Source organism: Scyliorhinus torazame, chromosome 7 (genome assembly GCF_047496885.1).
Source record: "Scyliorhinus torazame isolate Kashiwa2021f chromosome 7, sScyTor2.1, whole genome shotgun sequence".
NCBI lineage: Eukaryota > Metazoa > Chordata > Chondrichthyes > Carcharhiniformes > Scyliorhinidae > Scyliorhinus > Scyliorhinus torazame.
In genome coordinates, this window is record NC_092713.1 from 23,061,694 (window position 1) to 23,205,872 (window position 144,179).

A 144,179-nucleotide genomic window follows, 5' to 3' on the forward strand; every position below is an offset into this window, starting at 1 on the left:
TCCCCGGGTGGGGGTGGCTCTTTGTCACAACAATTTTGCATGCAGGGCCCGCACCCAATTATTCCCTTCCTGCAATATAGCTTTGCCTAGGCTGTTTCTTAAGGTTTGGTTCTTCCGCTCTACCATTCCCGAGGTCTGAGGATGGTATGGGACATGGAATCTTTGCCGGATTCCCAAAACCTTACAAGCCTCCTTCACGGCTTTTCCTGTGAAATGGGCCCCTGGGTCAGAATCCGGTTGGAGAGGCACCCTCCCCCCACCGTGGTATTATTGCATTAGCCAATACCAAAGCCACGGTACTAGCGGTGGAATGCTTCCACCTACCGGGTGAATTGATCTACAATCACCAAACAGTATGTTCTACCCTCCACCCGAGGCAAAGGCCCAGTAAAATCTAATTGCAAATTTTCCCATGATTCCTTGGGCCAGGGCTGACTTCCCATTATTATCTTGCAGGGACGGCCTGGTTCCACCAGGGTGCACTGTATGCATCGCTGGCTGAATTTGACCAGATCCCTGCCCATTCCCTTCCACCACCAACATTCCTTTAATCGTTTGATCATACTGTCTCTCCGTGTGTGCGCTTGTCCATGGTGTATGTCTAACAGGGATTGTTGCAAGGCCTCGGGGGCTATTATCGTTCCCTCTCTCCTCCATATTCCATCATGGGCTGTTTAGCACAGGGCTAAATCGCTGGCTTTGAAAGCAGACCAAGGCAGGCCAGCAGCACCGTTCGATTCCTGTGACAGCCTCCCCGAACAGGCGCTGGAATGTGGCGACTAGGGGCTTTTCACAGTAACTTCATTTGATAATAAGCGATTTTCATTTCATGACCTATCCGTCCCCCGTTATTTCTCCACTCCTCCTTTTCCTCCACTAGCGCTTGTTCTTGCACCTGCATTACTTCAATATCAGCATTGCCTGCAGCCTCCACGGCTGCTATTCCTGGAGTCTGCATTTCCACCCGTTCCTGCTCTAATAGGTCTTTCGCTGTTTGGGCGGCCCAACTATTACCTTGCTGTGCATAATTCTCAATTTTCCGATGGGCTTGGACCTTAATCCTCCTCACTCCACTCTATTTTGTCTTTGCTCGCCCTTCCCCCCCTTTGCTAAATCGTGTTGGGGTTTCGCAAGGGTTGCTGACTCTTCCACTAGATTTTAAATCATCCCGCCTATTGCTGCACTATTAAAAGTCACTTATAAATTCTCAAATTCTCGAAGCTACTCTACTGCAAATCTCGTTCCACTTACAGTCACCTAGACAGTAAAACACAAAAGATCCATTCTGCTTGGGGCAAACTGGATTAATTAGTCTGGACATATCTGACAATTCAAAGTTAAAATTCTCAATTCCTGTAAAAAAAAAAGCATCTTCAGCTGTTAACAGGCAAGGGTTCACTCTCCGATGCGGGGTAAAAGTTTTCAACTGGACGTCATTACGTCATCGCCCTCCTTTGTTTGACTTAACCAGAAACACGATGAGGGACCTTCATTATTCTCAACTTTGTTTCCTTTCTTCCCAGTTGTATCAGTTGTGTCAGGAATAATTATTTTTAAACGTGACCCAAAGTTTTAACCCAAAATCAATCCAATACAGGATCAGCCATAATCATTTCAGATATCCCACAACTCCAATCAATCCTATTGAATTAAAATGGTCTCCTTCTTACATGTGTGAATTTGTATCCGGATTAAAATTCCCACATATTGTTCAACAATATCCTGGAATCATGCCTCTGGCCAGAAAACATGACTGCAGGTTTTTTGTCAACTGTTTGGACTGAAATCACTTAAATGATTAAACTTCAAAAATCACAACTTCAGACAGCAAGTGTTTTGAAACAAAAATAACCAACATGAATTACATAAATATCCTGCATTTTCTTCTCTACACTTCCGGCATCTGTAATTTAAAAAAACTCAAGGTTAATTCCCCAGGAAGATAAACTCTTTTGGCTAAAATAATAAACACTCTTTTGGCTAAAATAATAAACAAGGTTCACTGTTCTTTCTATTATAAGACTTAAATTATTTATTTGATTCATTTATCATTTTCTTTTCATTTAAACCAATCCTCAACACCTGATTTCATAGGCATCACCTATCCTTTAGTAAATTCACATCTCAAAGGCATTATGCTCAAACACATTATGAGCTACAAAATCTTTGTTCCCTAACGGGGGTTATGTGATAGCACAATAGAATTCTCACGTGTGTTCCAAATTCATATAGACCATGCTTAAAATTTTTACTTTTAACTGGTGTTATTGAATTTCCATGAATCCACAATTTAATCTTGTATCAAGTAATTTACACACATGTGTCGTGCCAATTTAAAAACCAATAATTAGCATGCTGAATAGTTAACTTTTCTTCAAACCAATTCAAGTTCTGTTACTTCACCAATTTTGAAATAAATTAGCACGTTCTCAATGTTGCGTGCGTCTGCCGCTACCTACTCACAACTTTCACACCTTGGGCGGGATTCTTTGACCCCCCGCCGGGTCGGAGAATCGCAGGGCGCTGGCGTGAATCCCGCCCCCGCCGGTTGCCGGATTCTCCGGCACCGGAGATTTGGCGGGGGCGGGAATCGCGGCGCGCCAGTTGGCGGGCACCCCCCCACCCCCCCGCCGATTCTCCGGCCCGGAAGGGCTGAAGTCCCGCTGCTGGAATGCCTGTCCCGCCTACGTGGATTAAACCACCTCTCTTACCAGCGGGACAAGGCGGCGCGGACATGCTCCGTGGTCCTGGGGAGGGCGCGGGGGCATCTGGCCCCGGGGGGTGCCCCCACGGTGGCCTGGCCCGCGATCGGGGCCCACCAATCCGCGGGCGGGCCTGTGCCGTGGGGGCACTCTTTTCCTTCCGACCTCGCCATGGTCTCCACCATGGCAGAGGTGGAAGAGACCCCCTCCACTGCGCATGCGCGGGGATGCCGTGAGCGGCCGCTGACGCTCCCGCGCATGCGCCATCTGGCAATGTCATTTCCGCGCCAGCTGGCAGGGCACCAAAGGCCTTTCCTGCCAGCTGGCGGGGCGGAAATCAGTCCGGTGCGGGCCTAGCCCCTCAAGGTTAGGGCTCGGCCGCTTAAGATGCGGAGGGTTCCGCACCTTTGGGGCGACGCGATGCCAGACTGATTTGCGCCGTTTTTGGCGCCGGTCGGCGGACATCGCGCCGATTACGGAGAATTTTGCCCCTTGTTCGGGTCGCACAACCTATCGATCCGGCCTGGTTAAGACGGCTTTATTATTCCAAGCTTGGTTTAATGTACATGAGAGAGAGAGATCTGGATAAATGCCAAGATCAATCTGGCTAACACTGATAAAAACACACCAATTATAGGATTTTCCAAAGTTCAATAGCTCACCCTAGTTGGACTTGATCCAATCCTTGGAGCTGTCACTTCTATATTATCCAGAAAAATTTGCTTTAAGAAAAATGATGATCAGCTCATGATCTAACCCCATCCTGTCACCTGTTGTTTACCAGGATCTTGTGTCCATTCTAAAGTTTTTTTCCGGACATTCCCATCTGACGTATCACAGTCAGTTCCTGTCCACCTGTTTGTTCAGGATGCCAAAGCTGGTTTCCTCTTTACTCCGTGGATTGACTGAGATAGGATATTGGGGCACCGGTAAGAAATGTTATCAAAGAGAAAATGCGGGAAAATCTCAGCAGGTCTGGCAGCATCTGTAGGGAGCGAAAAGAGCTAACGTTTCGAGTCCAGATGACCCATTATCAAAGTGGGAAATATTTACACTGTGGCGGGAGAGAATGATAGATGAGTCATCGCCGCCGAAACCAAGGGAACAGACTGCTAATAGCCACAGAAACCAAGGTCAAAGAGTGCTAATGGCCGTCCCCAGACAGAACAAAAGGTGTGAAAGACCAAACAGCAGAGACACTAACATCAGAGGGTAAACTGTGACAGATGTAGATGTGGGGGGTTGGAGAAGGAGAAGCAAAGGGGAGTAAAGGTAAGGAAAGGGGATTAAAATAGTGGTGAGGGGAGACATATATATAAAGTAAGACAAGAAATAAATAAATGGTAAAAGGCAGTTAAAATGAAATGGGATGGAGACAAAGGGGTGGAGGTGGGTTATAGGCAATCACCTGAAGTTGTTGAATTCGATGTTGAGACCAGAAGGCTGTAGCGTGCCTAACCGGAAGATGAGATGTTGTTCCTCCCGTTTGCGTGAGCTTCACTGGAACATTGCAGCAGGCCAAGGACAGACATGTGGGCATGGGAGCAAGGTCTTGTGTTAAAATGGCAAGCAATGGGAAGGTCAGGGTCCTGAATGCGCACAGACCGAAGGTGCTCAGCAAAGCGATCACCCAGTCTGCGTTTGGTCTCTCCGATATAGAGGACACCCTTGTTGCTCCAAATGTGGTCTCCTCCACATCGGATTAACCTCAATCCTTAATAAACTAAGGGGTGGCCAGGGGGTGGCCAGGGGGCAGGATTTGGCAGGTTGGGTACGCGCACAGCCGGCGCAATGTTTTACGGCGCATCCGCTGCAGGTCATCACCGTGCGCATGCGCGGCCGAGGACCCGACCATTCTCCAACCATTTTTGTCATGGGGGCTGGAAGCTTTACCCGGCGCGGCTACTAGCCCCGCACCAGTCCCAGGATCGGTGAGGGTTCGGGGCCGACTTTAACGTCGTAAAATTCCACAATTCCCACGCCACCATTGGCACTTAGCCTCCAAATCGGTGAATCCAGCCCTGTATTTTTAGCCACTTTGAAGACCAACTTTTCTTGGACGGGTTTCACACTGCTTCATGAGGGGTGGCCTCTTATACACGTGTCCGTCCATCAATTGAGCACTTCATTAAGTGAGGCTCTCTCTATTTGAAGGCCACCCCAGTGCTCCTTCATTGTCCAAAGATGAGAATGGCGGCTGAGAAGACAGCCCTTAGGTTGATGGAAACATTCCTTGGCAGACTGCTGGATGGAGTGGAGGAGTATCAGCACATCCTGTACACAAGCACAGGGAGGAGACCCTCAAGCAAGGACACCCACCCACATGGGAGGCTGTGGGGCCGCATTGGTAAGTGCCAGCTCCCTGCAGAGGAGGCTGGTCATCCAGTGTCGAAAGAGCATGAATTATCTCGTCTGTCACTCTTCTCATCACTCTTGACTCACACACACTCACACACCCATCACACATCCACATGGAGCTCACTGCTAGCTAAGGGAAACCACCACTCGCTCTCTCATCTTCCCTGTGGATTGTCGCCTCATCAGCTCCCTGGTCCCACTCACTAACCACACATGGCAGGCATCCTTACCCTCTGCCCTGCCACACGGCCTACTTAGACTCTCTCCATCTGTTTTCATGCAGGGTAAGCTGGCACATAATAAAAGGGAAAGCTCTCGTACAGGTGGAGGAATGCCCGAGTTAAAAGTCCTCTCTCAGTTCAAGGACGGAGCCCTCCAGCTGTTCGGGGAGGAAGACGACCGACCACTCCGGCCCCGAGGGCGATGTGTGCGACACAAAACCAAGTGAGGACCCAGGGCACCATCATCCTTCACACCGTAGAATCATAGAATTTACAGTGCAGAAGGAGGCCATTCAGCCCATCGAGTCTGCACTGGCCCTTGGAAAGAGCACCCTACCTTAAGCCCCGTGCCTCCACCCTATCCTCCTTTATTGCCGTAACCCAGTAACCCCACCTAACCTTTTTGGACACTAAGGGAAATTTAACATGGCCTATCCACCTAACCTGCACATCTTTGGACTGTGGGAGGAAACCGGAGGACCCGGAGGAAACCCACGCAGACACGGGGGGAATGTGCAGACTCCGCACAGACAGTGATCCAAGCCTGGAATCGAACCTGGGACCTTGGAGCTGTGGAGCAACTGTGCTAACCACGGTGCTATCGTGCTGCCCAAACCAATGTGAGTCCTGTCTCTTCTATTGTTATGCTCCTACTGTGCGCTAATGACATCTTTCTTCCCTTGCAAGCACGTCAGTGCCAGGCACAGGAGTCCTCCCCCGTGACACCAGCTTGGGTGAATTCCTGGGCGTTAAGATCGAAGAGACGGCACAGCTTTCACCCACACACTCTGCCAGTGCAGAAAGGTCCAGGAGTCACAGGTTGGTGAGCACCTCACTCTCTCTGATCTACAGCAGGGAGAGGCAGAGACTCCCCTAGAATTTCACATTAAAGTTCACATTCTCAGTCAATAGCTCACAGCCCCCCACCGTACCCCCTCTTCCTAACTGCACCGCCCACCCCTCCCCCTGCCCACATCTTAATGGATCTTTCAGACCATGTCTACTGGACACTCGCCCATCTCATTAGCCCAAGCTTCCCTTCCCAGTGGCAGGGCCTTCCAAAAAGCTGAAGACTGCATCCTCAGGATGTTAAACGTATCTTTCTTTTATCTGCTGGCGATGAATCCTTGCCCCCTTCAGCGGCCGGCACTTCGCCCCTGCTGTCAATGAGGACACTGGCCCTCTGCACCCACCGCGCCTATTGCGCCCCCCACTGCAGGTTCACACCTTCTGCATGAGCAGCCTTGCCAGCTCAATGCCCCCTCTTTAACTGCAGCATCCCCCTCACCCTTGCACACAGAGCACCGCCCCCGGCCAGTTAACCCCCTCCTCTTTGCACACCTGACTATTTATTCCCCTTCCCTCTTGCACACACAGCTGGTTACCCCAATGAACCCTTGCAGACATAGCCAGTTACCCCCTTGCACGTGTAGCCACTTACCCCCCAAACCCTTGCACATGTAGCTCACACCCCCCTCGCCGCCCCCACCCACCTCAGACATGTGCTCACTAGTGTCACATTTTTAAAAAGGAGTCATGAATGATGCTAACATGACATCACATGGCTGTGGGCAGACTATCCGACGGCGAGTAACTCACCTCCTGACCCCCCAAAACCTGCCCACCATCTACAAGGCACAAGTCAGGAGTGCAATGGAATACTCTCTACTTGCCTGGATTAGTGCAGCTCCACCAATACTCAAGAAGCTCAACACCATCCAGGACAAAGCAGCCGCTTGATTGCTCCCTCTTCCACAAACATTGAAACCGTCCACCACCGACGAACAGTGGCAGCCATGTGCACCATCTACAAGATGCACTGCAGGAACTAGCCAAGGCTCCTCCAGCAGCTTCCAAACCCACGTCCACTACCATCGAGAAGGACAAGAGCAACAGATGCCTGGGAACCCCACCACCTGGAGGTTCCCCTTCAAGTCAGTCACTACGCTTACTTGGAAATATATCGCCGTTCCTTGCTGGGTCAAAATCCTGGAACTCTCTCTCTAACAGCATAGTGGTTGTACCTACACCTCAAGGACTGCAGCGGTTCAAGAAGGCAACTCACCACCACCGTCTGAAGGGCAACTAGGGACAGGTAATAACTGCTGGCCTAACCAGCGACGCCCTGTAAGTGATGGGTTAATTCTGTCAACTGTGAGGATACTTGGCAGCTCTCCAGAGCCAGGATGTTGACTGGGACATAAAGCGCCATGTGTTCAGACTCCGGTGTTAGAACATAGAACATTACAGCGCAGTACAGGCCCTTCGGCCCTCGATGTTGCGCCAACCTGAGAAACCACTCAAGGGCTGGATTAGCACAGGGCTAAATCGCTGGCTTTTAAAGCAGACCAAGGCAAGCCAGCAGCACGGTTCAATTCCCGCACCAGCCTCCCCAAGCAGGCGCCGGAATGTGGCGACTAGGGGCTTTTCACAGTAACTTCATTTGAAGCCTACTTGTGACAATAAGCGATTTTCATTTTTCATTTCACTCTAAAGCCCATCTACACTATTCCCTTATCGTCCATATGTCTATCCAATGACCATTTGAATGCACTTAGTGTTGGCGAGACCACTACTGTTGCAGGCAGGGCATTCCGCGCCCTTACTACTCTCTGAGTAAAGAACCTACCTCTGACATCTGTCCTATATCTATCTCCCCTCAATTATCCAATCCTCTGATCATCTTGTATGCCTCAATTAAGTCACCTCTTAACCTTCTTCTCTCTAATGAAAACAGCCTCAAGACCCTCAGCCTTCCCTCATAAGATCTTCCCTCCACACCAGGCAACATTCTGGCGTTCGCATACATCTTGCTGACTTTCCCAGCCGCTTATCTCTCCGCGACCTATTAACTACACTGTATAAGTATGAGGCCTTTTTGCTCACTCATTGGGCTTCACCTCGGACCTGAGTCGCAACAAGTGTCAGGAGCCGGATCTCGAAGCCACCGCCGACACCGGGGTCCCCGATGCGCAGATGGGCGAGAGATTCTTGTGTTGTATTCATATCTTATATTATTCATATATTATATTCTTCTATCATATTATTCTTATCAATAAAGTAGAGTAGACAAACTTCTGTGGTTGTTCTCTTAATTACATTGTATCGGAATCACAAAGAACACTTGGAGTAATCCAAGACATATTTGGTGTAGTCAGTAGGATTCGGTAGCAATGTTTTTTAAGTAAAAATCTTTTAATAATTCATCATTAGCAGAAATGTCTAAAAGAAAATCACAATGATAAAAAATGCATCAAAACCAATTTTGTCCATCCATTCTTTCACTTCAGATCAAGAGAAATATTTTCCTATTGCAACAATCCCCAATTGTTGGCCAACAGAGTGTCAACAAGTAAAATTCACTGATTAAAATGACCAAAGATTAAATTGTAATTGTTGTAGATTTAGTGACCATTTTTAATCAAGTTATTCTCTGATGTGATCTCCTATATACCATCCAATGGTTCATTACATTACTTCATACTGCATAAAGGGTCAACTGCGAAAGAGTCTTTTATAATTTACTGCAAACACCAGCAGGCCAGAAACCCAAAGTCAAATGCAGTTATAGGTGAATGCAGGTATTTCTGTTTCTAACCGTGTGAGAGTCACTTGAATCCTCAATATTGCCAATTTATGGACCATTTGTGAAAGGAAGCCTGCTTATTCCAAATAACAATCATGAGCAATTAGTCACACAAGGATTATACAATTAACTGAGGTATCTCTCAATATTCTGTATTTTGATGCGTCAGAACTATTAAAAAATAGATACAACATTGCACAACGCCTCAACAACATTCTCAAAACAACTCTCCACAAGCAAATCAATTCACAGCATCGGTCACATGTTGCTGCTCAGAATATGAAAGTTGGCAATATTCCATTTTCAAATTGCAAACTTGCAACCCTGGAAAGCTTATTCAGCAAGAGCTCATCAATCCGAAGCAATGACAGCCAGAAACATGAAAAGCAAATCACATCCACCATCCTTTTCGATTTTTTTATGGAGAATCCCAATCTAATATTTGTCTCGTCCTTTACCCAGCACAACATGGGTGCTGGATGAAAGCTGAGAGCAAATTCTAGGAATCATAAATGAAATGATGGTCAATACAAACACAATGGCTGGAAATACTCAGCAGGTCAGGCAGCATCTATGGAAACAGTTAACATTTCAGATCAGGGCAGCACGGTGGCGCAGTGGTTAGCACTGCTGCCTCATGACGCCGAGGTCCCAGGTCCGATCCCGGCCCGGGGTCACTGTCCGTGTGGAGCTTGTACACTCTCCCAGTGTTTGTGTGGGTTTCGCTCCCGCAACCCAAAGATGTGCAGGGTAGATGGATTCTACACGCTAATTGCCCCTTAATTGGAAAAAAATAATTGGGTACTCTAAATTTAAAAAAAGCATTTCAGATCAAGAGGACCTTTCATCAGAACTGAAACAGTAACTGCTGTGTAATACTTCCAGTGATTCTATTTCAGGTTTCCAGCATTCGCGGTGTTTAGCTTTTCAACAAATTATGGTTTGTTGATTTATTCGGCCTCAGGTTTTGGTCCTTAATTTGCATATTTAACTGAATAAATCAGTAGTCAGTGACACTAGTTCAAATATTGTGCAAACTAAAACTCCAAACTCAGTTGTAGTAACTGGATTTCATCTCCACGTACATCTTGAGTCATGATCTACTCATCACTCCTTCGTAGAGCACGTCTCATGTATTCGTCAGATCTGCGCAGTCTTTGCAATTAGCATTTCATTTTTTTCCAGTTTATCTGTAGTCACTGATGCGACCATCAATTCACTCGAAGACAAGTGGAGAAGTAAACTGTGGTTTTAATCAGCTTAGAACTGTGCCTGCCTGCGACTGGGACAATACTGAAGGTGGCCCCAAAGGTCAGCTGCTCTTATACTTCCTCTCAAGGGGTGGAGCCATGGGCGGAGCCTGTACATGCCCCAACATATCCCCCTGTGGATGAAGCCACACAATGGCCCATAGGTGGAGCCCACAGGGTTAATAACATAACATAACATAATACAGTGCACTGGTGAATTATCCGTAAGTATACATTCACCACATTCACCCCCTGTTTAAAAAAATGAAGTCCGGCGGGGGTGACGGGCTCATAGATTCAGTCAGTCCGGTGCCCGGATCGTACGTTGCGACCGCCGAAGCACTAGTGTTGCAGCCGCTTCGGGTGGCTGTGGAAGTGGGTCTGGAGCAGGCACAGGCGTGGACTCCGGGAGCGGCTCTTCCGGAGCTTCATTCCTGTGGACCGGTGCGGCGGGTGGGAGGGAGCGCGGGAACAATATAGGGGTGGAGGCGCTGAACATGGGAGGTTGGACAGGACATAGTGTGGTGGATGCAGTAGTGATAGTGGTGGTGGAGCCTGCGGGCGCCAGGTCCCGGAGTTAGACGGTATCTTGCCGGCCATCGGGGTGTTTGACGTACGCATAGTGTGGGTTGGGGTGCAGGAGCTGGACCCTCTGTACCAGGGGGTTGGTCTTCTGGCTCCAAACGTGTTTTTGGAGGAGGACTGGACCCAGTGTCATCAGCCAGGGCGGAAGCGAGGCCCCTGAGGTAGCTCCCCTTGGAAAAACAAACAAGCGGTCATGAGGAGTCTGGTTTGTGGCCGTGCAAAGGAGGAACCTAATAGTGTGGAGCGCATCGGGGAGGACCTCCTGCCAGTGAGAAACTGGGAGATTCCTGGACCGTAGGGTCAGTAGGACGGTCTTCCAGACCGTCGCTTTCTCCCTCTCCACCTGCCCGTTTTCCCTGGGTTATAACTGGTAGTCCTGCTCGAGGCGATGCCCTTACTGAGCAGGTACTGACGCAGTTCATTGCTCATGACCTGTCGCTGTGGACATAACTGGGGAAACCAAACAGGGTGAAGACACTATGCAGGGCTTTAATGACAGTGGGGGTGGTCATATCGGGGCAGGGGATGGCAAACGGGATGTGGGAGAACCCGTCTATGATGTTAAGGAAGTACGTGTTGCGGTTATTGGAGGCATTCAAAGGACCGGGATGCCTTCACCAGGTGGGCCTTATCCGGTTTACACTCCGCACAGATTTGGCAGTCTCTGATTATAGCTCTGACCTCCTCGGTGGAGTAGGACAGGTTGCGGGCCTTGATGTAATGGGCGAGCCGGGTGACCCCCAGGTGGCAGAGGTCATCGTGGCTAGCCCGTAGTCTGTCATCTTGAGTGCTAGTGACGAATGTGATATAAAATAGTTACTTTAGAGATATTAGTTACTGTAATGTAGAGATAGGCCAGTCTCATCCTGGTGAGTTCACAGACAAAGGATTTCAGACCGCATGGCAAAGCAAGGAGGAGATGTGTCCAGCAAAGGAGGAGAAAAGGATGCTGGGTAATAGGGGGCCAGAGGAAGGGTTTGGAAGTGAGCCAATTAGGATGTATGGCCAAGTCAGGAGGGGTATAGGATGACCTATGGGAATCGTGTATGTGAAACTTGATGCCATTTGTGTTATTAGTAGAGATCCCTTTGTCCTACAGACTCACTTGATTCCAGAGGTGTACAAAGCAAGATGTGCTTTGTACCGCTGTGAATTGAGAAAGACTTGCAAGTCAAATAAAATAACTAATGCTGTACCTGCAAATCCATCTCGACTTTTATTGAGGCCAGACTGACGGGTAAAGAAATTTGTGATTTGTCATTTGGTGCCGGAAACCCGGGATTTCTCAAGACGGTTCTGACCAACTGCGAAATCAGAATTAGACTGATTATGAACAGGAGGATGGGAAAAAAGGGCCCACAATGTACAGCTGGAAAATGACCGCACATTGATTTTTCCCCTCTTCTTATCGTCTGATTAGTCTGGTCACTCGCGGTTGGTACGGAAAGATCGTCTCGATGAAATCAAAGGTCAGTCTGGGGATTAGAACTTTAATTGTTGGGATTTCATATTGTTGATTCGGCTTGGGTTGGTTTTGGGTTGATGTAACATCTGAAGATGATTCAATTCCATGTGTGAGTGTTTTAAACTGATGGGACTTCAGCAGATGAAGGTTCAGTTAAATGAGTGTTTTTAAATCTGAAGATGATTCAATTCCATGTGTGAGTGTTTTAAACTGATGGGACTTCAGCAGATGAAGGTTCAGTTAAATTAAGTGTTTTTAAATCTGAAGAGGATTCAATTCCATGTGTGAGTGTTTTAAACTGATGGGACTTCAGCAGATGAAGGTTCAGGAAAATGAGTGTTTTTAAATCTGAAGAGGATTCAATTCCATGTGTGAGTGTTTTAAATCTATAGTTGATTAAGCTAAAATTGTGCCCTTGGACTGTAGTGGCGAAAAACGCAGTTCTGAGGACTAGTTGAGGTTATGGGGAATTTCTTGGATAGCACAAATGATCCAGGCATGCCACTGCAAATATTATGCGATATGTATCCGGATAAAGCAAAAGATTTCAGGAAAATGTCAGCAACGTTAAGGAGCAAAATGGGTGATGAATGGCCACTAGGGGGCACCAAAGAACTAGAAATCATTAAGAAAATTCAGGGACACATCTGGAAAAAGAGTCAAAGTATGAAAGCAAAAGAATTAATTGGATTATGGAGACAATATTGTCAAGAGGAAAGAGATAAGATCATGTTATCAAGTTGGCAGAACAATGCCCTTAAAATGGGAATTCCAATTAGTGAACAGGGTAACCAAAAAACATTACAGGTCTTGAAAAAGGAATGTGCATTCAAAAAACGCGCAAGTAAAGACAGGAAAGGCTTGGGTCAAACAAAAGATGGGCTACGTAGTTCAATGGCTGGCCTTGAATTGACAGAAAATGACGAATTCGATGATTTGAAAATGTCAGCAAAGGTTCCGACTGTAGCGTTGTCTGCACTAATTCCAGAACCACCAGAGTATAATAATTTATATCCAGTCACTGCTCCCCAGATTCCAATCATGCCAGTCACTCCAGCCCTTTTGGTTGATAGCGTGGGTCCCGATTTACCATCTTCACGATCAGTAGGGGAAGAGGAGCTCTGTTCCACAAGCCCAGTTAGCTCTAGGACCCGATCTCGGACAGCGAGAGAAGGGCTTGATCCTAACCAGAAACAATTAAGCATACCACCTAAATCCTTCAGACCAAGGGGAAACCGCAAATTTTGAGAACAAAGGGAGATGCCAGGGATGATTCTAAAGAGAAAGAACTCCCTCTAGTGACAGGGAGGGACGTCAAAGCCTTGTAAGAACCAGAGGAAATAGCTAGAGTGCCCCCTGGTGAGACTCGGAGACAGTTGCCGATTAGGAAGATACCAAACCCTGACACGGTGACCGCCGGGGCCCAGCCCACGATAGACGTTTATTTCCCATGGACATCCAGTGAGATGATGGCTATTATGGCTACAATCACAGATAGAAAAAAATCTCCTGCTGCTTTTGTGGATGCCCTGAGAACTACCATCTCAATTTATCAAGCTGATTCTAGGGACCTCTGGGCCCTAGTCCAGCAGGTTTTAACCCCAGCAGAGTACCGCAATTATCTTAATCACTTGAATTATGCTAGCCACGCCGCACTTCAGCAAGCCCATGCGTTAGACGACGATAGACGGACACAAATCCTAAATGCGTTGAATAGCACATTTCAAAAGCCCATAAATATTTCTGCTATCTTAGACCTAAAACCTAAGAAGATTGAAGAGCCAGAGGAATTTATGGAACGTTTTACTGAAATCTACCGTGGGCAGTCAGGCGACTTGCCATATCAAAATGGTCAGAATTCCCCTCAATATTGTGCTATGTTAATGCATTGCCTACCACCTTCCGTGGCTACTGCTGTGAAATGTAATAACATGAATTGGACAGAGAACGACCTTTCCCAGATGGCAAGGGCAGTCAGATTTTATTGGAAGGAGGGTGTAGGCCAGGAAGGATGCTCAGTTACAAAGGTTAAGACTGAGTGTGTAATGAAAAAGGATGATCTGAGACCCCAACAAGCGGCAGAAATGGTAGCTTACCAACTGGAGCCCCCATATTGTGACTTTCGGTGGGTAGATCAGCGAGGGGGAGGATATCAAACCCACCCAAAGGGACCCTCAGCTCCTTTCTATGGCCCACCGTATGCACCAACAGCTTTACAACCGCCGCCCCCTCTGAGGGGCCATTGGTCTACTGGGTGAAGAGGACGGGGCAGATATAGAGGGAGCAATGCATGTTTTAATTGTGGCCGTGCAGAACACCGGCAACAGGAATGCCCCTTTAAAAGACAGGCAGCAGAAGGAGACTACCCGACCCAAAGGAGGGGGCACCCACCAAGGGGAGGACAGACGAGATACACTGACTTCTCCCAGGCAAACCCTTTCCCAACACAGGATTGACTAGCTAATTTAGTCATAAGGACTCTCCAATCGGACAGGGAACCTATTATCTCTCTGCAGATAGGAGATCAACATCACTCATTTGTAATCGACACTGGAGCAGCCATGTCTTCTGTGCAATCAGAACTTCGACTACCACTATCCGACCACACGCAGCAATTGTCGGGGTTCCAAGGACAGGTGTGTGAGTATCCTATTTCTGAACCTGTGACAGTCACTTACGAGAATAAGTCTGCAGGTCATCAGTTTGTAGTGATTCTGACTCGTCATTGTGCTGCATGAGCTGTCCATCACGCACGTCTGCGCCCGATACCCGGGCAGTGTGGGTGACACTTCATCCTGGCACACTTGATGGTTCTCGACACCTTTAAGCCACACCCCTGGGTAAGGGATTGGTTCCTTGGCGGCAAGGGTTATCCGCTGTGGTCTTCGCTGATGACGCTGACCTGGAGGCCACAGACCGACGTGAAGACCTGCTACAACAATGCCCATACAGTGACCAGGGGTATAATCGACCAGTGCATCTGCATCCTGAAGATGTGGTTCAGGTACCTGGACTGCTCTGGAAGGTCCCTCCAGTATAGCGCGAGGAGAGTCTCCCACATCGTGGCGGCCTGCTGCTTCCTCCACAACATCGCAGAGGGGCGGCGTGCTGGAGGAGGAGGATGAACACCGGGCCTCATCCAACGAGGAAGATTGCGGGGGGTGGGGGGGGGGGGGGAGGAGGATGGGCAGAACATGGGGCCCGGGCAGGCAAGCGAGGCCGCACAACGTGTGCGTATGGGCCGGGGTGCACGGGGCGCTCGAATCACCTTCAAGTTTATTGGCTCTGGGGACTGGCCAGTGGAACGGACATCCCATCCCGCCCCACACGCATACGGCCGATCACCCTCTCTCGTGACCACCCTCCCTACCCTCTCCCATTCCCACCCCTTGCAACCCACTCCTGATTTCTCCTACCTCCACCATGATCTTCCACAATGCTTTTCCCCATCACCTCTAAAGATTCAGCGAGATACTCATGGAATACTCAGTACATCAGATTTACGCCAGGGTTTAAGGAGAATTGACCTCCTAAATATTTGGTTATTTGATTCACGCGAAAGCGGCACAGTGGTTAGCACTGCTGCCTCACAGCACTAGGGAGCCGAGTTCAATTCTGGCCTTGGTTGACTTTGTGGAGTTTGTACATTCTCCCCGTGTATGAGTGGGTTTCCTCCGGGTGCTCCAGTTTCCTCCCACAGTCCTAAGATGTGCAGATGAGGCAGATTGGCCATGATCAATGCATGGGGGGCACGGGCTAGGAAGGGACAGTGGACCTATATAGAGTGCTCTCTTGGAAGGTCTTGCAGATTCAATAGACAGAATGGACTCCTTCTGTAACCATTTCCCCATCACTTCAGTTAATGGTTGCTGGCAGAAGAATATTGAGTGGCGTTGGCCCCATTCTCTGGATCTCCCCCACCTTAACCCATTCACTGATCCATGTCTCAGCTTCCCCTTTAGAAACATAGGTACATATAGATACATAGAAGATAGGAGCAGGAGGAGGCCTTTTGGCCCTTCGAGCCTGCTCCGCCATTTATCACGATCATGGCTGATCATAGAAACATAGAAACATAGAACATTACAGCGCAGTACAGGCCCTTCGGCCCTCGATGTTGCGCCGACCTGTGAAACCACTCTAAAGCCCATCTACACTATTCCCTTATCGTCCATAAGTCTATCCAATGACCATTTGAATGCCCTTAGTGTTGGCGAGTCCACTACTGTTGCAGGCAGGGCATTCCACGCCCTTACTACTCTCTGAGTAAAGAACCTACCTCTGACATCTGTCTTATATCTATTTCCCTTCAATTTAAAGCTATGTCCCCTCGTGCTAGACATCACCATCCGAGGAAAACGGCTGTCACTGTCCACCCTATCCAATCCTCTGATCATCTTGTATGCCTCAATTAAGTCACCTCTTAACCTTCTTCTCTCTAACGAAAACAGCCTCAAGTCCCTCAGCCTTTCCTCATAAGATCTTCCCTCCATACCAGGCAACATTCTGGTTAATCTCCTCTGCACCCTTTCCAATGCTTCCACATCCTTCCTATAATGCGGCGACCAGAATTGCACGCAATACTCCAAATGCGGCCGCACCAGAGTTTTGTACAGCTGCAACATGACCTCATGGCTCCGAAACTCAATCATTCTACCAATAAAAGCTAACACACCGTACGTCTTCTTAACAACCCTCTCAACTGGGTGGCAACTTTCAGGGATCTATGTACATGGACACCGAGATCTCTCTGCTCATCCACACTGCCAAGAATCTTACCATTAGCCCAGTACTCTGTCTTCCTGTTATTCCTTCCAAATGAATCACCTCACACTTTTCTGCATTAAACTCCATTTGCCCCCTCTCAGCCCAGCGCTGCAGCTTATCTATGTCCCTCTGTAACTTGTAACATCCGTCTGTACTGTCCACAACTCCACCGACTTTAGTGTCATCTGCAAATTTACTCACCCATCCTTCTACGCCCTCCTCCAGGTCATTTATAAAAATGACAAACAGCAGTGGCCCCAAAACAGATCCTTGTGGTACACCACTAGGAACTGGACTCCAGTCTGAACATTTCCCATCAACCACCACCCTTTGTCTTCTTCCAGCTAGCCAATTTCTGATCCAAACTGCTAAATCACCCTGAATCCCATGCCTCCATATTTTCTGCAGTAGCCTACCGTGGGGAACCTTATCAAACGCTTTACTGAAATCCATATACACCATATCAACTGCTTTACCTTCATCCGCCTGTTTGGTCACCTTCTCAAAGAACTCAATAAGGTTTGTGAGGCATGACCTACCCTTCACAAAACCGTGTTGACTATCTCTAATCAAATTATTCCTTTCCAGATGATTATACATCCTATCTCTTATGAAATGAAATGAAAATGAAATGAAAATCGCTTATTGTCACAAGGAGGCTACAAATGAAGTTACTGTGAAAAGCCCTTAGTTGCCACATTCCAGCGCCTGTTCGGGGAGGCTGTTACGGGAATTGAACCGTGCTGCTGGCCTGGTCTGCTTTCAAAGCCAGCGATTTAGCCCTGTGCTAAACAGCCCCTTATAAACCTTTCCAAGATTTTGCCCACAACAGAAGAAAGGCTCACTGGTCTATAGTTATCGGGGTTGTCTTTACTCCCCTTCTTGAACAAGGGGACAACATTTGCTATCCTCCAGTCTTCTGGCACTATTCCTGTAGACAAGGATGACTTAAAGATCAAAGCCAAAGGCTCAACAATCTCCTCCCTAGCTTCCCAGAGAATCCTAGGATAAATCCCATCCGGACCAGGGGACTTATCTATTTTCACACTTTCCAGAATTGCTAACACCTCCTCCTTATGAACTTCAAACCCTTCTAGTCTAGTAGCCTGAATCTCAGTATTCTCCTCAACAACATTGTCTTTTTCCTGTGTGAATACTGACGAAAAATATTCATTTAGCACCTCTCCTATCTCCTCGGACTCCAAGCACAACTTCCCACTACTGTCCTTGACTGGCCCTACTCTTACCCTAGTCGTTTGTTTATTCCTGACATATCTATAGAAAGCTTTAGGGTTATCCTTGATCCTACCTGCCAAAGACGTCTCATGTCCCCTCCTGGCTCTTCTTAGCTCTCTGTTTAGGTCCTTCCTAGCTAACTTGTAACTCTCGAGCGCCCTAACTGAACCTTCATGTCTCATCTTTACATAAGTCTCCTTCTTCCTCTTGACAAGTGTTTTGACTGCTTTAGTAAACCACGGTTCCCTTGCTCGACCACTTCCTCCCTGCCTGACAGGTACATACTTATCTAGGACATGCAGTAGCTGTTCCTTGAACAAGCTCCACATTTCCATTGTGCCCATCCCCTGCAGTTTTCCTCTCCGTCCGATGCATCCTAGGTCTTGCCTCATCGCATCATAATTGCCTTTCCCCCAGATATAACTCTTGCCCTGCGGTATATACCTATCCCTTTCCATCACTAAAGTAAACGTAATCAAATTGTGGTCACTATCACCAAAGTGCTCACCTACCTCCAAATCTAACAGCTGTCCTGGTTCATTACCCAGTACCAAATCCAATATGGCCTCGCCTCTCGTTGGCCTATCTATATACTGTGTCAGGAAACCCTCCTGCACACATTGGACAAAAACGGACCCATCTAAAGTACTCGAACTATAGCGTTTCCAGTCAATATTTGGAAAGTCAAAGTCCCCCATAACAACTACCCTGTTGCTTTCGCTCCTATCCAGAATCATCTTTGCAATCCTTTCCTCTACATCGCTGGAACTTTTCGGAGGCCTATAGAAAACCCCTAACAGGGTGACCTCTCCTTTCCTGTTTCTCACCTCAGCCAATACTACCTCAGTAGACGAGTCCTCATCAAACTTCCTTTCTGCCACCGTAATACTGTCCTTGACTAACAATGCCACCCCTCCCCCTCTTTTACCACCTTCCCTGAGTTTACTGAAATATCTAAACCCCAGCACCTCGGATCATCCAACTCAATAGCTTAATCCTGCTTTCTCGTCATAATCTTTGATCCCATTCTCCCCAAGTGCTTTATCTGGCCATCTCTTGAATATATTCAATGTTTTAGCATCAACTACTTCCTGTGGTAATGAATTCCACAGGCTCACCACTCTTTGGGTGAAGAAATGTCTCCTCCTCTGTCCAAATGGTTTACCCTGAATCCTCAGACTGTGACTCCTGCTTCTGGACACACCCATCATTGGGAACGTCTTCCCTGCATCTACCCTGTCTAGTCCTGTTAGAATTTTATAAGTTTCCATGAGATCCCCCCTCATTCTTCTGAACTCCAGCGAGAACAATCCTAACCTAGTTAATCTCTCCTCATATGACAGTCCCGCCATCCCTGGAATCTGTCTGGTAAACCTTCGCTGCACTCCCTCGCGAGCAAGAACATCCTTCCTCAGAAAAGGGAACAAAAATGCACACAATATTCTAGGTGTGACCTCACCAAGGCCCTGTATAATTGCAGCAACACATCCCTGCTTCTATTCTCGATATCATTAGGCTGCTTTGCCGCCTGCTGCACCTGCATGCTTACCTTCAGCGAAAGGTGCACAAGGACACCTTGGCCCCGCTCTCCCAATTTACAACCATTCAGGGAGTAATCTGCCTTCCTGTTTTCGCTTCTAAAGTGAATAACCTCACACTTATCCAAATTATACTACATCTGCCATTGATTTGCCCACCCGCCCAACCTGTCCAGGGTATGCTGGGCAGCACGGTAGCATTGTGGGTAGCACAATTGCTTCGCAGCTCCAGGGTCCCAGGTTCGATTCCAGCTTGGGCCACTGTCTGTGCGGAGTCTGCACATCCTCCCCGTGTGCCCGTGGGTTTCCTCCCGGTGCTCCGGTTTCCTCCCACAGTCCAAAGATGTGCAGGTTAGGTGGATTGGCCATGATAAATTGCCCCTAGTGTGCAAAATTGCCCTTAGTGTTGGGTGGGGTTACTGAGTTATGGGGATAGGGTGGAGGTATTGACCTTGGATAGGGTGCTCTTTCCAAGAGCCGGTGCAGACTCAATGGGCCGAATGGCCTCCTTCTGAACTTTAAATTCTATGATAATTCTATGATAATTCTATCTTGTTGTAGGATCTCTGCATCCTCATCACAGTTTAGCCTCCCACCCAACTTAGTATCATCTGCAAACTTTGAGATGTTACATTTTTTTCCCTTATTCAAATCATTAATATATATTGTGAATAGCTGGGGTCCCAGCACCGATCCCTGTGGCAAGCCGCTAGATACTGCCTGCCAATTTGAAAAGGGCCCATTAATTGCTACTCTTTGTTTCCTCTCTGCCAACCAGTTTTCTATCCACCTCAATAGACTTGCCCCAAACCCATGCGTTTTAATTTTGCATAAGAATATCTTTTGCGGGACTTTGTCAAACGCCTTCTGAAAGTATAAATATACCACATTGACTTGCTCCCCCTTGTCAACTGTACTGGTTACATCTTCAATCATGATTTGTCAAGCATGATTTCCCCTTCACAAATCCATGCTGACTCTGGCTGATCCTGCCACTGCTTTCTAAATGTTCCGCTATAAAATCCTTGATAATGGATTCAAGAATTTCCCCTACCGATGTTAGGCTTACAGGTCTGTAATTCCCTGCTTTCTCTCTACTTCCCTTTTTGAATATTGGAGTGACATGAGCTAGCCTCCAATCTGAAGGGACTGTTCCAGAGTCTATAGAATCCCGGAAGATGACCACCAATCCATCCACTATTTCCAGAGCCACCTCCTTAAGCACTCTGGGATGCAGCTTCTCAGGCTCTGGGATTTATCTGCCTTCAATCTCATCCATTTTCCCAGTACCATTTCTCTACTAATGTTGATCTCCCTCAGTTCGTCCCTCTCACTGAACCTTTCATTCTCCAACATTTCTGGGATCTGATTTGTGTCCTCTTTTGTGAAGACAGAACCAAAGTATGTATTCAATTGCTCAGCCAATCACTTTGTCCCTTATTATGTATTCCCCTGTTACTGTCAGTAGAGGGCCTACATTTGTCTTTACCGATCTCTTTCGCTTCACATATCCATAGAAACTCTTCGTGTCAGTCTTTATGTTCCCTGCAAGCTTCCTTTCGTACTGTACTTTCCCCTTTTTAATCAACCCCTTCGTCCTTCTTTGCTGATTTCTAAACTGCTCCCAATCATCAGACCTATTATTTTTCTTGGCCAATCTGTATGCTTCTTCCTTGGATCGGATACTATTTCTAATTTCCTTTGTAAGCCATGGTTTGGCCCTGTTACCCATTTTGCTTTTGTGCCATACAGGAATGAACAGTTGCTGTAGTCCTCCATGCGTTCCTTGAATGTTTGCCATTGCCTATCCACTGTCATCCCTTAAAGTAACTCTCCCTTCTGAAAAACCTTCTCAAAAATGTGCTACTTTGTTCAGGCTTTTGGTCACCTTATCCCTCCATCCATGGTTCATCCTCCCTCTCCTTGATTATTTCCATTTCTTTTTATAATTTTTATCAGTGTCACAAGTAGGCTTACATTAACACTGCAATGACGTTCATGTGAAATTCCCAAGTCGCCACCCTCCGGCGCCTGTTCAGGTTCACAGAGGGAGAATTCAGAATGTCCAATTCACCTAACAGCACGTCTTTCGGGACTTGTGGGAGGAAACCGGAGCACCCGGAGTAAACCCACGTAGACACAGGGAGAACATGCAGACTCTGCACAGACAGTGACCCGAGTCGGAATCGAACCTGGGACCCTGGTGCTGTGAAGCAACAGTGCTAACCATTGTGCTACCGTGCCGCCCTTTGTGAACCTTGTTGATATATTTTGTTACTTGGTGATGGTGGGTTATAGTTCTCTCAGGGAGTCCGAGTTACTGTGGCAACGTGCACTTTTATGTGCATGTTGTAAACTGGAGTTATGGACCTTGATGGTAGAGTTTCCAACATTCTTGCCATTAGATGGGTTGACCAGGAATGCCTCCCGCTCTTATCCCCTGAAATTGCATTTGTTGGAAGGATTCATGGGTTCATACTCAACCTGCGGAACAGTGACACAGTGGTTAGCACTGCTGCCTCACAGCGCCAGGGATCCGGGTTCAATTCCGACCTTGGCTGACCACCTGTGTGGAGTTTGCACATTCTCCCCGTGTCTGCGTGGGTTTCCTCCGGGTGCCTAGTTTCCCCCCACAGTCCAAAGATGTACATGTTAGGTAGATTGGCCATGCTAAACTTGTCCCTTAGTGTCCAAAAGGTTGTGGGGGTTGTGTGGGGCAGTGGGCCTAGGTGGAGTGCTGTTTCAGAGGGTAGGTGCAGACTAGATGGAGCGAATGGTCTCCTCCTACACTGTAGTGATTCTATGACTATCTCTGTCTATGACTGCTTGGCTGCATAATGAACGCGCCCTCCTTGACCATCAAGTCCTGGACTGTACTCGAAAAAGATGCCACCTACACGATAGGTTTTTATTGATGATAGCAAGTTTGAAACTTTAATTGTTTACAATATTGTTTTTTCAACTTTCCCTGTGAGGAATCTACTCCAAATGATGTCTGAGAAAACCTCCTGGGTGACAGTATCAGCCACTCTCACTACATTTTTTATTAATGCAGACAACAGAAATAGTATCAGAAATAGCCAGTTGTACAGATTATTTTGCTGACGCATAAACATTTTTAAATCAAGAGAAATCATGCATTTGTGCCGATAGCCAAAGTTTACACATTTTGGAGAATGTCTGGGATACTATTGGAATATAACCAACAAAAGCTGTGCAGCCTTTCGACCTTCCCCCTTCCCCCAGGAGCAAGTAGTTTACCGGCGAGTTTCCACAGTGGTGGTGGGGGAGGGGGGGGGGGGGGGTGGGGGAGGGGGGTGGGGGGTGGGGGGGGGGGGGCTTGTCTTGTAATTGTCAACCGTAACTCTGGTAGAAGAGCCACAGAAAACACGAAAATGGGGTAAATGCTGGACAATCCTGGTGGATCCTCACCCTGAGTGCCTCCTCCCCACTCCGCTCAACCCAGATCGAGTTAATACATGTACAAAGCGAAAGCAGATTAAAGGTTGGAATTATTGGCCTGATTAAGTGTGTGCTGTTCATTCCAGCTGCAAACACATTATGCATCCACGGATATTCGCTTTCGCCTTCTTTTGCACAGTGTGAAAAACATGATTCCAGCGGTTAAACACATAACAGTTGGGACAACGATCATGATCCAAGTTTTCTTTGCTATACGGTAGCCTCCGGGATTCACAATCAATTTCACATTGATGGAGACCTTGGCTATATTAGATATCTTTGAGGACTGATTGATTTTGTCGTATGCACGGACAGCAAAGTAGATGTTTGTCCTATTTTGCAGCCCAGTATCCTGAAGGATAATTGAGACTGCTTCCCTCGAGCCAAATGGTTGTGGCCTCATGTTGGTCAAGTTAACCAGCGCGGCGTTTGAGAAACTGTCCCGTAGCTGTCGGAGGCTGGCACTCATTCTCATCTCATAGCGAGAAGCTGAGAAAAGAGGAAATGGAAAAGGATTGGAAATAAACGAATGCATTCATGCACAATTAATAAGGAATTGGATTTCCATTACTTAAATAAACACAGCACGAAAGCAAGGAATTTATGCTAAATTGACCAGAGTTGGCCAGCTTTGCACCGAGTTCAGGGTCCTGAATTTGAGGAAGAGTGTCACGATTTTGGAATCAGTGTGCGTACGGGGCCGCTATTGCGACACTTCAAATCAAAACAGGAAATTCTGAAAATGCTAAGAAGGGCAGTCAGCGGGAAGATTTCAGGCCCGTGACCTTTCTTCAGAACCAAGAAACTGAGTTATGCGGAGAAACTGGAGTAGCGGTGACTGTTCTCAGAGCAGATTGAGGGAAGATTTAACTGAAGGAGCTTTTGCGGTGATTGAAGGGTTTGAAGAAGATGGGCGCGATCAAACAGCCATGCGTGCTGTGGCACAACGTGGCCAATGGAAGCCAGGAGATCCCGCTCCCGGGACCTACCCGGCTCACAAAGCCTCATGAGATCTAATGCGAATTGTGGGTGGAATCACTTTTTGGCGAATCTGCGCCCAAGGCTTTGGGATCAATCGCCTTCACCTCGGAGTAGTCGGGTCAGCACCTTTCAGTGCTGGTGTTCGCAAACAGAGACCATATGGAATGGTACTCCTGGGAGTCTCCCAGGGGATTAGAGGCTAACACAGGTGCATGCACGTTTGGCAGGGTGGTACCCTGGCACTTCCTGTTGCCTCCCAGGCACAGCCAACCTGGGTGCCAACCTGGCACTGCCAAGGTGCCTAGGTGGCATTTCCAGCTGGCAGGGGCACTGCCAAGGTGCCAAGCTGGTATTTTCCGTGCGGTGGTGATCGGGCCGGGGTGCCCTGTGTGGGTGTTTGGAGGAGGTGCGGGGAGGACCCAGGGACCCCCTCATAGTGAGTTGGGGCTTATGGAGGGTGCACTGACGTACTCACTTACCTACCCACAATCACTATCAATCCCACTACACTGAGGAGTTCCAGCGATTTACAAGTTAACCAAATTGTTGTGGATCTGGAGTCAAAAGTCCCACTAAGGCCAACTAGCACGAAGCGGGCTGTTGCAGAGCTGCATGTTGGAGACCCAGCTAGCCTGTGCTACTAAAAGAAAGTCTGTGTCTTCTAATAGGGAGGTCTATTTTGGCTGAAGTAGATGCTGAAATTCTTTGCAGCAGTCTCCATGGTTCTAGAATACAGAACTGCAGACCTTGATGCAGGAAGAGAACAGGAGGAGAGAGAGTTAGGTCCTCTCTGTGGTGATATCATGGTTGTGTTGTAATTCACTGTCTGACCAGTTGGAGTCTCATAAGTATATAAGTGAATGTTAGAGTCAGTTGACCTCAGACTGACTGGAGACTGGAAGAGAGAAGTTCATACTGTTATTCATCTGTTGTTTTGTGTATAGTTGACCCACAGTTAATGTTAATAAATTGTTTATAGCTTTAGCTACAAGTGTTCTTGTAATACAAATCAGGCCATCCGACAAGAACATTACACTCTCTATCAACAGGATGCCCTCCAGACAACTGGAGAGGAAATGGGAGCAGAGGGCCATCACAGTCCATGTTAATAATGTTGTCCTGAGGAACTGGATGCAGAGCCACCAGAAGTTCAATCACCTCACACGTATAGTCAAGGTCAACGAATGCATCTTCAAATGTCACATTCCACCATTCTTTCCACTAGCCTCAGACACTAGCTCAATGCACCGCATCCCCCTCACTTTCCTACCCATCATTTATCAATCAGGACTCATACCTGCCATCACAAAATACTTCAGATGCTGGAAATCTAAACTAAATCACAAAATGCCAAAAACACACACTAGATCCTCCAACATCTTTGGAAAGAGCAAGAGTGTTAACATTTCAGAGAGCCAACACACCACCCCCTTTCCACCCACTAACCCTTTCCTGCCATGACTCATCTGTGCCTGGGTCCATGGCGATTCAAGATCACTAACCTGAAATGTTAACTCTGTCTATCTCTCCACAGACACTGCCAGACTTGCATTTTTTGTTCATATTCCAGAGTTCCAACATCTGCATTACTTAATCTGATTTTCGGTGTCAGAGATCCTGAGGAGACTTTGTTTAAATTCATTTACGGGATGTGGGCGTCGCTGCTTGTTCCTTCTCTGCTTCTCTCTCTCTCCCTCTGAGTTCTGGTTCTGGTTCTGCCTGCTGTTCCCTTTCTTCGGGTTTATATATTTTTCTAACAGTTATTAAGTTTTTATGACTTTAGGGGACAGTGAAAACAGCGCGAGAGGTGAGTGAGCCGGGAGTCTGAAAACAGCGCGGGAGCTGAGTGAGCCGGGACAGTGAAAACAGCGCGAGAGGTGAGTGAGCCGGACAGTGAAAACAGCGCGAGAGGTGAGTGAGCCTGGACAGTGAAAACAGCGCGAGAGGTGAGTGAGCCGGGACTCTGAAAACAGCGCGGGAGATTTAAAAAGCGCGGGAGCTGCGAGTCGGAGCGGAGATTTTAAAAGATCGCGGCCTAGTTTCGGGAGCCGTTCGGAGGAGGAGGAGCAGTCTCTGTCAGGGAGAGAACCTGAGAACATCTAAGACACTCAGAGGGTAAGAAGAGTAAGTGATTTTTACTCATTTTTACTTTTATACCTTTTTTCAAATTGTGTGTGTCGGGGGGAAACTGAAGTGACATCACAGAAAAGCTGTGGCCTGAGTGGCTGGTTGGGAATCTACACTAAATTAAAAAAATTAAGCATTGGTAACTAATTAAACATAATTACTTAATTATAATTTAGAGGGATATCTAAGACAGAGATCGGAGAGTACTAGATTTAGCTTTCGCATTTCTATTAGAAATCTAGTGCTAGGAAACAGATAGTTAACAGTAACTTTGAAAAAAAATGTTTAATATATTTTTTTTAAAAAAATTTTTGAATTTTAATTTTAATTAATTGACGCAATGTCAGTTAGAGGGGTGCAGTGCTCTGACTGTGAGATGTGGCAGGTCCGGGAGGCTTCCAGCGTCCCGGATTGCTTCATCTGCAGAAAGTGCACCCAACTGGAGCTCCTCACAGACCGCATGGTTCGGTTGGAGCAGCAATTGGATGCACTTAGGAGCATGCAGGTGGCGGAAAGCATCATAGATCGCAGTTATGTAAATGTCGTCACACCCAAGGTGCAGACAGAGAAATGGGTGACCACCTGAAAGGGCAGGCAGTCAGTGCAGGAATCCCCTGTGGTTGTCCCCCTCTCGAACAGGTATACCCCTTTGGATACTGTCGGGGGGGATAGCCTATCAGGGGAAAACAGCAGCAGCCAGAGCAGTGGCACCACGGCTGGCTCTGATGTTCAGAAGGGAGGTTCAAAGCGCAGAAGAGTAATAGTAATAGGGGACTCTATAGTCAGGGGCACAGATAGGCGCTTCTGTAGATGTAAAAGAGACTCCAGGATGGTATGTTGCCTCCCTGGTGCCAGGGTCCAGGATGTCTCCGAACGGGTAGAGGGCATCCTGAAGGGGGAGGGCAAACAGGCAGAGGTCGTTGTACATATTGGTACTAACGACATAGGCAGGAAGGGGCATGAGGTCCTGCAGCAGGAGTTCAGCGAGCTAGGCAGAAATTTAAAAGACAGGACCTCGAGGGTTGTAATCTTGGGATTACTCCCTGTGCCACGTGCCAGTGAGGCTAGAAATAGGAAGATAGAGCAGCTAAACACGTGGCTAAACAGCTGGTGTAGGAGGGAGGGTTTCCGTTATCTGGACCACTGGGAGCTCTTCCGGGGCAGGTGTGACCTATATAAGAAGGACGGGTTGCATCTAAACCGGAGAGGCATAAATATCCTGGCCGCGAGGTTTGCTAGTGTCACATGGGAGGGTTTAAACTAGTATGGCAGGGGGGTGGGCACGGGAGCAATAGGTCAGAAGGTGAGAGCATTGAGGGAGAACTAGGGAATAGGGACAGTGGGGCTCTGAGGCAGAGCAGAAAGGGAGAAGTTGCTGAACACAGCGGGTCTGGTGGCGTGAAGTGCATATGTTTTAATGCAAGAAGTATTACGGGTAAGGCAGATGAACTTAGAGCTTGGATTAGTACTTGGAACTATGATGTTGTTGCCATTACAGAGACCTGGTTGAGGGAAGGGCAGGATTGGCAGCAAAACGTTCCAGGATTTAGATGTTTCAGGCGGGATAGAGGGGGATGTAAAAGGGGAGGCGGAGTTGCGCTACTGGTTCGGGAGAATATCACAGCTGTACTGCGGGAGGACACCTCAGAGGGCAGTGAGGCTATATGGGGAGAGATCAGGAATAAGAAGGGTGCAGTCACAATGTTGGGGGTTTACTACAGGCCTCCCAACAGCCAGCGGGAGATAGAGGAGCAGATAGGTAGACAGATTTTGGAAAAGAGTAAAAACAACAGGGTTGTGGTGATGGGAGACTTCAACTTCCCCAATATTGACTGAGACTCACTTAGTGCCAGGGGCTTAGACGGGGCAGAGTTTGTAAGGAGCATCCAGGAGGGCTTCTTAAAACAATATGTAGACAGTCCAACTAGGGAAGGGGCGGTACTGGACCTGGTATTGGGGAATGAGCCCGGCCAGGTGGTAGATGTTTCAGTAGGGGAGCATTTCGGTAACAGTGACCACAATTTAGTAAGTTTTAAAGTACTGGTGGACAAGGATAAGAGTGGTCCTAGGATGAATGTGCTAAATTGGGGGAAGGCTAATTATAACAATATTAGGCGGGAACTGAAGAACATAGATTGGGGGCGGATGTTTGAGGGCAAATCAACATCTGACATGTGGGAGGCTTTCAAGTGGCAGTTGAAAGGAATTCAGGACCGGCATGTTCCTGTGAGGAAGAAGGATAAATACGGCAATTTTCGGGAACCTTGGATAACGAGAGATATTGTAGGCCTCGTCAAAAAGAAAAAGGTGGCATTTGTCAGGGCTAAAAGGCTGGGAACAGACGAAGCCTGCGTGGAATATAAGGAAAGTAGGAAGGAACTTAAGCAAGGAGTCAGGAGGGCTAGAAGGGGTCACGAAAAGTCATTGGAAAATAGGGTTAAGGAATATCCCAAGGCTTTTTACACGTACATAAAAAGCAAGAGGGTAGCCAGGGAAAGGGTTGGCCCACTGAAGGATAGGCAAGGGAATCTATGTGTGGAGCCAGAGGAAATGGGCGAGGTACTAAATGAATACTTTGCATCAGTATTCACCAAAGAGAAGAAATTGGTAGATGTTGAGTCTGGAGAAGGGTGTGTAGATAGCCTGGGTCACATTGAGATCCAAAAAGATGAGGTGTTGGGTGTCTTAAAAAATATTAAGGTAGATAAGTCCCCAGGGCCTGATGGGATCTACCCCAGAATACTGAAGGAGGCTGGAGAGGAAATTGCTGAGGCCTTGACAGAAATCTTTGGATCCTCACTGTCTTCAGGGGATGTCCCGGAGGACTGGAGAATAGCCAATGTTGTTCCTCTGTTTAAGAAGGGTAGCAAGGATAATCCAGGGAACTACAGGCCGGTGAGCCTTACTTCAGTGGTAGGGAAATTACTGGAGAGAATTCTTCGAGACAGGATCTACTCCCATTTGGAAGCAAATGGACGTATTAGTGAGAGGCAGCATGGTTTTGTGAAGGGGAGGTCGTGTCTCACTAACTTGATAGAGTTTTTCGAGGAGGTCACTAAGATGGTTGATGCAGGTAGGGCAGTAGATGTTGTCTATATGGACTTCAGTAAGGCCTTTGACAAGGTCCCTCATGGTAGACTAGTACAAAAGGTGAAGTCACACGGGATCAGGGGTGAGCTGGCAAGGTGGATACAGAACTGGCTAGGCCATAGAAGGCAGAGAGTAGCAATAGAAGGATGCTTTTCTAATTGGAGGGCTGTGACCAGTGGTGTTCCACAGGGATCAGTGCTGGGACCGTTGCTCTTTGTAGTATATATAAATGATTTGGAGGAAAATGTAACTGGTCTGATTAATAAGTTTGCAGACGACACAAAGGTTGGTGGAATTGCGGATAGCGATGAGGACTGTCAGAGGATACAGCAGGATTTAGATTGTTTGGAGACTTGGGCGGAGAGATGGCAGATGGAGTTTAATCCGGACAAATGTGAGGTAATGCATTTTGGAAGGTCTAATGCAGGTAGGGAATATACAGTGAATGGTAGAACCCTCAAGAGTATTGAAAGTCAAAGAGATCTAGGAGTACAGGTCCACAGGTCATTGAAAGGGGCAACACAGGTGGAGAAGGTAGTCAAGAAGGCATACGGCATGCTTGCCTTCATTGGCCGGGGCATTGAGTATATGAATTGGCAAGTCATGTTGCAGCTGTATAGAATCTTAGTTAGGCCACACTTGGAGTATAGTGTTCAATTCTGGTCGCCACACTACCAGAAGGATGTGGACGCTTTAGAGAGGGTGCAGAAGAGATTTACCAGAATGTTGCCTGGTATGGAGGGCATAAGCTATGAGGAGCGGTTGAATAAACTCGGTTTGTTCTCACTGGAACGAAGGAGGTTGAGGGGAGACCTGATAGAGGTCTACCAAATTATGAGGGGCATAGACAGAGTGGATAGTCAGAGGCTTTTCCCCAGGGTAGAGGGGTCAATTACTAGGGGGCATAGGTTTAAGGTGACAGGGGCAAGGTTTAGAGTAGATGTACGAGGCAAGTTTTTTACGCAGAGGGTAGTGGGTGCCTGGAACTCGCTACCGGAGGAGGTGGTGGAAGCAGGGACGATAGTGACATTTAAGGGGCATCTTGACAAATACATGAATAGGATGGGAATAGAGGGATACGGACCCAGGAAGTGTAGAAGATTGTAGTTTAGTCGGGCAGCATGGTCGGCACGGGCTTGGAGGGCCGAAGGGCCTGTTCCTGTGCTGTACATTTCTTTGTTCTTTATTCTTTATTGTAAAGTAACATTTTTCACTTTGATTGTAAAAAGTATCTTTGATCTAAACATTCTCATCCAACTAAGTATTCATTTTGACATGACCTCAGCTCTCAGATCTCTGATTACATTGTTTCCTTTGTGATGCTCAAAATGCTTTGGTTTTAATAGAGGTGTGAATTTTAATTCCTGTCATTTCTATAGTTTTATTTTCCAATTGTGTCCTCAGCTCATAATTTTGACTTTGATTTTGGTTTTGAATTATGTTTTGTGTAGACTGATAAGTTTTCTTTAATTTACCTGGTAATAGCAAATGTTCACAACTAGAATTCTCACCAAATTCAACTGAACCTCACCCTTCCCTTTCCCAGCTGCTCACGAAGATAGTTACTTTCAATGAAGGTGTGAGCCATTGTTTTTGGCTTCATTCAAAAACCTGTTTGTCTTGTTTGCTAAGCCTGCTTGACCAAGGCTATCTGCATTTTACAATCCTCTCCTGGCAGCTGCTGTTAACCCTTTGTGGGATCTTTCCCTGTATCCTCTCGTGTTTCTCTCAGACCAGATATTGCCAGACTTCCATGTTTCAAATGACACATCTTTCCATATTTTCAGTAACAAATGGCAGAGCAGATTCAAAGGGTCAGGTGACCTATTCCTGCTTCCAGGTCCTAGCCCCAAATTCCTACATTAAATATTAATTTGCCTCATAAGATGGACAATATGCATTGATACTACTGATGAAGAGCAATCGTGTTCCGTTAATGTACTGAGCAACATTTATACCTCAACGCTCCAGTCATTTATTTCATTAATTTGTTTGTCAGACTAGCTCAGCCCACAGGTCACACCACACACCGTGACTAGCCAATGGCACAGCTTTGTCTGCCTAATCCGCCATATCACCGAGGCTTGACTCAGTCCTCCGTATCCCTTGGTCCCTCTCTTCCTGCGACTGGGCAATTTTCTTTCATGTGTGAAATCACCACTGATCAGCCAACGTCATCAATCATCTGTTCAAACCAGTCCGAGAAAGAAAACCTCCTTTTCAGTGACATGAATTTAATAGCAATTACCTGCTCCCTCATCGCAATCTTCTCCTGGCGCTGTCCATTCCAGCTCAACTTTATCTTGAACTATTATTGCTTGAAGGTCTGTGATCTTACACGGTGGAAAGTCAACAGCGGGTGTTTCCGGGGAAACTAAAGCTCCTCCTGGTTGGACCCGGCTGAAGTTTAATTTATCCGGATTGTCCGTGTCGACTGGAGGTGTTGGGTGATTCGGATAAATATTGCCTGCATGAAAAGAAAGACACCCATACCTTGGATCCAGATTACTTAGACTTAACATTTAACAAAAAGCTGCATAAAATCATGGAATCATTACAGCAGAGATGGAGGCCATTTGGCCCATTGACATGATGCCATGACAGGTCTTCGTACAAAGGCCTTTCCTACAATTTCCCACAAGATATATTGCTGATCTGGGCTAAGCAGTGTGGCAAGTTGGGAAATTTTTGAAGGGAAGTTCCAGCATTCCCTCATTGTAATCCCAATTTAATTTACCAGGCATCGTTAGGGAATAACGAGTAGATCTACACACCCAAAGAACTATTTTATTCTGAATTTTTCTCCATATTGTTTTATTCTGATTTTCTTCTTTCTCTAAACCAAAAAGTTACAGATGCCGGGAACTGGTACAAAAGTAGAAAGAGGTTCTGATGAAAGATCATCAATTCTTTCTTTCTCTTTCCTCAGCGGCTACCCGACCTGCCGAATATTTCCTGCTTCTTTCATTCCAAATGTCACCTTGTTGTTTTCTTTTCTTTTTATGCTGAATCTTCTTTCTCTCTGCTGGGCTTATTTTGCTCTTTCTTTTGTCTTGTTCTGAAATGTAATAACTGCTCACACTTTGCTTCTTGGTTTGGCTCACTTTTGGGTCGAATTCCAGTGCGAAAGGGACAAAACACATGAACCCCCCGATAGCTCCATGTAGCAACGGTAGGCCACAATTTCACAATGATGACCCTGTGTATCGATTGTTAAATAGAGCAAGCTAGTTGCCATTGTATAGAATTTTATGATGTTGAATTTGAGTCGCCAGGTTAAAATGCACTTCAAATGTGACAGAGTTGTGGCTGAAAATCCTTTTCGACAGAAAGGGGTAATATCAAGAAGGAACTTAATGTAGTGTACATAAGGAAATATGCTGCTTTAAAAAAAATTCATTTACGGGATATTGGCGTCGCTGGTTAGGCCAGCATTAGTGGCCCATCCCTTGTTGTCCTTCAGAAGGTGGTGGTGAGTTGCCTACTTGAACCGCTGCACTCCTTGGGGTGTAGGTGCACCCACTATGCTGTTAGGGAGGGAGTTCCAGGATGTTGCCTCAGCGACAGCGAAGGAACGGCGATATATTTCAAGTCAGGGTGGTGAGTCTCTTGGATGGGAACATCCAGGTGGTGGTGTTCCCAGGTATCTGCTGCTCTTGTCCTTCTAGATGGTAGTGGTCGTGGGTTTGGAAGGTGCTGTCTAAGGAACCTTGGTGAGTTACTGCAGTGCATCTTGTAACTGGTACACACGGCTGCCACTGTTCGTCAGTGATGGACGGTTTGAATGTTTGTAGAAGGGGTGCCAATGAAGCGGGCTGCTTTGTCCTGGATGGTGTCGAGCTTCTTGAGTGTTGTTGGAGCTGCACTCATCCAGGTAAGTGGAGGGCATTCCATAACACTCCTGGCTGTGCCTTGTAGATGGTGGACAGGCTTTGGGGGGGTCAGGAGGTGAGTTACTCGCCGTAGTTGCCACAGTATTAATATGGTGAGTCCAGTTCAGTTTCTGCTCAATGGTAAACCCAGGATGTTGATAGTGGGGGATTCACGATTGGATTGGCACCCTTTCCACAAACATTTACTCACTCCACGACCGACAACGGTAGCAGCACTGTGTACCACCTCCAAGGTGCACTGCAGAACCTCAGAAGTGGGCGTGACTTGGCTTCCCCTGACGATCCTACACTTCAAATGAGGACTCTGGGAACATGTACGCTCCACATTTCTGAAGAGACCCGAGGGGAGATTCTACGACCCCCCCGCCGGGGCGGAGAATCGCCGAGGGGCGGCGTGAATCCTGCCCTGCCGCCCCGACGCCGGCTGCTGGATTCTCCGGAGCTGGTTTTTCGGCATGGGTGGGAATTGGGTCGCGCCGGTCGGGGGCCGTTGGCAGCGGCCCCCTCGGCGATTCCCCGCCCCGCGATGGGCCGAGTGGGCCCCCGTTTTCAGCCAGTCCTGCCGGCATAAATTACACCAGGTCCTTACCAGCGGGACCTGGCTCTGCGGGCGACCTGCGGAGTCCTCGGAGGGGCGCGGGGGGATCTGGCCCGGGGGGGGGGGGGGGGGGGGGTTGCCCCCACGGTGGCCTGGCCCGCAATCAGAGCCCACCAATCCGTGGGTGGGCCTGTGCCGTGGGGGCACTCTTTCCATCCGCGCCGGCCGCTGTAACGGTCCGCCATGGCCGGTGATGGCGCCAGTACACGCTGGCGCTCCCGCGCATGTGCCAACCCCGCCGGCGCCGGCCTAGCCCCTGAAGGTACGGAGTCCACACCTTCCGGGCGGCCCGACGACGGAGTGGTTCACGCCACTCCTCGGCGCCGGTACGGCCCACCCCACCGGATAGCGGAGAATCCCGGCCCTGGTTTGGGAGTCCAGGTGAGAAATACAGAGCTCTGGTGCAAGGTCAGGAAATAGGAGTGGGTGGAAATCTAAGTTTTGGTCCAATGTCATATCTAATAACCCAACACTTATTACATTGGCGGCACGGTATACAGTGATTAGCACCGTGACCTCACAGCAGCAGGGACCCGGGTTCGATTCTGACCTTGGGTAACTATCTGTATGGAGTTTGCACTTTCTCCGCGTACCTTTGTGGATTTCCTCCGGGTGCTCCGGTTTCCTCCCACAGTCCAAAGATGTGCAGGGTAGGTAGATTGGCCATGCTAAATTGTCCCTTAGTGTCTGATGATGTGCACGTTAACTGGGGTCACAGGGATAGAGCGGGGAATGGGCATAGGTTGGGTGCTCTTTCGGAGGGTTGGTGCAGACTCGATGGGCCAAATGGCCTCCTTCTGCACTGTAGGGATGCTATGGATTTTAGGATAGTGTTCTATCAATAAGAGAAGTAACAGACATCAGAACAACCCTCCACCCTACCCCATCACTATCCTTCCACTTTAGGACCTGATAAGAGCTGTAAGGACTGACATGAATTCTTGCACTTTATTGTGAGAAAATGTGAGCATTGTGCAAGTTATCTGGGCATCACAGATAGGAATTCAGACAAATAGCACTTAGTTCATACAGTGAACATATAACTCATACATCATCCTGGTATAAAATTGCATGCCACAGTGCGGGATCTCTACACACGCTACCATCTCATTGTCAAATGTGTATTACCGTTTTCCAAGAATCCTGGTATATACAGGGAAGGTCTCCCTGTCATCTTTACAGTCGCATCCTTTCCCTGCACGCGCACTTTAAGGGTGTACCTTCCTATTCCATTAAACTTGTGGAAATACTTGGTGTAGATGCCATCGTTTTTGACAATATCGGCACCTAAAGACATGAAACGGTAAACAGATGTACACTGAGATGAATAATAATACTGGACAGAAGTCTTGTTAAAATGGGACCGTAGTCAGCTCACAGAGTCAGATTGTACCATCTAAACTCAATTGTGCTAGTGAGAGTGATGTGCATCTGGACGATGTAATTTCAGGTGTGTCTAAAGAGGCAATGTGTAGGTGGAAATTTGAGATGTTCAGCATGGATGAGACACATTGGAGGAAGGGCAACACCCAGATTCGATGCTGTATCACTGTTGGGTGTGGCCAAGAGCATGATGGGAATACTTTTCCCCAGTAACCGGAGGGAGAAATCTACTTCTCTCACCAAGCAGACAGGGCTGGGATGATGAACAGCAGCAGCTTTGTGCCCAGGCCCTGGATTCAATGTAGGAAGTGGTTTAAAACAGTTCCTGTTGTTCAAGCCCTTCCCCTGCTTGCTTTCACTGTGTCTAATGTAGCATTCTCCACCACTCACTCCTCCCATTCAACTTTCAGCAGCATCCAATGTTTATCACTTCCCCAGTTATCTATCCACCATTATAACACACTCCCATCCTTGCTCGACATAATACATGTGTGTCATTGTCACCCTTTCCAAACAGGCTGTATACATCAGGAAGGGGTCAGTTAGCTGGATTAGCTCACTTAGTTAGACAGCTGGTTCATAGAACATAGAACATACAATGCAGAAGGAGACCATTCGGCTCATCGAGTCTGCACCGACCCACTCAAGCCCTCACTTCCACCCGATCCCCCGTAACCCAATAACCCCATCTAACTGTTTTTGGACACTAAGGACAATTTAGCATGGCCAATCCACCTACCCTTCACGTCTTTGGACTGTGGGAGGAAACCGGAGCACCCGGAGGAAACCCACGCAGACACGGGGAGAACGTGCAGACTCCGCACAGCCAGTGACCCAGCGGGGAATCGAACCTGGGATCCTGGCACTATGAAGCCACAGTGCTATCCGCTTGTGCTACCGTGCTGCCCACGTGTTGCAGAGCAAGGCCAGCAGCGCGGGTTCAATTCCCGTACCACCTTCTGAACCTTCGCCTGAGGTGTGGTGACCCTCAGGTTAAATCACCACTAGTCAGCTCTCAAAGGGGAGAGCAGCCTATGGTCCTCTGGGACTGTGGCAACTTTCATACATCAGGTGAATCTCTGACATGTTCCTTCTTGGCTCTTTGCCTGAAGAGAAAGCACAAAACCCAAGGAAACAGCTCAGTACTGGAGATGGCCTCCACAAGAAAAGGCTCAGCACTGGAGATGGCCTCCACAAGTAGTGCAGTTCACTGATACAGAACGGGATGGATGCCCATCAGTGAATATCCCTCCCAATTGGAGATGGAAGTCAGGAACCTCATCATAGATTATCATAGAATTTACAGTGCCGAAGGAGGCCATTCGGCCCATCGAGTCTGCACCAGCTCTTGGAAAGAGCACCCTACCCAAGGTCAACACCTCCACCCTATTCCCATAACCCAGTAACCCCACCCAACACTATGGGCAATTTTGGACACTAAGGGCAATTTATCATGGCCAATCCACCTAACCCGCACATCTTTGGACTGTGGGAGGAAACCGGAGCACCCGGAGGAAACCCAAGCACACACGGGGAGGATGTGCAGACTCCGCACAGACAGTGACCCAAGCCGGAATCGAACCTGGGACCCTGGAGCTGTGAAGCAATTGTGCTATCCACAATGCTACCGTGCTGCCCCATCTCCTCATCGGTAGCTGGTGACAGAATTACAAGTCTCTCTGTCACACATATGCTGAATGTATATCATCAATGACTTGAACAATGAGAGGACAGATTATGGTGAGAGCCAAGATAGTGACTCACTTTCGGTAAGCACAGCCCAAGCTCCATCAGCGGTTGTTACCTGGCCAGATGTGGAATGTTGAGCCCACAAACTCACCTGAAAGGATCATTTATTCTTTTCATGGTGTGTGGGTGTCACTGGCAAAGCCAACACATGTTGCCCGTCCCTTTCAGCCCTTGTTGGACCATTTCAGGGGGCAGTTAAAAAGCCAACCACCTTGCTGTGCGTCTGGGGCCAGACCGGTTAAGGATGGCAGATTTCCTTCCCTAACCAGGTGGTTATTATGACAGTGGTTTGATAATCGCCGCTACTGAGGTTGGCTTTAGAACTCCAAATTCCCCCAGCTGCCAGGGCGGGATTTGAACCCGTGTCCCCAGAGCACTGGAATGGGCCTCTGGATTGCCAGTCCAGTGACGTTACCACCAAGCCACCTTCTCTGTGCCCCCAGTTGCTGCACCCCCATAAAAAAGAAATTGGAGACTATCTGTACCCACCCTGAAGCGGGGAGCTTGCTGCCACATTGCGATATTTTCTCCCCTCAGCGTCAGTTCTAACCACGTCCACCACTTATTCAGGAGATATACCTGGTCAGAGTAAACAGACCTCTTCCGATGCTCCACCTGAGAGAGCTAAGGCACAGTATACAGGGAGTCACCAGCCCTTAAATCCTGCCTCGCTCCCTGTGTCGATGCTTTGGCGGAGTGAGAGGAATGCTCCACCCTCACAAGGCCTGCTTATGAGGTTGGCAGTGAAAAATGCAGAGCTGTCACAGCTAAGCCATGTCAACAAGCCTTTCTGTACTTCCTTTTGAATACTTCTTATGCAAAAAAAGCTATGTGGTCATATCCACATTTCAGATACGGACAACATTGTGGTGTTCTTTGTGTTGCTTATTTAGGATGTTTGGCGTAGTGTTCAACAAAGACCGCAGTATAGCTTTAACTTAAACAAAGCTATGATTTTATTTACACTACTAAACTGGAATTTGACACTTAGTCCTTAAGAATACAGAATTGATCAATAACATTTAACAACACTCATCTACTGCTAATCTCACTACTGGTAGAAACTACTATCTAACAGACTCGCACTACCTGCTCTTATGACTTTCACTAGCTATCTCCTGCATACACCCCTCCCCCAAGGTTTAGCACCACTGCCTTATACAGTTGCATCTGCACTCCCTCTAGTGACTACTCTCGACACAACCCTTAATACTGATAGTTCCGATAATACCACAAACATGAGCACACAGTCTATTTCGCAGGGTCACATTATTTATCTTACCTAGGCCATCATCAGAAAGGTTCTGTTCCACTGCGGGACCATTGGGTCGTTCAATTATTGCAGTCACTTTCACAAACAGGATGGGTAAAAACCCTTGACTGACCTCGGCGTAGATTATCATCGGGCTAGTCGAATCCTTTCTGTTGATGTGTGCATTGACCCTTACCGGGGGAACTTTCTCATTTGCTGCTCGGGATGTTACCGTGATAGTTATAACCTGTTCGGTTCCAAGATTCAGGATATTGTATTTCCAAGGTCCAGTCTGGGGAACGAATATTCGTTGTTAATTGTGGGACAGATAGGAAATCCCCGCGCCCCCATGATTTGTTCAGGAAAGTCTCCCAGTTCAATTGATGTTCTGTGCTGACTGAGCTGACCTCAGCCAAATCTCTACATTTGGCTCCAGTGCCGCTCGCTGGGGAGGGAAGGAACGTTGAGGACACGCCTGCCCCTGACTGCTCTCCAGGTAACAATCTTAGAAACTGGTCTGTATGAAATTCAGTGAACTCAGGGTTGGATCTTATTGGGGTGTCCCCCATGAGTTAAGTCCCAAGGCTGTTGCTGAGATTGAATTAATGTTTTGTGGTTCCCAGCATTCTCAATAATGCACTGGACGTGTGTGCCATATTGAAGAGCTACATTTCACACTGAGGGAATAACCAGGAACAGACACCATTGGCGATTGTGGGAACCTCAGACAACAAGAATTGTAAAGGAGCAGCAGACTGGAGAACATGGGAGCCGCAGCAGAATCAATAAATGATGTTAGAGTGACATTGGGATCAGCACAGGGGGAGGAGCAGGAGAACATAAGTATATAGGATATACATGATAGGATAGGAGCAGGAGGAGGCCTTTTGGCCCTTCGAGCCTGCTCCGCCATTTATCACGATCATGGCTGATCATCCAACTCAATAGCCAAATCTTGCTTTCTTCCCATAGCCTTTGATCCCATTCCCCCCAAGTGCTATATTTAGCTGCCTCTATATATTCAATGTTTTAGCATCAACTATTTCCTGTGGGAATGAATTCCACAGGCTCACCACTGTTTGGGTGAAGAAATGTCTCCTCATCTCTGTCCGAAATGGGTTACCCTGAATCTTCAGATTGTGACCCCTGGTTCTGGACACACACACCATTGGGAACATCTTCCCTGCATCTACCTTATCTAGTCCTGTTAAACTTTTATAAATGTCTAAAAGATCCCCCCTTATTCTTCTGAACTCCAGCAAGAATAATCCTAAACTAGTCAGTCTCTCCTCGTATGACAGTCCCGCCATCCCTGGAATCACTCCCTCGAGAGCAAGAACATTCTTCCTCAGAGAAGGAGACCAAAACTACACTCAATATTCTTGGTGTGGCCTCACCAAGGCCCTGTATAATTGCAGCAACACATCCCTGCTTCTGTACTCAAAACCTCTCGCAATGTAGGCCAACATTCCATTAGCCTTCTTTACCTCCTGCTGCACCTGCATGCTTACCTTCAGCGACTGGTGCACAAGGACACCCAGGTCCCGCTGCACACTCCCCTCTCCCTATTTGCAACCATTCAGATAGTAATCTGCCTTCCTGTTTTTGCTTCCAAAGTGAATAACCTCACACTTATCCAAATTAGACTGCATCTGCCATTGATTTGCCCACTCAACCAACCTGCCCAGATGATGCTGTAGGATCTCTGCAACCTCGTCACAGGTCATCCTCCCACCCAACTTGATATCATCTGCAAACTTTGAGATGTTACATTTTGTTCCTTCATCCGAATCATTAATATATAGTGAATAGCTGGTGTCCCAGCACCGATCCCTGTGGCACCCCACTTGTTACAGTTATATTACACTTTAAGGTAATATGTTGTTATTCTTTGCCTTGTGATCCAGAATGGTTTGATGAGTAGATGATAAAGAAACCACCAATCTTTATGTTGAAGCAAAACTAATTTATTGAATAACGATTAAATTAAATAGAGTTTGCACACTCTACAGAGCTATAACTATTAATACAGTAATCCATAATCTAATATTAACTAATGATGTACTCGAGCTACTTCTATCTCTAACCTTAACTATTCCTAGAGCTGTGATCAATCCCTCTCCTCTGCTAACACTGCCCAAGATTCCCTGAGGTCTGATATTTATACTGTGAACTGGTGGTGCCCTCTAGTGTTTGAATTACACTGATATGTAATAATTTGCCCTTCACTGGTATACCTATATGCATATCAGTACAGTTACTGTCTGCCAATTTGAAAAGGACCCATTAATTCCTACTCTCTGCCAACCAGCTTTCTATCCACCTCAATGCACTTCCCCCAATCCCATGTGCTTTAATTTTGCACAATAATCTCTTATGCGGTCTTTGTCAAATGCCTTCTGAAAGTCCAAGTACACCACATCGACTGGCTCCCCCGTGTCAACTGTACTGGTTACATCTTCAAAAATACCAACAGATTTATCAAGCATGATTTTCCATTCAAAAATCCATGTTGACTCTGACTAATCCTGCCACTGCTTTCTAAATGTTCCGCTATAAAGTCCTTGATAATGGATTCAAGAATTTTCCCCACTACCGATGTTAGGCACACTGGTCTATACTTCCCTGTTTTCTCTCTACCTCCCATTTTGAATATTGGAGTGACATTAGCTACCCTCCAATCTGTAGGGACTGTTCCAGAGTCTATAGAATTTAAAGTATCAGTGATTTGTCATCGGACTTGTGCGACTGAACCAAACCAAGTGGTCACATACGTAATTATACTGCTAAACTCTTAACTTTGTCAAAATGAAACTATAAATTAAAACCAGATCAGAAAATTGGTGTAAAATCAAAAGTCAATTTGATCATTTCTTAAATATTTAGAATGGACCAAATGGCCTCTTTGTGTGTTGTAGTCACTCTATGGGCAGAGGTTTATGTGCCCCAGGCGAGCACATGTCCGAGTGGAAGTACGTAAAATATCGCGTGATGATGTAAAATATCGAGGGCATTATCCGCCCTATTGCCCAGAATATTCCAGTGCCTTTGAAATCATTAAGTTGCCCATGGGCAGAATAGGCAATCTATTGTCCAACATTCTCCATCTCGGGTGACAAGTGGAAGGGAGGGGCGCGACCTCTCAACCTGAACGTCCCTTCCAATTTGGGACACCCTCCCCTCCGAGACTTGGAAGCTTTGGCCAACCACCACCACCCCCACCCGGCCCACCATCCCGTGATGCAATCACTACTTCCCGACCGCCCCAGGACATTGCCAACCATTCCGTCCCAGAGACCTCCAGGATTTACCTTGGGAACAGTCCTGGGACTCAGTTCCAGTCAGAGAGCTGCAGTATCTCTTCTGGCCACTGCAGCAATGTGCTTGGAGGAGTTGGAGAGCTGTCGACCTACCAGATTGGCCAACCAACACTCAATTGAGCCCGAAATGGCAGTGGGCCTCTGAGAGTTGGCAGGAGCGCAGTACATGCTGACTCTCAGGATGGCGCGCCTGCGGCACTCACCATCATAAACATTCGACTACATGATTCCATTTTAAGTTCATTTGCTTCATTCCATTTGTCATGTGTCTTCAAATGACCAATAACACACAAAAGACTGTTCTATAGAATGAGATTGTGTCTGAATGGAAGATGAATGGCAGTAGGTCGGTTGCACTTAGACAATACTGCCAGAGATAACAACGTTACATTGACAAGAAATAGACTGCAAAACATAAAGAATTGAAGGATGCAATTTGATCCATACCTGGGCAGTGCCGTCAATCTGAAGGCGGGCTGTCCACACAGTTTGATCTATCCTAAAGTCACCTTTGTTGTGAATCTTTCCATTGGGTTCGTGTACAAAGATATCTGGTGTCTGCTGCCCCCATGTAACTACAAAAAACGTATTATTCCCAACAGATTTATCGATGAAAACTGTACCATTCAACCAATGGCCGTTGTCAATCTTTGTTCCAGAACTTTCAAGCTGGGAGCAAACAAACAGAATCATTATATTTTTACAGAAAAGCACTTCACTTGGATGGCGCAAGAATAATTGCAAAGCCATTATCCAACCTGAATCGCTCGTTTGCTCGTGTCACCATTTCCTGATACTAATCCAGTGAAAGAATCAATTAGTCCATTTGTATCCAGGTTATCTGTGGCGGCAAACTGTAAACCCCCTAAATAATGAGAAAGAGAAATATCTCAAACACCGATAAAACCCATGGCCTAAGTAAACGAAGAACTTAGTTAAGAAATCGGCATCAAGGCGTTTAGCAATGTGACAGAATCTGCCCAGTGAAAGACAGTTAGGAATAAACTATTAAACGTTTCTGAGCTGATTTTAATACTGCCCATCCAGCAGTAGAAACGCACCTTGGGTTTGGGGTACCTTCAATGTTGTTCCACCATTTGTAATCTTTAGACATCTAGGGACTCAAGTCCAGGAATGTTCACATATACAGTATCCTTCGAACCAGTTCCACTATTCAATAAAATCATGAATAATCTAAACCCCAATCCAATCCCTCAAACAAATCTGATACATACAGTTATGAATTGAGAAAGCATTCTGTGCCTTTTATGAGGTAACTTGGCACACAATGAGACTGATGGGGAGCGGACCCAAAAGTGAGAGCACAGTGGAAATGGTGAGTGGGATCAAAGGGCACGAGGGGTGCCTGGGTTCATGGTTAACTAACCGTGTTTGAAACAAAATCAATGTATAATGTCACGGGAAAGCAGAGAGGTGATTCGTTGGTGAATATTTTCTCTCTTTCTTTCTCCAAACAAAGGTAAAAGAGCTGGGATGTGCGGAAACATGAATCAGGACATGTAGAACTGTAAGTGAAACAGAAATAGAGTTAACATCAAATGGTTATATGAACAGACGCAATGTGCAGGGGTAAGAGGAAAAGGCAGGAGAATGGTACCAAATCATAATGCTCATTTGGAGAGTAATTGCAAACACAATGTGCTGAATGGCCTCTGTCATGTGAGAGTACCTTTAAGAAATAGATGTTTAAGCAATGTACCTTTAAGAAATGGAGCTGATCATATTACTGAAGTGATGTCAGAGGGTGGGGGGAGCTGAGCTCACTTCTGCTTTTTGGAGTTTCAGTTTGAGAAGGCAGCTGGGAGTGTCTGTGTGTTTTGCTGAGAGCTGCAGGAAGAAACACAGAGATTTTGCAATCCAAAGACTATAAATGTATTGAATGTAACCTATAGTGCTCCTATTTTTGAAGTGTTTTGGATGTTTAAAGGAACAGTTTGAAGGATTATTTAGTGTTGTAGTCTTTTGGGAGTTATCTTTGAAGTAATGGGTGTTAAGATATTCAATGTTTGTTTTAGAAGGGTGTAGAAGCCAGGTATTTCCAATACACCTAATATAGATAAAAGATAGCTGTTTAAGTGTAAATATTAAGCCCCAGTTTTAAATTAAGGATTGAAGAGACACATATTCTGCAAATTAATTTTACATAGTTTAAAAGTAACACCGAAGTCTGATGAAACAAACACTTTTAACTACATTTCTTCAAGGACAAGGGCTGAATTCCATGGCAACGAGGTGACAAGAGTCCAGTAACTTAAAGGCTCTATTGTTCTCTTTTTGGGCCATTAGTGATTACAGCGTGAACCACATTCCATAACTTATAAAGCTGACAGTTTATAAATCCTTCAGAATCAAATATATTTGATTCCAACATTCTCAAAACATAACAATTTCTAGATTGAAACAGACTTTGATTTGCATTTTGCAAGTCATTTACAATAGCCAAGCCAGCATACAACCAGTTTTTTGCTGGCTTTGATAAAGCACCATATCGCATTCTTTAACATACACGAATATGCAGATACGCAACAAATAGAAGTAATGTCACATATTGAAAATGGACGGCTTGCCGTCAAATCAAATGTGTTTGAGTCTAACCCAAACCAATTAGGATTATATTGGGGTGTGATTAGATGATTTAAGACAGATATGAAAGGGTATAACTAAAGAAGTTTCGGCCCACCATTTTGAGTTTTAGTTTGAGGTTTAGTTGGGGATTAGTTTTGTTGTAGATTAGTTTTTTTAGGTAGATTGGGAGAGTAGGTTTTTGTGGGTACTTTGTTAGTTTTTTGTTTTGTTGGTTTGAAGCTGAAGATTAGCTCTCTCTCTCTTTTTTTCATATTTCATTTTCAGTCTTTGACTTTTAAAAGTTATTGTTGAGCTGTTTGCCTAAGCAAGAAGATAATATCTGTGATTCTTTAAAAGCTTCAAATTGTCTACGAATTGCCTTTTAAATGACTTTCAAATTGTAACCAATAGAAGACAAATAAAACAATTTTTATTGGCACCTGAGAAGTTCTAACTTAAATTTCTGCTGAGTTCCAGTAATCGCAAAGTGCTGCTGGTAACTGCATGGTAGAAATCCTTCAACTGATTAACTTGAGTTCATAGAATAAACATTGTTTTGTTTTAAAAAACACTTGTCCATTTCTGCTGTATCACACCTGGAGAGTACGCTGTGTGCTTCCCACACCACAATCTATTAAAAGTTGTGGGTCGGTTGAACTCCATGAAACACTTTGGGGTTCTGTAAAACCCAGACCCATAACAATTGGGGGCTCGAGGGGGTTAAAAGTCTATTGATTGGATTGGCTTAACGAACTTAAAGACAGTGAGGGGTGAGGGGTGGTTGATTTTTAGGTGTGGTATTTTAGTTTAAGTGGGGAGTGTGTTGTGGACGATGGCTCTTTCATAGGCTCAGAAGTTTTTGGGGTGGACACGGTAACACGCAATAATTTACGGACAGCGACTAAAAGCAGACTGTTAGATTTGGCAAAAGCATTGCAGTTAACATTTCCTGGCAAAATGCGAAAAGATGAGGTACTTACCGCGGTAGCTGAGCATTTAAATTTGCCTGAGTTACATTCTGACTCATTAGAAATGGCAAAGCTCCAGTTGCAGATTAAGCAATTTGAACATGAAAAAGAATTAAAGCAGCTTGAATATGCAATGAGAGAAAAAGAAAAGGAGAGAGAAGAAAAAAACAAAGAAAGAGCTAGAGATAGAGAGGAAAAAGAAAAAGAGAGAGAAGAAATAAACAAAGAAAGAGATAGTGAGGACAAGGAAAAAGAGAGAGAGTTTGAACTTCATAAAATTGCTATGAAACATGAAAATCAGTTAAAATTGGCAGACGCAAAGGGAAACATACAGTTGGATGAGATTGATGAGGATAGTGAGACAGAGCGTCATAGTCGAAGACATGGTGGAGATCTATTTAAATATGTCCAAGTATTGCCAAGGTTGACGAGAAGGATGTAGAATCCTTTTTCATTTCATGTGAGAAGGTTGTGAAACAAATGAAATGGCCACAGGACATGTGGGTATTACTGATTCAAACAAAGCTGGTAGGTAGAGCGAGTGAAGTGTTTGCATCACTACTGGAGGAGGTATCTGGAACATATGAGGAGGTGAAAAAATCCATTTTAGGTGAGTATGAGTTAGTGCCTGAAGCTTACAGACAAGGTTTAGAAATTTAAGGAAAGAATTTGGTCAAACAGAGTAATTTTGATAGGTGGATAAGGGCTTTGAAAATAGACCAAACGTATGAAGCTCTCAGAGAAATTATACTTTTGGAGGAGTTGAAAAATTCAATTCCTGATGTAGTGAGAACTCATGTGGAAGAGCAGAGGGTTAAAACTGCAAGATTAGCAGCAGAAATGGCAGATGATTATGAATTAATTCATAAATCAAAGCTTTCCGACATCAGTTTCAGCCGGAGAGGGATAGAAACTGGGGACATGAGAAATACTCAAGTGGTAAAGGTAAAGGTGATCTGATGGGAGACAATAAAGAGAGTGTACCTCTAGAAATCCAGGAGGGTGGACGAGAAATGAAAAGTTTCAAATGTTTTCACTGTAATAAACTAGGCCATGTAAAGTCACAGTGTTGGTGGTTGAAGAAAAGCACTGGGAAGACAGATGTGGGAAAACAGGATAAGACAGCGGGGTTTGTTAGAGTGGTAAAGGAAAGCCCAAGGGAAGTGAAGGAGGTGCAGACGATTGTACAGCCTGTTCAAGGAGTAATTGATAAGAAGGTGCCAGATGTCTTTACAGAATTTACTTGTGTGGGTAAGGTTTACTCATGTTTATCAGGAGGGGCAGGTAAAGAAGTCACAATTTTAAGAGATACAGGAGCTAGTCAATCTTTAATGGGAAGAGATGAGGAATTATGTAGTTTGGGAAGAATGTTGCCAGGAAAGGTGGTGATATGTGGAATTCAGGGTGAGAGGAGTAGCGTTCCATTATATAAGGTAAGGTTGGAAAGTCCAGTGAAGAGCGGTGAAGTGGTAGTAAGAGTAATAGAGAAACTATCTTGTCCAGAAATACAGTTTATCTTGGGTAATGATATAGCTGGATCGCAGGTGGGAGTGATGCCTAATGTGGTTGATAAGCCAGTGGAAAATCAGACAACTGAAGTGTTGAAGGACGAATATCCTGAGATTTTTCCGGATTGTGTAGTAACAAGGTCGCAAAGTCATAGGTTAAGACAAGAGTAGAAATCAAAGAGTGAAGATGAAGTGGAAGGGCAGTTACCAGAAACGATTTTTGATCAGATGGTCGAAAAAGAACAAGAACAGGTGGAGGATGAGGTGGATATTTTTAGTTCAGGAAAATTGGCGGAGTTACAACAGAAAGATGTAGAAATAAAACGGATATATCAGAAAGCATATACGGAAAAGGAATCTGAAAGTATACCAGAGTGTTATTACCGTAAAAGTGATGTCTTGATGAGAAAATGGAGATCTGTACATATGCAGGCGGATGAAAAGTGGGCAGAAGTTCATCAAGTAGTATTGCCGGTAGGGTATAGAAAGGAGGTGTTGTGAGCGGCACATGAGGTACCAGTGGGAGGTCATTTGGGGATAAGGAAAACTCAAGCTAAAATCCAGAAACATTTTTATTGGCCTGGACTACATAAAGCTGTAGTTCAATTTTGTCAATCATATCATACATGTCAAGTGATGGGGAAACCTCAAGCAGTGATAAAACCAGCACCCTTAATACCCATTCCAGCATTTGAGGAACCTTTCACAAAGGTCCTAATTGATTATGTAGGACCGCTTCCTAAAACAAAAAGTGGGAATTAATATCTTTTGACTATAATGGATGTGTCTGCTAGGTTTCCAGAGGCCATTCCAGTACGTAATATTGCAGCTAAAAAGATTGTGGAGGAGTTACATAAATTCTTTACTAGATATGGACTACCCACAGAAATTCAATCGGATCAAGGATCAAATTTTACCTCAAAGTTATTCAAAGAAGTTATGGATAGCTGAGGAATAAAACAATTTAAACCAACTGCGTACCATCCAGAACCGCAGGGAGCGTTAGAAAGGTGGCCTCAGACATTAAAGACAATGTTGAGGGCTTATTGTCAAGATTATCCAGAGGATTGGGATAAAGGAATACCATTCGTACTATTTGCAATTAGGGATGCACCTAATGAGTCAACCAAATTTAGTCCTTTTGAACTAATTTTTTGTCATGAGGTAAGAGGACCACTTAAATTGATTAAAGAAAAATTGGTGGGTGAAAAATTGGAAATTACACTATTGGATTACGTGTCAAATTTTAGGGAATGATTAACTAGAGCAGGTGAATTGGCTAGACAACATTTGAAAGTTGCCCAAAATGTGATGAAACGGGTAGCGGACAAGAAATCCAAAGTTCGTAGTTTTGCGAGTGGAGATAAAGTTTTAGTGTTGTTACCAGTGGTAGGTGAGCCTTTAAAAGCTAGGTTTTGTGGACCTTATCAGATTGAAAGGAAATTAAGTGAGGTGAATTATGTGGTAAAAACAGCAGATAGAAGGAAGACTCACCGAGTGTGTCATGTGAATATGCTTAAAAGGTACTTTGAAAGGGAAGGAGAGGAAAAGGAGGTTTTAATGATTCTAACTCAAAGTGACGAACCAAATCCAGATGACTGAATCTGACAGACCTCAAATTAAATTGGAAAATAAGGATGTTCTTAAAAATTGGGATGAATAGTTCAGTTATCTTCCAGAGGAAAAATGAACTGACCTGAAAGAGTTATTGATATCATATGGGCAAGTTTGTAGAGATAAATTGGGAAGTACTAAAATGGCTATACATGATGTAGATGTGGGAAATGCTGCTCCTATCAAACAACATCCATATGGACTTAATCCTTTAAAATTGGCACGGGTTAACAAAGAGATTGAGAGTATGCTTAAAAATGGCATAATTGAAGTGGGTTGCAGCCAATGGAGCTCACCCATAATGATGGTACCTAAACTAGACAGTACCCAACGGTTGTGTTTTGATTTGATTTGATTTATTATTGTCACATGTATTAGTATACGGTGAAAAGTGTTGTTTCTTGCATGCTGTACAAACAATGCATACCGTACATAAGGAAGGAAGGAGAGACTGCAGAATATAATGTTACAGTTATAGCAAGGTGTAGAGAAAAGATCAACTTAATACGAGGTAGGTCCATTCAAAAGTCTGATGGCAGTAGGGAAGAAGTGTGTGTGAACTATAGAAAGGTGAATGCAGTTACAAGAACGGATTCTTATCCTATCAGACAGCTACTGCGTGTCCTTGATAAGTATGTACCTGTCAGGCAGGGAGGAAGTGATCGAGCAAGGGAACCATGGTTTAATAAAGCAGTCGAAACACTTGTCAAGAGGAAGAAGGAGGCTTATGTAAAGATGAGACATGAAGGTTCAGTTAGGGCGCTCGAGAGTTACAAGTTAGCTAGGAAGGACCTAAAGAGAGAGCTAAGAAGAGCCAGGAGGGGACATGAGAAGTCTTTGGCAGGTAGGATCAAGGATAACCTTAAAGCTTTCTATAGATATGTCAGGAATAAAAGAATGACTAGGGTAAGAGTAGGGCCAGTCAAGGACAGTAGCGGGAAGTTGTGCGTGGAGTCCGAGGAGATAGGAGAGGCGCTAAATGAATATTTTTTGTCAGTATTCACACAGGAAAAAGATAGTGTTGTCGAGGAGAATACTGAGATTCAGGCTACTAGACTAGAAGTGCTTGAGGTTCATAAGGAGGAGGTGTTAGCAATTCTGGAAAGTGTGAAAATAGATAAGTCCCCTGGGCCGGATGGGATTTATCCTAGGATTCTCTGGGAAGCTAGGGAGGAGATTGCTGAGCCTTTGGCTTTGATCTTTAAGTCATCTTTGTCTACAGGAATAGTGCCAGAAGACTGGAGGATAGCAAATGTTGTCCCCTTGTTCAAGAAGGGGAGTAGAGACAACCCCGGTGACTATAGACCAGTGAGCCTTACTTCTGCTGTGGCAAAATCTTGGAAAGATTTATAAGAGATAGCATGTATAATCATCTGGAAAGGAATAATTTGATTAGAGATAGTGAACACGGTTTTGTGAAGGGTAGGTCATGCCTCACAAACCTTATTGAGTTCTTTCAGAGGGTGACCAAACAGGTGGATGAGGGTAAAGCAGTTGATGTGGTGTATATGGATTTCAGTAAAGCGTTTGATAAGGTTCCCCACGGTAGGCTGCTGCAGAAAATACAGAGGCATGGGATTCAGGGTGATTTAACAGTTTGGATCAGAAATTGGCTAGCTGGAAGAAGACAAAGGGTGGTGGTTGATGGGAAATGTTCAGACTGGAGTCCAGTTCCTAGTGGTGTACCACAAGGATCTGTTTTGGGGCCACTGCTGTTTGTCATTTTTATAAAGGACCTGGAAGAGGGCGTAGAAGGATGGGTGAGTAAACTTGCAGATGATACTAAAGTCGGTGGAATTGTGGACAGTGCGGAAGGATGTCACAAGTTACAGAGGGACATAGATAAGCTGCAGCGCTGGGCTGAGAGGTGGCAAATGGAGTTTAATGCAGAAAAGTATGAGGTGATTCATTTTGGAAGGAATAACAGGAAGACAGAGTACTGGGCTAATGGTAAGATTCTTGGCAGTGTGGATGAGCAGAGAGATCTCGGTGTCATAGATTATCATAGAATTTACAGTGCAGAAGGAGGCCATTCGGCCCATCGAGTCTGCACCGGCTCTTGGAAAGAGCACCCTACCCAAGGTCAACACCTCCACCCTATCCCCATAACCCAGTAACCCCACCCAACACTAAGGGCAATTTTGGACACTAAGGACAATTTATCATGGCCAATCCACCTAACCTGCACATCTTTGGACTGTGGGAGGAAACTGGAGCACCCGGAGGAAACCCACGCACACACGGGGAGGACGTGCAGACTCCGCACAGACAGTGACGCAAGCCAGAATCGAACCTGGGACCCTGGAGCTGTGAAGCAATTGTGCTATCCACAAGGCTACTGTGCTGCCCCAATAGTGAGTAGACTGGGGCGGTATTTGGCTGGGTTGGATTTGTCCTGTTTTTGTGCACTGGACAGACTTGGACAATTTTCTACAATAGCCTAGCTGTACTGGAACAGCTTGGCTGGGGGGATGGCGAGGTCTGGACCACAAGTTTCATACTATTGTTGGAATATTTTCAGGGCCCATAGCCTTGGCAGGATCCAGTGCCTTCAGTCATTTCTTGATATTGTGTGGAGTGAGTCGTATTGGCTGAAGACTGACATCTGTGATGCTGGGGACCTCTGGAAGAGGCTGAGATGAATCATCCACTTGGCATTTCTGACTGAAGATTGTTTTGCGAATGCCTCAGCCTTGTCTTTTGCACTGATGTGCTTGGCGCCTCCATCACTGAGGATGGGAGTATTTGCAGAGACTCCTCCTTGAGTGAGTTGCTTAATTGTTCACCGCCATTCACGGCTGGATGTGGCAGGACTACAGAGCTTAACTCTGATCCCTTGGTTGTGGACCGCTTAGCTCTGTCTATTGCTTCTGCTTATTCAGTTTGACATGCAAGTAGCGTTGTGTTGTAGCTCACCAGGTTGACACCTTATTTTACGATATGCCTGGTGCTGTTCCTGGCATGCTCTCCTTCACTCTTCATTGAACCGGGGTTGATCCCCTGTAATGGTAGAGTGGGGGATATGCCGGGTCATGAGGTTACAGATGGTGGTTTAATACAATTCTGCTGCTGCTGATAGAACATAAGAACTAGGCGCAGGAGTTGGTCATCTTGCCCCTCGAGCCTGCTCCGCCATTCAATGAGATCATGGCTGATCTTTTGTGGACTCAGCTCCACTTTCTGGCCTGAACACCATAACACTTAATCCCTTTATTCTTCAAAAAACCATCTATCTTTATCTTAAAAACATTTAATGAAGGAGCCTCTACTGCTTCACTGGACAAGGAATTCCATAGATTCACAACCCTTTGGGTGAAGAAGTTCCTCCTAAACTCAGTCCTAAATCTACTTCCCCTTATTTTGAGGCTGTGCCCCCTAGTTCTGCTTTCACCCGCCAGTGGAAACAACCTGCCCGCATCTATCCCATCTATTCCCTTCATAATTTTATATGTTTCTATAAGATCCCCCCTCACCCTTCTAAATTCCAACAAGTACAGTCCCAGACTACTCAACCTCTCCTCGTGATCCAACCCATTCAGCTCTGGGATGAACCTAGTGAATCTCCTCTGCACACCCTCCAGCGCCAGTACGTCCTTTCTCAGGTAAGGAGACCAAAACTGAACACAATACTCCAGGTGTGGCCTCACTAACATCTTATACAATTGCACTATAACCTCCCTAGTCTTAAACTCCATCCCTCTAGCAATGAAGGACAAAATTCCATTTGCCTTCTTAATCACCTGTTGCACCTGTAAACCAACTTTTTGCGACTCATGCACTAGCACACCCAGGTCTCTCTGCACAGCAGCATGTTTTAATATGTTATCATTTAAATAATAATCCCTTTTGCTGTTATTCCTACCAAAATGGATAACCTCACATTTGTCAACATTGTATTCCATCTGCCAGACCCTAGCCCATTCACTTAGCCTATCCAAATCCCTCTGCAGACTTCCGGTATCCTCTACACTTATTGCTTTACCACTCATCTTAGTATCGTCTGCAAACTTGAACACATTGCCCCTGGTCCCCAACTCCAAATCATCGATGTAAATTGTGAACAGTTGTGGGCCCAACACTGATCCCTGAGGGGCACCACTAGCTACTAATTGCCAACTCGAGAAACACCCATTAATCCCCACTCTTTGCTTTCTATTAATTAACCAATCCTCTCTCCATGGTACGACTTTACCCTTAATGCCATGCATCTTTATTTTATGCAGCAACCTTTTGTGTCGTACCTTGTCAAAGGCTTTCTGGATATCCAGATATACCACATCCATTGGTTCCCCGTTATCTACCGTACTGGTAATGTCCTCAAAAAATTCCACTAAATTAGTTAGGCACGACCTGCCCTTTATGAACCCATGCTGTGTCTGCCCAATGGGACAATTTCCATCCAGATGCCTCGCTATTTCTTCCTTGATGATAGATTCCAGCATCTTCCCTACTACCGAAGTTAAGCTCACTGGCCTATAATTACCCGCTTTCAACCTACCTCCTTTTTTAAACAATGGTGTCACATTTGCTAATTTCCAATCCGCCGGGACCACCCCAGAGTCTAGTGAATTTTGGTAAATTATCACTAGTGCATTTGCAATTTCCCTAGCCATCTCTTTTAGCACTCTGGGATGCATTCCATCAGGGCCAGGAGACTTGTCTACCTTTAGCCCCATTAGCTTGCCCATCACTACCTCCTTAATGATAACAATCCTCTCAAGGTCCTCACCTGTCATAGCCTCATTTCTATCAGTCATTGGCATGTTATTTGTGTCTTCCACTGTGAAGACCGACCCAAAAAACCTGTTCAGTTCCTCAGCCATTTTCTCATCTCCCATTATTAAATCTCCCTTCTCATCCTCCAAAGGACCAATATTTACCTTAGACACTGTTTTTTGTTTTATATATTTGTAGAAACTTTTACTATCTATTTTTATATTCTGAGCAAGTTTACTCTCATAATCTATCTTACTCTTCTTTATAGCTTTTTTAGTCGCTTTCTGTTGCCCCCTAAAGGTTTCCCAGTCTTCTAGTCTCCCACTAATCTTTGCCACTTTGTATGCTTTTTCCTTCAATTTGATACTCTCCCTTATTTCCTTAGATATCCACGGTCTATTTTCCCTCTTTCTACCGCCCTTCCTTTCTGTTGGTATAAACCTTTGCTGAGCACTGTGAAAAGTCACTTGGAAGGTTCTCCACTGTTCCTCAACTGTTTCACCATAAAGTCTTTGCTCCCAGTCTACCTTAGCTCGCTCTTCTCTCATCCCATTGTAATCTCCTTTGTTTAAGCACAAAACACTAGTGTTTGATTTTACCTTCTCACCCTCCATCTGTATTTTAAATTCCACCATATTGTGATCGCTCCTTCCGAGAGGATCCCTAACTATGAGATCATTAATCAATCCTGCCTCATTACACAGGACCAGATCTAGGACTGCTTGTTCCCTCGTAGGTTCCATTACATACTGTTCTAGGAAACTATCGCGGATACATTCTATAAACCCCTTCTCAAGGCTGCCTTGACTGACCTGGTTCAACCAATCGACATGTAGATTAAAATCCCCCATGATAACTGCTGTACCATTTCCACATGCATCAGTTATTTCTTTGTTCATTGCCTGTCCCACCATAATGTTACTATTTGGTGGCCTATAGACTACTCAGATCAGTGACTTTTTCGCCTTCCTATTCCTAATTTCCACCCAAATGGATTCAACCTTATCCTCCATAGAACTAATGTCATCCCTTGCTATTGCCCGGATGTCATCCTTAAATCACAGAGCTACTCCCTTACCATCCACTCTGTCCTTACGAATAGTTTGATACCCTCGGATATTTAACTCCCAGTCATGACCATCCTTTAACCATGTTTCAGTAATGGCCACTAAATCATTTCCCTTATTCCGAATACTACGAGCATTCAGGTAAAGTCCACTTAAGTTGGCTTTTATACCTCTGTTTTGAATCTTAACACCTCGATCAGTATCCTCTCCTAAGTTATATTTCCTCTTCACTTAACTCCTAATTTTCCATGTCGTTGAACCCATATCTTCATGTAACAACCTGCCGCGTCGCTTACCATTTATGTTTTTACTTCTCGTTTTATTCCTTTTAGTATTACTGGGCCTATTCACTGAGCTCCCCTCAGTCACTGTACCTTGTACTGTCACCCTTTTTGATTTTTGACTATGGCTTCTCTGCCTTACACTTTCCCCCTTACTGCCTTTTGTTCCTGTTCCTGTTTTACTACCTTCCGGCTTCCTGCATCAGTTCCCACCCCCCTGCCACATTAGTTTAAACCCTCACGTAGCCCACAGTGCCTCATGGATACCCAGTCTTGAGTTGATAGATCTGTTCAAAGTTTAGCCCAATGGAGGGTATCCTCAATGTGAAGAAGGGATTTTGTCTCCACAAGGAATGTTTGGTGGTAACTCCGACTGATAATGTCATGGACAGATGCATTCAGAGGATGAGGTCAAGTGTGTTTTTCCCTCTTGTTGGATCCCTCACCACCTGTCATAGACCCAGTTAGCAGCTATGTTCTTTAGGACCTGGGCAGCTCGGTCTGGGGGTACTACCGAGTCACTCTTGGTGACGGACATTGTAGTCCCCCACCTAGAGTACATTTTGCACCTTGTCACCCTCAGTATTTGCTCCATGTGGTGTTCAACAAGGAGCAGTACTGATTCATCAGCTGAGGGGGGTTGGTAAGAGGAAATCAGCAGGTGGATTGCTTGCCCATGTTTGAGGTGGTGCCATGAAACTTTGACAGAGTCAATGTAGAGGACAACTCCCTTGTGGCAAACCACTGTGTTCCTATATTAAGGGTTGTACGGTAGAACCTGCACTACAGGTTCACCTGGGCCCCTGCATGCTAGCTCCGCCCAGGAGCCGGGTTATAAATATGCGTGGCCTTCAGCTCGCAGCCATTACGTCAGCTGCTGTAGGAGGCCACACTTTAGATATTAATCAAGCCTCAGTTTGAATTCAACTTCGTCTCCAGCCAAATTGATCGTGCCTCAATTTATTAGTATCTGATTCAGAAGATGGACATCCGGATTAAACCAGATCGCCTGCAGCTGGATCCACACGCAAGCGACGCCAGAAAGGAATTTCAGCACAGGCTAGCTTGTTTTGAAGCGTATATCAACGCGGGGCCGACCCCTGTTCCAGAGGCTCAGAAGATTCAAATCTTGTACTCCAGACTCAGCTCTAAAATCTTCCCGCTGATCCAGGATGCGCCCAATTATGCCGACGCTATGACTCGACTCAAAGAGAGTTATGAGCAGAAGACGAACACGCTCTTCGCCAGACACGCGCTCGCAACGCGTACTCAACTACCTGGTGAGTCAATCGAGGACTTCTGGAGGGCCCTGATTCCACTAGTTCGGGACTGTGACTGCCAGGGTGTTACAGCTAAGGAGCACTCAGATCTCCTTATGAGGGACGCTTTTGTAACTGGGATTGGAGCCGATGTTATCAGGCAGCTGCTCCTAGAAGGGGCCACGCGCGACCTCGCAGAGACTAAAACACTAGCATTTTCCATGACGGTCGCCCTGCGCAATGTACAGTCCTATGCCCCCAACCGCGTGGCCCACTCCTCCTACGCTTCATGGGCCCCACAGGCAGCTGCCCCAGCAGGGACACTACCCACCCAGTACGCCCGCGCTACGTGCCAGCCGGTGATCACCGGGGGGCCCCGATGCTATTTTTGCGGCCAACAAAGATACCCCCGCCAACGCTGCCCAGCCCGCGCTGCCCTTTGTAAGGCCTGCGGGAAGAAGGGCCACTACGCAGCGGTGTGCCAGGCCCGCTCAGCGGCAGCAGTCGCCCCCACACCCCCCGGTCATGGATAATGGGCGCCGCTATCCTCCCCTCCTCCCAAGGCCATGTGCGAGCAATGAGTGCCGCCATCTTCTCCCCCGCACCAGGCCCGCTCAGCGGCAGCGGTCACCCCCACCTCCCCCCCGGTCACAGACAATGGGCGCCGCTATCCTCCCCTCCTTCCCAGGCCATGTGCGAGCAATGGGCGCCGCCATCTTCTCCCCCGCACACCACGTGCGCTTCATGGGCGCCACCATCTGGCTCCACCCCCGCAACGTGCATTCCATGGGCGCCGCCATTTTGTGACCCCCAGGACCTCCGGGCGCCGCCATCTTGTCCACCCCGCAGCACACGGAGACCAACGCCATTTCAGGACCCCGACGCAACGGCCGCCTCACTGCCCAACGATCAACCACGACTCGCATCCATGGTAATCGACCAGTCCAGACCACACAATCTGACCAATGCATCCACCAGCGTGAAAGTCAACGGCCACGTGACCTCCTGCCTACTGGACTCCAGGAGCACCGAGAGCTTTGTACATCCAAATACGGTAAGGCGCTGCTCCCTTAAGGTACACCCTACCAATCAAAGTATCTCCTTGGCCTCCGGATCCCATCGCGTAGCGATCCGGGGGTACTGCACGGTCACGCTCACAGTCCAAGGCGTAGAGTTCCACAGTTTTCGCCTCTACGTCCTCCCTAACCTCTGTGCTGCACTTATCCTTGGCCTGGATTTTCAGTGCAACCTCCAGAGCCTGACCCTTAAATTCGGCGGACCCTTACCACCCCTCACTGTGTGCGGCCTCACGACCCTAAAGGTCAATCCTCCTTCCCTCTTTGCCAATCTAACTCCAGATTGCAAATCCGTTGCCACCAGGAGCAGACAGTACAGCACCCAGGATAAGGCCTTCATCAGGTCCGAGGTCCAGCGGTTGCATTAGGAGGGAGTCATCGAGGCCAGCAACAGCACCTGGAGAGCTCAAGTAGTAGTGGTTAAGTCTGGGGCGAAAAATCGAATGGTCGTGGACTACAGCCAGACCATCAACAGGTACACGCAGCTCGACGCGTACCCCCTCCCACACATATCTGACATGGTTAACCAGATTGCACCGTACCGGGTCTTCTCAACGGTGGACCTGAAATCTGCTTACCACCAGCTCCCCATCCGTAAATCGGACTGGCCAGACACCACCTTCGAGGCAGACGGCCGGCTATATCACTTCCTTAGGGTCCCTTTCACCGTCACCAATGGGGTTTCGGTCTTCCAAAGGGAGATGGACCGAATGGTCGACCGGTACGGCTTGCGGGCCACGTTTCCGTACCTAGACAATGTGACCATCTGCGGCCATGATCAGCAGGACCACAACGCCAACCTCGCTAAATTTCTCCGCACCGCCACTCTCCTCAACCTCACGTATAACAAGGAGAAGTGTGTGTTCTGTACAAACCGCTTAGCCATCCTCAGCTACGTGGTCCAGAACGGAGTTCTGGGGCCCGATCCCGACCGCATGCACCCCCTCATGGAGCTTCCCCTCCCCCACTGCCCCAAGGCCCTCAAACGCTGCCTGGGGTTCTTCTCGTATTACGCTCAGTGGGTCCCAAACTATGCGGACAAGGCCCGCCCACTCATACAGTCCACTCATTTCCCCCTGACGGCAGAGGCCCAACAGGCCTTCGCCCGGATCAGAGCTGATATTGCCAAGGCCACAATGCACGCTGTAGACGAAACACTTCCTTTCCAAGTAGAAAGCGACCCATCAGACGTCACCCTTGCCGCCACCCTCAAGCAGGCAGACAGGCCCGTAGCATTCTTTTCCCGCACCCTCCATACCTCCAAAATTCGGAACTCATCCGTCGAAAAGGAGGCCCAGGCTATCGTTGAGGCTGTGCGACATTGGAGGCATTACCTGGCCAACAGGAGATTCACTCTCCTCGCTGACCAACGGTTGGTAGCCTTCATGTTCGACAACACGCAGCGGGGCAAGATCAAAAATGACAAAATCTTGCGGTGGAGAATCGAGCTCTCCACCTATAACTACGAGATTAAGTATCGCCCTGGCAAACTCAACGAGCCCCCAGACGCCCTATCCCGAGGTACATGTGCCAGCACACAGGTAGACCGACTCCGTACCCTGCACGACAGCCTTTGTCACCCAGGGGTCACTTGGTTGTACCACTTCATTAAGGCACAAAATTTGCCCTACTCCGTCGAGGAAGTAAGGACGATCACCAAGGACTGCCAGGTCTGTGCGGAGTGCAAACCGCACTTCTACCGGCCGGACCGCGCGCACCTGGTGAAGGCCTCCTGCCCCTTTGAACGCCTCAGCGTAGATTTCAAAGGCCCCCTTCCCTCCTCCGACCGACACATGTATTTCCTCAGTGTGATCAATGAATACTCCCGTTTTCCCTTCGCCATCCCATGCCCCGACATGACTTCTGCCACCGTCATTAAAGCCCTTAATTCTATCTTCACTCAATTCTAGCTTCCCCGCCTTAATCCACAGTGACAGGAGATCCTCTTTCATGAGTGATGAGCTGCGTCAGTTCCTGCTCAGCAGGAGTATCGCCTCCAGCAGAACGACGAGCTACAACCCCCGGGGAAACGGACAGGTAGAAAGGGAGAATGGGATGGTATGGAGGGCTGTCCAGCTGGCCCTACGGTCCAGAGGTCTCCCGGCCTCCCACTGGCAAGAGGTCCTCCCTGATGCACTACATTCCATTCACTCATTACTTTGCACTGCTACTAACAGTACACCGCATGAACGCCGTTTTGCATTCCCCAGGAAGTCCACATCCGGGGCATCACTCCCAACTTGGCTCACAGCTCCGGGAACGGTGCTTCTCCATAAACATGTGCGGCTCCACAAGGCGGACCCATTGGTGGAAAGGGTGCACCTGCTCCACGTAAACCCACAGTACGCCTACGTGGCGTTCCCCGACGGCCGCCAGGATAGTCTCCCTCAGGGACCTGGCACCAGCAGGTTCCACCCCCACACCACCCCCGTCGCCCCTGGCCCCACCCTCCCCCGCCGCCCCATCACCCCCCTAGGACCGTCCGTCCTCCCCCTGCCCACCCCCGTTGATGAAGAGGATTTCGGCACGCTCCCGGAGTCAACTTCGACCACGACAGCACCAACATCGCCGGCTCCACTTCGTCGATCCCAGAGGACGATCAAGGCGCCGGACCTGCTGAACCTCTGACCGGCCCATCGGTTGACCAGAGACATTTTTTTCCCACTGTTCTGTAAATATTAAAGATTGCGAATTGTATCTAGTTATCCACCACCCCCGCCGGACTCAATTTTAACAGGGGGTGAATGTGGTAAACCACTGTGTTCCTATATTAAGGGTTGAACGGTAGAACCTGCACTACAGGTTCACCTGGGCCCCTGCATGCTAGCTTCGCCCAGGAGCCGGGTTATAAATATGCGTGGCCTTCAGCCAGCAGCCATTTCGTCAGCTGCTGTAGGAGGCCACACTTCAGGGGCGAGATTCTCCGACCACCCGCCGGGTCGGAGAATCGCCGGGGGCTGGCGTGAATCCCGCCCCCGCCGGTTACCGAATTCTCTACCACCGGATATTCGGCGGGGGCGGGAATAGCGGCGCGCCGGTTGGCGGGCCACCCCTGCGATTCTCCGGCCCGGATGGGCTGAAGTCCCGCCACTAAAATGCCTGTCCCGCCGGCGTAGATTAAACCACCTACCTTACCGGCGGGACAAGGCGGCGCGGGCGGGCTCCGGGGTCCTGGGGGGGGTGCGAGGGGTGATCTGGCCCCGGGGGGTGCCCCCACGGTGGCCTGACCCGCGATCGGGGCCCTCCGATCCGCAGGCGTGCCTGTGCCGTGGGGGCACTCTTTCCCTTCCGCCTTCGCCACGGTCTCCACCATGGCGGAGGCGGAAGAGACTCCCTCCACTGCGCATGCGCGGGAATGCTGTCAGCGGCCGCTAACGCTCCCGCACATGCGCCACCCGGAGATGTCATTTCTGCGCCAGATGGCGGGGCACCAAAGGCCTTTCCTGCCAGCTGACGGGGCGGAAATTCGTCCGGCGCCGGCCTAGCCCCTTAAGTTTGGGGCTCGGCCCCCAAAGATGCGGAGCATTCTGCACCTTTGGGGCGGCGCGATGCCCGACTGATTTGCGCCGTTTTGAGCGCCAGTCGGCGGACATCGCGCTGTTTTCCGGAGAATTTCGCCCCAGAAACTAATAAAGCCTCAGTTTGAATTCAACTTCGTCTCCAGCCAAACTGATCGTGCCTCAGCCCTCCCATATAGCACTGTGCCTCCACCTCTGCTAGTGATGGTGGTGTCTGGGATATTATCATAGAATCCCGACAGTGCAGGGGGGAGGCCATTCAGCCCATCGAGTCTGCACCGAACCTTGCAAAGAACACCCTACCTAGGCCCATACCCCCACCCTACCCTTATAATCCAGTAACCTCACTTAACCTATTGAACACTAAAGGGCAATTTAACATGACCAAGCCACTTAACATGCACTTTTTTGGACTATGGGAGGAAACCAGAGCACCCGGAAGCAATCCACACAGACTCAGGGAGAACGTGCAGACTCCACACAGTCACCGAAGGCCGGAATTTGAACCAGGGTCTGTGGTGCTGTCAGACAGCAGGGCTAACCACTGTGCTACGGTGCCACCCTAAATGTCTTTAAGATTAAGACCATAAGAGCACAAGCGGGAGACATAGCAGTAGGCCATTGGGCCCATCAAGTCTGCTCTGCCATTCAATGAGATCATGTCTGTTTGTGAAAATGTTTGAATAAAGGATTTTTTTTTGAAGCTATAGAAAAAGATCCACTTGATGCGGAGACAAGAATTGCGGACCAGAAAGATAAGATAGCTCCTAATAGATCCCACAGGAATGTTAGAGGAGAGGTCTTCACCAAGAGACTGATGAAAATGTTGAACTCAATCCTGCTCAAGTAGTTGAGATGATGTACATATGTCCATTTGAGGATGTGGGAGAGAAGCATGGAGAAGAAAGGAATAAAAGGATAGATTGATGGGGTGAAATCAAGGTTGGAGCAGGCTTAGGTGGAGGTTCATTATTAGCAGGAACCCTTTGCACTGAATGGCCAGTTCCTCTATGTAAAATATTATGTAATACTATGCCACTCATCTTAGTGTAATCTAAACACTTTGACTTTTGGTTCTCCATTGTGTTTGCTTAATTATGCTATTATTCAATCTTGTGTGACATTGCTTACGATAAATTAAAAATTACACTGCATTCAGTTTCCTTCTGGTTAGCTGTGTTTGTGGCTAAAACAGGGCAGCACCAGGACAAAAAACATTCACCCAATCCCACCAATTTCCCATCGGAGGTCGACCCAGTAATTGGAATGCAATCGCATGGAATTCCCTATTTCAGCTGCGATGTTGGCTAAATCATTTTAAGCATCTTAACGCTTCCACCATAATGAAAGGGCCTTTCAGCGTTTATTACCTGTCATGTTTGACAGCTGTTCCAACGCTACGGCCGCACTTGGTCCTAATGCTATAGTGTGGACAACTGCCCCACTTTGTTTAACCTCGGCGAAGCAACTGCTTATTCCACTGTCCTCCCCATCAGTCAGCAAAATGATTTCATCACCGCCCGTGGCACCGTCATCACCGCGAAGTACCTGCAAAGCAGTTAGTTACTGTCAACACGGGAAAATAATGTGTTGTTGAAAGTTCCTTCAGCTTATCAAATGTTACCTGGAATCCAGACCGAACACCGGCACAGATATTTGTTCCGCCTGAAGCTGATTTCGGTAGCAGTCGGACAAGTTCTTTCCTCACATCATCATTATCAATCAATTTCAAATGTGTTTGAATACTGGCACCACTGCTAAAAGTGACAATTCCAACTTTCGATTTCACTTCAACGATCTGCACTAAGAATATCGCTGCTGCTTGTCGGAGTCTGTTAATACGATTCTCCTATTTAATAGAGAGAACAATGCAATATTTGCAGCACGGTAGCATAGTGGTTAGCACAATTGCTTCACAGCTCCAGGGTCCCAGGTTCGATTCCGGCTTGGGTCACTGTCTGTGCAGAGTCTGCACGTCCTCCCCGTGTGTGCGTGGGTTTCCTCCCACAGTCCAAAGATGTGCAGGTTAGGTGGATTGGCCATGTTAAATTGTCCTTAGTGTCCAAAATTGCCCTTAGTGATGGGTGGGGTTACTGGGTTATGGGGATAGGGTAGAGGTGTTGACCTTGGGTAGGGTGCTCTTTCCAAGAGCTGGTGCAGACTCGATGGGCCGAATGGCCTCCTTCTGCACTGTAAATTCTATGAAATATGCGGCGTTCAATAATTTATTTGGTTTACTTCTACATGGTATTAAAAATAAAATTTGGAAAAACTAATTTAAACTGGTCGACTGTGAGCAGCTCAACTGGACCCGATCCAATTTCCATTGAAGAAAGCAGCCGTTGATAATTGATGTTTATTCCAGCAAGCAGACTGCTTGGCCCTGGATGGTCATTGTTCTTCTAGCTGCACTCAGGCAAGTGGAGAGCGTTCAGGCACACTCCTGATTTGTGTCTTGTTGCTGGTGCTGAGGGGAGGTGGTGGTGATATTAATAATCTTCATTAGTGTCACAAGGAGGCTTACATTAACATTGCAATGAAGTTACTGTGAAAATCCCCTCGTTGCCACATTCTGGCGCCTGTTCGGGTACACGGAGGGAGAAGTCAGAATGTCCAATTCACCTAACAGCACGTCTTTCGGGACTTGTGGGAGGAAACCGGAGCACCCGGAGGAAACCCACGCAGACACGGGGAGAACGTGCAGACTCCGCACAGACAGTGACCCAAGCCGGGAATCGAACCCGGGACCCTGGCGCTGTGAAGCAACAGTGGTAACCACTGTGCTACCGTGCCAGTATAGTGGTATTGCCATTCGCCTGGCCTACATGTAACTCCAGATCTGTCATGATATTCAGACATGCACATAATGAGACAACAGACAGGCAGCTAATGAACACAGAGAACAGGACATAACCAATCAGCGGGCAGAACACTTGGGGGTGGTTTCCCACTATAAAAGGCACGAGGCACTCACACTCCATCTCTTTCCACTGGGGACATCTACAGAGTGAGTCAGGTGTATATATCACATAACACCTCCAGCACGTGGGGAAGAGCTAGTCTGGTTCAGTCAGACAGAGTAATCACACTTAGGTTTGCAGAGAGTTGAACTTACAGAGAACTGTGCTAACTGTGTGACAGGTTCAATAAATCAAATTGAACTAACTTCAAGATCTGGGGCGTCATTCTCCGACCCCCCGCCGGGTCGGAGAATGGCCGTTGGCCGCCGTGAATCCCGCCCCCGCCCCGCCGAAGTCTCCGGTACCGGAGATTGGGTGGGGGCGGGAATCGGGCCGCGCCGGTTGGCGGGACCCCCCGTTCAATTCTCCGGCCCGGATGGGCCGAAGTCCCGCCCAGAAATTGCCTGTCCCGCCGGCGTAAATTAAACCTGGTATTTACCGGCGGGACCAGGCGGCGTGGGCGGACTCCGGGGTCCTGGGGGGGGGGCGCGGGGCGATCTGACCCCGGGGGGTGCCCCCACGGTGGCCTGGCCCGCGATCGGGGCCCACCGATCCGCGGGCGGGCCTGTGCCGTGGGTGAACTCTTTCCCTTCCGCCTCCGCCACGGCCTCCACCATGGCGGAGGCGGAAGAGACACTCCCCACTGCGCATGCGCGGGAAACTTTCAGCGGCCGCTGACGCTCCCGCGCATGCGCCGGGAAACTGACAGCGGCCGCTGACGCTCCCGCGCATGCGCCGCATTTCCGCGCCAGCTGGCGGGGCAACAAACGCCATTTCCGCCAGCTGGCGGGGCGGAAATCCCTCCGGCGTCGGCCTAGCCCCTCAATGTTGGGGCTAGGCCGCCAAAGATGCGGAGCATTCCGCACCTTTGGGCCGGCGCGATGCCCGTCTGATTGGCGCCGTCTTTGGCGCCAGTCGGCGGACATCGCGCCGTTGGGGGAGAATTTCGCCCCTGGAGTCTATTTCAGTTATAGCTGCATCCAGTTGCAGCCCGTGTTATCTCAGTGTGCTTAACACAAGATCCACAGCAATTAGGGAAGGTTATTAAATGCTGGCCCAGCTTGAAATGCCCACATCCCATGATATGAATTTTGTTTATGAGTCCCAAAAGGAAAACTCAGTTCGGACCAGTGTTCCTATTTTCCTGTTTCACTGTTGTTTTTTCCATCTGGAAATACCCAGCTTCTGAACTCCTCTAGCTTCCTGTCTGAAAGTACACAACAGTCCGGACCTGCATCTAAAACAACGCTTTCTGTGAAATACACTTTGCAAAAGGTCTTACCGACCCCATGCTTCCGGATGTATCAAGGACTAAGCAGATCACACGGTCTTTGGCCTGTAGGATTGTAAATGTCGGTGTCACCGAACCAGTGTGGGGTGGGCGATTGTTTCTGAAATCCTCTGACTCTCTGATCACTTCCCAAATGCTCCTGTAATCGCACATTTTGTTCTGCTTGGTCGGTGCTTCGGGATTGTGAGTTTTATTGTCACAGAATTCAACCACCTAGGTATTTGGAGAGAACGAAAATGCCATGGGTTGAAGGGGCTTCAGGGATAACAGCGCTGCTTAAAAGCACTAAGCAAAGTCTCGAAAAGCATGAAAATCTACAACAAAGATATAAAATGATGGAAATACTCAGCAGGTCTGACAATATTTGTGGAAACAATCCTTGTGGTGAAGGCACGCTCACAATGCTATTAGGGGAAGTGTTCTGGATTTTGATGCAGTGAAGTTAAAGGAATGGCGATATATTTCAAGCCTAGATTGTACGTGATTGGAGCAGAATTTGTTCCCAGGGGCCAGCCCTGCTTGTCCTATAAAGAGTAAATATCAGGGGCGGTATTCTCCCGTACCCGGCGGGGCTGGATGGTGCGGTGTGAACCACTCTGGCGTCGGGCCGCCCCAAAGATGCGGAATCCTCCGCACCTTCAGGGGCTCGGCCGGCGCCGGAGTGGTTAGCGCCGGCCGGCCGGGGTGGAAGGCCTTTGGTGCTGCGCCAGCCGGGGCCGAAGGGACTCCGCCGGCCGGCGCGGGTCCGCGCATGCGCGGGAGCGTCAGCTGCTGACATCATCCCCGCGCATGCGCAGGGGGGAGGTTCACATTCGCGCCGGACATCGCGGAGGCTTACAAGGCCGGCGCGTAGGAAAAGAGTGCCCCCGCGGCACAGGCCCACCCGCGGGTCGGTGGGCCCCAATCGTGGGCCAGGCCACCATGGGGGCACCCCCCAGGGACAGATCACCCCGCCCCCCCCACCCCCCAGGACCTGGGTGTCCGTCCGCGCCGCCAGGTCCCACCGGTAAGGCACCTAATCCAATTTACGTCGGCGGGACCTGCATAGAACGAGCGGGACTTCGGCCCATCGCGGGTCGGAGAATCGTCGGGGGGGGGGGGGGCCAATGCGAGTGGCCGGCGACTGTCGGGGCGGGATTCCCACCCCCGCCAAATCTCCGGCGCGGGATTCCCACCCCCGCCAAATCTCCGGCGCGGGATTCCCACCCCCGTCAAATCTCCGGCGCCGGAGAATTCGGCAGTCACGCCGCCCCCCCCCCCCCCCCCCCCCCCCCCCGGCGATTCTCCGACCCGGCGGGAGGTCGGAGAATCCCGCCCCACATGTTTGGGAGGGTTTGCTGTAAAAGGCTTTGCGAGTTACTGATGTGCACCCAGCAGCGCATACACCTCGCAGCGATGGTGCACCAGTGATGGAGGGAGCGAATGTTTAAGGTGATAGATAGGCTGCCATGTCCTCGATAGCAGTACATTTCTGGAATGTTGTTGCGGCTGCCCCTCTCCAAGTGCAGAGCATTCCATCCCAGTCCTCACTTGTGCCTTGCAGTCAGGGTGGGAAGATGAGCAAATCACTGCAGGATCTCCAACCCCTCACCTAATTTTGTCGCCACGGTATTTATACGGCTGGTGCAGTTCGGTACCTGGTCAGTGGCAATCCCCAGAAGGTTGATGGTGGGGATTGGGCAATGGTAGCAGCATTGCACAGCAAGTGTGCTGGCTAGACGCTCTCTAGCTAGAGATGGTCATTGCTTTGTACTTTTGTGGCACTATTTGCTACTTATCAGCCCAAACCTGAATGTTTTTGCTTGGCTTGCTGCATGCGGCTACGGTCTGCTTTGTTATTTGAAGAATTACGAATTGAATTGAAAACTACGTATTCAACAGCAAACAGCCCCGAATGCAAGGAAAATCATCGATGAAGCAACTGAAGGTAACTTGTCCTGAGAGGCTGCTCAGAGGAGGTCTTGTAATAAGACCTGGGGCTAATGTAATAAGCTGTGTAAGTGTTACAAGATCTAAATTGTGAACGATATTTGAAAATAGCGCCTTCTGGTAACTCCACTTACACTTGGCAATCCCTGTAGGTACATTATTGAAGAGGATGAACTCTGATCCTTCGCCGGAAAGAATTTGCAATCCCCTTTCGGCAACCCTGTGTTGGCATCGTTGTCACAAACCGAACAAGAGCTGCCAGGGCATTCAGCAGTCTTTCCTGTTATTTCTTCTGAACATCTAAAAGTCAAAATAATATTTTTTAAATGCATTTGATTCCGGGTAACACTTCTCGTAGAAGAGATCTATTAATGAGTTGGGCCATGTTTATGCAGACAATACCAAGGAGTGAAAACTCGTTGAGACTTTGGCCGGGATTCTCCGTTGCGAGTCCGCCCCGCTATCCCGCTGAGAGCGAGGACGGAGAACTTGGCCCTCAGCTAAATCTCCCATTCATGGCAACGGGATTGGAGAATCCCGCTGCCGTGAACGGACAGAGGATTCCGTCCTTATTTTCATTTTTCATCATTTCATCAATTATGGCCTCTTTCTCCCAACACTGGGCGCGATTCTCCGCAAACGGCGCGATGTCCGCCGACCGGCGCTGCCCCAAGCATCACTAATTCTCCGGCCCGGATTGGGCTAGCAGCGGCGTGACGCTATCCGCGCTGGCTCATGTGGTTCACGCCGCACGGCGTGACGGCTCAAAAGACGCGCTGCTCCCGCCACCCGACCAGAAGACCCGACCGGATGGCCGCCCGCCGCGCAGCCCCTAGGTTCCAAAACCGCGACATCGAGGCGCTCCTGGACGCAGAGGAGCAGAGGAGGGAGGCCCTGTATCCCGGACACGGCCGCAGGGTCGCCCCACGCCACAGCCGACGTCTGTGGAGGGAGGTGGCAGAGGCCGTCAGCGCTGTGGCCCTGACATCACGGACTGGCAGCCAGTGCCACAAGAAGGTGAACGACCTCGTCAGGGCAGCCAGGGTGAGACCCCCCTCCCTGTCCGATATCCATATCCCCCATATCCCCACTCCCCCATATCCCCCCTCCCCATATCCCCCATATCCCCCCTCCCCCTCCCCATATCCCCTCTCCCCCATATCCCCCCTCCCCCATATCCCCTCTCCCCCATATCCCCCTTCCCCCATATCCCCCCTCTCCCATATCCTCCCTCCCCCATATCCTCCATATCCCCCAAGTGAATCCAGCCCTAACCTTAACCTCTGCAATGCACGCGCAACCGATGGCGTGCATTCATATACCTGCCTAACACTGTTGCCTTTTACCCCTGCCACCAACACCGCCCCCCCCCCCCCCCAACAGGAGAAGCGAACACACAACACCAGGGAGCATGTGAGGACTGGAAGAGGCCCAGCTGATGAGAGGCCACTCACCGAACATGAGGAAAGGGCCCTGGAACTGGCTGGCGGGCCTGAGGACCGGGAGGTTACAGATGCAGAGGTCGGCGGCCCACCAGCAAGTGAGCCACCGACAGCATGTCCCCATATCCCCCCTCCCCCATATACCCCCTCCCCATATCCCCCATATCCCCCCTCCCCCATATCCCCCCTCCCCCAAATCACCTGATCACTGCCTGCGTGTCTAACCATGCATGCTTCATTGTGTATCGCAGGAGCAAACGTTGGGGCACCCATCCCCGCAGATGCAGACCGCCTGCAGGATACCCCTCGGAGGCCATGGGAGACAGAGAGACCCGGACCCTCTGGCATGTGACACTCGCAAGATGCCCCACAGAGACATGGGATACGGAGAGACCTGGAGCAACAGGGAGACGACGCCCCCATCTCATGCGGGTGCGGCAACGCAGGCGTGTGCCACCCAGCGACGAGGGGGGCAGCCACAGGCCCCCGTCGCAGCCGAGCCACGAAACCACAACCCAGGACACCCCGACCCAGGACACCCCTACCCAGGAAACTGAAATACCGGACAGTGACACAGAGTGGATGGGTGGAGACGAACCGCCACCCCAAAGTACCATGGACTCAAAGTCGGACGATGCGCACGACACAACGCCACTGCTGTCACCAACACCCTCCACCATCACAGAGACACTCACCTCGGTTGGGCACTTTAGTGATGAGGCGCCTGGTACACTCACTGGTGCGCACAACACAGCCGTCCCGGTACAGCAGGTGGAGGTAGGAGCAGCAGAGGGGCCGGGCGGTCGGAGGGCAGCCCGGCGCAAGCGAACATCTGCCGCCCAGATGGATCCCGGGTTCCTGGAGTTACCACACCCACACATAGATCCGATGCAACCACCGACCCGGAGACGAGCGAAGAGGGTGACGGCCGGCTTGCGGCGGCTGCAGTCGCAGGTGGAGGAGTCCACCCTCATCCAGGAGCTGGGAGTGGTGCCGGTCATGCGTGCCACCCAGGCCGACACCGCACGGGTGGCGTCCGCGGTGGAGGCAATGGGTGCGACGGTGTCAGACATGGGGAACGGTTTGCGAGGTCTGGGGCTTTCCGTGCAGGCGGCGTCTGTGGCCCAGGACATGGCTGCCCAATCACAGGAGGCCATGAGCCAGCGCCAGCGGCAGATGGCAGAGGCACTCAACGCCGTGGCCCAGTCTCAGCAGGCCATGGCCCAGTCTCTGCAGGCCATGGCCCAGTCTCTGCAGGCCATCGCTGAGGGCATCGGCGCCATTGCCCATGCGCGAGCCGGCAACAGTCACAGACAAGGATGGGCAACTCCCTGAGCTGCATGGTTGCAAACCTGCAGACCCCTGTCGATACCAGCACGGGCCTCCAGGACTGGCAGCGCCAGGTGTCGGGGGGGCATCGGATGGCCAGTCCGTTCGCATCCCCCACCCATGTAGAGGCCCGGGGGCCATCGGGCACCCGAGGGAGGAGGAGGTGCTGTGGTCCATCCCGGGTCCCCCTGTAGGGGAGGCCCCGGAACACCTCAACACCTCGGGCTCCCCCCCTTCCGTCCCTGGTGCATCGGGTGGGCAACGGGCAGGACAGGCTGGCAGGTCACCATCCCAGTTGCCCAGGCCGCAGCCTGGCCCATCTAGGCCAGGACGCCCCAGGAAACGGCCGGCAAAGGGATCTCGGGTGAGAGGGCAGGAATCACAGGAGTCCACCTCCAGTTCTGCTGTACCGTCTGGGGAAACACCTAGGCATAGTCAAAGGGCCCGTAAGGACAAACAATTAGACACTGAGTAAGTTGGCACGGGTGCAGGGCACAGATGAGTTTTAGGGGCTAGGGCACGTGCATGCACTGCTTTTGTTATTAAAGTCAATGTTACACCTACAGAAGCTGCCTTTGTGCTCTGTCCAAAGCGTGCGGGGGTGTCATGTACGTTGAGCGCAAGTGTGTGTGTGAGGGGTGGTCTTACCTCGGCCCCAGGTGAGTCTGCCCCCTTCCCCCTGGGCCGCCATCAACATCCCCTGGGCAGAGGACGGAACCGTGCGCTGCAGTGTCACAGCCGCATGCAGGGATGGTCCGGGTGGATGGTGGTACTGTGGCCATGGGTCAGACATAGTCCAACGATGTGGAGCCAGGAGCTCATCGCAGGGCGGGTTGTCATCATCCTCCATGGCCTGCAATAGACACGTGTCCACCGGCGCCCGTGATAACCCGGCCATTGTGCCGCATGTGGATCGGCAATGGGGGGGGTGGTGTGCATGCGGGTGGGGTGGGTGGGGTTGGGGAGGGGAGTGAGGGTGCTGGGTGGGTGGATGGGTGGGGGGGTGAGGGTGTTCGGTTGTTGCCATGGTGTGCGGTCTGTGGCCATACTACCCGATTCCCACGCCCCTCTAGTCAGTGAAGTGGGCGTCTATCAGCCTGTCCCGTGCCCGCTGGCCCAGCCGGTAACGGTGGACAGCCACCCGCCCATGTCTAGCCCATCTGCCCTGACCATTGCCCCCATCCCCCTCATCTGGGGATGACTGCGCCTCTTCCTGCTGCTCCTCCACTCCGCCCTCCTCTGCCTGCGGCACATCGCCCCTCTGCTGGGCTATGTTGTGCAGGACACAGCACACCACAATGATGCGGCCGACCTTATCTGACCAATACTGGAGGGCGCCCCCAGAGAGGTCCAGGCACCTGAAACTCATCTTCAGCACGCCAAAGCACCTCTCGATCACACCCCTTGTCGCTACATGGGCATCATTGTAGCGGTTCTCCGCCTCATTGCGTGGCCTCCGTATAGGCTTCATCAGCCACGACCGCAATGGGTAGCCCCTGTCGCCCAGCAACCAGCCCCTCAGCCGGGGATGGCATCCCTCGTGCATGCCGGGAATGTATGACCGCGACAACATGTATGAGTCGTGTACACTGCCCGGTACCGGGCCCAGACGTGCAGGATAATCATGCGGTGATTGCAGACCACCTGGATGTTCATTGAATAGGTCCCCTTCCTATTGGTGAACATAGAACATAGAACATAGAAAATACAGCACAGAACAGGCCCTTCGGCCCACGATGTTGTGCCGAACCTTTGTCCTAGATTAATCATAGATTAACATTGAATTTACAGTGCAGAAGGAGGCCATTCGGCCCTTTGAGTCTGCACCGGCTCTTGGAAAGAGCACCCTACCCAAACTCCCCTCCCCGGCACGCACCTCCCCGTCCCCCTCCCCGTCGGTCATCCTCCCGTCCCCCATCCCCGGCACGAACCCACCCGTCCCCCTCCCCGGCACGCACCTCCTCGTCCCCCTCCCCGGCAGTCATCCTCCCGTCCCCCTCCCCGGCACGCACCCCCCCGTCCCGCTCCCCGGCACGTACCTCCCCGTCCCCCTCCCCGGCACGCACCCCCCCCCCCCCGTCCCCCTCCCCGGCACGCACCTCCTCGTCACCCTCCCCGGCAGTCATCCTCCCGTCCCCCTCCCCGGCACGCACACCCCCCGTCCCCCTCCCCGGCACGCACCTCCTTGTCCCCCTCCCCGGCACGCACCCCCTCGTCACCCTCCCCGGCAGTCATCCTCCCGTCCCCCTCCCCGGCACGCACCTCCCCATCCCCCTCCCTGGCACGCACCCCCCGTCCCCCTCCCCGGCACGCACCTCCCCATCCCCCTCCCCGGCACGCACCTCCCCATCCCCCTCCCTGGCACGCACCCCCCGTCCCCCTCCCCGGCACGCACCTCCCCATCCCCCTCCCCGGCACGCACCTCCCCATCCCCCTCCCTGGCACGCACCCCCCGTCCCCCTCCCTGGCACGCACCCCCCCGTCTGCCTCCCCGACACGCACCACATCGTCTCCCTCACCGGCACGCACCTCCCTGTCCCCCTGCCCGGCACGCACCCCCCCGTCCCCCGTCCCCCTCGCCGGCACGCAGCCCCCCGCCCCCCCCATCCCCCTCCCCGCCCTCCCCATCCCCTTCCCATGCACGCACCCCCCCCCTCCCCGGCACGCACCTCCCCGTCCCCCTCCCCAGCAGTCATCCTCCCGTCCCTCTCCCCGGCACGCACCCCCTCGTCCCCCTCCCCGGCACGCACCACCTCGCCTCCCTCACCGGTACGCACCACCCCCCCCCGGCACGCACCTAACCCTCCCCCTCCCCGGCACGCACCCCCCCGTCCCCCTCCCCGGCAGTCATCCTCCCGTCCCCCTCCCCGGCACGCACACCCCCCGTCCCCCTCCCCGGCACGCACCCCCCCCCGTCCGCCTCCCCGACACGCACCACCTCGTCTCCCTCACCGGCACGCACCTCCCTGTCCCCCTCCCCGGCACGCACCCCCCCGCCCTCACGTCCCCCTCCCCGGCACGCACCCCCCCGCCCCCCGTCCCCCTCCCCAGCACGCACAACCCCGTCCCCTTCCACGGCAACGCACCCTTCCCCCCTCCACGGCACGCACCTCCCCGTCCCCCTCTCCAGAAGTCATTCTCCCGTCCCCCTCCCCGGCACGCACCCCTCCGTCCCCCCCCCGGCACGCACCTCCCCATCCCCCTCCCCGGCACGAACCCACCCGCCCCTCTCCCCGGCACGCACCTTCTCATCCCCCTCCCCGGCACGCACCCCCCCCCCCCCGTCCCCCTCCCCGGAACGCACCCCCCCGTCCGCCTCCCCGGCACGCACCTCCCCATCCCCCTCCCTGGCACGCACCTCCCCGTCCCTCTCCCCGGCACGCACCACCCCGTCCCCCTCCCCGTCAGTCATCCTCCTGTCCCCCTCCCCGGCACGCACCTCCGTCCCCCTTCCCGGCACTTAGCCTCCCGTCCCACTCCCCGGCACGCACCTCCTCGTCCCCCTCCCCGGCAGTCATCCTCCCGTCCCCCTCCCCGGCACGCACCTCCCCGTCCCCCTCCCCGTCGGTCATCCTCCCGTCCCCCTCCCCGGCAGGAACACCCCCGTCCCCCTCCCCGGCACGCACCACCCCGTCCCCCTCCCCGGCAAGCACGCCCCCGTCCCCCTCCCCGGCAAGCACGCCCCCGTCCCCCTCCCCGGCAAGCACCACTCCGTCCCCCTCCACGGCAGGCACACCCTCACCCCCCTCCCCGGCACGCACCTCCCCGTCCCCCTCCCCGTCGGTGATCCTCCCTTCCCCCTCCCCGACACTCACACCCCCGTCCCCCTCCCCGGCACACACCTCCACGTTCCCCTCCTCGGCACGCACGCCCCCCTCCCCGGCACGCACCTCCACGTCCCCCTCCCCGGCACGCATGCCCCTGTCCCCCTCCCCGGTACGAACCCCCCCCCGTCCCCCTCCCCAGCACGCACCCTCATCCCCCTCCCCGGCACTACCCACCCGTCCCCCTCCCCGGCACGCACCCTCATCCCCCTCCCCGGCACTACCCACCCGTCCCCCTCCCCGGCACGCAACCCCCCGGCCCCCTCCCCGGCACGGACCTCCCCGTCCCCCTCCCCGTCGGTCATCCTCCCGTCCCCCAACCCCGGCACGAACCCTCCACGGCACGCACCTCCTCGTCCCCCTCCCCGGCAGTCATCCTCCCGTCCCCCTCCCCGGCACGCACCTCCCCGTCCCCCTCCCCGTCGGTGATCCTCCCTTCCCCCTCCCCGACACTCACACCCCCGTCCCCCTCCCCGGCACACACCTCCACGTTCCCCTCCTCGGCACGCACGCCCCCCTCCCCGGCACGCACCTCCACGTCCCCCTCCCCGGCACGCATGCCCCTGTCCCCCTCCCCGGTACGAACCCCCCCCCGTCCCCCTCCCCAGCACGCACCCTCATCCCCCTCCCCGGCACTACCCACCCGTCCCCCTCCCCGGCACGCACCCTCATCCCCCTCCCCGGCACTACCCACCCGTCCCCCTCCCCGGCACGCAACCCCCCGGCCCCCTCCCCGGCACGGACCTCCCCGTCCCCCTCCCCGTCGGTCATCCTCCCGTCCCCCAACCCCGGCACGAACCCTCCACGGCACGCACCTCCTCGTCCCCCTCCCCGGCAGTCATCCTCCCGTCCCCCTCCCCGGCACGCACCCCCCCGTCCCGCTCCCGGCACGTACCTCCCCGTCCCCCTCCCCGGCAGTCATCCTCCCGTCCCCCTCCCCGGCACGCACCCCCCCGTCCCGCTCCCGGCACGTACCTCCCCGTCCCCCTCCCCGGCACGCACCCCCCCCCCCCCCCCCCGCGGCACGCACATACCCATCCCCCTCCCCGGCACGCACCGCCGCCGTCCCCCTCCCCGGCACACCCCCCACCCGTCCCCCTCCCCGGCACGCACACCACCCGCCCCCCTCCCCGGCACGCACCTCCCTGTCCCTCTCCCCGGCACGCACCACCTTGCCTCCCTCACCGGCACGCACGTCCCTGTCCCCCTCCCGGGCACGCACCCCCGCCCCCCTCCCCGGTACGCACCACACCCCCCCGGCACGCACCTACACCTCCCCCTCCCCGGCACGCACCCCCCCGTCCCCCTCCCCGGCAGTCATCCTCCCGTCCCCCTCCCCGGCACGCACACCCCCCGTCCCCATCCCCGGCAGCCATCCTCCAGTCCCCATCCCAGGCACGCACCTCCCCATCCCCCTCCCCGGCACGCACCTCCCCGTCCCTCTCCCCGGCACGCACCTCCTCGTCCCCCTCCCCGGCAGTCATCCTCCCGTCACGCACCTCCCCGTCCCCCTCCCTGTCGGTCATCCTCCCGTCCCCCTCCCCGACACTCACACTCACACCCCCGTCCCCCTCACCGGCACGCACCTCCCTGTCCCCCTCCCGGGCACGCACACCCCCGCCCCCCCGTCCCCCTCCCCGGCACGCACCCCCCCGCCCTCACGTCCCCCTCCCCGGCACGCACCCCCCCGCCCCCCCGTCCCCCTCCCCGGCACGCACATCCCCGTCCCCTTCCACGGCAACGCACCCTTCCCCCCTCCACGGCACGCACCTCCCCGTCCCCCTCTCCAGCAGTCATTCTCCCGTCCCCCTCCCCGGCTCGCACCTCCGTCCCCCTCCCCGGCAGTCATCCTCTCGTCCCCCTCCCCGGCACGCACCTCCCCGTCCCCCTCCCCGTCGGTCATCCTCCCGTCCCCCTCCCCGGCAGGAACACCCCCGTCCCCCTCCCCGACACTCACACTCACACCCCCGTCCCCCTCCCCGGCACGCACCACCCCGTCCCCCTCCCCGGCAAGCACGCCCCCGTCCCCCTCCCCGGCATGCACCCCTCCGCCCCCCTCCCCGGCACGCACCTCCCCTTCCCCCTCCCCGTCGGTGATCCTCCCTTCCCCCTCCCCGACACTCACACCCCCGTCCCCCTCCCCGGCACACACCTCCCCGTTCCCCTCCTCGGCACGCACGCCCCCCTCCCCGGCACGCACCTCCACGTCCCCCTCCCCGGCACGCACGCCCCTGTCCCCCTCCCCGGTACGCACCCACCCCCCGTCCCCCTCCCCGGCACGCACCTCCACGTCCCCCTCCCCGGTATGCACCCCCCCCGTCCCCCTCCCCAGCACGCACCCTCATCCCCCTCCCCGGCACGCACCCTCATCCCCCTCCCCGGCACTACCCACCCGTCCCCCTCCCCGGCACGCAACCCCCCGGCCCCCTCCCTGGCACGGACTTCCCCGTCCCCCTCCCCGTCGGTCATCCTCCCGTCCCCCAACCCCGGCACGAACCCTCCCCGGCACGCACCTCCTCGTCCCCCTCCACGGCAGGCACTCCCCCGTCCCCCTCCCCGTCGGTCTTCCTCCTGTCCCCCTCCACGGCAGGCACTCCCCCGTCCCCCTCCCCGGCATGCACCCCTCCGCCCCCCTCCCCGGCACGCACCCCCCCGTCCCCCTCCCCGTCGGTGATCCTCCCTTCCCCCTCCCCGACACTCACACCCCCGTCCCCCTCCCCGGCACACACCTCCCCGTTCCCCTCCTTGGCACGCACGCCCCCCTCCCCGGCACGCACCTCCACGTCCCCCTCCCCGGCACGCACGCCCCTGTCCCCCTCCCCGGTACGCACACCCCCCCGTCCCCCTCCCCAGCACGCACCCTCATCCCCCTCCCCGGCACTACCCACCCGTCCCCCTCCCCGGCACGCACCCCCCCGGCCCCCTCCCCGGCACGCAACCCCCCGGCCCCCTCCCCGGCACGGACTTCCCCGTCCCCCTCCCCGTCGGTCATCCTCCCGTCCCCCAACCCCGGCACGAACCCTCCCCGGCACGCACCTCCTCGTCCCCCTCCCCGGCAGTCATCCTCCCGTCCCCCTCCCCGGCACGCACCCCCCCGTCCCCCTCCCCGGCACGCACCCCCCCCCCGGCACGCACCTACCCATCCCCCTCCCCGGCACGCACCGCCACGGTCCCCCTCCCCGGCACACCCCCCCCCCCATCCCCCTCCCCGGCACGCACACCCCCCGTCTCCCTCCCCGGCACGCACCCCCTCGTCCCCCTCCCCGGCATGCACCCCCCCGCCCCCCGCTCCCATAGAACATAGAACATAGAAAATACAGCACAGAACAGGCCCTTCGGCCCACGATGTTGTGCCGAACCTTTGTCCTAGATTAATCATAGATTATCATTGAATTTACAGTGCAGAAGGAGGCCATTCGGCCCCTTGAGTCTGCACCAGCTCTTGGAAAGAGCACCCTACCCAAACTCAACACCTCCACCCAACACCAAGGGCAATTTGGACATTAAGGGCAATTTATCATTGGCCAATTCACCTAACCCGCATTAGGCTGAATTTGGTGCTTTGTGAGTGCGATAGTGAGAGTTTGGTGACCGAGGGAGTTAGGTGAGGAGGGAGTAAGGTGCTCCTTTCATTTTGTTTCCGACATTTCCACAAAGAGTGTGAAGAGAGCCAGGAGTTTACAGGAAGTGTAGCTGACTGGGAGCAGAGTCGGAGGGCGGAGATCTAGTTAGTCCACACAGCAGCTATATTCTGTCAGGTAAGAGGGGATGGAGGCTAGGCCAGTTACATGCTCCTCCTGTAGGATGTGGGTGGCGAGGGATACCACCGGTGTCCCCGCTGACTATACCTGCGGGAAGTGCACCCAACTTCAGCTCCTCAAAGACCGTGTCAGGGAACTGGAGCTGAAGCTGGATGAACTTCGGATCATCCGGGAGGCAGAGGGGGTGATTGAGAAGAGTTACAGGGAGGTAACCACACCCAAGGTACAGGACAAGAATAGCTGGGTTACAGTCAGGGGGAAAAAAACAAACAGGCAGACAGTGCAGGGATCCCTCGTGGCCGTTCCCCTTCAAAACAAGTATACCGTTTTGGATGCTGTTGGGGGGGATGACCTACCGGGGGAAGGCCCCAGCGGCCAGGTCTCTGGCACTGAGTCTGGCTCTGGGGCTCAGAAGGGAAGGGGGGAGAATAGAAAAGCAATAGTTGTAGGAGATTCAATGGTTAGGGGAATAGATAGGAGATTCTGTGGTCGCGAGCGAGACTCCCGGAAGGTATGTTGCCTCCCGGGTGCCAGGGCCAGGGATGTCTCGGATCGTGTCTTCAGGATCCTTAAGGGGGAGGGGGAGCAGCCAGAAGTCGTGGTGCACATTGGTACCAACGACATAGGTAGGAAAAGGGGTGTGGAGGTAATAAACAAGTTTAGGGAGTTAGGCTGGAAGTTAAAAGCCAGGACAGACAGAGTTGTCATCTCTGGTTTGTTGCCGGTGCCACGTGATAGCGAGGCTAGGAATAGGGAGAGAGTGCAGTTGAACACGTGGCTGCAGGAATGGTGTAGGAGGGAGGGCTTCAGGTATTTGGATAATTGGAGCGCATTCTGGGGAAGGTGGGACCTGTACAAGCAGGACGGGTTGCACCTGAACCAGAGGGGCACCAATATCCTGGGAGGGAGGTTTTCTAGTACTCTTCGGGAGGGTTTAAACTAATTTGGCAGGGGAATGGGAACCGGATTTGTAGTCCAGCAACTAAGGTAGCTGATATTCAGGACGCCAAAGCTTGTAATGAGGCAGTGGGGAAGGGAACACTGACAAAGGAGAGTATTTGCAGGCACGGAGATGGGTTGAAGTGTGTATACTTCAACGCAAGAAGCATCAGGAATAAGGTGGGTGAACTTAAGGCATGGATCGGTACTTGGGACTACGATGTGGTGGCCATCACGGAAACTTGGATAGAAGAGGGGCAGAAATGGTTGTTGGAGGTCCCTGGTTATAGATGTTTCAATAAGATTAGGGAGGGTGGTAAAAGAGGTGGGGGGGTGGCATTTTTAATTAGAGATAGTATAACAGCTGCAGAAAGGCAGTTTGAGGAGTATCACCCTATTGAGGTAGTATGGGTTGAAGTCAGAAATAGGAAAGGAGCAGTCACCTTGTTAGGAGTTTTCTATAGGCCCCCCAATAGTAGCAGAGATGTGGAGGAACAGATTGGGAAACAGATTTTGGAAAGGTGCAGAAGTCACAGGGTAGTAGTCATGGGCGACTTTAACTTCCCAAATATTGAGTGGAAACTCTTTAGATCAAATAGTTTGGATGGGGTGGTGTTTGTGCAGTGTGTCCAGGAAGCTTTTCTAACACAGTATGTAGATTGTCCAACCAGAGGAGGGGCAATATTGGATTTAGTACTGGGTAATGAACCAGGGCAAGTGATAGATTTGTTAGTGGGGGAGCATTTTGGAGATAGTGACCACAATTCTGTGACTTTCACTTTAGTAATGGAGAGGGATAGGTACGTGCAACAGGGCAAGGTTTACAATTGGGGGAAGGGTAAATACGATGTTGTCAGACAAGAATTGAAGTGCATAAGTTGGGAACATAGGCTGGCAGGGAAGGACACAAGTGAAATGTGGAACTTGTTCAAGGAACAGGTGCTACGTGTCCTTGATATGTATGTCCCTGTCAGGCAGGGAAGAGATGGTCAAGTGAGGGAACCATGGTTGACAAGAGAGGTTGAATGTCTTGTTAAGAGGAAAAAGGTGACTTATGTAAGGCTGAGGAAACAAGGTTCAGACAGGGCATTGGAGGGATACAAGATAGCCAGGAGGGAACTGAAGAAAGGGATTAGGAGAGCTAAGAGAGGGCATGAACAATCTTTGGCGGGTAGGATCAAGGAAAACCCCAAGGCCTTTTACACATATGTGAGAAATATGAGAATGACTAGAGCGAGGGTAGGTCCGATCAAGGACGGTAGCGGGAGATTGTGTATTGAGTCTGAAGAGATAGGAGAGGTCTTGAATGAGTACTTTTCTTCTGTATTTACAAATGAGAGGGGCGATATTGTTGGAGAGGACAGTGTGAAACAGATTGGTAAGCTCGAGGAAATACTTGTTAGGAAGGAAGATGTGTTGGGCATTTTGAAAAACTTGAGGATAGACAAGTCCCCCGGGCCTGACGGGATATATCCAAGGATTCTATGGGAAGCAAGAGATGAAATTGCAGAGCCGTTGGCAATTATCTTTTCGTCCTCACTGTCAACCGGGGTGGTACCAGGGGATTGGAGAGTGGCGAATGTCGTGCCCCTGTTCAAAAAAGGAACTAGGGATAACCCTGGGAATTACAGGCCAGTTAGTCTTACTTCGGTGGTAGGCAAAGTAATGGAAAGGGTACTGAAGGATAGGATTTCTGAGCATCTGGAAAGACACTGCTTGATTAGGGATAGTCAGCACGGATTTGTGAGGGGTAGGTCTTGCCTTACAAATCTTATTGAATTCTTTGAGGAGGTGACCAAGCATGTGGATGAAGGTAAAGCAGTGGATGTAGTGTACATGGATTTTAGTAAGGCATTTGATAAAGTTCCCCATGGTAGGCTTCTGCACAAAGTAAGGAGGCATGGGATAGTGGGATATTTGGCCAGTTGGATAACGAACTGGCTAACCGATAGAAGTCAGAGAGTGGTGGTGGATGGCAAATATTCAGCCTGGATCCCAGTTACCAGTGGTGTACCGCAGGGATCAGTTCTGGGTCCTCTGCTGTTTGTGATTTTCATTAATGACTTGGATGAGGGAGTTGAAGGGTGGGTCAGTAAATTTGCAGACGATACGAAGATTGGTGGAGTTGTGGATAGTAAGGAGGGCTGTTGTCGGCTGCAAAGAGACATAGATAGGATGCAGAGCTGGGCTGAGAAGTGGCAGATGGAGTTTAACCCTGAAAAGTGTGAGGTTGTCCATTTTGGAAGGACAAATATGAATGCGGAATACAGGGTTAACGGTAGAGTTCTTGGCATTGTGGAGGAGCAGAGAGACCTTGGGGTCTATGTTCATACATCTTTGAAAGTTGCCACTCAAGTGGATAGAGCTGTGAAGAAGGCCTATGGTGTGCTCGCGTTCATTAACAGAGGGATTGAATTTAAGAGCCATGAGGTAATGATGCAGCTGTACAAAACCTTGGTAAGGCCACATTTGGAGTACTGTGTACAGTTCTGGTCGCCTCATTTTAGGAAGGATGTGGAAGCTCTGGAAAAGGTGCAAAGAAGATTTACCAGGATGTTGCCTGGAATGGAGAGTAGGTCTTACGAGGAAAGGTTGAGGGTGCTAGGCCTTTTCTCATTAGAGCGGAGAAGGATGAGGGGCGACTTGATAGAGGTTTATAAGATGATCAGGGGAATAGATAGAGTAGACAGTCAGAGACTTTTTCCCCAGGTGGAACACACCATTACAAGGGGACATAAATTTAAGGTGAAAAGTGGAAGATATAGGAGGGATATCAGAGGTAGGTTCTTTACCCAGAGAGTAGTGGGGGCATGGAATGCACTGCCTGTGGAAGTAGTTGAGTCGGAAACATTAGGGACCTTCAAGCAGCTGTTGGATAGGTACATGGATTACGGGAAAATGATATAGTGTAGATTTATTTGTTCTTAAGGGCAGCACGGTAGCATTGTGGATAGCACAATTGCTTCACAGATCCATGGTCCCAGGTTCGATTCCGGCTTGGGTCACTGTCTGTGCGGAGTCTGCACGTCCTCCCCCGTGTCTGCGTGGGTTTCCTCCGGGTGCTCCGGTTTCCTCCCCGGTACGCACCACCCCCACCCCCCCCCCCCCCGGCACGCACCTACACCTCCCCCTCCCCGGCACGCAACCCCCCGTCCCCCTCCCCAGCAGTCATCCTCCCGTCCCCCTCCCCGGCACGCACCCCCACCCCCCCCCCCCCCCGTCCGCCTCCCCGACACGCACTACCTCGTCTCCCTCCCCGGCACGCACCTCCCTGTCCCCCTCCCCGGCACGCACCCCCCTATCCACCTCCCCGGTACGCACCCCCCCCCCCGTCCGCCTCCCCGACACGCACCTCCCTGTCCCCCTCCCCGGTACGCACCCCCCCCCCCGTCCGCCTCCCCGACACGCACCACCTCGTCTCCCTCACCGGCAGTCATCCTCCCGTCCCCCTCCCCGGCAACGCACCCTTCCCCCCTCCCCGGCTCGCACCTCCCCATCCCCCTCCCCGGCACGAACCCACCCGCCCCCCTCCCCAGCGTCCCCCTCCCCCCCCCCCGTCCCCCCCTCCCCCCCGTCCCCCCCGTCCCCCCCTCCCCCCCGTCCCCCCCCCCTCCCGTGTCCCCCCCTCCCCCCCGCCCCCCCCCCTCCCGTGTCCCCCCGCCCCCCCTCCCGTCCCCCCTCCCCCCCCCCCGTCCCCCGTCCCCCCTCCCCCCCTCCCGTGTCCCCCCCGTCCCCCCTCCCGTGTCCCCCCCGTCCCCCCTCCCCCCCCCGTCCCCCCTCCCCCCCCCCCGTCCCCCCTCCCCCCCCCGTCCTCCCTCCCCCCGTCCCCCCGTCCCCCCCTCCCCCCCCCTCCCTCCCCCCCCCGTCCTCCCTCCCCCCGTCCCCCCCTCCCCCCCCTCCCTCCCCCCGTCCCCCCCTCCCCCCCCCTCCCTCCCCCCGTCCCCCCCTCCCCCCCTCCCTCCCCCCCCCGTCCCCCCTCCCCCCCCTCCCTCCCCCCGTCCCCCCTCCCCCCCCTCCCCCCCCTCCCCCCCCCTCCCCCCCCCCGTCCCCCCCTCCCCCCCCCGTCCCCCCCTCTCCCCCCCCCCCCCTCCCCCCCCGTCCCCCCCTCCCCCCCCGTCCCCCCCTCTCCCCCACCCCTCCCCCCCCCCCCCCCGCCCCCCCCCCCCCGTCCCCCCCTACCCCCCCCCCGCCCCCCCCCCCTCCCCCCCCCGTCCCCCCCCCCGTCCCCCCCCCCGTCCCCCCCCGTCCCCCCCCTCCCCCCCCCGTCCCCCCCTCTCCCCCCCCCGTCCCCCCCTCTCCCCCCCCGTCTCCCCCTCTCCCCCCCCCTCCCCCCCCGTCCCCCCCTCCCCACCCCCCTCCCCCCCCCCCCGTCCCCCCTCCCCCCCCCGTCCCCCCCTCCCCCCCTCCCTCCCCCCCCGTCCTCCCTCCCCCCGTTCCCCCCTCCCCCCCCTCCCTCCCCCCCCCGTCCTCCCTCCCCCCGTCCCCCCCTCCCCCCCCTCCCTCCCCCGTCCCCCCCTCCCCCCCTCCCTCCCCCCGTCCCCCCTCCCCCCCCCCGTCGTCCCCCCCGTCCCCCCTCCCCCCCCTCCCTCCCCCCGTCCCCCCCTCCCCCCCTCCCCCCCCCTCCCCCCCCCTCCCCTCCCCCGTCCCCCCCTCCCCCCCCCGTCCCCCCCTCTCCCCCCCCCTCCCCCCCCTCCCCCCCCGTCCCCCCCTCCCCCCCCCGTCCCCCCCTCTCCCCCCCCCGTCCCCCCCTCTCCCCCCCCCTCCCCCCCCCGTCCCCCCCTCCCCCCCCCGTCCCCCCCTCTCCCCCCCCCCTCCCCCCCCGTCCCCCCCTACCCCCCCGCCCCCCCCTCCCCCCCCCGTCCACCCCCCCCCCGCCCCCCCCCGTCCCCCCCCCCTCCCCCCCCGTCCCCCCCTCCCCCCCCCCGTCCCCCCCTCTCCCCCCTCTCCCCCCCCCCGTCCCCCCCTCTCCCCCCCCCGTCTCCCCCTCTCCCCCCCCCCCTCCCCCCCCCGTCCCCCCCTCCCCACCCCCCCTCCCCCCCCCGTCCCCCCTCCCCCCCCCGTCCCCCCTCCCCCCCCCGTCCCCCCCCCCCTCCCCCCCGTCCCCCCTCCCCCCCCGTCCCCCCCCTCCCCCCCTCCCCCCCCCCGTCCCCCCTCCCCCCCCCCTCCCCCCCCGTCCCCCCTCCCCCCCCGTCCCCGTCCCCCGTCCCCCCCGTCCCCCCTCCCCCCCCCCCCCCGTCCCCCCCGTCCCCCCTCCCCCCCCCTCCCCCCCCCCCGTCCCCCCCCTCCCCCCCCCCGTCCCCCCCCTCCCCCCCCCGTCCTCCCTCCCCCCGTCCCCTCCTCCCCCCCCTCCCTCCCCCCCCCCGTCCTCCCTCCCCCCGTCCCCCCTCCCCCCCCCTCCCTCCCCCCGCCCCCCCTCCCCCCCCTCCCTCCCCCCCCCCTCCCCCCCCCCCGTCCCCCCCCCCTCCCCCCGTCCCCCCCTCCCCCCCTCCCCCCCCCCTCCCCCCCTCCCCCCCCCGTCCCCCCCTCCCCCCCGTCCCCCCCTCTCCCCCCCCCTCCCCCCCCTCCCCCCCCATCCCCCCTCCCCCCCCCCGTCCCCCCCTCTCCCCCCCCCCTCCCCCCCCCCGTCCCCGTCCCCCCGTCCCCCCGTCCCCCCCCGTCCCCCCCTCCCCCCCGTCCCCCCCCTCCCCCCCCCCGTCCCCCCCTCTCCCCCCCCCGTCCCCCCCTCTCCCCCCCCCGTCTCCCCCTCTCCCCCCCCCTCCCCCCCCCCGTCCCCCCCTCCCCACCCCCCCTCCCCCCCGTCCCCCCCCCCCGTCCCCCCTCCCCCCCCCCCCCCGTCCCCCCCTCCCCCCCCCTCCCCCCCCGTCCCCCCTCCCCCCCCCCGTCCCCCCCCTCGTCCCCCCTCCCCCCCCCGTCCCCCCCTCCCCCCTCCCCCCCCCCGTCCCCCCTCCCCCCCCCCATCCCCCCCCCGTCCCCCCTGTCCCCCCTCCCCCCCCCCGTCCCCCCCGTCCCCCCTCCCCCCCCCTCCCCCCCCGTCCCCCCTCCCCCCCGTCCCCCCTCCCCCCCCCCGTCCCCCCTCCCCCCCCGTCCCCCCTCCCCCCCCCCGTCCCCCCTCCCCCCCCCCCGTCCGTCCCCCCCCCCCCATCCCCCGTCCCCCCGTCCCCGTCCCCCTCCCCGGCACGCACCACTCCGCCCCCCTCCCCGTCGGTGATCCTCCCTTCCCCCTCCCCGACACTCACACCTCCCCGTTCTCCTCCTCGGCACGCACCTCCCCCCTCCCCGGCACGCACCTCCTCGTCTCCCTCCCCGTCGGTCATCCTCCCGTCCCCCTCCCCGGCACGCACCTCCCCGTCCCCCTTCCCATCGGTGTTCCTCCCGTCCCCCTCCCCGACACTCACACCCCCATCCCCCTCCCCGGCACGCACGCCCCTGTCCCCCTCCCCGGCACGCACGCCCCTGTCCCCCTCCCCGGCACGCACGCCCCTGTCCCCCTCCCCGGCACGCACGCCCCTGTCCCCCTCCCCGGCACGCACCCACCCGTCCCCCTCCCCGGCACGCACCCCCCCCATCCCCGGCACGCACCTCCCCGTCCCCCTCCCCGTCCCCCTCCCCAGCAGTCATCCTCCCGTCCCCCTCCCCGGCACGCACACCCCCCCCTACCCGGCACGCACCTCCCCGTCCCCCTCCCCGGCAGCCATCCTCCCGTCCCCCTCCCCGGCACGCACCCCCCCGCCCCCCCGTCCCCCTCCCGGGCACGCACCTCCCCATCCCCTTCCCCGGCACGCACCCCCCCTCCCCGGCACGCACCTCCATCCCCCTCCCCGGCACTACCCACCCGTCCCCCTCCCCGCCACGCACCCACCCGTCCCCCTCCCCGCCACGCACCCACCCGTCCCCCTCCCCGCCACGCACCCACCCGTCCCCCTCCCCGCCACGCACCCACCCGTCCCCCTCCCCGCCACGCACCCACCCGTCCCCCTCCCCGCCACGCACCCACCCGCCCCCCTCCCCGGCACGCATCACCCCCGCCCCCCTCCCCGGCACGCATCCCCCCCATCCCCGGCACGCACATCCCCGTCTCCTTCCCCGGCACGCACCCCCCCGCCCCCCTCCCCGGCACGCATCCCCCCCGCCCCCCTCCCCGGCACGCATCCCCCCCGCCCCCCTCCCCGGCACGCATCCCCCCCATCCCCGGCACGCACACCCCCCGTCCCCCTCCCCGGCACGCACACCCCCCGTCCCCCTCCCCGGCACGCACCTCCCTGTCCCCCACCCCGGCACGCACCCCCCCGCCCCCCTCCCCGGCACGCACCACCTCGTCCCCCTCCCCGGCACACACCTCCCTGTCCCCCACCCCGGCACGCACCCCCCCGCCCCCCTCCCCGGCACGCACCCCCCCGTCCCCCTCCCCAGCAGTCATCCTCCCGTCCCCGGCAGGCACATCCCCGTCCCCTTCCCCGGCACACCCCCCCCCCTCCCTCCCTGGCACGCAACTCCCCGTTCCCCTCCCCGGCAGCCATCCTCCCGTCCTCCTCCGCGGCACGCACCCCTCCGTCCCCCTCCCCGGCACACACCTCCCCGTCCCTCTCCCCGGCACGCACCTCCCCGTCCCCCTCCCCGTCGGTCATCCTCCTGTCGCCCATCCCGGCACGCACCTCCGTCCCCCTCCCCGGCACTTAGCCCCCCGTCCCGCTCCCCGGCACGCACCTCCCCGTATTCCACCCCGGCAGTCATCCTCCCGTCCCCCTCCCCAGCACGCACCCCCCTGTCCCCTTCCCCGGCACGCACTTTCCCATCCCCCTCCCCGGCACCCACCCCCCCCCTCCCTGGCACGCACCTCCCCATCCTCCTCCCGGGCACACACCTCCCCGTCCCCCTCCCTGGCACGAAACCCCCCGTCCCCCTCCCCCTCCCCGGCACGCACCTCCTCGTCACCCTCCCCGGCAGTCATCCTCCTGTCCCCTCTCCCGCATGCAACCCCCCTCCCCTCCCCGACACGCACACCCCCGTCCGCCTCCCCGGCACGAACCTCCCCGTCCCCCTCCCCGGCACACACCACCTCGTCCCCCTCCCCGGCAGTCATCCTCCCATCCCCCTCCCCGGCACGCACACCCCCGTCCCGCTCCCCGGCACGTACCTCCCCGTCCCCCTCCCCGGCACGCACACCCCCGTCCGCCTCCCCGGCACGAACCTCCCCGTCCCCCTCCCCCTCCCCGGCACACACCACCTCGTCCCCCTCCCCGGCAGTCATCCTCCCATCCCCCTCCCCGGCACGAACCTCCCCGTCCCCCTCCCCGTCGGTCATCCTCCCATCCCCCTCCCCGGCACGCACACCCCCGTCCCGCTCCCCGGCACGCACACCCCCGTCCCGCTCCCCGGCACGTACCTCCCCGTCCCCCTCCCCGGCACGCACACCCCCGTCCGCCTCCCCGGCACGAACCTCCCCGTCCCCCTCCCCCTCCCCGGCACACACCACCTCGTCCCCCTCCCCGGCAGTCATCCTCCCCTCCCCCTCCCCGGCACACACCACCTCGTCCCCCTCCCCGTCGGTCATCCTCCCATCCCCCTCCCCGGCAGGCACCCCCCGACCCCCTCCCCGACACTCACCCCCCCCGTCCACCTCCCCGGCACGCACCTCCCGGTCCCCCTCCCCAGCACGCACGCCCCCGTCCCCCTCCCAGGCACGTACCCCCCCGTCCCCCTCCCCGGCGCGCACCCCCGTCCCCCTCCCCGGCACTCACCTCCCCGTCCCCCTAACCGTCGGTCATCCTCCTGTCCCCCATCCCCGGCACACACCCCCCTGCCCCCCGTCCACCTCCCCAGCACGCACCTCCCCGTTCCCCTCCCCGGCACGCACCCGCCCCCCCCTCCCCGGCACGCACCCCCCCATCCCCCTCCCCGGCACGCACCCCCCCGTCCCCCTCCTCGGCATTTAGCCCCCCGTCCCCCTCCTCGGCACTTAGCCCCCCGTCCCCCTCCCCGGCACGCACTTTCCCATCCCCCTCCCCGGCACCCAACCACCCCCCCCCCCCCCCCCTCCCTGGCACGCAACGCCCCATCCTCCACCCGGGCACGAACCCTCTCGTCCCCCTCCCCGGCACGCACCTCCCAGTCCCCCTCTCCTCGGCACGCACACCCCCGTCCGCCTCCCCGGCACACACCACCTCGTCCCCCTCCCCGGCAGTCATCCTCCCATCCCCCTCCCCGGCACGCACCTCCCCGTCCCCCTCCCCGTCGGTCATCCTCCCGTCCCCCTCCCCGGCACGCACCTCCCCATCCCCCTCCCCGGCACGCACCTCCCCATCCCCCTCCCCGGCACGCACCTCCCCATCCCCCTCTCCGGCACGCACCCCCCCATCCCCCTCCCCGGCACTCACCCCCGTCCCACTCCTCGGCATTTAGCTCCCCGTCCCCCCCTCTCCCCCCCCCTCCCCCCCCCCCCCCCCCGTCCCCCCCCCCCCCGTCCCCCCGTCCCCCCGTCCCCCGTCCCCCCGTCCCCGTCCCCCTCCCCGTCGGTGATCCTCCCTTCCCCCTCCCCGACACTCACACCTCCCCGTTCCCCTCCTCGGCACGCACCTCCCCCCTCCCCGGCACGCACCTCCTCGTCTCCCTCCCCGTCGGTCATCCTCCCGTCCCCCTCCCCGGCAGGCACCCCTCCGTCCCCCTCCCCGGCACGCACCCCCCCGCCCCCCTCCCCGGCACGCACCCCCCCGTCCCCCTCCCCAGCAGTCATCCTCCCGTCCCCGGCAGGCACATCCCCGTCCCCTTCCCCGGCACCCCCCCCCCCCCCCTCCCTCCCTGGCACGCAATTCCCCGTCCCCCTCCCCGGCAGCCATCCTCCCGTCCTCCTCCCCGGCACGCACCCCTCCGTCCCCCTCCCCGGCACACACCTCCCCGTCCCCCTCCCCGGCACGCACCTCCCCGTCCCTCTCCCCGGCACGCACCTCCCCGTCCCCCTCCCCGTCGGTCATCCTCCTGTCCCCCATCCCGGCACGCACCTCCGTCCCCCTCCCCGGCACTTAGCCCCCCGTCCCGCTCCCCGGCACGCACCTCACCGTATTCCACCCCGGCAGTCATCCTCCCGTCCCCCTCCCCAGCACGCACCCCCCTGTCCCCTTCCCCGGCACGCACTTTCCCATCCCCCTCCCCGGCACCCACCCCCCCCCCTCCCTGGCACGCACCTCCCCGTCCCCCTCCCTGGCACGAAACCCCCCGTCCCCCTCCCCTCCCCGACACGCACCTCCCCGTCCCCCTCCCCGGCACGCACACCCCCGTCCGCCTCCCCGGCACACACCACCTCGTCCCCCTCCCCGGCAGTCATCCTCCCATCCCCCTCCCCGGCACGAACCTCCCCGTCCCCCTCCCCGTCAGTCATCCTCCCATCCCCCTCCCCGGCAGGCACCCCCCGACCCCCTCCCCGACACTCACCCCCCCCGTCCACCTCCCCGGCACGCACCTCCCGGTCCCCCTCCCCAGCACGCACGCCCCCGTCCCCCTCCCAGGCACGTACCCCCCCGTCCCCCTCCCCGGCGCGCACCCCCGTCCCCCTCTCCGGCACTCACCTCCCCGTCCCCCTAACCGTCGGTCATCCTCCTGTCCCCCATCCCCGGCACGCACCCCCCTGCCCCCCGTCCACCTCCCCAGCACGCACCTCCCCGTTCCCCTCCCCGGCACGCACCCGCCCCCCCCCTCCCCGGCACGCACCTCCCCGTCACCCACCCCGGCACGCACCTCCCCATCCCCCTCTCCGGCACGCACCCCCCCGTCCCCCTCCTCGGCATTTAGCCCCCCGTCCCCCTCCTCGGCATTTAGCCCCCCGTCCCCCTCCCCGGCACGCACCCCCCCCGTCCCCTTCCCCGGCACTCACTTTCCCATCCCCCTCCCCGGCACCCAACCACCCCCCCCCCCCCCCTCCCTGGCACGCAACGCCCCATCCTCCACCCGGGCACGAACCCTCTCGTCCCCCTCCCCGGCACGAACCCCCCGCCCCCCCCCCGTCCCCCTCCCCGGCACGCACCTCCTCGTCACCCTCCCCGGCAGTCATCCTCCTGTCCCCTCTCCCGCATGCACCCACCCTCCCCCTCCCCGGCACGCACCTCCCAGTCCCCCTCTCCTCGGCACGCACACCCCCGTCCGCCTCCCCGGCAGTCATCCTCCCATCCCCCTCCCCGGCACGCACCTCCCCGTCACCCTCCCCGGCAGTCATCCTCCCGTCTCCCTCCCCGGCACGCACCTCCCCATCCCCCTCTCCGGCACGCACCCCCCCATCCCCCTCCCCGGCACTCACCCCCGTCCCACTCCTCGGCATTTAGCTCCCCGTCCCCCTCCTCGGCACGCACCTCCCCGTCCCCCACCCCGGCACGCACCTCCCCATCCCCCTCTCCGGCACGCACCCCCCCGTCCCCCTCCTCGGCATTTAGCCCCCCGTCCCCCTCCTCGGCATTTAGCCCCCCGTCCCCCTCCCCGGCACGCACCCCCCCGTCCCCTTCCCCGGCACTCACTTTCCCATCCCCCTCCCCGGCACCCAACCACCCCCCCCCCCCCCCTCCCTGGCACGCAACGCCCCATCCTCCACCCGGGCACGAACCCTCTCGTCCCCCTCCCCGGCACGAACCCCCCGCCCCCCCCCGTCCCCCTCCCCGGCACGCACCTCCTCGTCACCCTCCCCGGCAGTCATCCTCCTGTCCCCTCTCCCGCATGCACCCACCCTCCCCCTCCCCGGCACGCACCTCCCAGTCCCCCTCTCCTCGGCACGCACACCCCCGTCCGCCTCCCCGGCACACACCACCTCGTCCCCCTCCCCGGCAGTCATCCTCCCATCCCCCTCCCCGGCACGCACCTCCCCGTCACCCTCCCCGGCAGTCATCCTCCCGTCTCCCTCCCCGGCACGCACCTCCCCATCCCCCTCTCCGGCACGCACCCCCCCATCCCCCTCCCCGGCACTCACCCCCGTCCCACTCCTCGGCATTTAGCTCCCCGTCCCCCTCCTCGGCACGCACCTCCCCGTCCCCCACCCCGGCAGTCATCCTCCCGTCCCCCTCCCCGGCACCCACCCCCACCCCCTCCCTGGCACGCACCTCCCCATCCTCCTCCCGGGCACGCACCCTCCCGTCCCCCTCCCGGGCACGAACCCCCCCCGCCCCCCCCCCCGTCCCCCGTCCCCCTCCCCGGCACGCACCTCCTCGTCACCCTCCCCGGCAGTCATCCTCCTGTCCCCTCTCCCGCATGCACCCCCCCTCCCCCTCCCCGGCACGCACCTCCCTGTCCCCCTCCCCGGCACGCACACCCCCGCCTGCCTCCCCGGCACACACCTCCCCGTCCCCCTCCCCGTCGGTCATCCTCCCATCCCCCTCCCCGGCACGCGCCTCCCCGTCACCCTCCCCGGCACGCACCCCCCCATCCCCCTCCCCGGCACGCACCCCCGTCCCCCTCCTCGGCATTTAGCCCCCCTTCCCCCCCCCCCCCCCCGGCACGCACCTCCCCGTCCCCCTCCGCGTCGGTCATCCTCCCGTCCCCCTCCCCGGCACGTACCTCCCCGTCCCCCTCACCGGCACGCACCTCCCCCCCTTCCCCCTCCCCGGCAAGCACGTCCTCGTCCCCCTCCCCGGCATGCACGCCCCTCCCAAGCACGCACCTCCCCATCCCCCTCCCCGGCACGCACCTCCCCGTCCCCCTCATCCGTCGGTCATCCTCCCGTCCCCCTCCCCGGCACGTACCTCCCCGTCCCCCTCACCGGCACGCACCTCCCCCCTGTCCCCCTCCCCGGCAAGCACGTCCTCGTCCCCCTCCCCGGCATGCACGCCCCTCCCAGGCACGCACCTCCCCATCCCCCTCCCCGGCACGCACCTCCCCGTCCCCCTCATCCGTCGGTCAACCTCCCGTCCCCCTCTCCAGCACGCACCTCCCCGTCCCCCTCCCCGGCACGCACCCCCCCCAGTCCCCCATCCCCGTCACGCACCCCCCCCCCGCCCCCCGTCCCCCTCCCCGACACGCACCTCCTCGTCTCACTCCCCGGCACGCACCTCCCCGTCCCCCTCCCCGGCACGCACTCCCCCCCCCTCCCCGGCACGCACCTCCACGTCACCCTCCCCGGCACGCATCCCCCCGTCCCCCTCCCCGGCACGCACCTCCCCATCCCCCTCCCCGGCACGCACCTCCCCGGCCCCCTCCACGGCATGCAACCCCCCGTCCCCCTCCCCGGCACGCACCCCCGTCCCCCTCCCCGGCATTTTGCCCCCCGGCACGCACCTCCCCGTCCCCCTCCCCGTCGGTCATCCTCCCGTCTCCCAGCCCCGGCACGCACCCCCCCCCCCCGTCCTCCACCGCGGCACGCACCTCCTCGTCCCCCTCCCCGGCAGTTATCCTCCCTTCACCCTCCCCGGCACGCCCCCCCCCCCCCCCCGTCCCCCCGTGCCCCTCCCCGGCACGTACCTCCCCGTCCCCCTCCCCGGCATGCACCTCCCCCGTCCCCCTCCCCGGCACGTACCTCCCCGTCCCCCTCCCCGGCACGCACCTCCCCCCGTCCCCCTCCCCCGTCCCCCTCCCCGGCAAGCACCTCCCCGTCCCCCTCCCCGGCACGCACCTCCCCGTCCCCCTCCCCGGCAGTTATCCTCCCGTCCCCCTCCCCGGCACGCACCCCCTCCGTCCCCCTCTCCGGCACGCACCTCCCCATCCCCCTCCCCGGCACGCACCTCCTCGTCCCCCTCCCCGTCGGTCATTCTCCCGTCCCCCTCCCCAGCACGAAACCCCCCGTCCCCCTCCCCAGTGGGGGGTTGGAGAATCGCGCCCTCTGTTCCTAAATGTTGAACACTTCAGCACAAGAACACAAGTAAGAGGAGCAGTTGGTTATATATATATATAGATATAAATGATTTGGGTGAGAATGTAGGAAGCATGGTTAGAAAGTTTGGTGACATCAAGATTGGTGGCGTAGTGGACAGTGAAGAAGATTAGATAAGATTGCAACAGGATCATGACCAATTGGGCCAATGGGCCGATGAATGGCAGATGGAGTTTAATTTGGATAAATGTGAGGTGATGCATTTTGGTGGATCAAAATCAGGGCAGGACCTACTCAGTCAATGGTAGGGAGTTGGGAAGAGTTACAGAACAAAGAGATCTCGGGGTACAGGTTCATAGTTCCTTGAAGGTGGAGTCGCAGGTGAACAGGATGGTGAAGAAGGCATTCAGCCTGCTAGGATTTATTGGTCAGAATATTGGTCAGAGTTGAGACGTCTTGTTGAAGTTGTACAAGACATTGGTAAGACCACACATGGAATACTGTGTTCAGTTCTTATAGGAAGGATATTGTAAAACTAGACAGAGTGCAGAAGAGATTTACGAGGATGCTACCAGGACTTGATGGTCTGAGTTATAAGGAGAGGCTGGATAGGCTGGGACTTTATCCCCTGGAGCGTAGGAGACTGTGACAGTTGAGGAGTATTTATCTAAGATCTGACTGATTAGTCGAGGTTGTAAGCTACCAGACAAAGTCTTGTGAATATCTAAAGTAAGACTCGCTATATGGGAGATCCAATTATAGTATACACAATGTGCCTTGTGTTCACTACCTTCAGTGTACAGGAGAGACTGTGACTTCGATGACTATCTTATCCTTAACGTGACTAAATAGTTCTAATTCTTGAGAGCTAGGCATGGGCAAGTGACCCTCCAGATAGCCTCAAAGGGTGAGAATATGATGAGTCTTAGTTAAATGTCACTCTTATTTAGTAAAATAGACACGGATCTGTATGGTAAAATATATACGCAATTTATTTAAAGAAAAAGGGTTATACAAGTGTTTTGATAAATGATACAGTTTGACAGATACAGGATACGTGATGAGTTAGCCTGTGACCTTCTTAACTACATAATTAATTAAGCTACAAACGTTTCATACTCACAACGGCTAGTTGTCTCGGAATTCGATGCTCAGTCACGAGCAGAATTCTACGAGTCGAGACTGCAGTTTGAACACCCAGTAATATCCGAAACACTTCTCCAAGCGAAACTCTAACTTTCGCAGCTTTTGCTTGAATATTTATATTGTTTTTACACTCAGGGAGAGCTCGGGAGTTCGAGGGGAGCCTTAGCATAGCCCCTGCTTCTGAAAAACAAGTTAACTCCCCACAGTTATTTCGAGACAAAGAACAGTCTCTCTCTTGGTTGGCAAGGCCTTAGTTCCAGGGAGGCCTATCAGGGCACCTGTTTCTAAAGATTCGAGGTTGATACCTCTGGTAGCTATCTCCAGAAAATCACCAGCCTCCTTTCTTGGCAGGGTCTCTTGCCAAGGAGCAGCCTCCCTTAGTGGCAAGGCCACTAGACAAGCAATAACTTCCCTTAGTGGCAAAGCTTATTTCCAGACAAGGCCACAAGACTTGATGAGTTCACTGCATCTGCACTCTTACACAGATAATACATATTAAAAAACATTATTGCGATAAGTAATGGTTTACATTGATAATGGACTCATCAGTCATCAGTTTTTAATCTAGGGTTAAATAAATGATTTAATATCGCATCAGCTCTGATCAGCTTATAATATAAAGTGAATATATGATTTAATATAAAATCAGTTCTGATCAGCCTTTAATATAGGTGGATGCCGCCACAAGACTTAGGGGTGAACTTATAGAGGACTTTAAAATAATTGGGAGCATAGATAAGGTAGATAGTCAACATGTCAGGGGCTGTTTAGCACAGGGCTAAATCGCTGGCTTTGAAAGCAGACCAAGGCAGGCCAGCAGCACGGTTCAATTCCCGTACCAGCCTCCCCGAACAGGCGCTGGAATGTGGAGACTAGGGGCTTTTCACAGTAACTTCATTTGAAGCCTACTTGTGGCAATAAGCGATTTTCATTTCATTTCATTTTCATTCTTTTCCCAAAGGTAGAGGTGTCTAGAACTAGAGGGCACAGGTTTAAGGTGAGAGGGGAGAGATACAAAAGAGACCAGAGGAGAAATTTCTTCACACAGCGGGTGGTGAGCATCTGGAACAGGCTGGCAGAGGCAGTGTTAAAGGTGTGAAAGATTTTGCCTTTTATAAAGCAGTTAGACAGTTCCATGGGCAGGGTGGGTATAGAGGGATACGGGCCAAATGCAGGCAAATGGGACTAGCTTAGTGATAGAAACTGGGCGGCATGGACAAGCTGGGCCGAAGGGCCTGTTTCCATGCTGTAAACATCTCCTTAGCTCAATCCTAAATGATTGGCTGCTTATCCTAGCCGTGAATCTGTGATTTTGGATTCCCCAACCAGCAAGAACAAGCTCTTGGTCTCCACCCTCTCGAGCCCCCTCGGAATCTTGTACGTTTCAATGAGATCACCTCTCCTTCTTCTAAACTCCAGAGAACAAAGATCAATACAGCACAGGAACAGGCCCTTCGGCCCTCCAAGCCTGTGCCGGTCATGATACCACCCTTGGCCAAAACCCTCAGCACTTCCTTGTGCCGTATCCCTCTATACCCATCCTATCCAAGTGTTTGTCACGATGCCTTTTGAACGGCGTTAATGTATCTGCTTCCACAACCTCCCCTGGCAACGCGTTTCAGACACTCACCACCCACTGCATAAAAAACCTGCCTCGCATATCTCCTCTAAACTTTGCCCTATGGACCTTAAACCTATGCCCCCTGGTGACTAACCCCTCCATCTGGGAAAGAGTGCCTGCCCACCCACTCTATCCATGCCCCTCATAATTTTGTAGACCTCTATCAGGTTACCCCTCAACCTCCGTCTTTCTAATGAAAACAGTCCGAGTCTATTCAGATTCTCCGCATAGCTAACACCCTCCAGACCAGGCAACATCCTGGCAAACCTCCTCTGCACCCTCTCCAAAGCCTCCACATCCTTCTGGTAGTGTGGCGACCAGAATTGTGCGCAATATTCCAAGTGCGGCCTTACCAAGGTTCGATACAACTGTATACTCAGTGCCCTGTCCAATGAAGGCAAGCATTCTGTATGCTTTCTTGACTACCTTGTCCACTCGTGTTGCCACCTTTAAAGATCTGTGGACCTGCACACACAGATCTCTCTGACTTTCTATATTCCTAAGAGTTTTGCCATTTACAGTATATGTGCCCTCTATGTTAGACCTACTAAAATGCATTACCTCACATTTGTCCGGATTAATTCTCCAACCTATCTATGTTCTGCTGTATTTCTGACAATCCTCAACACTACCTGCCGCTCCACCAACCCTGGTGTCATCCACAAACTTACTAATCAGACCGGCTACATTTTCCTCCAAATCCTTTATGTACACTACAAACAACAGAGGCTTAAGCACCGATCCCTGTGGAACACCACTAGTCACAACCTTCCATTCAGAAAAACACCCTTCTACTGCTACCCTTTTCCTTCTGTGACCGAGTCAGTTCTGTATCAATCTTACCACCTCACCTCTGATCCCGTGTGACTTCACCTTTTGTACCAGTCTGCCATGAGGCACCTTGTCAAAGGCTTTACTGAAGTCCATGTAAACAACATCCACCGCCCTCCCCTCATCAATCATCTTTGTCACCTCCTCAAAAAACTTGATCAAGTTATTGAGGCACATCCTCCCCTTCACAAAACCATGCCGTCTATCGCTTATGAGTCCATTTGTTTCCAAGTGGGTGTAAATCCTGTCCCTGAGAATTATCTCCAATAATTTACCTACTACCGACGTGAGGCTCACCAGCCTATAGTTACCAGGATTATCCCTGCTACCTTGCTTAAACAGCGGAACCACATTAGCTATTCTCCAGTCCTCTGGGACATCACCTGTAGCCAATGAGGATACAAAGATGTCAGTCAAGGTCCCAGCAATTTCCTCCCTTGCTTCCCTCAGTATTCTGGGGTAAATCCCATCAGGCCCAGGAGACTTATCTGCCTTAATGTCTTTTAAATCACCCTACACCTCCTCCTTTTTGATGTCAACATTACCCAGACTATCCACACACCCTACCCAAGAATCATCTTCCACAAAGTCCTTTTCTTTGGTAAACACTGATGCAAAGTACTCATTTAGTACCTCACCCATTTCTGCTGTCTCAACGCATAGATTCTCCCCACTGTCCTTAAGTGGCCCAATCCTTTCCCTGACCACCCCCTTGCATTTTACATATGAATAAAAAGCTTTGGGATTCACCTTAATCCTACTTGCCAAGGACATTTCATGACCCCTCCTAGCCCTCCTAATTTCCTGCTTCAGTACCTTCCTACTTTCTTTATACTCTTCCAGGGTTTCGACTATCCCTATCCTTCTAGACCGTACAAAAGTCTCCTTTTTCTTTTTCACGAAGTTCACACTGTTTCTTGTTATCCAAGGCTCCCTAAACTTCCCATACTTATCCTTCGTTCTCTCGGGAACGTGACTTTCCTGATCAACTGTCACTTCAAAGACTCCCACATGTCCGATGTTGACTTACTATCCAACAGCCGCACCCAATCAAAATCTTTAATTCCTGTCTAATGTTATCGTAATTTGTCTTTCCCCAGTTTAGCACCTTAACACGAGGGTTACCCTCATCCCTGTCCAAAACCCTTAAAACCTACGGAATTGTGGTCACTACTCCCAAAATGTTCCCCTACTGAAATCTCAAACACGTGTCCAGGCTCATTCCGAAATACCTGGTCCAGTACTGCCCCATCCCTAGTTGAACTCTCTACATATTACATTAAGAAGGCTTCCTGGATACACCTTACAAACTCTGCCCCATCCTAACCCCTGACACTAAGTGAGTCCCAGTCAATATAGAGGAAATTAAAATCCCCTACCTGTTACTTTTGCACCTGTCCAAAATCTCTCTACTTACCTGCTCCTCTGTCTTTCGCATGCAGTTGAGAGGCCGATAATAAATGCCTAACATTGTGATTGCCCCCTTCCTGTTCCTGAGCTCTACCTAGATTGCCTCATTTTATAAGCCCTCCAAGATGTCCTCCCGCAGTACGGCTATAATATTCTCCTCAACCAGTAATGCTACTCCCTCTCCCCTTTTACAGCCCCCTCTATCTCTCCTGAAGCATCTATATCCTCCAACGTTCAGCTGCCAATCCCGCCCTTCCTTTAACCATGTTTCTGTGATACCCACAACATCGTAATTCCAAGTACTAATAAGTGCTCTATAGGCCTAATTTTCTCAGCTTCTCCTCATAGCACAACCCCATGTCCCAGGGACCAATTTAGTGAACCTTCACTTTACCACCTCCAATGCAAACATATCTTTCCTTAAATATGCAGACCAAAACCGCACGAGCTGGGAAAAGTTTGTTATCTCTGCCAGCCGGTATTGCCAGCATAATTGGTTTAAAACTTTCTGGACCCCACTTTTTGGGGCATGGGGATTTCCTGCAGGACCTGCCCGCGCCGGTTCTGTTGCAGATGGGTAGCATGCAAATTTGGTGTTCCTACAATTACCATAATTGTAGCTTGGGGCCAAGTGAGTTCCATGCTTCGTGCTGCTTCTGCACCCAGCAAGGGGTCGAGGAGCAAGTGCTAAGAGCATGAGCTGAAGCCAGTCTGCTTTACTTAAAAGCAGTCTATCTGTCTCAAACAGTAATGGTGTTGGAATTTAAAACATGCAGGGCAAACACCAGAGAAGAAGGAGGGTTGCAAAGTGACTCATGTGGCACTGGAGGCCTTGGCAGTTGAGGTGGACAGGAAGAGAGACATCATGTCTCCTTCGGGACCTAGGAGGCCTTAAGCACCACCCTCAGAGCAGACTGGAAGAAGATGGCCCGGCAGGTCAATTCGCAGAGTGTTGACCTGAGGACCTGACAGCGATGCTGCAAGAAACCTGATGACCTCACGCAAGTGGGCAAGGTCATTGAACGCATCTTCACATTGAATCTCCCAATCGGCCAGAACAGCAATCTCTCACAGTGCTTAATTCACCTTTCCCTAACACTCACCTTCTTGAGCCGGCACCCCAGCATCTACTGGAAGTCATTTGAGAAGGTGCCACATCAAAGGTTAGTGTGTAAAATAAAAGCTCATGGTGACGGGGTAACATATTGACATGGATAGAAGATCGGCTGGCTAACAGGAAACAGATGGTAGGCAGAAATGGGACTTTTCCTAGTTGGCCACAGGGGTGCCACAGTGATCAGTGCTGGAGCCTCAACCGTTTACACTTTATCCAAATGACTTGGATAAAGGGAGCAAAGGGATGGTTGCCAAATTTGCGGATAACACAATGATAGGTAGGACAGTAAGTTGTGAAGAGTAAGCAAGGAGGCTACAAAGGGATATAGATAAGGTAAGTGAGTGGGCAAAGATCGGGAAAATGTGGGGAACTGTCCATTTTGGAAGAAAACGTGAGGAAAAAAAATCATATTCTCTAAAAGGTGATAGATTTCAGAGATAAACGCAGGTTACTGCGGATGCTGGACTATGGAACAAAAACAGAAAATACTGAACAATCTCAGCAGGTCTGACAGCATCTGTGGAGCGAGAAGGGAGCTCATGTTTCGAGTCTGAATGACTCTTTGTATAAGCTGGAGAGAACTGGAAATAGGATGAGATTTATATTGTGGGCGTGGGGAGGGTAGAGTGGGGCAGTGGGGCTGGATGAGGGGGCCAGTGATAGGTGGAGATTGACAAAGATGTCATGGACAGTAAGACAAAGGGAGCGTAAATGGGGGTGATTAATGCTATGAAGGGTGCTGATAGTGGCACATAAAGAGATTAGAATGTGTTAATGGCAGAACAAAGGTGAGCAGTGTGTCAAAGGACAACTAGGAACGGGGAACAGATATCTCAAGTGGGGGAGGGGGGGCAATGGTGAGGGAAAAACAGATCAATGGAAGAAATGAAAATGAATTGATAGAAATAAAAATGGGGTGAAGGTGGACGAGAGAGTTCACAGTCTGAAATTGTTGAACTCAATGATAAGTCCGGAGGGCTGTAACGTGCCTAATCGGAAGATGAGGTGCTGTCCCTCCAGTTTGCGCTGGGCTTCACTGGAACATTGCAGCAGGCCAAGGGCAGACATGTGGACGTGAGAGCAGGACGGTGAGTTGAAATGGCAAGCGACAGGTGGAGCTGGGTCCCGCTGTGGACGGACCGGAGGTGTTCTGCAAAGCGGTCACCCAGTCTGCGTTTAGTCTCTCCGATGTAAAGCTCTTGGGGGGGGTTTCTCCGGGTCTGCTAGCCAGCCATGAGAATCATGATGGCACTTAGACAGTGCTTTGCATGACCAACGGACATTCACAGTCGACGAGGTAGTTTTGAAGGATCATCACTGGTGCTTTGTACAAAACCTGGCAATCAATTTGCTCACAGCAAGGTCTGACAAAGTTCAATAACGATCAGCTGATATTGGCCAGCACACCAGAGACAACCATCCTGCTCTTCTTTAAAAGCAGTGGTTAGCACTGCTGCCTCACTGCGTCAGAGACCACGTTTCAATTCCAGTGGTGTCACTGCACTTGTAATCCAGAGGCCTAGGCTAACGCTCGGGGGTCATGGGCTCAAATCCCACCACGGCAGCTGGTGGAATTTCATTAATCTCTGTGGAATATAAGGTTTGTGTCAGTTATTGCGACCATGACAACTATCATAAATTGTTGTCAAAACCCACCTGGTTCACTTTAGGGAAGGAAATCTGCCGTCCGTACTTGGACTTAATTGGCTGCACTGGGCTTTGGAATGCCCAGTGGTCAGGAAAGGTGCTACATAAATGCAAACCTTTCAAGTAATTGTCATCTTGCCTGGAAATCTCGAAAGCTGTTTTGTTTTTACTGAAGAACATTCAGCTCGAGTTGTCCTACCTCGTCGCTTCAGGAACTCCATCGTCCGATATATAAAAAGGCTCCAGATCATTATATTCTTCAAACACTCCCCACCGAAATAGGGCCCACTCGTGAACGAATACTCGCCCTGCAAAAACAAAGTGTGTTTGTTGTTCAAAATTGTGAAAATTGCTTTCACTTTCTGTGAAGTAGCAATGGTGCTTCAGAAAAAATAAACTGGGCCAAGGTCCTCTCAGGCATGTTAAATGCACCATCAGCGGCATGAGGTTATTCTGTGGCATGACAAAAATAAAGAATATTCAATGCCCCCCTGTTCATGGTGGTTTCTGCAGCAATGTCACTGAGCATGGCACAGAATTGGGGTGTCAAAGGATCCAGCCGAAAACTTTAGTTCTCTAACTTCCTGATGGGAAAGGAGCCTGGAAACTATGTTTTTCAGTTGTAACATTGCGGGGCGCAGTCCAGAGAAGGGTGGCCTGGATGGCACAGTGTTTACCACTGATGCCTCGCAGTGCCAGAGATCAAGATTCAATTCTGGCCTCCGGTGACTATCTGTGTCGAGTTTGCACTTTCTCCCCATTGTAATGATATGTATATAGTCAGTATAGTGAAGGGTTAATAATCACATCTATGTTTAAATCAAACAGTGGAGGGCATTACTAATTCACTGTATAAAAGACAGCGGGCGGGATTCTCTGATCCTGAGGCTAAGTATTGACGCCATCGGAAACGCCGTCACCCAAGATCCGGGTTGGAGAATCGGCGGAGGGCCGCGCAAATTGCAACCCGCCGCCCCGATGCCGGGTCGCAATTCTCCGCAAAATCCGCACCATTGGGGCCGGCGTGGTTGGCGCGGCGCCGGTCGGGGGCCGTTCTATGCAGCCCCTCCCCCTGCGATTCTCCGGCCCAGATGGGCCGAGTGGGCGTACAAAAATACCCGAGTCCCGCCGGCGGCATTCTAACAAGCTCTGAGCCAGCGGGACCTCGGCGTTGAAGGGTCCGGGAGCGGCCTGTGGGGCCGGTGGGACTGCGCATGCGCGTGTTCGTGCCTCCAAGGGCCAGAATTGCTGATGCTGGGGCCGTGTTGACGCCATCAAGAAACGCCACGCCGTTTCCGATGGCGTCAACACTTAGCCTCAGGATCAGAGAATCCCACCCAGCAATTCTGGCCCCTACAGGGGGCCAGCACGGCGTGGAGTGCTTCACGCCGCTCGAGCTGCTGATCCGGCTGGAGCGGAGTGGGTCCGGCGCGAACCCACACTTGCGGGTGTGTTTAAGGCCACCTAAAAGTGCGCAAAGCCCCTCCAAGTATAAGAAGGAACCCCCACGAGAGATTCGCTCCCTTGGATTCGGCTCTCAAGTGGAGAGACCCATCGACCAGCATCACCAGAAACAAGTAAGTTCAAGGTCAATGCTCGCTACCAGACGGACGACCTTAGCTGTTCTCCTGCTACCTCTTCGAACCCAACAGCCTCAGATCCGAACAACGGCCATTGTTTCTCTGACTAAGTGGGCACACGAAGTTAAGTATAGGCGTTAGCGTTAGAGATAGTTTAGTTTGTAGTACTGTTGTGCATGAGTAGATCTTACTGTGTGTGTAAATCAATAGTATTGACTTTGAACTAACTAACTGGCGTATTGGCTCTTTGATCAGTATTCGGGTTGAACCTTGTGGCGGTATCGAGAGATACCTGGCGACTCTGAAAGTAGAAACATAATTAGGATTAAGAAAGGTGACCATATTGACCGCCATATTTATAACCAGATAAACAGAGCAACATTACTGGCGACATCTGATGGGACTCGACCTAGAAGTGGCTTTGTCACTCCGAGAGAACCCAAATTTGAATTAGAATCCAATTGGAAAAAGAAAAACCACAAGCGTAAGACCAATACCGGTCAGACCTCCAAGATTCGGAAGTGTGTTATTTGCATGCGTACTAACAGGGGTATAAGGTAAACCTGAGAGATTTTGTTGCGTTAAAACTGTCGGGAGTTTTATAGACCGGAAATTAGCTTGAGCCGTACCCATGTTTGCATCACCACTTTATTCCCCCCTGTTCCAAATTCGATAGAAACCCCAGAGATAGAGATAGAAATGGCAATGAAGGCAATGGAATGCCTTATGAACCCCCAGGAATTCGAGATCGCAGCGACCAGTAGAGTAGGACAGTGTCCCGTATGGGAAGAGGAAATTCGAAAATATCTCAAAGGGAAAGGATGGCCCCTTTGGAGTGAATTTTGTGCGACCGATGAAACAGGTCCCGGAAGTATAGGGCATACTTGGTGGGAGAACCTGACAGAGATCCATAGGAAGAGCTTCGGGAAAGCTCGTAAGCCGATGCCAATCGTGTCCTGCTTGGCATAATTGCGAGGCACAGAGGAGGTTGTGAGGACGCTCCGCAGAGAGATTGAGGAGAGAGACAAGAGTAGTGACGGAGACGTGAGTAAGTACAAGAAAGTTAACAGGGAACTGAGAGAGCAGTTAGCGGCGAAGGACAAGGAGATGGCGGATGTCAAACGGGCACACCAATCTTGTCTCGCCCATTTAAGCAGCTTTCAGTCGCAATATGATAAGGCCTACCAAGACACGCAAGGTAAGAGAAGAAACAGAACACCAAGTCGAGCAGTTACAGAAACAATGTAACGATTTAAAAGCAGCCCCACGAGCACTCCACAGTTCCACGACGGAACAAAGGCAGAGCTCGGTAGACCACGCTAAATGCCGAAAGCAAATTGCAGACCTGCAATCCCTGCTTTCTGTACAAATTGCCTTGAGAGGGTCGGTACAAGGGTTCTTTAGGCGGTGGCAACCGTTCTTAGACTTTCTGGCAGAACGCTAGACATTGGTCAATGGCAGCAGCAGCTCAGGGGGTGGAGGGGGGTTACTTTATTTTTGTTTATGTTATTTACACTGGAAGGGTCTGAGGGAGTGTATACACCTGTTGTCTTAAGTTGGGGTGTTAATGTTAATTTAATGTTTAGGTACGGAGTTTGGGGGGTTGCTTTTTTAGATTGTGTTTTGTACTTACCCCTGTTGGGTTCTTTTTTCTTTCTCATTTTGTTATTGATATTTTATGAAAACCTTTAATAAAAATTATTTTTTTAAAAAAATCATAGATGGCTGGTGATGCGCCCTCCAACCAGCAGGTGAAAGTACAGACACACCATGTGGTCTCAAGACAGTGGTCATGTGACAAGGCACTCCGCTATAAGTGGGGACACATCCGGTCATCAGCAGATGGTTGTAAGACGTACATGAGGGTAGTACAAAGAAACTCCATGATAACTTGCTCTGTAACAGATCGCTATCTTACAACGTGATTCAATAAAGATCCTGGTTTGGACAAGTCTCAAGTCATTTGGTAGATTCCTTGCTAGACATCGAACACAGAACAAAACAAAGGTAGGTAAAGAGTGTCAAAGTAACTGATCTGCTCCTTTCCTCTGTAATCAGTGATGAAGTACATACTTACAAGGGTTAATTACCTTTTGAGGCAAAAACAGGAATAAGACTGTTTAGTATAAAGTTTGGGGTGAAGTGAATATACCGGCCCTTCTCTCCACATCCACCATACTGTAGAGTGTACGGGTCATCTCCATATTTAAGGTACGATTCAGCAACGATCACATCAGCCTAGGGAAAGACAAATGGATGTTTTCATATGAGAATCACTGCAACAGAAACACACGCACACACATAACAAAAGGAGTACGCTACCTAGAGCAGAAATATAAATATTAGTAAATATCCTTGCAACACTTGGAGTTGAATTTTTGTGGGGTTTTCCCAATCTGTTGCCATGACTTTGTCCTGTGATTTGGCAAATGTCCACATTATGAGTAATTATAGCCGTGTTACTGAAAGGATAAGTAACCATCCAGGGACTACAGTGTTAAAGTGCCTTGTGTACTCAAAACTGGCTGGACATTCATCATAGTCCGAGAACTTTGTCCCATGGTGCCGAGTGGCCTGGAACAGTCCAGCATTAATAAACTGCTCTGGGTCCCTTCTCCCCTTTGACACCTGCCTCTGGCTCCTCCACTATTGGTGTCGGATCTTAATTTCAATGAATATTTCTGGAGCGGTTCATGTGGGCGGCACAGTGGCGTAATGGTTAGCACTGCCTCTTCACAGCGGCAGTGACCCAGGTTTCTGTTGCAGCGTTGGGTGACTGTGAAGTTTGCACACTCTCTGTGTGTCTGCGGGTGCTTCCTCCGGTTGCTCCGGTTTCCTCCCACACTCCAAAGATGGGCGGTTTAGGTAGATTGGCCAGATACATTACACCATAGGATCCAAAGATGTGCAGGTTAGGTGGAGTTATGGGATTACAGGGACAGAGGAGGGGGAGTGAGCCTTGGAGGGTCAGTGCAGACTCAGTGGGCCAAATGGCCTCCTTCTGCACTGTAGGAATTCTCTGTTTCGACTCCACCTCCTCCCACCCTCCTGGAGACAGGTGCCCGATTCATCAATGTCCCTTGGATCCAGCAGCGTATTTTCTAATTTTTTTCCCCATGTTCCCTGATGCCAGAAACCCATTCCGAGGTCTCCGATGGCCCCTCTATTCTAATATTTAATGGCAACCCCCATGTAATGCTCCTAGACTTTGGTCCCGTAACTGTTATGCTTCCTTATGTCATAAACTCCATTCTCAATACAGTACACAGCCCTGGATCAATGGAACCGAGACTCCTTGCCCCAATGCAGATTCCCAGAAGATCCAATGTGCAATATGGAGAGATGCTGGCCTCTACCCAGTCAGTGCTGTCAGAGCCTGTCACCTGGCTTTCCTCAGTACTACCATCTCCTGGAATGGCCTCTGTAAGGATCCTCCTGCTTAAACCTGGTTTCCCCCGTGTATCCCCTTTATTTTCTGTTATTTCTGGACAGTTGCTCGGACCTATGCCTTTCAGAAGGACTTCACTTTAATTTTAAAAACAATGGACCCCACCCCCGGCACAATGTACTGTTTGGTCTGGTCTCTGGACATCCCCGATACAATGTACTGTTTGGTCTGGTCTCTGGACATCCCCGGTACAATGTGCTGTTTGGTCTGGTCTCTGGACATCCCCGGTACAATGTGCTGTTTGGTCTGGTCTCTGGACATCCCCGGTACAATGTACTGTTTGGTCTGGTCTCTGGACATCCCCGGTACAATGTGCTGTTTGGTCTGGTCTCTGGACATCCCCGATACAATGTGCTGTTTGGTCTGGTCTCTGGACATCCCCGGTACAATGTGCTGTTTGGTCTGGTCTCTGGACATCCCCGGTACAATGTGCTGTTTGGTCTGGTCTCTGGACATCCCCGGTACAATGTGCTGTTTGGTTTGGCCTCTGGACACCCCCGGTACAATGTGCTGTTTGGTTTGGCCTCTGGACACCCCCGGTACAATGTGCTGTTTGGTTTGGCCTCTAGACATCCCCGGTACAATGTGCTGTTTGGTTTGGTCTCTGGACACCCCCGGTACAATGTGCTGTTTGGTTTGGCCTCTGGACACCCCCGGTACAATGTGCTGTTTGGTTTGGCCTCTGGACACCCCCGGTACAATGTGCTGTTTAGTTTGGCCTCTGGACACCCCCGGTACAATGTGCTGTTTAGTTTGGCCTCTGGATACCCCCGGTACAATGTGCTGTTTAGTTTGGCCTCTGGACATCCCCGGTACAATGTGCTGTTTGGTCTGGTCTCTGGACATCCCCGGTACAATGTGCTGTTTCGTTTGGCCTCTAGACATCCCCGGTACAATGTGCTGTTTGGTCTGGTCTCTGGACACCCCCGGTACAATGTGCTGTTTGGTCTGGTCTCTGGACACCCCCGGTACAATGTGCTGTTTGGTCTGGTCTCTGGACATCCCCGGTACAATGTGCTGTTTGGTCTGGTCTCTGGACACCCCCGGTACAATGTGCTGTTTGGTCTGGTCTCTGGACACCCCCGGTACAATGTGCTGTTTAGTTTGGCCTCTGGACACCCCCGGTACAATGTGTAATTTGGTTTGGCCTCTGGAGATCCGGTATAATGTCCATCCTAAAGCACCAGAACAATTTCACAAATATCATGTAACAAAAACAGAACTTATTATAAACAAACACGTTAGGAGCGGGAGTAGGTCATCCAATAAGATTTTGGCTGACCTGATTGTGCCCTGAGTGACACTTTCCTGCCATCCCTGATACTCTTTGACTCCCTTGTGAGTCAAGAATCTATCTACGTCTGCCTTAAAACTATTCAATGACCCTGCCTCCTCTACTTCCTGGGAAAGAGAGGTCCACAGACTCATGACCTTCTGCGGGACAAGAATTTCTCCTCCACTCTGTCGTAAATGGCAGATCCCTTGGGCGGGATTCTCCGCCCGCCAGCCCTGTTTTCCAGCGTGGCGCCCCCTCGCCAGCAGCGGGATTCCCCGCCACGCTGCCAGCGAATGGGGTTCTCCATTGTGGCCACCCCAACGCCGCCGGGAAACCCGCGGGTGTGGGTGCGTTGCGGCGAAGAGGAGGCTCCCACCGACGGAGAATCCCGCAGCTTATATTGAAAACCATGTACCCATTTCTCAACTCTGACACAAGCGATTGACACTTTAAGAGTTCATTGCAAAAGATTTCCTCTTTTCTTGTTAAATAGGGTATTCTTTAACTCACTATGGGTGAGTTGTTCAGTAATAGATAGTCAGTGCGACAACATGCACATTTAATCAAACCTTTAGGAAGTGTCAGATTCCGCTGGGAATTTCCGTGGAATTGCACCGGTTCTGCCGGAAGTTTGGCAGAAGCTTGGTGCAAAGATCCACTACCAAGTGTTAACAGGTTTTCAAGAGAATTCCCAGGGGCCAACAAGGATCAGGCTTGAAGGGATTTGTCAGTCTTCGCCGCTCACGTCTTACCTTCTCGTAGGATTCAGTCGTGGGTCTGTGAATGGAGCTGGAATTAACCGGCCATGTTCGAGGCAGCAGGATTTTCACATCCGAATAATAAACCTGTTGCTTGGTTGCCTGGTGAAGGTAGGAGGAGGCAGCTGTCACTATTTCCTGTGAAGCAAAGGCAAACTTGAAATCATGATCTTGCTTCATTAATGGAATGATCGCCGTAGAATTCTGTTCGGTTGGCGGTCGGCAGCACCACCCAAAGCTGCAGGCTGGCTGTCCGACCTCTCGGAATCTTTCCAAATGGAGAAAATCAAATTCGCCATCCGAGGGTCAGACGACGGCTTCCACAGAACGTGGGAGCCATTCACCCAATTGTTCCGGGACCTGTTTGTGGCCAACGAACAAGCAGAAGAATGGCCAGGTAGCCAAGAACCAGGGGAAAGTAGCCAAGGCGTGAGAGGGAGCGATAGACCCAGGGGAGAGGGCGGGGGGGGACAGCTAAACCTAAGAGAAAAGAAAGGTGAACCACCAGGAGAAGGGGAAGGGGGGCAGATGGGGAGGGAAGAGGACGGAGACAGGAAACAATAGAGGGGAAACAGAGATGGGAGAGGGTAGGCAAGGGAATAATAGCCGGAAGGAGAGCATGGGAGATGATAGCAAACTTGGCAAACACAGGAACAGAGAGCAAGGAAAATACGGGCAAAAGACGGGACGAGCGGCCGAAGCGGAGGTGAATGCGAGACGACAACGGCAGCGAAATCCGTCCGGGAGAAGCAAGTGACAACACCAACACCAGATCCATTCCCGTATTGCCCTCTCTGTATTGGACATAACCAATGTAATTGTTTCTCCGGCACCCAAATGTATATGCACCTCCCCAGTTCCCACCCCCCCCCCCCCACAAACAGGTGCCTTAGGTGTTAAAAATAATATTGCTAACTGTACAGAGTTGCTGTTGTTGAGCTAGTGTACAATATCATACCAGTTTTTTTTTTCTTTAGTTTTCTTCTCTTCTCTGTATATGAATTTTATTCTGTGTACATAACTGTAAATATACTTTGTTCAAAAACCCAATAAAAAACATTTATTTAAAAAAATTAATGGAATGCTGGCAGGGAAGAGGACTTAACATATTTCTTTCATTCTTCCCCCTTCTCATTCTAAACAAAGCAGAGGCTATTACACTTCTTCAGATAGCACATCAATATCTCACCTGAATATTTCCAATCATCTTGTCATTATATTGGATTCCGGGGTTAATGGCAATAAGTACGTCTCTATATCCATTATTCTCCAACTTTAGTCCAGAACCGTTTGTAATATAATCACACAGAAGATAGCTGAGCACCAAGTCAAAGGTTTTTTGAACCCTCATCATTGCACTCTGGCTTTGGTCTGCTCAAGAATACTTCCTGTGTATTAAATGACACATTGGCTGTGTCACTCACATCCTGAGAATGAGTTGAAAATAATTATTGGAGGGCTGTGCTTGTACTAAGAAGAGAGTGAAATGACACCAGAAGATTCAGAGTCTGCGACCATGACCAGGAGTTGGATTAGGAATAAATCTAAAACCACCAAACCAAACAGAAGGCATGAGTCCCTTCACACATTAAATTTATAAAAAGTCCCTTACTCTGAGGGGCCAGATGAGTGAAGTTTGAAGTGAATTTAATTTATGGCTTCAGTTCGAGGGAAGTCATTTTCTCATCAAGGTTTATACAGCCCAGACAAATTGATGATCAGAAGGATGCCTACCTAAACTTCTCGCCTTAACATACTCTGCACTTCAACACAGCGTAGGGCAATCATGTGGGAACGTGTTCTGTGGTTAGGTTTATTCATGTTGCAATCCTGTCAGAATTAAGTGCATGCTCTAATTATAAGTGAGAGCAATTGTTACTAATTGGGAAAAGGTTAGGGCGTTATAGAAAATAGGATCAGGGGTAGTCCATTCGGCCCTTTCACTCTGCTCTGCTATTCAATATAATCATGGCTGGTCCTCTTGCCGGGGTTTTCTGGCTATCCCTCGGCAGTTTTCTCCAGGTGAGTGTTAATGGTGCCATTAAGGGATGAAGAGTGTTTATGGCAGCAAAAGGTGAGATAGCAGAATGTGTTAATGTCATGGACATAGACAAGGGGGAGTGTGAATTGTGCCATTTCATGGACATAATGGCTCGTTTGCCCTTTCAACTCTTGCATGTCCACACGTCTGCCCTGAGCCTGCTGCATTGCTCCATTGATGCCCAACGCAAACTGGAAGAACAAAGCCTCATCTTCTGATCACCCCGCCCCCCCCCCACCTTTTCATTGTTTGGTGTTAGTAGTTTTTACGCACCTTGGCCTGCCCAACACAGCCCCACCTCTCCCCCGTTTGCCACCTGCCCCAGGTTGCTCAGTTTCTCCCATTAACACATTCTGCTATCTCACCTTTTGCCACCAATAGCACTCTTCATCCCTTAGAGGCACCATTGACACTCCCCTTTGTGTCATGTCTATGACATATTTGTCAATGCCTCCTTTTCCCCGACCTATCCTTTGTGGCCACCTAAAATGGTGTCCAGCAAGGGATGCTGGGAAAAGTGGTCAAGCATGTGGTCAAGCAGGCTGCAGGCAGATCAAATAAAACTACAGAAAAAGGCTTCGCAGACTTCAAACAAATTCACAGCTTGATGCGAATAACATAAGTAAAGGACTATCTCCAGGCCACCAACAGGATCAATAGAGCTGTCTTGTTAATCACAATTGTTTACCAGGCACAGCGTCACCTAACTTCCTTATTTGGATGGGCCTACATGTTTCCAACACTTTCAAGCATGGCCACTGAGTGCCCACCCCAAAATTGATGTGGCAGCCCCTGATTGGACTTTATCGATCAGGCTGATCGAGCCCTGATCAATTGATTGACAAATGACCCAGAGACCGCCCACCAAAAGAGTCACGAAATGCAAACAGCAGAAGAGTTACTGCACTGATTCATTCTTTCTCTGAGCAGCAGTAACTAACAACGGTGACGTCCACCAGCCGACGAAGGAGATCATCCACACTACCAACAGAAGGAAGACCAGAGCCAGAAGAGAACCAGATTGATAACCAACTACAGACAACAGGCCTGTATCTGCCCAATGCTTGTCAGCCTTTGCCAAGTCAAGTTCAGATCTTGGAACTATTGGGGTATAGTGTCACCTATGATTGGGAGTGTTTGATTGAATAACCATAAGCATTGTGTGAGCGTGAATAAATATTGTTCATTTTTATAAACTGAGTCTCTTAGTCATCTGTCCACCGTATACGAGTTAAGACACACTGTGGTTTAGAAAGGGCAACATTTTGGCACCCCAGATGGGACGCGATTAGCAGTAACGATTGTTGCTCTGAAAGATCCCACAAATCTAATTAAAATCAGAAACCACAGGTGTATACGATTAGGATCGGAAAGTAGGTCATAAACCGGACCCGTAGTCCAATCAACCCCCCCCCCCCCCCCCCATAGCCAGAGATGAGCGACCGGAGTTCGCAGGTAGCAAAGTGTCCCATATGGGAGGAGAACATTTGGGAATATATGAAGAGAAAGGGATGGGTCCTTTGGGCAGAATTTTGTGAGAATACAGAGACAGGTCCCGGAGCAATAGGACGAACCTATTGTGAGCACCTGAATAAAGCGCATGGAAAGCGCGTGCTAAAGTATAAGAAAGTGATTGCAGTAATGTGCTGCATGGCGCGACTAATGGGAACAGAGGAGGTCTTATCGACCGTCCGCATGCAACTAGCAGACGGAAAAGAGGAAGTAAAGAAATCATAGGAGCATTAAGAGAGGAAATAAAGCATTTAAACAAAGCACATCAGCAAGAGCTAATTCAAGTAACAAATGCCTGGAAGGAAGAAGGGAAGGTAAGCAGCACATGGCAGGGCGAGGTAGATAGAATAAAGAACGAATGGCAGGGAGACGCAGATAGAGCAAAAAGTGCCTGGCAAGGAGACGTCGATAGGGTAAACAACGCACACCAGCAGGAGATAGCAAAGCTGCAGGACGAGATAGCACAATTAAAAGTGGAAGGGCAAAAGGACGTGGCAAAATTAAAAGATGAGAGTCAGGATTAGGTGAAGGAATTAAAAGAGGAACAGCAGACAGAGATAAAAAGATTACAGAGAGAGCTGAAAAAGACAGGGAGATTAGAGATCTAAAATGTTCAAACCAGGCTAACGTGGTGCATTTAGGCAGCTTTCAAACTCAATGTGAAAAAGCTTACCAAGAGACCCAACGGGCTGCCGTGGTAAGAGATGAGGCCTAGCAGAAGGTCACCCGCTTAGACGTGAAGTGCAGCAATCTGCAGGCAGCATTAAAAGCGCTCCATCAGACCAGTCAGGATCAGCGACAAGCGACCGCTGACCATTCTAACTGCCAGCGCAAAATTAATAAATTAAAATCATTGCTCTCGGTCCAAGATGGTTTTCCAAGAAGTAGATTTAGGACTGAATTTAGGAGGAACTTCTTCACCCAAAGGGTTGTGAATCTATGGAATTCCTTGCCCAGTGAAGCAGTAGAGGCTCCTCCATTAAATGTTTTTAAGATAAAGATAGATAGTTTTTTGAAGAATAAAGGGATTAAGGGGTATGGTGTTCGGGCCGGAGAGTGGAGCTGAGTCCACAAAAGATCAGCCATGATCTCATTGAATGGCGGAGCAGGCTCGAGGGGCCAGATGGCCTACTCCTGCTCCTAGTTCTTATGTTCTTATGTGTACCTTCGGGACAGTTGAGTTAGGAGAGAAACAGAGGGCAGATTGGGCAGATCTTCATGAAAAGGCAAAAATGTACGTCATGGAGACCGAGAGTTGGGATCCCCCACCACAACCCCCAGAAATAACCATACCGAACGCGCCACCACTAACCACAGAGAAAGTTGTACCCGTTAAACCACCGGATTCACCGCCAGTGCCAATGCACCCAGTCAGCACCGAGAGGGAGGGAGGGGATAGCCTAAGCCGGGCAATTACCAAGACAACTCCACTTACAGTGACCCAACTGAGTGATGCCTGTAGTAAAATCACCACTACCGCAGACCCACACTGCTTCTTTGAGGAGATTAGACAACAGACAATAATGTCTGGGCGAGGCAAAAGGGAGGAAGTAAAACGCATAGTAACGTGCCTTAGTCTGTCAGTCAGGCCAGCATTACCATCACTCCAAAACGTGGGACAAGGAACTTTAGAGGACATGAAAGAGGCCATATCAACAGCAGTGGGATATAATAAGGGAGATCCCGTAGATGGTTTAAACAAATGTAGGCAAAGGAAAGGGGAACATCCGGCCGCCTTCGCTAGTCGGCACTGGATTCATTTTAAAGGGGTGTATGGAGACTTGCAGTGCTCTGCATTAGATAACTCCGACTCCTCCAAATGGGCACAGATGTTAGTATCCCACGCTACCGAGGCAGGCAAAAAGGCTTGCATAAATTTTGATCCCGCCTACCACACGCACAATGAAGCACAGGTTCTTCACCGCTTATCCAGAGTTTGGGAACAGTCAGTCCAGGAGACCCACGAGCACGTATCGATAAGGAGGCAACTATGCATCCTCTGAGGACTAACCAGGGTCCAGCGTGGAGAAAGGAGTGTAGAGAACCCCAGTACCCAAGGGATCCGGCCCCGCCGTACATGCCTCAGGGAAGGGATAGGGTAGTATGGTTTAATTGTGGACAATCAAGCCATTTTGCTCGTGATTGCGGGAGTCCCCCAGCATCGTACACACGACCCCCGAGACCACCCATCCCCTTGCCTAGATCAAACCCCAGATGTGACCGGGAACGCTACCCACGCCAGTTTGAAGAACCCAGCCGCCCCATGCATAATGTGGATACTTACGCGCACAAACTTGCCTATAACTCTCTAGACTGACGGTGTCCGGCCTCTCCGATGTGGGTTTGCGATACCCGATGGGATTGAGTTGGAAGACCACTGGTTACAGGAGAGGTCAGAGGCCACCCCATTGAATTCCTTTGGGATACTGGAGGCTCCCAGTTTACCATTAATACATCCACTTTGCACACACGCGTCCCATGGCCGACCACAAATACTATTACACTTAGTGGGTATACTGGACATATGCAGGAGAGCCGTATCACGGCATAGGTAACATAGACACTGATCATTCAGTGGTATTAATCGACCTTCCCCCACCCACCGAGCACATTTTAAGGGTAGATTTCATAAATCGGCACAATCTCTCTTTTGATCCAGTAAGTCGCTGCATCTGGCAGATGGCCACTATCCGTCGCGCCCCATCAATTGTTCCTGTTGGAGAATACGTAAATCGAGTTTGCACAATAGGGGAGTTTTGGTTTTACCCCTGAGCTATTAGCACCAATCCGACAATTAGGGAAATCCTTCAAAAGAACACAGGGTTGTTTGCCCGACATAAACATGACTGTGGGCAAATGACAGGGGAGGTATTAATCGTGGGGCCAGATCCAAAACTTCAAAAACAATATGGGTTCCCTGGACAAGCGGAGGATGAGATTGCTAAGGTGATTGATAGCTTATTGCAGCAGGGAGTAATCAGACCAGTAGCATCTACAAATACTGCACCAATTTGACCAGTCAAAAAGCCAGACGGATCATGGCGTCTGACTATTGATTATAGAGAATTAAATAAGGCAACCCCACTCACAGCCCCTACTGTAGCCACCAGCCCTGTGACCATGATGAAACAAGGGGTGCAGGCAAAACTTTTCACCGTGCTGGATATCAGCAATGGGTTTTGGTCCATTCCTCTAGACCGAGCCTGCCAGTATAAGTTTGCCTTCACGCTCCAAGGCCAACAATATACTTGACGGTGGAATATACTTGGACGTGCTTTCCCCAGGGTTTTCACAATTCCCCTTCTCCGGATGCGAGGGGCACTTGCTAGCTGTATTCTGGGCCGTACAATATTTTGCCTATATTACTGGACACAATCCAGTTACCATTCTTAAAGAGCACACTCCAACCCAACTCCTCTTAGACGATAGACTAAAAGACGGGTCAGTATGTCAGGTCCGTGCTGCACGTTGGACATTATTACTGCAGAGTAGGGATATTACGGTAAAACGAACTAAGGTCCCCACTTTTCTGGTGCCTCACCATGAGTGCTAGATTTTAGCAACCAAACACCCTACAGGTCCGTTTATTCCCAAACCTCTAGAACGACAGACACCTAACAAACAGCCGGCCACCCCACACAGCGACCATGCCCCACAAATTTATGTGAACGGTTCATCCTCAATAGAGGACGGTAATAAAATAACTGGTTGTGGGATTGATGTAGAGGATGCACACGGACGCCCGTTAGAGGAAATAGCCCGCAAACTACCTGGACATCTTGGTGCACAAGCAGCCGAGCTAGCTGCAGTAGCTTATGTGGCTACCCACCCCGATTCGTTTCCCCCTCCAGCCAACATGCATTCTGATAGCGTGTATGTCTGTAACAGCCTCACAGAGTTCCTTCCCCTCTGGCAATCCCGAGGTTTTGGCTCTGTAGGTGGCAAACCTCTGCCATCAGCCCCTTTGTTAAAATATATTTTGCAGGAGGCTGCTGGTCGCATATATGGCATTGTTAAAGTCAAGAGTCAGCACCGTGCCTCCCCTCACGGTAACTGTAAGGGTGACGTCTCAGCCAAAGCCGGTGCCCGAAATGGGTACATCTGGCAACTATCCGTAGGTGAATCGATAAGCGCAGCCCCCGTTTCACAGACCAATATTTCTGACTTAGCCCAGGCCCAGCGCTTTGACAGAGATCTCAAAGCAGTCCTAGACGGAACATGCCCGGCCCCATATGGCAAGTGGAGAGATAAACTCGATATCAGGGATTGGCTGATTTTGAAAGATGGTAATTATGTGGGCCCCACTCAGGATCGGAACCAGCTTATTTACCAGTTCCACGAAGGACAGGGACACCAAGGCATAGATGCCACATTAAACCACCTGAAGACATTCAGTTGGTGGCCGGAACTTAGGGACGATGTCACGTATTGTTGAAAATTGTCTCATCTGTGCCCCGAATAACCCCGATAGATATACCAGGAAGGGACAATTGAGACACACTCGCCCCTGGCCAAATCTACAGGTGGACTATATCGGCCCCCTCCCGCAATGCAGGAATGGTTTTAAGTATACGTTGGTAGTTATTGATACATTCACTAAATGGGTTGAAGCATTTCCTGCCTGGTCCAACACAGCCAAATCTTGACCCACCAAATCTTTGCTATGAGGTCTTCCCCGCTGTATAGAGACCAACCAGGAAACACATTTTACAGTGATGCAAAACATTATGGCCATGTTTGGGGTTAAACAAAAGTTCCATTTTGCATACCACCCCCAGCCCAGTGGAATTGTGGAGCGGATGAACAGCACTTTAAAGGCTATCATTAGGAAGACAGTGCAGCAGAACAACACCACCTGGGACACAGTGCTTCCCTTTGCCCTGATGATCATTAGAAATACTGTTTCCAGCTCCACAGCATTCACCACACACCGGTTATGACGGGTCAACCTATGAAGGGTGTTGAATACCTGTTAGGGCTTGATCTTGCCGACCCAACTATTGCAGCCCTGACACATGAGAAGGCCGCCCAGCAACTAACCGACAATATTAAAGCAGCCCAATTAGCTGATGCAGTCCGGTTAGGAGCTCCGAAGAAGCAGAGTAATCCCTATTTTGATAAGCAAGTGCACTCGGTCGAATGCACAGTCGGACAGCAAGTGATGGTCACCCTCTGCAACCCCAGTTCCTTCCTCTCCCCAACATTTGCAGGTCCTTACACTATAACAGACAAAGTTAGTCCCTCAGTATACGAAATCCTTTATACTAATGGAAAGGCTGGTTGGTTCCATTTTAAATCAGCTCAAAGCTTACGGGACCCAACATAACCACGCCCATCATCTTACGTTAGCAATGGGGGAAGATGACGCCTCTGTTTACATCCCTTCATGGTTCCGCCTCTCAAGTGGCGTTCTGCCTCGACCTCATGTTCAACCCATAGTCCAAGTCCCTCCACCTGATTTGGGCGTAGCACATAAACTCTACATTTGAGGATGGCCGTATTGTGTCGGTTATTCTTCCCTCACCTGGACGTGTTGTTCCTGTGGCCTCTGGTCAGCAACATTCCGATCTCCCTGTACTTCACCGGACCTCTTTCACGTTCACTCCCGCCACACCCCCCTCTTGGGCAAGGGATCATACCAGTCGTCTTGTTCGTATACCTGATGATGACACTGAACAGACCTCTCAGGAGGATAATGACCAATGGCAGGTTTGGAAACCAGGCAAGTCCTGTGATTCTGTGGATGAGCCTCTCCTGGATGAACTACAGAATGTAATGTGGCACGTGGATTATTGACATGTCCAGATGATGATGTTCAGCGTACCTCTTCACAATCCTCAGGTAGCAGAATTTCTGATGGTGCCAGCCCCACCCAGTCATCACTACCTGCGCTTTCGTTACATTGCAGTGGCAATATCGAAACACTTTTGCTTGTTAAGGTGTTTGCTGTTTTTACATTCCAAAACATGTGTGTGCTGCTTAATTGGACCCATCTGATTGCCCTGCATTTGGCCTGATAGAAACCTCCTTGCTCCTGGGATGAAACATTATAAAACTGACCACCCTAAAATTCGGCCAGTTAAGCAGGTTGCACTCTAAGCATCGACCGCAATCGGGTGTGTTTCAAGTTACGATAAGTGCCTTGTCTCCTTTGGTTTTATTAAAAGAAAACAGGGTTGGGGGGGGGTGGGGGGAGTGACAATATAAATTCAGATATTAAACATGCAGTAACAGAAACTATGCTTCATTTCCTCAGGACAGCACGGTAGCACAAGTGGCTAGCACTGTGACTTCACAGCGCCAAGGTCCCAGGTTCGATTCCCCGCTGGGACACTGTCTATGCGGAGTCTGCACGTTCTCCCCGTGTCTGCGTGGGTTTCCTCCGGGTGCTCCGGTTTCCTCCCACAGTCCAAAGACGTGCAGGTTAGGTGGATTGGCCATGCTAAATTGCCCTTAATATCCAAAAAGGTTAGGAGGGGTTATTGGGTTACGGGGATAGGGTGGAAGTGAGGGCTTAAGTAGGTCGGTGCAGACTCGATGGGCCAAATGGCCTCCTTCTGCACTGTGTTCTAAGTTCTATGTACATCGGTCTACTTTTCATCGGATTCACCGGAATCAGCACTCAGTACATTCCAAATCAGACAAACGTTTTATATCCGGGTTAATTATAGTTTGCTCCGCCTGACGCAGGGGAATGTGAGGATGGTGTATTATGGATACACCCCAATAAAAGTATCATGTTTGTGTGTAATAATCAGAGGCTTATTTACAAAAAGCCAAATGGAAGCTCAGTTGAATGCTACCTGAGCGTCACCATTAAAGGGGATTGGTGGGGCTTTTCAAATAATGGGTGTCCCGCAATTGGATGTTTAGCTAATAGCCGCGAGAAAGGATTGGAACTTGGGCAGAGGTGCCCTGGGACATTGATAGAGGGTAATTTTGCCCTATACAAGATCAGGACAGGACCAAAGCCAGCACCAGACACACCATGCTCTATTTGTCCTGAAGCCACACCTGGGCCACAAAATAGATTAGTCCTAAAACACACAGGGAAAATCCTGTATGATAACATTGTCTATGAATTGGTACCTGTGGTGGTGAACATAGCTGGAACCCAACGGCCAGAGTGGTGCTCTCCTCAACTTAAAAGACTTTCAGTGGGATTTTCCGACCCCCGCCGGGTCGGAGAATCCCGGGGGCGGCATGAATCCTGCCCCGCCGCTCCGTCGCCGGCTGCCGTATTCTCCGGCGGCGCTTTTCCGGCGGGTCGGGGATCACGCCACGCAGGTCAGGGGGATGTTGGATGTTGGCAGCGGTCCCCCCGGCAATTCTCCAGGCCCCGATGGGCCGAGCGGCTGTCGGCTTCTGGCCAGTCCCGCCGGCTTGAAATGGACATGGTCCCACACGGCGGGACCTGGCTGGTAGGCCGGCTGGTGCGGTCCTCGGGCGGGCACGGGGGAATCCAGCCCCCGGGAGGGGGGGCACAATGACCTGGCCTGCGATCGGGGCACACCGATTAGCGGGCGGGCCAGTGCCGTAGGGGCACTCCTTCCTTCTGCGCCGGTCTCTGTAAGGCTCCGCCACTGCCAGCGTGGTGAAGACACCCCCCCCTGCGCATGCGCAAGAATACGCCGGCCGGTCTGCGCATGCGCGGAACCACGCCGGCGGTTCTGCGCCTGCACTAACTCGCGCCGGCCCTTCGCCACTGGTTGGCGCGGCGCCAACCCACCGCCGGCCTATACCCCGGAAGTGCGGAGGATTCCGCAACTTCCGGTTGGCCCGACGCTGGAGTGGTTCCTGCCATTTTTTTACCCCGCCGTCGTGCCACCGGGGGATTCGGGAGATTCCCGTCCCTGATCTTCATCTGACCCACCGACTGTTAGGAAGGAAGGTAGAAATGGACGAGAGGCAGGACCAAGTTTAAAGAGGATTAGTGAATGATGTAGCAACAGCATACGGAGCAGGAGTATCCACTATTAATTCCCTTGGTTTGGCTAATTTGGACAATAAACTTAGACGCCTGACCCGGCAGGTAAAACATGCTCTAAATTCCATCAATGAGGACAGGCGACAGGACGCAGAGGGAGAAGTAACTGGAAATGCAGCCAACAGCCATATAGTAGCTGTGTTAGAGGGACATGCCAGAACCATAAATCAACCTTGTGCACTGTAAATTCTATGATTCTAAAAGGAAAAATTGGAAGGCTATGACCCACAGCAAAATAGGACCCTCTGTCGTGTATATGGGCAGTGGATGATAGAACATCTGAGGGAAAATTTGGAACAGGCACAAAGAAGACAGGACCCATTGTGGATCAGTGACGAGCAGATGGAGCATTTATTCATCGGGGGCAAACATCCAAAGTTATCTCGCTGCCAAATGAGACAGTTGACTGAAGTTTGGTTCAATGATGACTGCAGAGGAACCCCAGGGAAGGCTCTGGGAATGATCTTAGGGCTCCCCATCATCACCAGTGACCAAGTAGGGTTTAGAGCTTTTGAGGTAGACAATACAGGGACCATACAGGAGGACATCTGGATTGGACATGACGTAACTTTATCGTACGCAGTAGAAAAGGAAAGGAGGCTTATAGGGACCACTGCGGACAGATGTCAGCAAACTGATGACATTATTGCATGCCCGTACCCAGTCTATCTCAATGAGCATGCATTATGTGGCTTCCGAATGAACACCACACTGAGCTGCACAGTAGAAGCTCGCAGCTTGGACACAGACATCACTCGGGTAGCATGCAAGGGAGCAGGAGAATACTGCCTGTCTACCTCCTTGACACAATACCAATACGGGAACACACACTGCGACATTACTAACAGCACATTTTGTATTAAACCAGACATGCCAGCCAGGGTGGGTCTTAAACAATTAATTGACATACATAAAAGAGACAGGGTGGACGTAAACGCTACTGATGAGCTCCAGCAGCACCTGGGGGACTATTAATAGGCAGACAATACAAAATTAAAACCCCTGCCAGAAGAACTAAACCAAATTCGGCTGAAATTGTCTACTGCCCACAGAACCTTCGCCAAAATAGTCCAACTAACCCAGGACTTACAAAGGCAAATTGCTGAAATTAAAGTCACCAACTGGTGGGATGATTTTTGGAACTGGGGCTCAAATATACAAGTACATCCATTCATTCAACTCATCTCACATTTGGCTATCATCCTGATCCTGTTCACGTTAGTCTACCTCATCATCCTTACAGTCAAATTTCGCCATTGGCAAGCGAAAGTCACTCAAGGTCGGGATATGAGACCCATGCTTGCAGCTCGGGCTCCTCTGTTGACACCATCTTAAGAATCTTTGGGACTCATGTATTTTTGCGATGTTTGTACTCATCGTACCTGCTGAAATAGTTTTTGATATTTCCGTGATTTTATATTTCATTGTAATAAGCTGTGTTGTAACTTGTAAGTTTACTTTTCATTAATGTACCTGCATCTTTTGTCGTTTATTAGCTGTATCGGTAATGTTATTTGTATTTTGTAAAAAGGATGGGTTATTGGGTGGTTGTACCAAGACGGACTTGACTTGGCAAGTGACTGGGGATGCTGGACAGGTGTTGGCCTCGAGTCTGTGGAGGAGCGATATGTGGCCACCTAAAATGGTGTCCAGCAAGGGATGCTGGGAAAAGTGGTCAAGCATATGGACAAGCAGGCTGCAGGCAGATCAAATAAAACTACAGAAAAAGGCTTCGCAGACTTCAAACAAATTCACAGCTTGATGCGAATAACATAAGTAAAGGGCTATCTCCAGGCTGTCATGATATTCAAACACACACATCATGATGGACACACTAACAGGCAAATCAGAGTACACAACACCACAACCAATCACAGGCAAGAACACCAACCACATAAAAAGCACGAGCACGACACCTGGAGGTCAGTAGGTCTGGGGAGAAGGGAACAGAAAGAGCTGATGAAACACCACAAGCAGGGAGCCCCCCACGTGCAGAGTGCAAAGACCAAGTTGTAAATAGTGAGTTTAAATAAAGAAGTGTTGTACCATATGCAACTGTGTTGGCTCATCTGTGTGTCAGAACACCCAACACCACATGTGGTGTTGGGTGTTCTGACACACAGATGAGCCAACACAGTTGCATATGGTACAACACTTCTTTATTTAAACTCACTATTTACAACTTGGTCTTTGCACTCTGCACGTGGGGGGCTCCCTGCTTGTGGTGTTTCATCAGCTCTTTCTGTTCCCTTCTCCCCAGACCTACTGACCTCCAGGTGTCGTGCTCGTGCTTTTTATGTGGTTGGTGTTCTTGTCTGTGATTGGTTGTGGTGTTGTGTACTCTGATTTGCCTGTTAGTGTGTCCATCATGATGTGTGTGTTTGAATATCATGACACAGGCCACCAACAGGATCAATAGAGCTGTCTTGTTAATCACAATTGTTTACCAGGCACAGCGGCACCTAACTTCCTTATTTGGAAGGGCCTACATGTTCCTAACACCTTCAAGCATGGCCACTGAGTGCCCACCCCAAAATTGATGTGGCAGCCCCTGATTGGACTTTATCGATCAGGCTGACCAGCCCTGATCAATTGATTGACAAATGACCCAGAGACCGCCCACCAAAAGAGTCGCGAAATGCAAACAGCAGAAGAGTTACTGCACTGATTCATTCTTTCTCTGAGCAGCAGTAACTAACAACGGTGACGTCCACCAGCCGACGAAGGAGATCATCCACACTACCAACAGAAGGAAGACCAGAGCCAGAAGAGAACCAGATTGATAACCAACTAAGAGAGGACTACAGACAACAGGCCTGTATCTGCCCAATGCTTGTCAGCCTTTGCCAAGTTAAGTTCAGATCTTGGAACTATTGGGGTATAGTGTGAGCATGAATGAATATTGTTCTGTTTTATAAACTGAGTCTCATATCATGTCCACTGTATACGAGTTAAGACACGCTGTGGTTTAGAAAGGGCAACACCCTGATCTTCTATTCGGCTCCACCTCCTCTGCCCCCTTTCCAGTTATATAACTTTGTATATTTTTACGATGTTTCAGTTCTGTAGAAGAGTCATTTAGTTCCAAAATGTTAACTCTGTTTCTCTCTCCCCAGATGCTGCCAGACCTGCTGAGTTTATGCAATATTTTTGCTTTTTCTTGTGCCCTGCACTCTGCAGTTCTCTTCCAAAATCATTACCCCCCCACCCCCACCCCCACCCCCCACCCCGTTCATTTCTTTCTGCCTCCAATTGGCCATTAAACATTTTGCCTGTTTCAGTGTTGCCTCAGTTCCCAAACTGCCTTCCATGTCCCTCTCCTAGAAAACATCCTGTAAGGAGAACGTTCCTTTCTGCCACAGGAGAACCACATAAACACCAGTAGCTGTCGCGTGAAAGGCTTGCTGGTTTCGTCATCACAGAAGAGTTCAGAAAGGAGAGTCAAAAAGGTGGTTTATTTCCGAAAGAAAGTATTCACAAGTAGCAGTCCCAGTCTCAGTGGGAACAGCACTGTAGTTCAGCTCCTACCTGGGCCTCCTCTTCTGGTACTGAATAACCTACCCATTGATGGGCCTCTGCCGCTCACCTGGTGGTCAGCAGCACCACCCAACAGCTGCAGGCTGGCTGGCAGACCTGTCGGAATTTCACCACCTGGAGAAGATCAGGGATAACATCCGAAGGTCGGACGATGGCTTCCACAAAGCGTGTGGGCAATTCATCAGCCTATTCCAAGACCTATTTGAAGCCAATAACGGAGAGAAAGTGAGGGGGACAGGGGGACGTATAGAAAGCACCAAGGTCACATAAAGCAAACAGAAACAAGGGGGTGGGGGGGGTGCAGGGGAGGGGAGAGCAGACACCGGGTAGATACCCAGGGTGACATCTCCTGTACAGTATACAAATGTAAACTTCAATAAAAAGTATTTATTAAAAAAAGATGACATCAAGACTGTATTGAGTAATGATACTAGCACTAAGGGCCAAAATGTTGAATCGATCTGGGTGGAAATAAAAAAACATGGGGAAAAACTCCTTGGTAGGAGTAATCTACAGGCCCCCAAGCAATACTTCCAAACTAGGGCATAGTATAAACCAAGAAATAATGAGGGCTCGTGAGAAGGGCACAGCGGTAAGCATTGGTGATTTTAATATGCATATTGACTGGATTAATCAAATTGGCAAGGGTAGCCTCGAGGGAGGTTTCATAGTGTATGAGGGATGGTTTCTTATAGCAGAATGTTATCGAGCCAACCAGGGAGCAGGCTATTTTAGATTTAGTATCATGTAACGAAGCAGGTTTGATAAATAGTCTTGTCGTTGAGGATCCTCTTGGAAGGAGTGATCGCAGCATGGTAGAATTTCAAATTCAGATTGAGCGAGAAGAGACAGAGTGCCATATAGAATTTTAGCATTGGGCAGAGGTAATTATAGAGGCCTGAGGAAAGAAATGGCTCAAGCAGACTGGGCACAAATAATTGATGTTAGGACAGTTGAGGAACAATGGCGGATGTTCAGGGAGATATTAAATACTTTTCAATTAAAGTATATTTCTGAGAGGATGAGGAATTGTAAAATGGAGAAAAACATTCCATGGCTGAACAAGGAAGTGAAGGAAGACAAAAACTAGGGCATATCATACTGCAAAAGCTAGTGGTAATCTGGAGGATTGGGAGAGCTTTAAGGTTCAGCAAAAGGTTTTAAAAATAAAATCAAAAGAGCTAAGATGAACTACGAAAGAAAACTACAGAAAACATAAACACTGACACGAAATGCTTCTATAAGAGGAAGAGAATAGCAAAAGTAAATGATGACCCTTTAGAGGACAATACTGGTGAGGTAATGGGGAACACAGAGACGGTGGAGGCACTGAACCAACATTTTGCCTTTGTCTTCGTGGTAGAGGGTAATTAAAAAATTCTAACTACTGCAGTTAATGCAGCGGAAGATGGTATTGAATAAAGTGATGGGATTGAAGGCAGATAAGTCTCCAGGACCTGATGGCCTGTGCCCTTGGGTATTAAAGGAGGTGACAGCAGAGATAGTGGATGCATTGATTCTGATATTTCAGAACTCCCGAGATTCAGGAAGGGTCCTGGTGGATCGGGAACACGCTAATGTGATGCCCCTATTCAAAAAGGGAGAGAGGCAAAAAGTAGGAAACTACAGACTGGTTAGCTTGACCTCTGTGGTTGGGAAGTTGTTGGAATCAATCATTAAGGAGAAGATGACTGAACATTTGGAAAGACAAAGCTCAATCCACCAGTGTCAGCATAGTTTTATGAAGGGTAAGTCATGCTTGACAAACTTGCTTGAGCTCTTTAAGGATGTAACCAGCATGGTGGATAATGGGGACCCTATGGATGTGATATATCTATAATAATAATAACTCTTACAGCAACAGGTTTATTTTTAATCACTAGCTTTCGGAGCACAGCTCCTTCATCAGGTGAATGAAGAGGTGGGTTCCAGGAACATATGTATAGACAAAATCAATGATGCAAGATGATACTTTGAATGTGTGTTTTTGCAGATAATTAAGTCTTTGCAGGTCCAGAGAGTGCGACTGGAGAGAGGGATAGTCACAAGTTAAAGAGGTATGAATTGTCTCAAACCAGGACAGTTGATAGGATTTTGCAAGTCCAGGCCAGATGGTTGGGGGGTGAATGTAATGCGACATGAATCAAAGGTCCCAGTTGAGGCCATACTTCTGTGTGCGGAACTTGGCTAGCAGTTTCTGCTTGGCGATTCTCCGCCTCCTCTGCAATGGAGTCATCGCGCAGCGCACAACGTTGGGCCGTGTTCCTGACCGCGCAGGTGGCGTGTGGTCTCAGCGATCGGGAACCCGGCGTGGCGGCTGCATTCTGTGTTCAGCCAGGAGCTGTGCTCGTGGCCGGGGAGGGGCTTGCGCAAGAGCTGCTGGAGGTGGGGGGGGGGGGGGGGGCAGGGGTGGGGGGCGAAAGGGGGTACCATTTGGCATGTCGGGCCGTGCATGGCAAGCGCCATGTTTTACGGCACGACCGCTGCAGGTCATTGCCCTGGGCGTGAGCGGCCATGGACCCTGTCATTCTACAGCCGTTTATATCATGGGAGCCGGGGATGAAGGGGCTGACGTATGAGGAGAGATTAAACAGTTTGGGCTAATACTCGCTGGAGTTTAGAAGGATGAGAGGGGATCTGATTGAGATGTATAAAATACTAAATGGGATTGACAAAGTAAACGTAGACTAAATGTCCCCCCTTGTGGGGCAATCTAAAATGAGAGGTCACAGATATATGTTGAGAGGGGGTAGACTTAGAACTGAGATGAGAAGGAACTACTTCTTGTAGATGGTGTTGAATTTGTGGAACTCACTGCCCCATAGTGCGGTGGGGGCTGCATCATTAAATGGCTTCAAGAAGGAGATAGATATATTTCTGATTTTAAAAATGGGTTAAAAGGGATATAGGAAACAGGTCGAGGAGGTGAATTTGAGACCAGGAAGAGATCAGCCATGGATCTGATTAAATGGCGGAACAGGCTCGAAGGGCTCAATTGTCGACTTTTGCTTCTAATTGCTGTGTCCCTATGTTCCATACCCCAGATGGTCTTGGGTAGGGATGGCCTATCATCGCAAAACCCCACCAATTTGCATAATAGTGCCATAAACCCGACAATGGACTCCTTTGTGGTCCTCTCGGCCGTATTAAATTGGTACCTCTGTACGATAACCCACGGGTTGGGATCGTAGTGGTTTGCCACGAGTGGCGCTAACTCTTCAAACACCTTGGAGCCTGGGCCGGGAGGTATGCTAGGCGCTTTAGCTGAAAGTGGGGACCCGCAGACAGTCAGAAGAATCAACGTCTGATGATAATCCCCAACGAAAGTGTTCGCCTTGAAAATATAGAGCATGCGCTCCGTGTGCTGAGCCACCCGGTACTCTACACCCACATTGAATGCATCGAATCTGCCAAAAGAGTGCAAACCTCATTCCGTCATGAAGAGGGGTGATCGTGCTCCAAATGGTTAGCAGCTCCGACTGTAGCTCCGCTTAATCCTTATCGCCAATTTAGTAGTCCGGTGTCCGGAAAGGAGAGTCAGAAAGGTGGTTTATTTTCAATTGGGAAGTCTTTACAGTCCTATAGCCCTGCTGCCTCATGGCGCCGAGGGCTCGGTTCGATCCCGGCCCCGGGTAACCCTCCATGTGGAGTTTGCACATTCTCCCCGTGTCTGCGTGGGTCTCACCCCCACAAACACAAAGATGTGCAGTGTAAGTGGAGTGGCCACGCTAAATTTCTCCTTAATTGGAAACATTTTGGAAAAAGGAAAAAATGAAAATAATAAATAGCCCCAATATCAGTCGGGAGTACTCTGCAGTTCGGCGCCTACCTGGGCCGGCTTTTGTGGTACTGAACTAAGTATCCCGCTGACAGGCCTCCGCCCCTCCTCGGGGGAGCCCGTACTGCAGGGAAGATTAATCGGGCCATCCACGTGGGGGTTACAACAACTGACTTGATGCCTTCCTTCACCACCATTGTTGGGTTTAGTGTAAACATTTATGGCTTATCTACGACAATCATTCTGTAACATTCTTCTGAAGAATCTGTAAAGTAGAGGCTGGCCTTCAAGGCATCATGGTCCTTGGTCCCAGGTTCAATTCCGGCTTGGGTCACTGTCTGTGCGGAGTCTGCACATCCTCCCCGTGTGTGCGTGGGTTTCCTCTGGGTGCTCCGGTTTCCTCCCACAGTCCAAAGATGTGCAGGTTAGGTGGATTGGCCATGATAAATTGCCCTTAGTGTCCAACATTGCCCTTAGTGTTGGGTCGGGTTACTGGGTTATGGGGATAGGGTGGAGGTGTTGACCTTGGGTAGGGTGCTCTTTCCAAGAGCCGGTGCAGACTCGTTGGGCCGAATGGCCTCCTTCTGCACTGTAAATTCTATGACTCTATGGTCAGCCTCACTGAAATGTGTCAATTTGTAATTGGTGGAATATATTTGTGTGTGGAAGTGTGCACAGCCTCTATAAAAAGTGGAAGTGGAAGCAGGAGGAGGGGGGGGGGGGGGTATATACCAACTTACCAATTATTACAGGAATGATGTGGTTTAATTTAGAAGCCAGAGGCTATGAAGTACCTCATTCTTGTTAAAAATAAGGCAATTCAACTCCAGCGCCAGATATAAATTACGAGTTAATTGAATTTGAATGAATACTACAGCAATGAGATAAATGACAAGATATACAGTTTTCGAACATACTCTCAATACTAAAACATCTTCCACAGTGGTTAGCACAGTTGCTTCACAGCTCCAGGGTCCCAGGTTCGATTCCAGGCTTGGGTCACTGTCTGTGCGGACTCTGCCCGTGTCTGCGTGGGTTTCCTCCGGGTGCACCGGTTTTCTCCCACGAGTCCCAAAAGACGAGCTGTGAGGTGAATTGAACATTCTGAATTCTCCCTCTGTGTACCCAAACAGGCGCTGGAATGTGGCAACTAGGGGGTTTTCACAGTAAATTGATTGCAGTGTAAATGTAAGCCTGCTTGTGACACTAATAAAGATTATTATTATTACAGTAGCAATGGAAGAGATAAGGACTTTAAGGTTAATGATATAAAAGTGACAACAACGTTTAAAGTGACCGAAACAGAGGTAATGGTGTGTAGTCAAACCATTACATAACCTCACTATGAAAGCTCAGGAAAGCCAAGAAGGTAGGTTAGGCAGTATTTAACAAACCAACACAAAGTAAAAACCACCACCTGGTACAAAGGACCCAGCCGGGGCGACCGATCACCGTGGTCCCAGTCTGGGCCGGCTTTCATTAGGTTGATTTACAAGGCCCAGGTGGGCAGGCCGCCACCCACAGCCGAGGGAGCTTGTATTCCACGGGTCCCATTGAGATCAGTTGAGGTGTCTCCATGGGTCTCATGAGAGTTATTACACTCACCTCGAAAATTACAAATCTATCAGGATAGAGACGGGCTGTCTGGGAGGAGCCCGCTCGGGACAATCGGATGAAACAAGTGTGAATGACTCTTGACCCTTGAATTATTCCCAGATCCCTGTTGATTCAAGTGGGTGCACACGGAGCTGTTAAAAGTCAATCATTTTGGACAATGGGCTCCAGCTGAGAAGTGGAATCCACTGACCCTGTAATCTAATCACTTTAAACAATGCACCTGCAATGTGGGCTCTGCAATTCGCTGTAACAATGTTTGGGAACTTTCCACTTTGTGAATAGAGGTCACGTGGTTCGAAGTTAACCCTTTGTGTTTAAAGAAAGAGTTTTTTTCAGGGGTAGCAAGAACAAATACACCCAGGGTAACAGAGAGAAGAGAACTCATCATCCCTCTCTCTCTTTCTCTCTAACCATCCTGTAAATGTGTCCCCTATCTGTATCTGATCAGTCAAATATTCCAGGAAACATCTTCAACATAAACCAAACAGCTGATAACTTCAGACAAAAATGCAGAGACCGTCTGTCAAGTCTTTAAATTGTCACGGCGGAGAATCCAGAAAAGAAATCACTGAACATGGTCTGAATCTTTGATCCCCTTCTCTAAGGAATGATATACCGGCATTGGAGGCAGCATAGAGAAGGTTCACTAGGTTGATCGCAGGGTATGGAGGGATTTTACTATGAGGAGGTTGTGTAGGTTGGGCCTGTACACATTGAAGTTTAGAAGAATGAGAGGTGACCTTATTGAGGCATGTAAGATTCGCAGGGGTTTGGCAGGGTCGATGGTAAGGTGTGCTTTCTCCTTACGCCAGCCGCACCCCCGTACAAAGGAGAAGTTCAGGGGTCATCGGGCACCCCGAGGGAGGAGGAGTTGATGGGGCCCCAACCGTGGCCCCTGCAGGGGAGGTGCTGAAACATTATAGTGCATCAGCTGCTCCCCTCCCCTTTCCCCTTTCCCTGGTGCATCAGATTAGCAGTAGGGAGAGCAGGATGGCATCGCGCCACTTAGGATACCCGAGCGATTGCCGGACACATCCAAGCCCGGTTGCTCCAGAAGACGCCCGCCAAAAGGGGTCCAGGTCACAGGGCGGGCGTCATAGCAGACCACCTCCACCCCTGATGTACCACGTGTGGAGCCACCTAGATGGAGTGTCAGGGCCGGTAAGGCCAGAGAGTTAGACAGCAGTTAAGTTGGCATCTGTGCAGCACATAGGATAGCAATAGGGGCTAGGCATGTTCACCTGTTCACAATAAAAGCCTTTCACAATGTTCCAACCTGCCTCAGTGCTGTATCAGAAGAGTGTGAGTTATGGGCTGGTCTGGCCTCAGAGGGGATACTAGGCAGCATGCCACCACGATGTGGGAGACCCTCCTGGGGCTATATTGGAGGGCCACTCCAGAGCAGTGCAGGCACCTGATCTGCATCTTCAGGAAACCGATGCAGTGATCGATCATGGCCCTGGTTGTGGCATGGGTACCATCGTAGTGGGTCTCCACATCGATCTGTGGCCTCCGGTAGGCATTTTCAGCCACGACCACAGCGGATAACCCCTGTCGCCAACCCCTCACCAGGGGGAGGGCCTTGAAGATGTCGCATACCGTCGAGTCTGCCAGGATGAAGGCGTTGTGCATGCTGCCTGGGTATCGGGCATGATGTGCAGCTCAAGGTCACACACCAGGTACACGTTCATGGAGTGGAACCTCTTTTGGTTCATGAAGAGTACCCTGTCATGTGCTGGTGCTCGGGGTGTTGGGGGACATGCATCCCCCTGGACTTGTGGCTTCCTGGTGATGGCGGGGATTCCCGCTGCCCGAGGAACTCCAAGGCTTGGTCCACAGGCTGATGTAATGCCCCGACCGGGCACATAGACCCGCCGTTACAGCGCAGATACACCTGTGCAACGAAGTCTGAGAGATCTGCTTGGAGGCCGAAGGGCCTGCACCTGTGCTGTATTGTTCTTTGTTGTTTGAGATCCCAGACAGGTCGTCCCTCAGCGTCAGCAATGCTCCAGTGACGAAAATGTCCAGGGCAACCGTGTCCTTCATGTCCACCGGGAGCGGGTGTCCTCCTCCATACCCCCATGATTCCTGGTGCGCCATGATGTGCGCCATGATGCGGCAGATATGCCATACGGTGTCCCTGCTCAGCCGGAGTCTTCAACGACAAGCCCAGTCCGGCAGGTCAAAGAACATAGAACAATACTGCACAGGAACAGGCTCTTTGGCCCTCCAAGCCTGCACCGGTCATGATATCACCCGTGGCCAAAGCCTCAGCACTTCCAAGTGCCGTATCCCTCTATACCCATCCTATCCATGTATTTGTCAAGGTGCCTTTTGAACGCCATTAATGTATCAGCTTCCACAACCTCCTCTGGCAACACGTTCCAGGCCCTCACCACCCTCTGCGTAAAAAACATGCCTCGTACATCTCTACTTTGCCCCACGGACCTTAAACCTATGCCACCTAGTGACTGACCCCTCCACCCTGGGAAAGAGTGCCTGTCCATCCACTCTATCCATGCCTCTCTTAATCTTGTAGACCTCAATCAGGTCACCCCTCAACTTCCATCGTTCTAATGAAAACAGTCCGAGTCTGTTCAGCCTCTCCGCATAGCTAACGCCCTCCAGACCTGGCAACATCCTGGTAAACCTCCTCTGCACCCTCTCCAAAGCCTCCACACCCTTCTGGTAGTGTGGCGACCAGAATTGTGCGCAATATTCCAAGTGCGTCCTTACCAGTTAACTTCATTACAGTGTTAATGTAAGACTACTTGTGACAACAATGAAGATTATTATGAGATTATTATTATTACAACTGTAGCATGACTTGCCAGTTTTTATACTCGAAGCCCCGTCCAATGAAGGCAAGCATTCCGTATGCTTTTTTGACTACCTTGTCCACTTGTGTTGCCACTTTCAAGATCTGTGGACCTGTACGCCCAGATCTCTCTGACTTTCTATATTCCGAAGAGTTTTGCCATTTACTGTATATTTCCCCTGTTTGTTAGAATAACCAAAATGCATTACCTCACATTTGTCTGGATTAAACTTCATTTGCCATTTCTCTGCCCAAGTCTCCAACCTATCTATGTCCTGCTGTATCTCCTGACAATCCTCAACACTATCTGCCACTCCACCAACCTTGGTGTCATCCACAAACTTACTAATCAGACCAGCTGCATTTTCCTCCAAATCGTTTATGTATACTACAAACAACAGAGACCCCAGCACTGATCCCTGTGAAACACCACTAGCCATAACCTTCCATTCAGAAAAACACCCTTCCACTGCTACCCTCTGCCTTCTGTGACCGAGCCAGTTCTGTATCCATATTGCCACTTCACCTCTGATCCCGTGTGACTTCACCTTTTGTACCAGTCTGCCATGAGGCACCTTGTCAACGGCTTTATTGAAGTCCATGTAAACAACATCCACCGCCCTCCCCTCATAAATCATCTTTGTCACCTCCTAAAAAAACTCAATCAAGTTGGTGAGGCACGACCTCCCCTTCACAAAACCATGCTGTCTATCGCTAAGGGCGGCAGGGTAGCATAGTGGTTAGCACTGTTGCTTCACAGTGTCAAGGTCCCAGGTTTGATTCCCAGCTTGGGTCACTGTCTGTGTGGAGTCCTCACGTTCTCCCCGTGTCTTCGTGGGTTTCCTCCGGGTGCTCCGGTTTCCTCCCACAAGTCCCGAAAGACGTGCTTTTGGGTAATTTGGACATTCTGAATTCTCCCTCTGTGTACCCGAACAGGCGCCGCAATGTGGCGACCCGGGGCTTTTCACAGTAACTTCATTGCAGTGTTAATGTAAGCCTACTTGTGACAAAAAAGATTATTTTATTTTTTTAAAAATTTTTAAATTTAGAGTACCCAATTAAGGGGCAATTTAGCATGGCCAATCCATCTAGCCGGGACATCTTTGGGTTCTGGGGGTGAAACCCACACAGACATGGGGAGAATGTGCAAACTCCACACGGACAGTGACCCAGGGCTGGGATTCGAACCCGGGTCCTCAGCGGCGCAGTCCTAGTGCTAACCACTGCGTTACATGTTGCCCTAATTTTAAAAATCAATGAGTCCATTTGTTTCCAAATGGGTATAAATCATGTCCCTAAGAATTCTCTCCAACTACTAACCAACTACTGACGCTCACCGGCCTATAGTTTCCTGGATTATCCCTGCTACTTTTCTTAAACTGCGGAACCACATTAGCTATTCTCCAGTCCTCTGGGATCTCACCTGTCGCCAATGAGGATACAAAGATGTCAGTCAAGGCCCCAGCAATTTCCTCCCTTGTTTCCCTCAGTATTTTGGGATAAATTCCATCAGGCCCAGGAGACTTATCTCCCTTAATGTCTTTTAATTCACCCTACACCTCCTCCTTTTTGATGTCAACATTACCCAGACTATCCACACACCCTACCCAAGAATCATCTTCCAAAAAGTCCTTTTCTTTGGTAAACACTGATGCAAAGTACTCATTTAATACCTCACCCATTTCTGCTGTCTCAACGCATAGATTCTCCCCACTGTCCTTAAGTGGCCCAATCCTTTCCCTGACCACCCTCTTGCATTTTACATATGAATAAAAAGCTTTAGGATTCACCTTAATTCTACTTACAAAGGACTATTCATGACCCCTCCTAGCCCTCCTAATTTCCATTTTAGGTACCTTCCTACTTTCTTTATACTACTCAAGGGTTTTGACTGTCCCCACCCTTCCAGACCGTACAAAAGCCTCCTTTTTCTTTTTGACGAGGTTCACAATATCCCTCGTTATCCGAGGCTCCCTAAACTTCCCATACTTATCCTTCGTTCTCTCAGGAACGTAGCTTTTCTGAATCCTAATCAACTGTCGCTTGAAAGATTCCCACATGTCCAAATGTTAATTTGCCCTCCAACAGCCGCACCCAAATTCTTCAATTCCTGTCTAATGTTATTATAATTTGCCTTTCCCCAGTTTAGCGCCTTACCCGCATCCCTATCCAAAGGTATCCTAAAACTTATGGAATTGTGGTCACTACTCCCAAAATGTTTCCCTACTGAAACCTCAACCACCTGTCCAGGCTCATTCCCCAATACCAGACCCAGTACTGCCCCTTCCCTAGTTGGACTATCTACATATTGCATCAAGAAACCTTCCTGGATACACCTTACAAACTCTGCCCCACCCAAGCCCTCAGCACTCAGTGAGTCCCAGTCAATATAGGGAAGTTAAAACCCCCTACCACAACAACCTTGGTACTTTTGCACCTGTCCAAAATCTCTCTACTTATCTGCTCCTCTATCTCTCGCTGGCAATTTGGGGGGCCTGTAATAGACCCCCAACATTGTGATTGCCCCCTTGTTGTTCCTGAGCTCTACCCAGACTGTCTCAATGTATGAACCCTCCGAGGTACCCTCCCGCAGTACGGCTGTAGTATTTTCCTTAATCAGTATTGCTACTCCCCCACCCCTTTTACATCCCCCTCTATCTCTCCATAAGCATCTATATCCTCCAACATCCAGCTTCCAATCCTGCCCTTCCTTTAACCGTGTTTCTGTGATAGCCACAACATCATAGTGTACTAATAAGTGCTCTAAGTTTGTCTTCCTTACCCGCTATACTTTTGGCGTTGAAGAAAATTCACTTCAAACCATTGTGTTTGAGCAGATAGGATGATGTTGTTGTTCTCTTATTTTGGTTCTCTATTTCCCCATCAGTTATTACACCTTCTAAGCTCACATTCTGGTTCCCACCTCCCTGCCATATCATTTTAAATCCTCCCGAGTGAATCGAGCAAAACTCCCAGCCAGGATATCAGTGCCACTCCAGTTTAGATGCAACGCATCCTTCTTGTACAGGTCCCACCTGCCCAGGAAGAGATCCCAATGGTCCAGAAATCTGAAACCCTCCCTCCTACACCACCAGTTTATCCATGTATTTAGCCGCACGATCCTCCTATTTCTAGCCTCACTGGCACGTGGTACAGGGAGTAATCCTGAGATTGCAATCCGAGAGCTCCTGCTTCTTACCTTACTGCCTAACTCCCTGAACTCCTTCTGCAGGACCTCATCACTCTTCCTGCCTATGTCATTAGTACCTATGTGTACTACGACCTCTGGCTGTTCACCCTTCCCCTTCAGGATTCTTTCTGCCCGTTTAGCGACATCCTGGACCCTGGCACCAAGGAGTCAACATATCATCCTGGAGTCTCTTTCACGTCCACAGAAGCGCTTATCTGTACCCCTAACTATAGAGTCCCCTATAACTATTGCTCTAGCACTCTTTGTCCCACCCTGCTTAATAACAGAGCCAGTTGTGGTGCCAGTGTTCTGGGTTGCTGATGTTTTCCCCTGATAGTCCATCCCCCCCAACAGTATCCAAAACGGTATACTTGCTAGAGATGGGGATGACCACAAGGGATTCCTGAACTGACTGCCTGCCCTTTCTAGCGGTCACCCATCTGTCTGCCTGCACTTTGGGTGTGACCACATCCCTAATACTCCTGTCTATGACGCTTTCCGCCACCCTGATGCTCCCAACTGCATCCAACTGCTGCTCCAACCTCACTGGTCTGTGAGGAGCTGCAATTGGGTGCACTTCCTGCAGATGTAGTTGTCCGAGATGCTGGGAGCGTCACGCATCTCCCAAATCTCACAAGTGCAGCACTTAACCCCACTGACCGATATTTCTATCACCAATTAAAGAAAATCTATTATACTCTTACCTTCACTTATCGCTGCAGATACCTGAGATATATCATTTACCTTCCCTGGATGCTCTCTGGATCTCTCCCTGCAGATTGATGCCTGTTTCCTGAGAAGTGATAAGAGGGAGGTGGGAGCCATTCTCCCACTTCTCACTTCGCTGTAGCACCAGAATAAATGCAGAAGTTCAGCTATTAAAAGAAACTGAGGGGAAAACAAGAAGTGGCCCGAAGTGCCTATTGTGCTGTAATGTATGCAGTGTTTTTCAAACATTTTTTTCCGGGGACCCATTTTTACCAACTGGCCAACCTTCAGGACCCAACCCAGCCAACCTTCGCGACCCACGCCGGCCGACCTTCGCGACCCACGCCGGCCGACCTTCGGGTCCCAACCCAGCCAACCTTCGCGACCCACGCCGGCCAACCTTCGCGACCCACGCCGGCCGACCTTCGCGACCCACGCCGGCCGACCTTCGCGACCCACGCCGGCCGACCTTCGCGACCCACGCCGGCCGACCTTCGCGACCCACGCCGGCCGACCTTCGCGACCCACGCCGGCCGACCTTCGCGACCCACGCCGGCCGACCTTCGCGACCCACGCCGGCCGACCTTCGCGACCCACGCCGGCCGACCTTCGCGACCCACGCCGGCCGACCTTCGCGACCCACGCCGGCCGACCTTCGCGACCCACGCCGGCCGACCTTCGCGACCCACGCCGGCCGACCTTCGCGACCCACGCCGGCCGACCTTCGCGACCCACGCCGGCCGACCTTCGCGACCCACGCCGGCCGACCTTCGCGACCCACGCCGGCCGACCTTCGCGACCCACGCCGGCCGACCTTCGCGACCCACGCCGGCCGACCTTTGCGGCCCACAATTTTCTCTTACCTTGTTTGCTGCTGACAAAAATGGAGAAAATGGTTTTGGGTCCATTTGGCCCCAATGGTCCCTTTGTCCCTTTCGTCCCCCGAACTTGAAAAAAAAGGCTGCGCCCATATAAAAAACAAATGCGTCCGCACTGCGCATGCGTGTCTGATCATCGGTGCGCATGTGCATAGTTTTGTGCATGCGCACCATTGATCGGGCATGCATGCGCAGTGCGGCCCAATTTTTTAATTTGTTCCTGGCCATTTTGAAGGCCGCTCGCCGCCGGCATTATTAAAAGCCGGCTGTTGCGCGCGGATTTGCGCGATAGGGATGGCCGCGACGGACGGCTCCCTGACCCTTCCGACACCCACCCGCGATCCACCGCGGGTTGCGCCCCTGAGTTTGACAATGCCTGATGTATTGGGTCGATGTCCTAACAATTACATCACATTAGCCCAAGCACCTTACCAAGGACAAGTTTACCCTTATAGGGTCCAGGGACAAAGACGAAAGAAGGACACTTGGGACATCTCAAGAGTTCCTCAGGGGAGCGTCCTCAGCCCCGCCATCTTCAGCTCCTTCATCACCAACCCTCCATCTCACATAAAGACGGGAATGTGGTTGGTGTTTATTGCACAGTATTCAGTTCCATTTGTAACTTTTATGATAATAAAGCAATCTGTAGCTGCATTCACAAGACCAGGGAAAGATTCAAACTTGGACTGGAAAGTAACAACTAATACTTGCACCAGACAAGTGACAATAATTATCTCCAGGAGAGGAACAACCTCCTCCCTGACCAATTACTGAAATGGACCCTGAAGTGTTGGGTACTCTGCCACACAGATGAACCAACACGGTTGCGAATGGTACAACGCAGTTTTATTTCAAACATCTATTTACACTGGTAAACTGTTTACTGAGGTTCGATTATGACCCTTGATTCTGTGAACCTATTCCTAATTCTATCTTGTAGTGGCACTCAGCACATGGTGGATGTCTGAGTGGCCTGCACTGAGCTCTGTGTCCGGAGCCGCCTCCTGCTCGAGTGCCCAGGAAGCGTCGTATTCCCTGTTTTGTACTGTGTATGCTCTTGACTGTGATTGGCTGTTGTGTTGTGTGTGTTGATTGGTCCGTTGATCTGTCCATCAGTATATCATATCATAGAATTTACAGTGCAGAAGGAGGCCATTCGGCCCATCGAGTCTACACCGGCCCCCGGAAAAGTACCCTACCCAAGGTCAACACCTCCACCCTATCCCCATAACCCAGTAACCCCACCCAACCCAACACTAAGGCCAATTTTGGACACTAAGGGCAATTTATCATGGCCAATCCACCTAACCTGCACATCTTTGGACTGTGGGAGGAAACCGGAGAACCCGGAGGAAACCCACGCACACACGGGGAGGATGTGCAGACTCCGCACAGACAGTGACCCAAGCCAGAATCGAACCTGGGACCCTGGAGCTGTGAAGCAATTGTGCTATCCACAATGCTACCGTGCTGCCCATGCATATGTATGTATGCATGTGCTATGATGGTTACCTGAATATCATGACATCCCCCCTTTTTTTTACAAGAACATGTGCCTACGTGGTCATAAATAGAGATGTATACTGAGTGCAGCTAAATGTGTGTGTGTGTAATATTTACAGCATGTACATGGGGCTAAACTATATACAAGGGGTGATGTCGGGTGCGACATAACAACGAGGTTGTACCATAAACAAAGAACGGTTGAACGATAGAACAAATTCCTGTAACGATAAGAACATAAACATATTAACACAGTGGTATTATGAGTTCAATGTATAAACAGTCTCATAAGTCCAGTCTAGTAGGTGGGTGACAAATTCGGGTTGACCGTTAGGGTGGCACACCATTCATCACCCGGATTGACAGTGTTAACTTGCAACGGCTGGTGGGTCCTGGGTGGAGACATTCGGTTCCCATCAATGACCGCAACACGGAAGGCGTCCTGGTCGTCTGTGTCACTGGTCTGGATATCGTCTGGGCACGATTCGTAATAAGGAGGCTGAATGGTCCGCACGTCCCTGCGAGGTTGTCGGAGTTGGGGAACATTGACAGGTTGAGCTGCTCGACAACAGGCAGCGTAGTGGCCCACCTTGCCACAGCGGAGGCATTGTCGGGTTCTTGCGGGACATTGCCGCTTTAAATGTGCGGCTCCACAGTTGCCGCACGTCGTGACGTCATGGCGTTCGTTGCGCCACTGCGCATGCGCGGTTCGGTCTTGCGTCGAGTGCGCCTGTGCATCACGTCCCTCAGTGTTGCCGTAGTTTTTGGCGCGCACAAGCGCGGGAAGCCTCAAAAAGCGCGTGAAATGTCCGCCCTCGTCCGGGTTGCAGGCCGGGAGGAACCCGATCGCCTGGGCCCGTTCAGCCTCGTAGGCCGCCTGCCTCGCCGATCCGGCCGCGTAGGACCCCTGCCGCGACGATTCGGCCGCCTGAAATTGGGTACAATGGCTAGTCGCGTTTTCGTGCAGGACACAGGCTTCGATTGCGGAGACTAAGGTGAGGCCTTTTATTTTTAAGAGCTGCTGGCGTAAGGTGCCCAAGGCGACCCCAAAAACGATCTGGTCCCGAATCATGGAATCTGAGGTGGTGTCGTATCCGCAGGACTGCGCGAGGATGCGGAGATGCGTAAGGAATGACTGAAAGAGCTCATCCTTACCCTGCAGGCGCTGCTGGAAGAGATACCTCGCGAAGCTCTCTTTGACCTCGACGTTGAAGTGTTGGTAGAGCTTGAGAAGGACCGTCTTGTATTTGGTCTTGTCCTCGCCTTCCGCGAACACCAGGGAGTTGTAGACATGGCTGGCGTGTTGACCTGTGGTGGTGAGGAGGATGGCAATCTTTCTGGTGTCCGAGGCGCTTTACTTTTCGTTGGCTTCCAGAAAGCGCTGGAAGCGCTGCTTGAACAGCTTCCAATTAACACCGAGGTTTCCAGCGACTTGCAGCGGCTGCGGTGTGCTGACGGTGTCCATGGCGCAGGATGGCAGATTCCGGAGGATCTGTAGGTAGGTACCAAATTCACTCCTGGTACTATGAAGTGTTGGGTGCTCTGCCACACAGATGAACCAACACGGTTGTGAATGGTACAACGCAGTTTTATTTCAAACATCTATTTACACTGGTAAACTGTTTACTGAGGTTCGATCATGACCCTTGATTCTGTGGACCTATTCCTAATTCTATCTTGTAGTGGCACTCAGCACATGGTGGATGTCTGAGTGGCCTGCACTGAGCTCTGTGCCCGGAGCCGTCTCCTGCTCGAGTGCCCAGGAAGTGTTGTGTTCCCTGTTTTGTACTGTGTATGCTCTTGCCTGTGATTGGCTGTCGTGTTGTGTGTGTTGATTGGTCCGTTGATCTGTCCATCAGTATGTATGTATGTATGTGCTATGATGTTTACCTGAATATCATGACAGGCCCGGGGAGGCCAGCAAAATGCCACGGCTACAATTGCAGGGCAGTGGCTGAGTATTCTCCAGCTGGTACCTCATCCCCTGACTTCCCAAATATTCTCTGCCACCAAGAAAGACAAGCCAGCAGGTGCCTGGGAACACCACCGGCCCCAAGTTCTCCCTCCAGGTCGCTCGCCACCCTGACCTGAAATATGTTCACCATCTTTTTACTGTCCTTGGGTCTAAATGCTGCAATCCTGTTTTTAACAGGTCTGTGGGTTCACCGATTCTTTATGGATTTGTTCTCGGACGTGGGCATCACTGGCTGGTTGAGCATTTATTGTCCATCATTAATTGCCCTTGAGGAGTTGGTGCTGAGCTGTGTCCTTGAACTGCGCAGCCCATGTGACGTAGGTTCACCCACCATGCTGTTGGAGAGGGAGTTCCCGGATTTTGAACCAGCGACAGTGAAGGAACAGCGATATATTTCCCAGTCAGATTGGTGAGTGACGTGGAGGGGAACTTGCAGGTGGTGGTGTTCCTGGGTATCTGCTGCCTTTGTCCTTCTAGATGGTGGAGTTTGTGAGTTTGAAAGGTGCTGTCAAAGGGAACTTGGTGAGTTGCTGCAGTGCATCTTGTAGATGGTACACGGTGCTACCACTGGGCATCGGTGGTGGAGGGAATTAATGTTTAAGCTGGTGGACACCCAATCAAGCGGGTTATTTTTTACTAGATGGTATTGAGATTCATGCTGTTGGAGCTGCAAGCATCCCGGCAAGGGACCTTTCACCATGAACTCCCGGAGACCACATAACTTCCCCGTCCAAGGTTGCAGCAAATCGCGGAGGCTACGTGACTCCCAGTCCATGGGATGAGAGTGGATCAAAGCTGAGCCTGGGCTTTAATATCCACAGTTAATAATGGGACTGAGGGATTGTAGGAGTTATGCTGTTACTGTGCCTTGTAAATAGTTGCTTGTAAATAGCCTGTAAATAAATAGTTGTTGCCTTTATCCATTGCTGGTCACCTATGCTTTTGTTGCTACATTGGCAACGAGGAGAAAATAAATTGTTGCTCCATTTGCAAGGACAAGCGACGGTGGCCTTTCCCGACTGATTCAAAGCAACTCCAGTATACTGCAAAATAAATACTATCATGCCGGTTTTTAGAAAGATAATTGGGTACAATGTGCAGAATGAATGCATTATATTTTGGAGAAAATAATATAGAGAAGATAATTATTTTTCTCACAGCTTGAGACACCCAGACATACAGTTTAGTAAGAGGTTTGACCTACCCAGGGGCCCCTGATTAAAAATCATTTAGCGAATTTGTGCAGTTGGTTAAGAATAATTATCATCCGCAACCCTCTATCATTCTTCAGAGGTACACATTTAATTAGAAGGGGAGGGTCTTGAGAGAAACTGGTGCGGTATTAAGGAAACTGGCAGAATATTGTGAGTTTGGGGCGGCAGGGTAGCACAGTTGTTAGCACTGCTGCCTCACAGCAATCGCGACCCAGGTTCGATTCTGACCTTGGGTGACTGCCTGTCCTTGTGTGAGATTCCTCCAGGTGCTCCAGTTTCCCACTCCAGTCCAAAGATGTATAGGTTAGGCTACAGGGATGGGGTAGGGGAGTGGGCCTAGGTAGAGCACCCTTTCAGAGGGTCGGTGAAGACTTGACAGGCCGAATGGCCTCCTTCTACACTATAGGAATTCTATGATCCCTGAGTGATAATAAGAAGTCTGAACACACCAGGTTAAAGTCCAACAGGTTTGTTTGAAATCACTAGCTTTCGGAGCACTGCTCCTTCGTCAGGTGAATGGAGAGGTATGTTCCAGAAACATATATATAGACAAAGCGAAAGATACAAGACAATGCTTTGAATGCGAGCATTTGCAGGTAATTAAGTCTTTTCAGATCCAGAGAGAGGGGTAACCCCAGGTTAAAGAGGTGTGAATTGTATCAAGCCTTCAGGACGCGCAACAACGCAGAATCGCCAAACAGAAACTTACAGCCAAGTTCCACACACATGAGTACGGCCTCACCCGGGACCTGGGATTCATGTCGCATTACATTCATCCCCCACCATCTGGCCTGGGCTTGTGAAATCCTACCAACTGTCCTGGCTTGAGACAATTCATACCTCTTTAACCTGGGGTTACCCCATCTCTGGATCTGTAAAAAGTTAATTACCTGCAAATGCTCGCATTCCAAGCATTGTCTTGCATCTTTATCTTTGTCTATATAAATGTTTCTGGAACGTACCTCTTCATTCACCTGAGGAGGGAGCAGTGCTCTGAAAGCTAGTGACATCGAAACAAACCTGTTGGGTTTTAACCTGGTGTTGTAAGACTTCTTACCCGCAGATCCGACCAAGGAACACATCCGCCATCTTAACAGACTGATCAATACCTTGGATCCAGATCTTCAGAGCACCCTACGTGCTCTCATCCCACGTACTCTACTGCGAGATCTCTACTGCCTCCCGAAAATACACAAGGCCAACACACCAGGCCGTCCTATCATTTCAGTCAATGGGACCCTGTGTGAGAACCTCTCTGGCTACATCGAGGGCATCTTGAAACCCATCGTACAAGGTACACCCAGCTTCTGTCGCGACACGACGGACTTCCCACAGAAACTCAGCACCCATGGACCAGTTGAACCAGGAACATTCCTCGTCACAATGGACGTCTCGGCACTCTACACCAGCATCCCCCATGACGACGGCATTGCTGCAACAGCCTCAGTACTCAACACCGACAACTGCCAATCTCCAGACGCAATTCTGCAACTCATCCGCTTCATTCTGGATCGCAACGTCTTCACCTACGACAACAAGTTCTTCATCCAGACGCACGGAACAGTCATGGGGACCAAATTCGCACCCCAATACGCCAACATCTTCATGCACAAGTTTGAACAGGACCTACTGACCGCACAGGACCTACAACCGACGTTATACACCAGATACATCGATGACATTTTGTTCCTTTGGACCCACAGCAAAGAATCACTGAAACGACTACACGATGACATCAATAAGTTCCATCCAACCATCAGACTAACCATGGGCTACTCTCCAAAATCAATGGCATTCTTGGACACACTCGTCTCCATCAAGGACGATCACTTCAGCACTTCGCTTTACCGCAAACCCAAGGATAACCTCACGATGCTCCACTTCTCCAGCTTCCACCTAAACACATTGAAGGAGGCTGGAGTGGAAATTGCTGAGGCCTTGACAGAAATCTTTGGATCCTCACTGTCTTCAGGGGATGTTCCGGAGGACTGGAGAATAGCCAATGTTGTTCCTCTGTTTAAGAAGGGTAGCAAGGATAATCCAGGGAACTACAAGCCGGTGAGCCTTACGTCAGTGGTACGGAAATTACTGGAGAGAATTCTTCGAGACAGGATCTACTCCCATTTGGAAGCAAATGGACGTATTAGTGAGAGGCAGCATGGTTTTGTGAAGGGGAGGTCGTGTCTCACTAACTTGATAGAGTTTTTCGAGGAGGTCACTAAGATGGTTGATGCAGGTAGGGCAGTAGATGTTGTCTATATGGACTTCAGTAAGGCCTTTGACAAGGTCCCTCATGGTAGACTAGTACAAAAGGTGAAGTCACACGGGATCAGGGGTGAGCTGGCAAGGTGGATACAGAACTGGCTAGGCCATAGAAGGCAGAGGGTAGCAATGGAGGGATGCTTTTCTAATTGGAGGGCTGTGACCAGTGGTGTTCCACAGGGATCAGTGCTGGGACCTTTGCTCTTTGTAGTAAATATAAATGATTTGGAGGAAAATGTAACTGGTCTGATTAGTAAGTTTGCAGACGACACAAAGGTTGGTGGAATTGCGGATAGCGATGAGGACTGTCTGAGGATACAGCAGGATTTAGATTGTCTGGAGACTTGGGCGGAGAGATGGCAGATGGAGTTTAATCCGGACAAATGTGAGGTAATGCATTTTGGAAGGGCTAATGCAGGTAGGGAATATACAGTGAATGGTAGAACCCTCAAGAGTATTGAAAGTCAAAGAGATCTAGGAGTACAGGTCCACAGGTCATTGAAAGGGGCAACACAGGTGGAGAAGGTAGTCAAGAAGGCATACGGCATGCTTGCCTTCATTGGCCGGGGCATTGAGTATAAGAATTGGCAAGTCATGTTGCAGCTGTATAGAACCTTAGTTAGGCCACACTTGGAGTATAGTGTTCAATTCTGGTCGCCACACTACCAGAAGGATGTGGAGGCTTTAGAGAGGGTGCAGAAGAGATTTACCAGAATGTTGCCTGGTATGGAGGGCATAACCTGGGGTTACCCCATCTCTGGATCTGTAAAGATTTAATCACCTGCTAATGCTCGTATTCCAAGCATTGTCTGGCTTCTTTGAATCTGTCTATATATATGTTTCTGGAACATACCTCTTCATTCACCTGAGGAAGGAGCAGCACTCCGAAAGCTAGTGACATCGAAACAAACCTGTTGGACTTTAACCTGGTGTTGTAAGACTTCTTACTGTGATATTATCAGGTATTACGGTACCTGAGAGGCTGAAGTACCATTGGTTAAACCTAGGGTTTTACCATTGGCTGTTCCGTCCCGATAGGTGGGGTATAACAACTCCTGCCGTCCCAGCAGCCCTCATTCTGTACCTGAGCTGCTGGGGAATACTTCTAGCTTATTAAAGCCTTCAGTTGCACTACAACCTCGTTTTAGTAGTTATTGATCGTGCATCAATTTAATAAGCTAGATTTAAGAAGAAAGGATGGAGCTCCGAATCAAGTCGGAGTGTCTGCAACTCAGTCCCCACGCGGCGAACTCAGCGGCGATCTTTAAGCACTGGCTGGCGTGTTTTAAAGGCTACCTGGAGACGGCCGAAGGCACACCCTCGGGGGAGCAGAAACTGCACGTCCTGCACTCAAGGGTAAGTCCAGAGATCTACACCCTCATCGAGGAGGCGGAAGACTTTGATGCCGCAATCGAACATTTAAAAGGACACTATATTCGCCCAGTAAACCAGGTCTACACTCGTCACCTGCTGGCAACAAGACGACAAACCCCCAGGGAATCGTTGGAGGAATTCTACCGCGCGCTACTGGTGCTGGGCAGAAGCTGTGGCTGCCCGCAAGTTTCGGCGAGTGAGCACACGGAACTCCTAGTCCGGGACGCCTTGGTAGCAGGTATGAGTTCTTCACTAATCCGCCAGCGTCTTTTAGAAAAAGACACCCTGGGGCTTAGGGAGGCACTGGCCCTTGCAGGGTCCATGGACGTGGCCTCCAGGAACGCATGAGCCTACATGCCTGACCGCGCGGCGGCCCCCTGGGCAGCGTGGAATCCCGCAGCGGCTGATACAGAGACCTTCCCCGTTTCCCCGCAGGCCTGCGCTGTAAGGTGGCCTGCCAACCCCGATGGGCCCCGTTGTTTCTTTTGTGGGCAGGAAAAGCACCCCCGCCAGCGCTGCCCGGCCCGCACATCCATCTGCAAGGGATGCGGCAAAAAGGGCCATTTCGTGGGGGCCTGCCAGGCATGAGCGGCGGCCGCGGTCTCCAGCGGCGACTCCGGACCGCCACAGCAAACATCTCCACGGGCCCCGTGCGGCCAGCGGTCGCCGCCACCCCCATATCCAAGGGCCACGTGCGGAACTCGGGTGCCGCCATCTTGTTCCTCAGTAACCACGCTGAAAAGATGGGCGTCGCCATTTTGTGCACCCCCGACCACCATGTGCGACCAATGGGAGGCGCCATCTTGGATAGGGCCCCAGGACCCCAGCTCGGCCGACCACGCACTGCCTGAACAAAATCCACAACTACTGCATCTGGCCTCGGTGACTCTGGACCAAACTTGACCTCGAACACTCTCAACAGCAACAACGACTGTCTTCATCAACGGCCGCGAGACGTCCTGCCTGATCGACTCTGGGAGCACGGAGAGCTTTATACACCCCGACACGGTAAGGCGCTGTTCCCTCCTTATCCACCCTGTTAATCAAAGAATCTCACTGGCCTCCGGTTCCCACTCAATGGAGATAAAGGGGTTCTGTCTAGCAAACCACACAGTCTAGGGAAGAGAATTCAAAAATTTCCGCCTCTATGTCCTTCCCCACCTCCGCGCGGCCACACTCCTGGGTTTAGACTTTCAGTGTAACCTGCAAAGTCTGACCTTCCAATTCGGCGGCCCTATACCCCCCCGTACTGTCTGCGGCCTCGCGACCCTGAAGGTCGACCAGCCTTATAAGGTCTTCTCCACGGTGGATCTCAAGTCCGCCTACCACCAGCTCCCCATCTGCACTAGTGACCGCAAATACACTGCTTTCGAGGCAGACGGGCGGCTCTATCACTTCTTAAGGGTTCCCTTCGGTGTCACTAACGGGGTCTCAGTCTTCCAGCGCGAGATGGACCGAATGGTCGACCGGTACTGTTTACGGGCAATGTTCCTGTCGTGTTGGGTGCTCTGCTACACAGACGAACCAACACGGTTGCGGATGG

General features: G+C 51.8%; 1 protein-coding gene across 1 annotated transcript; it reads right to left on the reverse strand.

The window, feature by feature from the left end:
• Positions 1 to 23,046: 23,046 nt before the first annotated feature.
• Positions 23,047 to 107,593, reverse strand: LOC140426086 (calcium-activated chloride channel regulator 1-like). The gene is made up of 14 exons (XM_072510430.1): positions 107,432 to 107,593; positions 106,237 to 106,380; positions 102,851 to 102,998; positions 99,380 to 99,488; positions 66,471 to 66,636; positions 64,399 to 64,620; positions 61,781 to 62,005; positions 61,527 to 61,704; positions 42,322 to 42,428; positions 42,011 to 42,232; positions 38,274 to 38,535; positions 34,988 to 35,146; positions 31,617 to 31,835; positions 23,047 to 23,659 (listed from the first exon to the last, which is right to left on the reverse strand). Exons 1-14 carry the CDS (start codon positions 107,591 to 107,593, stop codon positions 23,268 to 23,270), a joined length of 2,715 nt encoding a protein of 904 aa, XP_072366531.1. The 3' UTR covers positions 23,047 to 23,267.
• Between the last annotated feature and the right edge of the window lie 36,586 nt (positions 107,594 to 144,179).

Excerpts from the sequence above, each read along its gene's own strand:
- LOC140426086 (XM_072510430.1), bottom strand. The coding sequence starts at position 107,593 with ATGAGGGTTCAAAAAACCTTTGACTTGGTGCTCAGCTATCTTCTGTGT. Across the intron at positions 102,999-106,236 it reads CGACTGAATCCTACGAGAAG|GCTGATGTGATCGTTGCTGA; the intron begins GTAAGACGTGAG and ends GTCTTTCCCTAG. Across the intron at positions 42,429-61,526 it reads ACAGCTGTCAAACATGACAG|GGGGTTTACAGTTTGCCGCC; the intron begins GTAATAAACGCT and ends CTCATTATTTAG.